A 143,076-nucleotide genomic window follows, 5' to 3' on the forward strand; every position below is an offset into this window, starting at 1 on the left:
CCTCATAAGGCATCGTTTCCAGGCCTTTGACCATTTTGGTTGCCCTCCTCTGGACACGTTCCAGTTTGTCAGTGTCCTTCTTGAACTGTGGTGCCCAGAACTGGACACAGTACTTCAGGTGAGGTCTGACCAGAGCAGAATACAGTGGCACTATTACTTCCCTTGATCTAGATGCTATACTCCTATTGATGAAGCCCAGAATTGCATTCGCTTTTTTAGCTGCCGCGTCACACTGTTGGCTCATGTCAACAGCAGATCATGCTTCTTCTTCTTTTTTTTTGAAAGCGGGAAGTGGGTGTTGAAACAAAGCCACTGATTGTTTGCCGATCGGGGAGAGAGATAAGGGACACTAGAGATAAAGGAGGGAGGGAGGGGGGAGGTAAAAGCCCATGGATCCTCAGGATTTTTTGCATTGGGTCACCCCAAATTCACAATCAGATCACACAGCATGTCCATGGCTACAGCCTGCCCCCAAAAAATCACGCACCCACTGTTGCCTGGGACCGCAATGGCGCAAAAACGTGGTTACAAAGCATGGATCCACATGGATCCTCAGGATTTTTGCATTGGGTCACCCTAAATTCACCATTAGATCACATGTCTGTGGCCACAGCATTAACTACAAAAATCATACATCCACTGTTTCATTGAGAATATTTTTTTTCTTGTTTTCCTTTCCTCCTCCTAAAAACTAGGTGTGTCTTATGGTCAGGTGCATCTTATGGAGCGAAAAATACGGTACTTATTTATAAGACTTCAGTTATTCCGAGGCTAAAAAGGGGGGGCACATTATCTACCCGGCCCGGGCCTCTGCCTGGCTCTGCAAGACCCTGGGGAGAAGGAGTCTTCTACCACTGCCGCTGTCTGCCAGCCCTAACAGCCAGAAATGTGATCTCCCATGTTCCAAGACAATACAATTTTGACTATCAGCTGCTGGTGATAAATGGCATAGAATCATAGAATTGTAGAGATGGGAAGGACCACAAGGGTCATCTAGTCCAACCCCCTGCAATCTTTCGCCCAGTGTGGGATTTGAACCCATGACTGTGAGATTAAGGGTCTCACGCTCTTCTGACTGAGCTATCTCCATCTGCTCTGTGGCATGTGGGCTTCAACTGCCAGAAAACTAACCTAGATGGACTGTTTCTGTCTGCCACAGCACAGCAGTTCGACGCTGAATTATGATGTTCGGTTGCACTCTACAGAACGTTTTAAAGAACATAATGAAATCAGCTGTCAGGATGAGCCAGGTTGATGGTGGTATTGGCTGGCAGGAAGGGGTGCTCCGAGCAGGTTGCATTTTGCAAGCGTGACACGAGTCTGGAAGCAGCTCCTGCTCCGAGCAGTTTGCAATGCAAATGTAAAACCTGCATTTGGGAGAATGCTCCTTGCCAAAAGAAGATAAATGCCTTTCTTGTGCTTTTCCTTTCTCATGCAGCTGCAGATCAAATGGCTGAATAAATGTACGAGAGGCGATCAGAGGTGATTTAAGCCTCATGTGGCCAGGCAGCTTTGGAATTCCAAATCCCTAACTATGCTGGCATCTGTCCATGGCCAGAAGACAAATGGTTTGCCACATTTCTCTGGTTGAAAGCAAGTATCAAATGTTCTCTCCCTGTCTGCAAAAGCTCGGACAGTGATAAGAACGCTGAGTTCCCTCCTTTTAACCTCACAGGTGGAACCTAGGTGAAGGGCTAATCTCACTGTAGATTGAGCTAATTTGGCTGCAAGAATATCAAACTATTCCTGATACGGTGGTTGGAGGATGGATGGCGGCTAACAGATTGAGGTAGAATCCTGACAAGACAGAAGCACTGTTTTTGGGGGACAGGGGGCAGGCGGGTATGGGGAATTCCCTGCTCCTGAATGGAGTAACTGTGCCCCTGAAGGAGCAGGTGTGCAGCCTGGAAGTCATTTTGGACTCAAAGTTGTCCATGGAGGCACAGGTTAATTCTCTGTCCAGGGCGGCTGTCTACCACCTACCTACCTGCCTACCTGCCTGCGGACTGTCTTGCCAGAGCGGTGCATGCTCTAGTTATCTCCTGCTTGGACTACTGCAATGCGCTCTACATGGGGCTACCTCTGAAGGTGACCCGGAAACTGCAATTAATCCAGAATGTGGCAGCTAGACTGGTGACTAGGAGTGGCCGCTGGGACCACATAGCACCGGTTCTGAGAGATCTGCATTGGCTGCCAGTACGTTTCCGAGCATAATTCAAAATGTTGGTGTTGACCTTTAAAGCCCTAAACAGCCTCGGTCCTGTATACCTGAAGGAGCATCTCCACCCCCATCATTCAGCCCAGACACTGAGATCCAGCACCGAGGGCCTTCTGGCAGTTCCCTCATTGCAAGAAGTGAGGTTATAGGGAACCAGACAGAGGGCCTTCTTGGTAGTGGTGCCCACCCTGTGGAACACCCTCCCTTTAAAAGACATCAGGGAAGTTTTTAATATTTAACGCTGTATTTTTTTTAACACTTGATTGGGAGCCGCCCAGAGTGACTGGGGAAACTCAGCCAGATGGGCGGGGTATAAATAAATTATTATTATTATTATTATTATTATTATTATTATTATTATTATTATACAACCACACTCAAATTTTGTGTTCAATTAAACTCCCTTAAGGATCCCAGACAATGCAAGAGGATGCTAACAGTACTTTGGGTAGTATGGACCTTAGCCAAAGACAGTTCAGCTTCTCATCAACCTGGGCTGGATCTATACTGCTCTAAAAACAACAACAAACGCTAACACAAAAAAAAAGTTATATAACTCTTAATGTAAGCTTCCATTGACTGCTGTACAGCGCCCCCTGGTGTCACAATTATATAAAGCATTTATAACATTATAACTCACAAGTATATAGATTAGTCCCTGGAGAAATGTGGTGTGGGATGCCATAGGGTACTGGGCCATCCCATTTCTCCACCTGAGCTGAAACGGGAAGGTGCTGTCCTGCGTGAGATCCAGGGGCGATGAAAGGAAGTGTGCATAATTAGTTGGTATAATTCATTGGCACGTGGTGTGCTGATGGCCACATTTGCCCTTAAAAGGCGATTAGGCAAATGACTGGTTCATAGTACAGTGGTGCCTCACAAGACGAAAAGAATCCGTTTCGCGATTCTCTTCGTCTAGCGGTTTTTTCGTCTTGCGAAGCAAGCCCATTGACAGCTTAGCGGATTAGCGCTACAGCGGTCTAGCGGCTTCTAGCGATCAGCTGTTAAGCAGCTTATCAGCGGATCAGCTCTTAAGCGGCTTAGCGGCTTAGGAAAAGGGGGGGAAGCGGGGGGAAACCGCGGGAACTCGCAAGATTTTTTCGTCTTGCGAAGCAACCCCATAGGGAAATTCGTTTTGCGAAGCACCTCCAAAACGGAAAACCCTTTCGTCTAGCGGGTTTTCCGTCTTGTGAGGCGTTCGTCTTGCGCGGCACCACTGTATTATTCATGGTGACTATAAGAAACTTCATATTCAGAAGCAGTTCCTGGGGATCATGAGCAGCAGAGGACTCATTTCTTGCTTGGGGGAGGGGGCTTCCCAGAGGCACCTGGCCGGCTGCTGTGGAAAGCAGGGCGTTTGACTAGTAAATCTTTGGCCTGATCCACCAAAGAAGCTCTTTGGAGGGCATCCGTACAGCTTCGGAGCGTGTTTTCTTCATTAGTTCCACAATAATTCATGGCTCGCTATTGGAAGACATATGCATTATATTCCGGCTTCAGCCATCTGCCCGGAAATCATTTTCCTTGCTGCAGGGCCTAAAGAATGAGGGGGATTTGCTATTTCAGACCTGCCCTGAGCCTTGTCAATGGGTCTTCTTAAAAAGTTTACTGAGCTGTTCTGTTATGTCCCTTGGGCTCCACCGATATAACTCAAGTGCTCTGCAGGCTTCTGGGCTGGGGGGAGGTATTCGTCTGCTTGTCAGTTAAGTGCCAGAACAAACTCCCCTACAGGAACAAAGTCTGTTTCTCTTAGCCAAATAAGGGCCCGTGTCAAATATTTTGTCAGAGAAGCGCACAGAGACAAGCATCTTCCATGATCTCTGGCTCTGTGCATCTGCTAGACAGCAGCCAATTCAAGTTTCGCTCCAGGGACAGTCAACACCGCTGACGTATGGGGCAGGAGGGACCCTAGACTGACACAAAACAGGGGGGTGTTGAACTGCAGGCTTTGAAAGGCACTGATGGGATTGATCCATCTGGCGTCTTCAGAAACTGAATAACACCGAATCCCATTCCAAAGGCATCTCGCAACTCCAATATGTTTGAATTAAATGTTTGCTTCTATCCGAAGAAATGCATGCGGCCTGAATTTCATAAGCTTAAAGTGTTAGCCTGGAAGGTGAGAATCGAGACATTTATGGAATCTTTTAGCAAGCAATATGCAAAACACATCCTGAATTTGCACAAATAACAGTGGTACCTCGGGTTACAGACGCTTCAGGTTACAGACTCCGCTAACCCATAAATAGTGCTTCAGGTTAAGAACTTTGCTTCAGGATGAGAACAGAAATCGTGCTCTGGCAGTGCGGCGGTAGCAGGAGGCCCCATTAGCTAAAGTGGTGCTTCAGGTTAAGAACAGTTTCAGGTTAAGAACAGACCTCTGGAACGAATTAAGTACTTAACCTGAGGTACCACTGTAATTGTAATTAATACATTCTTATCAAACATTAAAAGCTTCCTGAAGCAAGGCAACAGAGGTTTAAGATCAGAGTTTTCCTTCTTCTAGATGGGCTAGCTTCCCAGGCTCCTCCCCCCCCCAAAAAAGATGTACTGCGAGAGGTTGTATATATATGCAAATAAATCCATATATGAAAAAGACTCCCCAGTCTCGACCTGAATTCGAAGGAAACAGAACCTTAGGTGAGCTCCGGAACCCCTACAGATTTTCTGCTCAGAATTGAGGTGGCATGTAACAATATTGAGGATCCATGGATCTTTCACAAAAGTCAGATTTTTTTGTGGTAGAAAAGGAAGTGGGTTTTTGAGTACTTTATTCCAGAACACTGGCTGAATAATGACAACTTAGTAAAGGTAAAGGGACCCCTGACCATTACGTTCCGTCGTGACCGACTCTGGGGTTGCGGCGCTCATCTCGCTTTATTGGCTGAGGGAGCCGGCGTACAGCTTCCGGGTCATGTGGCCAGCATGACTAAGCCGCTTCTGGAGAACCAGAGCAGCGCACGGAAACGCCATTTACCTTCCCGCCAGAGCAGTACCTATTTATCTACTTGCACTTTGACGTGCTTTCGAACTGGTAGGTTGGCAGGAGCAGGGACCGAGCATCGGGAGCTCACCCCGTCACGGGGATTTGAACTACAGACCTTCTGATTGGCAAGCCCTAGGCTCTGTGGTTTAACCCACAAAAGTGCCGATACCTGCAAGGAAGATTCATAATCTCCCCACTTTCAACCCCAGTCATCTTCCTCCACCAAATTTACAGTGTGCAGGGAAAAACCCCATTTACAACATTTTCTAGTTCCGCTGCTGTAGGGGCAGTCAACCAGGAAGTTCTCCTTCCAAATCTCTCCTCTTGCCGTGGACTCGGCAGGTAACCTCAGGCAAGTCACTGACTTTCCGCCTTCACGCCCTCGCCTGCCCTGTTTCTGCAATATGGGGTTTTTAATCTTGACTTCCCTTACAAAGCTGCTGTAAGAATTCACTGCGACAACATGACTGAAGCTCTTTGAGCACTCTCAAACACTTTCTAAACGCACAGCGATTTTATTGCACTTTGAACAGGGTTGTCCCCTTGACTGCTGACAGGGTTGCAGCGCAGCAGGGAGAAATTTCCATCTGAGCATATCTTTCCAGCTTCACCGATTAAATTTTGCCCGGTCATGTAGACATGAAAGACACACAGACCGAGAGCCAGCACACAGGGCATTATGGGAAATGTAAAAGGCAGCTTCAAACCACCCACTTCTGACCACATCGCCATTGCCACCTGCCGCTGATAACACAGCCAGGTAAACCAACTGGGATGCGGTCCATTTTGTCAACGGCCCCCTCAAGACTCCTAAGGCAAGTATTGGAACCTGCTGGAAAAAGAATTGTTGACAGCACTGGCTTTCAACCATCGCTTTAGTGTAAATAGGATCCAGCAGTAGATACCGGTTTGTTTTCATGTGATAAATCAGGTTTATGTAGTTGCTATGTAGGCGCCTCTTTCATTCAGACGGAAGAAACTGTCGTTCTGAGGTAATAAAAGGGGGAGGGCATTGCTTAATATGGGAGGCAAAACAAATGTACAAAGAGAATATTTGTTTTACATTTTAATGGGGATTCTTCAAACACAGCTGAGAGCCGAGAGTCCCTGCGGCTTGCCAAATCTTTTCCCTCAGTTCCCTTCTTCCACAGATGGTCGCTGTACAGAGCGATAAGACTACTATAATTCATGTTTGCACACCTTTATTGTGTACCCTAAAATGCAAGCGCTGGCTTGCATTGGTATACAGAAAACACTAGGCAACTCGCTGTGAAGGCGCTTTTCCTTTCCAATCAACATGGGTGTAATGTTCAAAACGTGACTTGAGTGGACTGAGGAGGACCAGGGCTTCAGAGCCAGATATCTCAAGGACTGATATTGTCATCTAAAAGCACAGAGGAAGAAAGAAATGGGCATATTTCAATGTATTATTTATTTTATTGTGCTTGAATATTTTGTGGTAAACTGCCCAGGTAACATATTAGAAAGGCAAGGAATAATAACAATAATAATAATAATACACACACCCCAGTCTCTGAGCAGCAAAGAGCTTGTTCCAGAAGATCCATAGTTTACCCTGGGTTCTGTTTCCTTGAAATTGAAGTCAATAGAGATGTTGGTGATTTTACAATATGTGGCTTCATTTAAACACATATACAACCAGAGCATGGGACGCAGGTGGCGCTGTGGTCTAAACCACAGAGCCAAGGGCTTGCCAATCGAAAGGTCAGCAGTTCAAATCCCCATGACGGAATGAGCTCCCGTTGTTCAGTCCCAGCTCCTGCCCACCTAACAGTTCGAAAGCACGTCAAAATGCAAGTAGATAAATGGGTACCGCTCTGGCAGGAAGGTAAACGGCGGTAAATGCAAGTAGATAAATAGGTATCACTTTACCTTTTACAGAGCATGGGATGGCGGGGCTTACAGAATTAACACTCCAGCTCCCCATTAGGTTCCCAGGGGCATCCACAATCCATAGCTTTGGGATGCAGCACAGAACAAGACAAGCTTCTGTGTCTCCAGCTTCCAGTATCAGTCAAAACTTTCTCCAAATCCCCTGCCCTCTCTCACTCTCACACACAATACCCCCTGGGCCTATTGCTCTCCATCCTAGGTTGATGTGGCATTCAGTCAGATGAGCTGGGGCGGGGAAAGACCATCCATTTGTTCACTATGACAACAGAGTTCATTCTTTAATATGCTGGTGAGCATATTCAATTCTTTTATAGTTAGCTGGGAGGCTATGGCCTTAAGAACTCATTTGGCCAGTTCAGCAGGTTTCCACTTATAGATTCTAACCTCACAGATACAGGATCAAAAGGCTTTTCGATTTTGCCTGGGGCTGCGTGTTCACACTTAGGGTTTTTGGCTTAGATTTTTACTTAGCGAAAGACCCCTGAAACGCTGAGTTTTCTTGTTCTTTCTTCCTATAAGCAATAGACCACTTTTCATGACAGAATCAGAAAACCAGAGAATTGATCAATCATTCGACATAAACAACGGCATAAACGCCGTTTATCATACAACATAAACACGTGTCATACTGTGGTCTAAACCATTGAGCCTCTTGGCCTCACCAATCAGAAGGTCGGCGGTTTGAATCCCTGTGACGGAGTGAGCTCCCATTCCTCTGTCCCAGCTCCTGCCAACCTAGCAGTTTGAAAGCACACCAGTGTAGGTAAATAGGTACTGCTGCGGCGAGAAGGTAAACAGTCTTTCTGTGCGCTCTGGTTTCCGTCACGGTGTTCTGTTGCGCCAGAAGCAGTTTAGTCATGCTGGCCACATGACCCAGAAAGCTGTCTGCGGAGAAACGGCGGCTCCCTCAGCCTGAAAACGAGATGAGCGCCGCAACCCCATAGTCACCTTTGACCGGATTTAACCATCCAGGGGTCCTTTACCTTTACCTTTTAAACAAAAGAAGCCATGACACTTCCAGTACAAATTATTTAATACCTACTACAATCAAAACAAAGCAGAAACACATATGTTTTGCGCGTAACTCATCCGATCACAATTTTGGTATGAGCACTAAAAAGGTGAAAGTAATATTTAAAAAAAATTAAGCACTCTGAGAAAACCACTGGGGAAATTATCCTGCAAAGGGGGGGGGGAGGAAAGGAGGGGGGAGTGGACTGCCCGCAACACAGCTTCTAGGAAAGCATGCAAAATCTCCTTCAGAAGTTATTTTAGGACCAGAACCATTTTTTCATCCCAGAGAACAGCCCCGTAAAACGGGATGACCTGATTTAATTAGGACAGTTGACGAGTAAGGATGTGTAATGCTAATGCTCTTCTACATAAATTTGTTGTGGGGCTAGCTTGCATGTGGAGGAGACATACACATGCAGAATCCTTTCATGGGTGGCAGGGGCATGGCAGATCTGATAAATTCTCCCCATGTGTTCTTTCAATGGAGTGGGGGAGCTTCACACTCCTTCTTTGCCCTTTTCTTATTTTCGACAAGTCCTGGTCTTAGAGGTATTTAAGAGATTACTTCAAACAAAACCGCATGCCTAACAAAACCAAAAGGGGAAAAAAAGCTTCTCAGAGACAGAGTCCAACCCTGGACACACCTCTCCAGAAAACTTCCCTTCATGTTTTGAGAACCTGCCCTTCGACAGGTGTACGAGTGTAAAAGACACCGGAATATGAATTTTCTCACACAAGCAGTTTTGCTGCATATTTCTGATTGTTTGCAAGACGTGGAGCCAAAACGCACCGGATTTATTAGGCTCTTTGGTTTCATCTTAGAAAAAGGAAGCCCATACAAGGACGGCTCTCTGCTCACCTCCAGATACCGCCATCCTTTTGTCCCATTGGTTCCTTAGGAATTTATTGCACAAATGCATGTACATGCTGTCATTTGAAGAGTGAGGCTTTCCTTTCCGGGGTCATTAAAAGTTCAGTAATAATTCATACCTATTACGGCTGGAACTGGCTTCTCTCAGACCTTTTCCAGCATGCCAATAGACTGGCAAATGACTGACCCTCCAAGAGGACACTCCCAGATTTACAGAAGCTGCCCCAGTTTCTCATTTGATCCCAGAATGTCCCGCTTTTCCTTAGGACGTCCGTATTTTCATCTGAGAAATGTTGGTAGGTATGGAGTTATCCAACCCACGAGCCAATGAGATAAGCAACTATACAACCTTTAGAAGACATCTAAAGGCAGCTCTGTATAGGGAACTTTTTTAATGTTTAATGTTTTATTATGTTGGAAGCCTCCTAGAGTGGCTGGGGCAATCCATTAATCATCATTGAATAGTGCATCCCTATTTTCATCAGTGAACTGTTAAAAGGGTATGGAATTATAGCTTGCTGTAGGCTACCCAACAGAATTCTTCCAAATGCCTGGCATTTGGGGAATCTGGCAGGAAATGCTGCCAAACCCAAGATAATTAATCATGTTGGACTGTACAAAGGAGGCAGCCCAGATTAGATGGCTGCTGTGTTGAAATACAGGGTTGGGGAAGCTTTTTCAGCCAAATGGCACATGCCATTCATGGGCAGAACCAATAGAACCAATGGTGGGCAAAAAAACAGAGCAGAGGAATGAATATCCATTTTTGCCTTTGTACAGCAGACTGATTCCTACACACATTCACACACCACTCTGGACAAGCAAAAGGCTTTATCAGAGTTCAGGGATATATTCCAAACAGGAAGAAACACTTGAGGTGTGAAGCAGGGACAGTGAAGAGTGTGGGCTGACATTGTGTTGTTGGCAGTTTTATTTTTGATCTCTTTCTCAATTTATTTATTCATTAAAATAAAATGTTCATTACAATAAATCCCAGAGCAGGGAACAATATCAAAGTATACAGTACATCACCAGCACTGTACAATATTGTAAAACGTTGTCAGCCTGGATAGCTCAATTGGTTAGAGCAGTGTTTCCCAACCTTTTTTGGGCAAAGGCACACTTGTTTCATGAAAAAAATCTCGAGGCACACCACCATTACAGCCCCGTGACGTCAGCGCGCAGCGTCACGCCGGGAGGGACGCACGAAAGTGTAAGTTTCAATTTTTTCCCCTCCCCCTTGCCTTCCTTCTGTGCCAACCGCCAAAAAGCCAAGAAAAAAGCCAAGACTTTAGGGCAGCAGGTCGACACAGAAGAAGCTCCTACCTAAGGACAGGTGCGACGGCCGTGTCCTCTTCTGCCACACTTGGCAGCCCTGCCTCACGGTCGTGACTCCCACCCTGATTTCTCCCCGCAGGTCGAGCGGCACAGGCAGCCCAATGTGTCCAGCCCAGACACAAGCCCCGCTTCCCCACTCTAGATCCTGAATGCGACCAAGTGCTCTGGACTCCCGAGCAGGGTGGGAAAGAGGACTCGCATCTGGTAGCCTCCGGGCTCCTCGCCTGCTCGAGGGATGGCATTGCAGGCAAGCTGCCGGCCGTCGCCATCGCCGCCCCCTCATGCGAGTGGACCTGCCCAGAGTGGTGGGCCGGGGGAGGCTCGCTCTCTGTGGGGATGTGGCCCGCACATGCGGCCCCGCTTCCTCCTGCCCAGGGCTGAGCTCCTTACCCGCGATCTCGGTCTCGCGCACGCGGATCCCACTTATTCCGAAGCTCGCGCCACTAGCCGGGGCTCTCACACCGTGCCAGGGCGAGGCGGCGCGGCCCACTGACGTCATCGCGGCTCGACGCCGCCCTCGACTTCCCTGTTCCCTCCCCTCCCTCGGGTTGCCGTGGTTACCAAGGACTGCAAGCTGCTCGGGCGAGCGTGGGGCATTAAGTGAGAGAAGGAAAATTAAAATTAAAACTCGCCTGAAGGCCGCCTCTCCGGATATCTTTCGAATTTTTTAATTTTTCCCGCGGCACACCAGGTAACGTCTCGCGGCACACTAGTGTGCCGCGGAACACCGGTTGGGAAACACTGGGTTAGAGTGTGGTGCTGATAACGCCAAGGTTGCAGGTTCAATCCCTGTATGGTACAGCAGCATATATTCCTGTATTGCAAGGGGTTGGACTAGATGATCCTTAGGGTCCCTTTCAACTCTATGATTCTAGTAAGGGCGGTAGATCAAATCACAAAGCAACCCAACAATAGTGAAAAACATATCACTTGCCTGGGTAAAGATGTCAAAAAGATTCCTAAAAGCCACCATCCAGGATCAGTGCCAAGCGGATTCCATAATCGGGGTACTGCTCTTGAGAACATCATCTCATACATTAATGGTCCTTGGAGTAGAATTCATCTTTTTCACAGCCACCGCATACTGGGTCTCGCTGAGCTATGGTTTCACTGAGCTATGCGCCATGACCCCAAATCTCTTTCCTGGTTAGTCTCCAACCAATCAGACCCAACAGTCTATGGAGGTCTATAGAAGAGCATTGGATGGTTTCATGAAAGATAAGGCTACCAATGGCTGCTAATCACAACAACCATGTTCTGCCTCCACAGTCAGAGGCATTTTGCCTCTGAATTCCACTTGCTGAGAATCACACGTCCTGTTGCACTTTGGGGCTCCCCAGAGGCATCTAGCTGGCCACTCTGAGAACAGCATGCTGGACTTGATGCGCCTTTCTTATGTCATTTTACGTTCATCGGCATATATTTGAAGTCATGCTTTTCTGGCCCCAAGGCGCCTCACTTTCCTCTTTCTTACATCGAACCGGCTTTTGCCATTTTGTTGCCCATTCACCCAGTTTGGAGATGTCCTTTTGGAGCTCTTTGCAATCTGCTTTTGTTTATCCCAGGGCTCATCTGCATATCTGTAAGTCCCCGAGTTTTATAGTCAAAGATATGAGAGGTTCTTTTTTCATCCCTAGGAAAACCCGCTGTTTACTGCTGAATCGGAACAAACACCAATATGCAGAAAACCCGACTGATGTTTGTTGCAACTCAGCAGTAAACAGTGGGTTTTCCCAGGGAAAGGGACGGACGGACATCTTAGACCTATGACTCAAAATCTTAGGAGAAACGGAAGTGGATGAGCCCTCACATCAAATAATTCTGTGTCACCCATGAAGTTGGCCACCTCACACTGCTCATGCAGGAGGTGGGAAAACGTGTGTTTTTTAGAAAAAGAGAACAGCAGACAATTTACTTGAAGCTTTTTATTGTACAAACCTTACCTCCATTTACATAAAAGACATTTTTAATACAAATATATTTAAGAGATATTCCCAGTTTCCTCGGTTCCACAAGCTATCTGACCAAGACTTGGGGAGGGAGTGGGGTGGGAGTGAAGCTAAAAAGAGATGCAGAAGGATTTGTTTGTTTTTTTCGTCGGCATACAATAAAAGTACACTGTTGTGTATACAAATTTTCCAAAGAAAGACAATCCTTTAGATACACATAGAGAGTAACTGACCAAATACACCTGCAAAAATCAAATTTAAAAAGACATTCAGATATTTATTTATTTTTTAAGAGGACTTCCATCTCAGCAGCGAGAACACCATGTGGATCACATATGTCAATGTGACTGCATAGGCAAAAACCTAGAAGAGAAATGAAGAAGGTTCAGTGTGTTGATTTGCTAAAACTAGTTCATGAGCAATCCTGAGCATCTCTCCGTAATATCTTTTCCCACATTATTGTGTGTATTGCTGTGTTTGCTCTTGTCTCTTGCCCGGCCTACCTCAGGCATGCAGCCTCAATTCACCTGGGCCCTGCTAGGCCCTGCGTATGCATCACACCCGGCACTTATGGTACCCTATACAGGCATGATAGGGCAGCCATGATGGATCAAAATGGATGACATTGTGCCAGGATTGTGTCTCTCCTTTACAAGTGGCTTGGACCCTTCATGCCACTTTTCATAAGGTTCCTGGGGACTGTGGTGTTATGATTAGAACGGCAGAAAAGCAGCTATGCCACCTGCAATAAACCCAGATGCCAACTTTGCTGCCACATACACCCAGACAACACCATTAATGGCCCCAACAACATCACACATACCACCTCAGGACTATTTAATTGCTCATCGTCTAACATTGTATATGCCATCAAATGCCAACAGTGTCCTTCAGCTCTCTATATTGGACAAACAGGCCAGACCTTACGCCAAAGAATAAACGGACATAAATCAAACATCAGGAATCACAAAACAGAGAAACCAGTAGGAGAACACTTCAATCTCCCAGGACATTCTATACAAGATCTCAAAGTAGCTGTTTTACTACAAAGGAATTTCAGAAATAGACTGGAAAGAGAAGCTGCTGAATTGCAACTTATCACCAAACTTAAAACCATGGAGAAACCTGGCCTGAACAAAGACATTGGATTCTTATCTCATTATACATGACAAAGCCACTTTTCACCTTCTCACCCCTTGCTTTTTCTTGTAAGACCTATTGCAGTCGTTAAGAGTCGTCAACAGGCTCATCACACCTATCTGCCAATCACCCATTCCCACCACCCTTCTGAGTAATACCCCTCCCCACCTTCTCACTATATAGAAGGGTCTGGAAACTTCTGTTTCAGTGTATCTGAAGAAGTGTGCATGCACACGAAAGCTCATACCAAGAACTAACTTAGTTGGTCTTTAAGGTGCTACTGGAAGGATTTTTTTTTGTTTTGACCTAAACTAGAGCGAGGCAGTAAATTGTCTTGGCAAATCAAGAGTGGAACTGTGTCACGGATCCCACTAAAAGAGCTGGGCTCCCAGTTGCTCCTAGTTTCTCCTCCCAGGTGGATTATGGTGATTCATAGCCCCATGTTTTAGGTGGGTCTCCTCATAACAACTGTAAAATTGACGGGGCGGGTTAGAATTGGACATGTCCAACCCCTTGGATTGATATCAAAGGTGTGTTGTTTTTTAAAGGTGTTTTAAAGGTATTTCTTCCTTTTTGGTTGCTATCTGCCTCGCTTTGTGAGCTTTGCTAAAGAACTTGTTATGTACTGAAGTTCTCATCCTGGGCCAGCAGGGGGATACTGTAGATAGTTATGCAAATGAAGGATCGAAAGTGACGTTCAGTGATTGGATAGTTTGTATGCAAATGAAGGATCGAAAGTGACGTTCAGTGATTGGATAGTTTTAGAAAGTTGCTACAGTTACGTGTTCAGGAGCTCTATATAAACAGGCTGACTGAGCTCTTCAGTTCAGTTCTGTTCTGGCTTCTGAATAAACAACAGCTGTATGAAGAATCACTGTGTTGTCTGATATGTTCACCCACAACTTAACAGGACTAAGTGAGGACCCTGTTTACTGCCTTAAGATTGGCAACTATGAATTTTTATTGCTCTATGATGCTAGGGACTTGGATTTGTACAGGCTTGCCAACTCTAGGGGGCAGAGGTTTTCACCAGCCCTCTCAATATTCCTTCTCAGGGGGCTCAGCCCCCAAATATTGAGGGGGCAGAGGAGACCGAACCACCAAACAAGGTCTAACCGGCCTGCACAGCATCTCCCAACCCCATGCAGGCTGGTGCAGACTTCCACTAGGCCAGGCCGGTCTGGCTTGCATGGCATTGGAAGACGTGTGTGATGCCACGTGACCCATGGCGTGTGTGATGTCACACACACGCCGGCCCCCCAATCTTGGGGGGCAACCCAGCTCCTGTAGATTTGTAACACAACTAGATGGGCTGAGGGAGACTGGAGTTATATCATTTACTTTGATTGGTCACTTTGTCAATGCTGCTCTTTAATTCAATGTCACTTGTGAATCTATGTGGTCCAAGCCCACCCAGTGAGCTTCATGGCTGAGTGGGGATTCGAACCCTGTTCTCCCAGGTCCTAGTCCACTACACCACACACTTGCATGCAAATGGAAACAAACATATAGGCAGCATATATTGTTTTCAGGTGATTTCACGCATGTGTCACGGCAGAGGCAATTCATCCTTTGCCCCAGGGAAGGCAGTGATTCTTCTTTAAGAAGGCACTTGTCCTCTGCAGTTTTCACAAGTCATTTGGGCAAATCCATACCGTGATCAACTCCCGTCCGGAAACCAATGTCCCCACTGTGGAAGGATGTGTGGATCCAGAATTGGCCTCCACAGTCACTGACGGACTCATTGTTAAAACCATGTTTATGGAAGACAATCTTACTTGGCTACGAGTGATCGCCAAAGAAGAAGAAGAAGATGATTAGATGATAGATGATGATGATGATGATGATGATAGATAGATAGATAGATAGATGATAGATGATAGATAGATATAGATAGATGATAGATAGATAGATGATAGAGATGATAGATAGATAGATAGATAGATAGATAGATAGATAGATAGATAGATGATAGATAGACAGATGATAGATGATAGATAGATAGATGATAGATAGATAGATAGATAGATAGATAGATAGATAGATAGATAGATAGATAGATAGATAGATAGATGATAGATAGATAGATAGATAGATGCTAGATGATAGATAGATAGATAGATAGATAGATAGATAGATAGATAGATAGATAGATAGACAGTGTGTCTCTGTGTATTGTAAGCGAGGACATATACTCACCACTGCTGCAATATCTATTTGGTAGTATTTAAAATGATCCGGATAAAATTTCAGCTGATGGGTAGTATAAGCTTGCACAACTGACGCACTCAGGTAGAAGAGAGAAGCAATTACCTGGTAGAAAGCATCCTGGAAAAGAAAACAACACAAAGACCCTAAGACCAGCGCAAGAGAAGGTGTCCCCACCATATCCCTGTGCCAGAGAACACCTGACACTGGTGAGAAGTTTGTTTTGCTTAGTGGCAGTTTTATAGGATACGCTGCCATGACTAACAGCTTTAGAGGGAGAGTTTGTATCCAGGAGGAGATGAATGCTGTATTCTGAGCAGAGTCGGTGCCATGCTTTTCAAAAGCATGCAAGGATCACGCACTTCTGGACAAGAATCTGCCAGGGCCTCTGAACTGGGCATGCCTCAGAACTAAATGGATGCCAAATCCAGAGCAGCGTCTCATATTAAGATTTGGCAGGTAGCCTTCTCTGTGAGTGGGTACTTTGGGCTCTGTTTAAATGTATTTCTCATGGCATTCTAAGGCTGGTTCTAATATAATGAGAAGCACCCCACAGTGCTCACACTCTGGCCCACACACTGCACTTCACAGCCGCAGGGAGGAGTTTAGAAGCACTGGCTTCCATTTTTACACAAAGCACAGTTTCCTGTTTTGTGTTTGAACACTGAAACTGTAATTTGTTTAAACTCCAGTTTTATGGCACCCTTTTCCTCTGCTTATCCCACCAAAATTTAGATGATGTGACACCTGATGCATGGATAAATAGCACTGTATTTGGGGCTGGGGGAGGGGAGTATACTGGTATTTTAATCTCTCCAAAGAGACTTACCACAGCAACCCAAGCTGACTTCCCTCCATGAGCGCCACACATATATAGGAACAAAAGCAATGTTGAAATTACAAAGCAAAACACTGAGACGAACATCACCCAGCCTTGACTCATTGGAATATAAACTTTCGTGGAAGCCACCAGGATCCAGACTAGGCCGCCAAAAACCTACAATAAAATAAAAGTAGTTCAGTCAGCAGCCCTTACAACGGTTAATCAGATCTGTTCTGGAAGACCTCAGTTTTCGTACAAATTACTTGGCTGGACAACTCCATCGCAAAATGCAGAGAGGTGCACATTTTGAAGGATGGCTGTGATTCAATTCACATATTGTTTTGGAAAGTGTGCTTTTCCTGGTTCTGGGAGACCAGGGGGCAGGAGAACACGTTGCAGCAGAAGAGGGAGATGTCTGTGCCTCTTCTCCAGCCAGACTCATCTCTGCCTCCCTCATCCTACACTCCTGATTCAGCTTCTGCCCTTGATTCTGAACTGCTCTCTGCCACAGACTCTCCCAGCTCACTAAACCCTGTTACCTCTTCAGCTTCTGACACCTCCTCCTCCCAGTCTTCTCCCTCTTTTCCCTCTGTCCACTCATTGTTGTCCCACCACCAATCCCCTGGCTCTGAGCCTTCTTCCCCTGGGGGTTCCCTTGGGGGTTCCCCAGCTTGTGCCTCCCACAATTCCTCTGCATCCAACCAGTTTCGCAACCACAATTTTGCTTCCCAGCTTTGACAATATAAGTACTGCTGGGCCCCTATCAACAAATGGCTTACTACTATTAGAAATCGAGGTTTGCTTGCCACCAATAGATCCATGCTTCCCAGGAACACTCAATACAACCCTAAAGTCCCCCTCCAACATGTTTGCAGAGGAAATAGATATATTTCTTGTCAACGCCCCTCCTTTTAAAGCCATAGATCACTGTCCAAAGGTTCAGGTTTGCAGAATGCTGAAGATTCTGCATTGGCTGCCATAGTGAATTGCTTGTTTTTTATCCAGGCCTTTGAGAGGCAATGGTAGTCTGGTAAAGTTTTAGGTAATTGGTGAAATCTGCTGCTGTATCTATACATTGATATCATAGAATCATAGAATTGCAGAGTTGGAAGGTGGCCTAAGGGTCATCTAGTCCAAACCTATATATAATAAAAGGGTTTTTAACAGTTGTTTTAGTTATTGTTATTATATGGATATTGTAATTTTATAGTGTTTTTTTAATGTTGTCAACCATCCTGGTATCTAAATGGATGGTTTAAAAATGGAATAAATAAATTGTAAACATTTAAAATGAAATGTTTATTTTATTTAAGTGTTGTTAGAAAGATCTTATATCCAATCTGGAATAAATGCAACTCAAAACATTCAGCAATATAGGTGGAAATGGAATGAGATTAGTACACTAGTATTTGGTGTCCATTTGCATGTATACACACTCTCACTAAGATGAAGAGCGGGAGAGAGAATTTTAACTTCTAGATTAAAATATGTTCTCATTGCTTACAAAATGCCATATGCTTTTAGGTGCATAGATGTTCAAACCCAAGAGTTGCTCTTCCTCCCTCTCTTTCCCTCCCTCTCCATATGTGTGTGTTGAGCAGTTACTGTGCATAGCAACCAGCCATTGTGCACTTTCACCAAGTCTCATGGTGAATGTGCACTTAATCCTTCCATTAAGAGGGAACTGCGCACATTTCCTGGTAAATAAACATCTTTTCCTACAGACCTTGGGAAATAGGCATATATCAAATGAATTTTGTATATTCTCCGGTTATTCTGCATAATACCCAATAGGCTGGTAAATGTGCACACCTGTCAATTGTTATGCGCATTAACCATTCAGTGGGTTGGTGCTGTTTTGGCTTCTGAAGGAACAGCACTCGGAGAACTGAGATCGCCATTAGCATTGACAGTGGTGTTGGTGATAAGCAAGATGTACCAAGAGGGAAGTCTGAGAGCAGCGCCAGTAAGGCAAAAGGCAGCGCTTTGCTCCTGGCACCCCTCCAGTGGCTGGAGATTGCCATGCCTCTCCGTACAAATGTAACTATTCTTAGAACTAAAGGCACAATGCTGGGGTGGGGCCAAACGTCCCCAGCCAGTGTGCATTGGAGGAGAGGACCAGTAATATCATAACCAGGAACCGCCCCTCCTTCCACAAACATATTGGCATGAAAGGTCCTGGAATAGCTGCCCAGCCCAGCTTTCAAATGTTTCTCACCTTGCCATGCTCAGCTGGCAAACATACAGAAGCCCTGAACGAACATTGCCAGCCAGCAACGCAAAACATTGCGGCAAATCGGGTTGCCAAGCGACCAGAAGCCAACCTTTGCCTCTAACAATTTAATGCTACTTCACAAAATTTATATACATCTTGATTGTTTACAAAAGAAATGCAACTAAAAAATGCAGAATATGTGGGGAGGGGGAGATGAAACTTAGAGATCTACACTAGCCCCTGCTAATATTATATCTTGTTCCTGTTAAATTTACAGGAGCCGGTAATAAGGTGACTGTCCTGTCTGGCCCCAATTTTTGCCCATATTGCACATTAATATAGATGAAAGGAAATAAGATTCATTTTAGCCGCCAAAACCTTTGCTCTCTTGTTTCAGCATCACCTGACTCCTGATGTCTATATATATATCGCTGCCAATCTCTCGTAACAGCACATGTTAAAAAGGTGTGGTAGATTTATTTTCCTCTCAAGCTAGATTTGCTGTCATGATTTTTACCTCTGCCCTTTTTGCTTTGTTTTCAAACTAAGCCATCTTTCTGTCAGTCGCAGAACTTTCGCTCATATAAATTAGTCTTCTACCACATTTGTATACGCAGGAAAAAAGATAACAGAAGATAAAGGATTCATTCTAGCAGATTCTCTAGTAACAATAGTTCCGTTAATATTTTCAGTTTGAGATATAAATGAATGGAGATGGAACATTCTGGGGAGTGAGGAAAATTTAAAGCAGTTCATGGCCGGGCAATTCCAAAGACAATGGGGAGGGAGGTGTCAACCCCAAGACCTAAGAGTTAAGGATTTTGTTTTGGAAATTAAAGGAAATCTATTGTTTGGAAGACACTGGGGAAGCCAATATTCCCAGATCAGGCTTTTGATGACATTAATAGTTCCTTGTTAAAGAATGTGGAACTTAGTTCCTTTCTTTGTTATCTGTGACGCATAAGCCCATCGGAAATCTCTAGAAGTCTAGAGAAAATAATATACTGAATTAGCTTTCTCCACCAGAACTTCTCTGGCTTTGGGGGCAGGAAAGCTCTTTCTTCTCTTTCTCATCGGGAAAACTCAGAAATAGTCTATTGGGTAAGACTCTTTAGGGAACAGCAAAATGCATCGAACAGCCTTAAAGTAAGACTTTTGAAATTTGCTTTTTTGCAGTCCCTGTGTTGTGCCTTGGCTATGTTTCCTCCTTTCACACCATGTCTTGTAATTATGTAAATATTACTTGATTTTTCTGAAATAAACTAGCTACTTCTACAATCTTCTCTCAGATCTTTTTGATTTGAGAGTATATGCTGTCAGAGTACACAATGAGGCTCAGGCAGGTGTTTCATGGGAGTTCTTACTTTTCCTAGTTAGCTGATAAAAACATAAGAAGAAATAGTGGAAGGGGGTCCATTAGGGGAAATGGGGTACTGCCCCACCAAACACTGCCCTTAACCAGCCTCCACCTGCCTGCCTTCTTACGTACACCCAGTATATTCCTCCCTATCAGTTTCCTTCTCCTTACTCTCAGTGTTACCATGATAGAACTCAATAGGGTCAAAACTAGAATCAGCCAGCTCTGACTGTCATTGACTCCAACTACAACTGGGTTCTAAGTCTTCTGCTCTACTAGTCTCTATGGGCCTCAGCAACTACTGGAACCAATGGACCATCTAGCCAAGCATCCTGTTCTCACAGTGGCCAACTAGATGGCTGTGGGAAGCCCAGAAGCCCGACCTGAGCACAACAGTACTCTCCCCAGTTATGATCCCCAGCAGTTGGTATTCAGAGGCATAATGCCTCTGACAATGTATGTAGAGCATTGCCTTTGATGGCTTTATCCTCTGTGAATCTGCCCACTCCACATTAATCACCATCTTAGGGGACCGAATTCCAAAGCTGAACTATGTGTTATATGAAGAAGTACTTTCTATTGTCTGTCCTGAATCTTCCAACATTCAACTTTGTTGGATGTCCATGAAAGAGGGAGAAAAATAGATCTCTACCAACTTTCTCTACACCATAGGTAGGCAAACTAAGGCCCGGTGGACGGATCTGGCCCAATCGCCTTCTCAATCTGGCCCACGGACGGTCCGGGAATCAGTGTGTTTTTACATGAGTAGAACATGTCCTTTTATTTAAAATACACCTCTGGGTTATTTGTGGGGTCTGCCTGGTGTGTTTGCATGAGCAGCAGAATATGTGCTTTTATTTAAAATGCATCTCTGGGTTATTTGTGGGGCATAGGAATTCATTCATTCCTCTCCAAATATATATATATATATATATATATATAGAGAGAGAGAGAGAGAGAGAGAGAGAGAGAGAGAGAGAGAGAGAGAGAGAGAGTCCGGCCCCTCACAAGGTCTGAGGGACAGTAGACTGGTTCCCTGCTGAAAAAGTTTACTGACTCCTGCTCTACACCATGCATAATAACTTGGTGTTACCTAAATACTGGGGGTGGGGGATGATGCTCTCCTAAGCAGGGCAGAAACTATAAAAAGCAGGGCTTTAATTGACAATTCAAGCAGGTAGAGCTTTACAGCACAATGTCTGCTGAGAAGTAAGCTCCACTGAATTAAAGTGTACTTACTCTCAGATAAAACAAAAAAAATTCCTTCCAGTAGCACCTTAAAGACCAACTAAGTTAGTTCTTGGTATGAGCTTTCGTGTGCATGCACACTTCTTCAGATACACTGAAACAGAAGTTTCAGTGATGGACCTGATGGCTCCTGAAAAAGTATTACAGCCTAAAAGCAGACAGTATAGCGCTGCCATACGTCTGGAATTTCCCAGACATAGCCGGGATTCGGCTGTCAAAAGCAGCGTCCAGAAATTTTCATTTGCTGGTTAAAATGTCTGGGGAAACCCGGACGTATGGCAACCCATGACAAAGTATCTTTTTCTCCTTTTTTTTGCTTTTTTTTTTAAAGAAAAGCTCAGAAACGTCTTTTTTTTTTTTTTTAGTGTTTGCAAAAACAAGATCACCAACTGTGGCCCAAAGAAGATAAAGCACTACCCCTTTCCCCTCCCCAAACAAACAAATAGCTCATCAACTTTGGCAAAAGGGCGGGGGGAGCTGGACAACTTATGTGTCTGTATTTTCACCTTTTTAAAAAATATGGCAACCCTATTTGTGCCATGTCAACAACTCATCGTTGAGTTGGCCTAGTCTCGTTTTTGTTTTGCTTACTGTTTCATTGTCAGTAAAATGAAACACGTATTTTAAAAGCGAGTGAGCATGGACTGCAAATTTGTTTTCGTTTTTGCACCTCTCTTTATGCAGACGTGCGCACTGGAGAGAAGAGAAATGTTTTGGCTGTAAAGGCAAACTGGGAGCACAGGGAGGTGCCTGTTGGTTAATCCAACTCATGGCTGTCTGAGTGGATGACAGCAGCTCTTCAGAGTTCCAGACACGGGTCTCTCCCAGCCGTACCTGGAGATGCCAAGGATTTAACCTGAGACCTTCTGCATACACAGGGAGCTAAAGCCTTGCTCATTCATTCATTTAATGGTGTCACAGGCACAGCAGCTTCACAGCATTGGTCTGAAGGTGGCACCAGTTTCTTCTTTTTCCTAACTTCAGTTCTCAACATTTCCACATCAGTCTATCATTAAAAAACATACCTATTTCTGTAAGTACTTTTCCCTGATACATATTGTACATGTTGCACAATAGTCTCACCAGATATGCATCTTCATGCACATATCATGGTTGGCAAACTGCTTTGCAAAACCTGGAGGGGTACATATTCCAAAGGGAAGTTGGAACTTAGTTCACATGTTGTTTCAGGAAGTACCAATGAAACAGGCTTATATTAAAATAAAAATCACTCTGAATTTTTCCATGCAATAGGTGGGGGCGGGGAGAGAAATTCAATAGGCAAACCTATTTAATTCACATTTTCTGAGACAATACGCAAATTCACACTTCCTTCAAAATTCACACTTCACAATTTTGCAATTAGGTTCTCCAACCATGTAATGTGTACAAAAATGTATATTGGAGGGTAAAGTGCCCATTAAAAATACATATATTAGTGCAATATAATGCAAACAAATGCATTATATTTAACGGAAATTGCATACAAAATAGCATACAAAAATGTGTATATTAGGAGAAAATTGCACTAAAATTCAGATGGATTTTCGCAATGCCTGATTTATTTATTGAAAAACCAAACTCACATGGAAATGTGGAGAACTGAATTTATTTAACTGGAAAAATGGAAAACAGAGAGAAACCAAAACTGATAAAGACTTGCCCATCCCTCACAATCAGCCAACAGCACCAGGCCCCATCCCAAACCCCACTCCACAGATCCAACCCAGGTACCGTTTTCAAGAGCTGACAAACTAACTAAATAGGAAAAGTGCTTTCTTGTTTGTATGGAAACAGAAGCTGGCCCACCATTTCTCAGGTGAGGCACAGCTCAGCAGCCCCAGGCAATCCAGGTTTTAAGTTTCTTTCCTGGTGAAGAGGGTTGGATTTTTTAAAGCAACACAGTAGAATATTTCATCAATGCTACTAAAATGTACCTCGATGGCACTCTCTGTTCCCAAGTGGTCCTGAGTTTCTTGACCTGCGAGCACATGGCTTAATAGTTGCACAGTTGTGGGTGCACTAGCTGGGGGAGGAAGGCAGGCCCTACAGAGGCCAGACTTGTTGCCTCACCCAGCTGCCCGCAGGCTGCTGCTCTGAGGTAACTGCCTCATCTCACCTTATTAGGGGTTCAGCATTCTGTGGCCACTGTGAATGCTTAGTCCTCATTAGACTGACTGGAACGTTCTCTCTCTACTTTAGAAGTACAGAAAAAACTTTAGAGAGGGCTACTCCAAGCCTACTGCTACCTCTCAGGGGCAGATGGGGCTCATAAAACTGGGAAGGTAGTCCGTCTAGGAGAAGGAATACTCTGGACCTAAAATTCTGCTGCCTTGCAATTACCGTATTTTTTGCTCTATAAGACTCACTTTTTCCCTCCTAATAAGGAAGGGGAAATGTGTGCGCGTCTTATGGAGCGAATGCAGGCTGCGCAGCTATCCCAGAAGCCAGAACAGCAAGAGGGATTCCTGCTTTCACTGCGCAGCGATCCTTCTTGCTGTTCTTGCTTCTGAGATTCAGAATATTTTTTTGATTGTTTTCCTCCTCCAAAAACTAGGTGTGTCTTATGGTCTGGTGCGTCTTATAGACGGTATACTTATTGATGAGAAAGAAGAAGAAAAAGAAGAGTTTGGATTTGATATCCCGCTTTATCACTACCCTAAGGAGTCTCAAAGCGGCTAACATTCTCCTTTCCCTTCCTCCCCCACAACAAACACTCTGTGAGGTGAGTGGGGCTGAGAGACTTCAGAGACGTGTGACTGGCCCAAGGTCACCCAGCAGTTGCATGTGGAGGAGTGGGGACGCGAACCCGGTTCACCAGATTACAAATTTACCGCTCTTAACCACCACACCACACTGGCTCTTGGAAAGGCTTTGGGAGTAAACCCCAAGGAAAAATCTGAACATGGAGAAAAAAAGACTAAGGAGTAAACCCTACACAAATCCGAAGTAGTTGGATGGCGCCTTGTACACCTCCTTCCAACAACTTCTGCAGCCAAGCTGGTGCCGAATGTGTTGCTCTGCTTTCCTTTAGACCCCAACAGCAATCCTTGTCATCTGGGCAGTCTAAGACCTCCATGCACACTGTCCAGGCTTGCACCCCAATGCGGTCATTTCAGTGCTGCTAATGCAGCAAAAACAACACAGGAGGCAGCAGATACGAATCACTAGTGTCTGCCACTAGTGTCTGCAGCCACAGCAGGCGCTGTGATTCTCCAGCAGTTTGACTTTACCCCTGGAGGCGCACTCCATTGTCTTTTGAGGCAGACAGGTGCCAACGACTGCTAGCTCCCTCTCACGTGTGAATCATCAGCAATGGGAGCGACTACTGAACATCTGAAACATGCATATAGAAGGGGAGTGGCATGAAGACAGGAGCGCCTCTTCACTTTACATGTGTTCCTTATAACAGCATAGGAGCAAGCTGCCTTTTGCTGAATTAGACCACTGATCTACTTCAGTATTGTCTACATACCAGTGTTTCCCAAACTTGGGTCTTCAGCTGTTTTTGGACTAGAACTCCCATCATCTCTGGCCACTGGTCCTGCTAGCTAGGGATGATGGGAGTTGTAGTCCGAAAACTGAGTGGAAGCGGCTTTCAGTGTTTCAGGCAGGGGCCTTTGCAGACCTAGGTGGCGATACTGGGGGTTGAAGCAAGCACCTTCTGCATGCAAAATAGATGCTCTGCCACTGAACTACCCCTCGGGGTAGCCAACATGAACCCATCCCTCGATAATAAAGCTAAAGGGACCCCTGACCATTAGGTCCAGTCGCAGACGACTCTGGGGTTGCGGTGCTCATCTCGCTTTATTGGCCAAGGGAGCCGGCGTACAGCTTCTGGGTCATGTGGCCAGCATGACTAAACCACTTCTGGCGAACCAGAGCAGCGCACAGAAACACCGTTTACCTTCCCGCCAGAGTGGTACCTATTTATCTACTTGCACTTTGACGTGCTTTCGAACTGCTAGGTTGGCAGGAGCAAGGGCTGAGTAATGGGAGCTCACCCCGTCGCGGGGATTCAAACCACCGACCTTCTGATTGGCAAATCCTAGGCTCTGTGGTTTAACCCACAGCACCACCCACGTCCCCTCCGTCCCTCAATAATACTGGGCTACAATTTCCATCATCCCTGGCTATTGGCCATGCTGACTGAGGATCATGGGAGTTGAGCCCACCACCAATATATGGAAGCCACCACGTTGTCTACCTCTTGCATCCTAACATTTGTAGAGATGCCCCTGGAACACGTACAGTTGCACACATGGAGATGCCATCCACATGATTTAGAGGCGTGTTAAGGATGCAGTTCATAATTACTGAGGGTTCGATCCTCTTTAGAAGTTAATTCTGGGCAGCAGGGATGGGGAGAGAAGTTGGTTCCCTTCCCACCCCCTGGAGAGGAAACGTGGCTGAATACACTCAAGCAGCAGCTATTTTTAAACCACATGCAAATCCATTGCGGAGGAATCTGCAATGGTCAATTTATCAACCCATTACCCGAGAAGCCAGCGCAAGGCAGAGCAAATGCGGAGTTAATGAATACTGCAGGCAGAAAGGCACCCCCAGCCGTGCGCAGCAGCTGGGAGAGAGGGGGGCAACTCAGGGAAACCCTTGGTGTGGAAATAGGGAAATAACAAAGAACAACGTTCCTTTTCCTTTCTTCCTTTTGTGAGGTGCGGAAGGGTAAGGCAATGTCTCTTGGTTCCAAGACAATGTTGCTTTTGTTGTTGGAATTAGTCTGGCGGTCTCAAGAGACAATGGAGAGTACCTCCAGGGGTGACGTCAAAGCACAAAGGTGCCCTTCCCAGGACAGAAGCCTGGGCAGTGTGTGTGGAGGTCTTAGACTGCCCGGATGCCAAGACTCGCTGATGGGGTCTAAAGGAAAGCAGAGCAATACATTTGGCACCAGCTTGGCTGCAGGAGTTGCCGGAAGGTCCGAGACCAAGGTGAAGAGTTGGTGGAAGAAGATTGGAAAAAATTTTAAAGTTTATTTACAGAAACATTGTAAAATCCAGGAATGTTAGAAGGATGTTGGAATGAAGTAATGTGGTTCTAGCAGAAACGATATAGTACATTAAGATAAATCATTAGGATAAAAAGCAAGCTGGAAAGGATTTGCTGAAATATTTAATTGAACTAGAATACAAAAAAGGGAGGTGTGAGGAGGTCATGGAAACAAGTAAATGAAAGATAAGATATGGAAAGATGGAAATGTTTCTAATTGTTTTTATTTTTTATATTCTGTATTTTCTGTTTTCCTTCTTTTCTTTTCTTTTCTTTTCTTATTTTTGTAACTTTTTTGAAACTTGAATAAATTTTTTTTTTTTAAATAAAAAAAAGGAGTTGCCGGAAGGAGGCGTACAAGGCGCCATCCAACTGCCTGAGGGACTTCACTCAGGATTTGTGCTGGGATTACTCCTTAAAGCCTTTTCTTGTCTCGAAGATGTTCTGCAAGGCAGGTTTAGGATCACAGTTTTCCTTCTCCTAGATAGGCTACCTTCCCAGGCTGACAAGCCCCATCAGCCCCTTCCAAGACAGGACATAATTAAGATCAGCATTTGCCAACCAGGTGCCCTCCAGATGTTTTGGACCACAACTCCCATCAGCCCCAGTCTAAAACATCTGGAGGGCACCAGGTTGGTAGACACTAGGTAAGAGCATCCAGATCCCCCTGCACTGATTTATTGGGCTTCTGTGTGCAGGAAAACAGTCTTCAGAAGGACATCCTGATCACACCATACATCTTGTTTTAGAAGATGATAGAAGAGGAGAACCCAGGGCTGCTGTTCTTCTAGATCAGGGTTTCCCAAACTTAGATCTCCAGCTGTTTTTGGACTACAACTCCCATCATCCCTGGCTAGCAGGACCAGTGGTCAGGGATGATGAATTATGGGCACCATGTCCTTCTGCACCTTAAGAGTGACAGTCTTATTACAGCATAAGCCTTCGTGGCTGCAGATGCTCTACCTGAAGGTTGCCTGTAGTGCCTTCCCCAACCTAGTGCCCTCCAGAAGTTGCTAGACTACAGCTCCCATCATCCATTCCCATTGGCCATGCTCCTTGGGGCTGATGGGTCCTGCAGGCCAACCTTTCTGGAGGGTAGCAGGCTGGCGAAGCCTGGCCTAGGCAACAATAAATCCTTTTTAGTATTTTATGGTCCCGAGGGCTCTTTCATGTTACAGACGCTCCATGTTATGGTATGAATTTGTATCCAGTTCTAGAGCTTCACTGTGACCATAGCACCTCTTCTTGTGCAACACTGTGCTTTGACTCAACACACAAACTGGACTGGGCTGCTTTTCCCCAGCTATGTGCTGCATTTGGAAACTTCTGAGTGACGTGGTATGACAAGAATGACTGGTGTCAAATGCAGGGACAACTCTCTGGGTTATAGGGAAACAAGCGTAATATCTGCTGCAGGGCATGTTGCCAGATCATGGGCAGCAATTCATTTGCTAGCAATGAATACGTCAGACCAGTGGGGTAGGAAGGGGGGTGCAGGGGTACAGGCTGCCCTGGGTGTCATCACTGAGGGGGGGTGACAAAATGGCAAAAATATCTGTGTGGTTGTTTTTTTTAAAAAAGGGCTCACAACACTTTTGTGGGGGGGGGGAAATAACTCCCGCACCAACTGCACCCCCTTCCTACGTCACTGGTAGCTAGGTGAGGCGGGGGGCACTGTGGGTCACACTGTGGGGCCTACAGGGTGCCTGAGTCATGCGTCTTTCCTGAGGGGGAGGCTGCCTGCAAGCTCCATGCTGCTTTTTCTTTTCTTTTTTTTTTCTTTTTGGAATATTTATTGAATTTTAGAACAATTAATGATACAAATCTCATTCATCGTTTTATTTACAATTATTCTCCTTCCCCTCCTCTGGACTTCCCTCAACTCCCCCTCTGCTGAGTTATTTAGTTTTATTTATCGTATCCTGCTTTTCCGACACAAAAATAAAAACCCTTATCATTTCTCTAAAATATCTGTTACTCAAATGAAGTTGTGATAGTTTATTCAAATCCCACCAGTGAATCCAGTCCATTCTGTTGTTTCTGCAAATAAACTGTAAATGGTTCCCAGACTCTTTTGAAGTCCTTTTTGTCCTCTTGTAGTTTGTCTGTTAACTTAGCCAGTTCTGCATAGTTCATCAGCTTTTCTTGCCATTGTTCCTTTGATGGAATTTCTTCCATCTTCCAATATTGTGCAATCAAGATTCTTGCCGCTGTTGTAGCATACGTAAATAATGTCCATTTTTCTTTTGGTAGCTCTTGATTTGAGAGCTACCAAAAGGCTTCAGGGTGTTTGACAAAATTCATTTTAAACATTTTTTTTCAATTCATTGTATATCATTTCCCAATTTTTTAAAAGGCATTTGCATTCCCACCACATATGACAAAATGTTCCTTCCTTTTCCTTACATCTCCACCACGCTGCTTTTTCAAGCAGTGTGGGACTTGCGTCTGCTCACCGCCTCAGCCGCCCTACAGCTGAGGGGGAGGCTGCGGAGAGGCTCCATGTAGCGTGCCCTGCCTTGGCTCGCCCCGCCCCCATGGGCAGCTTGCCCCACCCCCAGCTGCAGGACGCACTCGCAGCACCAGGCACCCAAGCGGCTAGCTACATCGCTGCTTCAGACAGGCATACAAAGTTCTCTTAGAAATGGTCATAGGTTGCTTGACACTGACACATTCTTCCCCAGCTTAGGCATGCAGCCAAATCTCCTAATTCAATGGGTGTCTGGGATGTCACGAAGTATGACTGTTCAACAGTGGAATGGACTTCCTTGGAAGGTGGTAGACTCCACTGGAGGTTCTTAAGCAGAGTTTGATGGTCATCTCACATGGATGCTTTCGTTGAGATTCCTGCATTACAGTGGACTAGAATTTTACGATTCTATGACGAGTGCAGTGAGGAGGGTAGAATCAGGACAGAATGACATATGGCAAGGTGAACAGGGGCTTCCCAAGACATTTCTGGGCAGTGCTAAATACGTTTGGGGGATTTGCGAGAGAACATTCAGTGAGTGGAAGGTTCTTCTTAAACAAGGGTCGCTTCATTGATGGAGGTCTCTGGAACAGGAGGAGTAGGGAACCTTTGGTCCTCCAGATGTTTATCGAATCATAGAACTGTACAGTTGGAAGGGATCCCAAGAGTTATCCAACCCCCCGTAATGAAGGAATCTCAGCTAAAGCATCCCTGACAGATGGCCATTCAACCTCTGCATAAAAACATCCAATGATGGAGAGTTCATACCCTCTGAAGGGTGAATGTTCCACTGTCAAACAGCTGTTACTGTCAGAAAGTTCTTCCTGATGTTTAGTCTGAATCTTCTGTCTTGTAATTTGAAGCCATGGGCTTGAGTCCTGCCCTCAACAGCAGGAGAGAGAAAAACGCTTGCTCCATCGTCCACGTGACTGTCCTTGAGATATTTGAAGATGGCTATCATATCTCTTCTCAGTCTCCTCTTTTGGAGTCCAACTTGATCAAGCATGGACAATAGACAGGGATTATAAGAACTGAATTCCATCAAAATCTGGAGGGCCACCAAGTAGCTACTGCAGGCTTAAACTTTTTGTTTTACTCTGCGTCAATTCTCTGGTGCAACCACTCCATTCCGGAGGCCATTTTGTCCCCTGTTTTTATGCCAGGTAAGCTATGAGGCCAGAAAATGGTGCTTCCTCACTAGGCTTGAGCATCTCCCCTCTCCTATAACTTCACACGTGGCCACATTAAGATGTTCAACCAGAGCCTCATTTAGAGATTTAATAATTTAAGAAGAGCTGTGCTGGATCAGACCAAAAGCCTATATAAATGAGCATCCTGATTCCTACTGTTTCCAGTCAGATGACAGCCCTCTTCTGTATGGGTTTTCCAGCAAGCAGCATTCATAGCCATGGTGTCTCTGCCAGTGAAGGCAACAAAGCTTCCTCACAACTAGTAGCCACAGATAGTCTTACCCTCCACGAATTTGTCTAGTCCCCTTTTAAAACCTTCCCAGCTGGTAGCCGCCACCACACCTTGTGGTGGCAAATTGCATTATTTGCTTTTCTGCTGTGTGAAGAGCGACTTCCTTTTCTCTGTCGTGAATTTCCCACCATTCGGCTTTATTTGATGGCCCCAGGTTCTAGCAATATGGGAAAGGGAGAAAAAACTTCCTCCACCTGCTTTTCCATGGACTCAGCTACATTGGCAAAGAAAAAACACTTTACATGTGTTGTTTATGCATTGTAACACTGTGCTGTGGAGTTCTGTTTTTGCCAACCTGATTTCTCATACAAAGTTTAAAGGTAAAGATAAAGGGACCCCTGACCATTAGGTCCAGTTGTGGCCGACTCTGGGGTTGCGGCGCTCATCTCACTTTATTGGCTGAGGGAGCCGGCGTACAGCTTCCGGGTCATGTGGCCAGCATGACTAAGCCGCTTCTGGCGAACCAGAGCAGCGCACGGAAATGCCATTTACCTTCCCGCCAGAGTGGTACCTATTTATCTACTTGCACTTTGACATGCTTTTGAACTGCTAGGTTGGCAGGAGCTGGGACTGAGCAACGGGAGCTCACCCCATCGCGGGGATTCGAACCACCGACCTTCTGATTGGCAAGTCCTAGGCTCTGTGGTTTAACCCACAGCGCCACCTGCGTCCCTTCCCTAAACTTAAAAATTCCAAATGCAGTAGCTTTCCCTCATAAGGGAGTTGCTCCACCCCACCCCACCCCTGATCATTTTTAGTTGCCATTTCCCAGCTCTGCAATATCCTTTCTGAGGTGAGGAGATCACAACTCTACAACATACCATTCCAACTGTGGTCACACGCCATAGATTTGTATAAAGGCCTTGAGATATTGAGAGTTAGATTTTTGCCACCTTTCCTTCATGAACCCTCCCATGGAATTTGCCTTCTTCGCGGCTGCCTCACATTCATTCATTCAGCTGCACACCACAACCCCAATATCCCTTCCTGGGTTAGCTGGCCGGGGACAGGGACAGAGGTCCCTGAGGGAGGGAGGGAGCGCTTTGCAGTTACGCAAGGGATGGACAAACCCCCCAACCCTTTCAACTGCTTTCTAATATTTTTCTTCTTCTTTTTACATGCTGCAGGCGGGCGACTGGAATCTCTGTTCCCTGGCAGGCAGCCTGGTTTAACAGGTTTCTGGCAACCACTGCACAACGCAGAGCAACCGGGCCATTAATCCTCCTTTCCCCTCCCCTCCAGCTCTGGAGCCACTGGGCTCTCCTCTCTCCCTCGCCACCACCCTCTGCTTAATCTCCCCTCCCTATCAGATTCTCTGCTATTGTGTCAACTGGGTGGGAAGTTGATTTTAAGCTGCAAAATTTCTGCACCCATTCCCTAATCTTTCCTTGGGTGGGCAACACCTGCGCCAGCTTTAGTTCTTGCTATCTCCACAATAGGGCTCCGCTGTTTTTTATCAGTTTGCTTAAGAGAGGGAAACAGAACTGGGTGTGCTGGGACCTTTGGGCTGTTGCAACAGGTACACAGATTGGTCATCTTTTTGCTCTTACCCTCCAGAAAGTCTCTCTTGCCCTTTCTCTCTCTCTAGGATGGGTGTTGCTGTGCATTTCATACATTCCAGAGACACCTTTCTTCTCAGAACTTTTCCAAGTTCATTAGCTAGGGTCCTATAAACAATGTTGGACTACAACTCCCATCATCCCTGGCCATATGAGGCCATGCTGGCTAGGACTCATGGGAGTTGTAGTCCAGCAACACCTGGAAGGCCCCAGGTTATAGGAAGATGTAATAGAGACATGGGGGGACACCCCCGTGACCTAAGGCAGACATAAAACTCTTCACCCATTTGGCACAGATCTTTTCTCCCTCCAGCCAATCTCCCTTTCTCAGAAAAGGCAGACCCGTTTTGAGTTTGCTTTTAGCTCTGCATTCCTTTCTCTGTGTATTGTGTGGGGCTCTCAAGCCATAAAAACCATTTAAGAGGTCATTAAAACAGATTTACAGGATTGCCAGGATGATAACTAGATTTGTTTTGCCCTCCAGAAATGCATTGTAACCTCTTGGTCCCTTTCCCATCTTCCTACATGTAACAAAAGTAAAGTGGAGCAATCAAATGTACAGTCCTCAGAGGGTGCGATCCTGGTCCTTCGAAGTAAAAGACAGTGGGGCTGCATCAAATGCTGGTTTGGCCTTACCCACTCGGCTGATTGCTGGCAATGTGCATTAGAAAATAGGGGAGGTTGGAGGCATGGGAGTAGACATGGGGGGGGCAGGGATGGACAGCTGCACCCCATAATAAATAAAAATCAATAAAAAATACATAGCTCACTGAGGTTCTGCCCCCTCCCCCTATAAAAGGCCTGGCTACGCCCATGCTTGGAGGGTCCGTATGCATAGATGCAAATTTCAAAATAATTGCTCTCATTTAAATAGAAACACAATACATTGCATCCCAGTGGGGGAAACTGTGTCCAGATAACGTGTTTGCTTCCTTCCTTAGGTGTTTCTGTCCTTAAATCAGATTATGGCTGGGTAATCCTTCAGAATAGAGGACTGCCCTCCAGTCGTCCTACAAATGGAGGACTCTGCAAAGGAGTGCACACGTCCATTTGACAGCAAGATCACACCCCAGAGAGAGGTGCTCACCCAAGATGGCAGCTTCCAATCAGAAAACACACAAAAACCCAATTTCTGCACGCTTTCCAGATGTTAAAGGTCCAGGTGCTGTCCGCAGAGGTGACAACATGAAGCAGATATTCCACTAGCCCATCCCAGCCCCTAGCAACCCAAGAGAAAAGCACTGGCAAAGGTTCTGGAATTTCCCCAAAGTTTAACCTGTTGTAGCAGTAGCCAAGTGGACCCGGATCTGCTGGTGGGGGACTCCTCCAATGAAAGGAATGGCTAAACACTGTGCTGACTTGGTGGTTAGAGCCAAACTAGATGTGACATAGGACTTCTGCAGAGAGAGCTCCCAAAGTCTGATCTTCCAGCCCCTTGGCTTAGACCAAAGATCTCCATCTATTCAACTCAGTCTCACCAGCTGTTGACAGCAGGTTCAATGGAGGAATTCCTTTCTTTTCATTTTACTTTTTACGGCCATACAAACTTTAAATAATAATAGAAATATTATCAAGGATAGCAAATAATGCCACACATCCTGCTATATAAACCATTAAATATTCCTAAGATATATTAATGCAAAACCTTTGATACCATAGTTCACCTTCTCTCTTAAAAAAAATATGTATGTTTAACTAGAGTTTGCCACCCTTGCTGCCTCTGCTCACCAACCCCACATACTCATTTGGCAATCGCCGCTTCCCCCCCAACTCCCCCCCAACTATTACACACTTCACCCACCCTTTAACGGGTTGCCCCAAGCATTTCTGCAACAAGCCAAGCCTGCGTCAAGGTTTAACAGAGCTTGCTAAACTGCTGAGTGAAGCACCTACCTTCCTCCATTAAACCTCTCTGTGGTCACATTTAACAAAGCCCTCCGACAGGGGTAGCAACTTGAATAAAATATTTGGGGGAGGGGCAGGTAAGGCTCACCACCATAATCAATCACAAGACAAGCACACACACTATTTGAAAGGCAATGCTCATCCACTATGGGGTGTGTGGTCCCCTCAAATATTTTATTGGCAAGGAGGGCAGAAAGGACCTAGGCCTCTAGGAGTTGGCCCTTATGCCCTCTGTTTCTCAAAGAAATACAAATCTAGTTCCTTAAACCAATATACAAATTACCAGTACCTCTGAAATCATAGCATAAACAATATCAAACAATATACAGTATAGCTTGTAAAAGAAAACATAGATACATATGCAAATCCATTTCCTTTTAGTAGCAAGCAATCTGTTATGCCTAGTTTCTTTATACAGTATACATATGTAAGATGGTTGGATTCAATTCATTCATTTCCTCTCTTATCATTCATTTCCTCTCTTAGGTAGTGTGGTCAACTACAGTACCCTGAATTCTTGAAGGGAAAGAAAGTGCTCTGAATGTGTTTTAAAGGTATAGTGTATTAGCAGCCTTGATAAGAGGCACAAATGTTTAGGTAAAATAACAGGCAGATGTAATGAGCTCTTCAAGCAGTCCTGGGGCTCCCATTCAGCTGAGCTCCCGTACCTCAGACATGTAACACAACAGATCAAAAATCAATAGCTGCGACCTTTCCACTTTGGTGCCAAAATTTCCGCCTGTTTCACACTGCTCAAGGCCCAAGTAGAACCCAACTGTTCATCTGTAATAGATAATGTGTTGGAATCTCAGGTTTAAAGTCTCCCTCAGCCATGAAGCTCACTGGCTGACCAATCACACACTCTCCTCCTAAGCTACCTCACAGGGTTGTCGTGATGATGAATGAAAGAGAGAACGCTGCCACTCTGAGCATCTTGAAAGAAGGGCTAGATGACAGTGCAATGAACACTTTTCTGGCATGGAAAGTTCTGGAAAGGGAGCATTGTCCCCTAAGGCTGCAATAGCCATGTTCTTCATTGAACTCAATGAGGCTAATATTAGAGGATTTAACTGTAAATTAAGCTAGCTACTGTAAGAGCTGGATGAGTTGCCATTCCTGCTTAACCCCTCACTATCACTTAAGTCTCTTCCAAACTTGAGCATTCATTAATTCTTGTTTGCTTGCACAAAATTTGCAGGTAGGTGATACAACATCCATTGTTATTGAGCGTTTGTTCCAATTAGTTTGTGGGGAGGTTATATGACATCACCTCAGCAATCCCCACTTTCCAATGCATTTCCAAACCCTCCAACATTTCTCCGATGAACATAATACAACATTAAACATTTTAAAAAACTTCCCTATACAGGATTGCCTTCAGATGGCTCGGGGGTTGGATAACTCCATAACCTCCAACACTTCTCTAATGAAAATAGAGACATCCTAAGGAAAAGTGGGAGATTCAGGGATCAAATCTGAAACCGGGACACTTGGAACGTCTGCATTTACCATCACTTTCCTAACCACAAAACATGGTTGTTATTTTTGTGCAACAAATCTGTGTTTTTTTTAACAACAGCACAAATCCCCTTTTATTGTGCATGCTGAATTTGCCAGCGATTAACTGGATCCCGCCTGCAAAATAGCGATGGACAGAAGCAGTCTTAATTCTCTGCCATTTTTCCAACTCTACACTGCCCAAACCTTTGCATTTGCACTATGGATGTTTATAAACATGAGAAGTAGAGTAACTGAGTAACCTGCCAGTTCTCTTCATACCAGAGAGTAACACCCCATGCCTTCCCAGTAAGCTGCATGCTCAGCAGACCTTGAAGATTTGCTCTACTGCATAGGCCACCAGTTCACCTGACTAATTAGCTGCTTGAATGCTACACACACCTGCACGAGGTACACCTGTTTCCACGCACGGATTTGTGCGGCAGTGTATAACCTTGAAGGTCAAATAACTTAGCATGTTCTCAGAATTAAAATATATATGTGCACAGAAAAAAAGCAAAACATTTAGAAGCAGAATTTAAACACCTCAAATCCCATCAACATCTGGTTTGCGGGTAATTTCTTTCCCAGTTCTCCTTTTAAAATATTTGATAACCAGTCTAATTTGCTGTTTTTAAAGAAGGGGGTCATAGTGAAAAGTAAATGTTCCAGTAAATGAGAGAACAAGGGGGAGAGCTAACCAAACCTGGAAAAAAAATTTTGCTCAGAAAGTCACTAAGAAGCAGAAGCCACAATCCCAAGACACACAAGTGTGAAATGCCTTGTTTGATACAGCCGGACTTTCCTCCAAGTAAATGTTCCTAGGTTTGCACTGGAATGTCCTAGCTACCAGGTTCTGTTTTTAACAGCGGAAAATCATACTTACAAATTCAGGAATGGCCAGAATATCAGGGAAAGTAGCCAGGACCTTCATGCCGCTGGGTAAACTGGAACCGGTGGTTGTTGAAGACATATTTCTGGTTTGCTACCCTTCCAAAACTCACCACGCACACGTCCTCACCCTTCCAAGCCAAATGCTCTTTTCCTGTGCTCTTCTTGAGCAGCTGAGTTCTTAACCTTTTCCCTATGTTAATGCTGCCCGCCCTCCAGGTAAGAAGCTCAGCATAGGTGTGGCCAGCTTAGCAGAAGGACCTGCCTCTTCTTCTGTTTTTGTGCCTGGGGAGGAGTGGAAGGCTGCTCCAAAGAGTGTCATCCTTTGTCACACACTGTTGCAAGCACCTTACGATCGTATCCGAAGGGCAGGTGCAGCGAGTGTAATTCAAAACCCACAGTGCTTTCCACTTGGGTTGAACCCTTCTGAGACTACTTTCACACCATATTGTTACTAGTTTGTGGGGAGACACCTGCCCGTCAAACCCAATAAATTAATGAATGTCAGCATCTAGCTAACATTTGGGTATAGGAAGGGGAAAATTATGCAAACTACTGTGTCGGACAAGGAATGCCTGAAGCGGCTTATGCATGTGACCGGGGAAAGTGTTGTTTTACAGGAAGCTTGGGTTTGTGGGAAGAGGTGTGCTGGGGAGAAAAGCAAAGGTCAGTCTTCTAAGAGCTGCTGGGCAGGCCAGAAGTCCATGCGGAGCCTGGAGGTCATCTTGGCTGTGGCTGGAGGAGGCTGCACTACGAGACGGGGAGCCATTACTGACCGTTGCTTTGGATCCAAGCTTGCTGAAGCTATGAGCCAGTGTGGTGTAGTGGTTAAGAGGGATAGACTCGTAATCTGGTGAACTGGGTTCGCGTCTCCGCTCCTCCACATGCAGCTGCTGGGTGACCTTGGGCTAGTCACGCTTCTCTGAAGTCTCTCAGCCCCACTCACCTCACAGAATGTTTGTTGTGGGGGAGGAAGGGAAAGGAGAATGTTAGCCACTTTGAAACTCCTTTGGGGAGTGATAAAGCGGGGTATCAAATCCAAACTCCTCTTCTTCTTGGGGTATAATGTTCAGTACCCCGTCCACTGCAGATTTCCAGGTGTAAATATGTGTTAATAAACCATATTTCTTAAAGCCACTAGCTTCTGCTGTGGCTCAATCTTCCCAGTGGAAACACAACTCTGGGTAAGTGCTACAGCCCCCGGGATCTTGTGCAGTTGCTCGGTGGAGACCAGGGTAGCGTGTAACACTAGTGTCAGCAGTGAGATTTGTGTTTTTTAGTGCGTAGCACATGGAAGGCGGGTGGAGAGTCCTCAAGTCTTTAGCATATGTGCCACCAGGCTGCAAAGATCCGCCCAGTGCCCCCAAGCCTGACAAGCGCCACCATTGTGAATGACAAGTGACGCCGCTGGTCTTTGGTAAATGAGCGCAGAAAGTCGAAAGTCCTTTAGTGAAACAGTAGGTATACATTTCGGTAATACCTATATGTATTTTGTTTTTCCAGCTTGATCAAAATCATTTATTATTTCATAACAGGTAGATAGTTAAGAGCTTAGGCCATGGGTAGGCAAACTAAGGCCCGGGGGCCGGATCCAGCCCAACCACCTTCTAAATCTGGCCCGCAGACAGTCTGGGAATCAGCATTTTTTTACATGAGTTGAATGTGCCCATTTATATAAAATGCATCTCTGGGTTATTTGTGGAGCATAGGAATTCATTCATTTTTTCCTCTTCAAAATATAGTTTGGGCCCCCACAAGGTCTGAGGGCCTCGCCCCCTGCTGAAAAAGTTTGCTGGCCCCTGACTTAGGTGGCTTCAGCACCAGGCGCCGGGCCCCCCTTAGAATTTGGCACCTGGGTGTCCCGCACCCCTTGCGCCCCCAGGTAAAGACTCGTGGCTCATGTGTCAGAGAGGAAACAGCTGGAATCCTTCCTGAAATTGTGTTTTGAAGAGGCTGCAGAAGTGGCTGTTTTGGGACTAGGGTTCCTGACCCACAGCTAAGGTGGAATAGAGATGTTCCAGAGAGTCTGAACTGGTGCATTAACCAATGTGGATTGAGAACCATGTTTTATTTACTGAAGTGGAAGAATTCTGTGGCAACCCCAAGCAGGCTACTACAGCAGAGGCGTGGGTTTCTGCTCTTGGGACTATGAACTGATTTACAAAGGGACTCTGCTTGCAAGTTCAACAATGATTTTGAAATGCTGAAATGTCCCCTTGCATCCCATGGGTGACTGTTAGAAATTACGCTGTTTAAGGGCGTACTTTTTGAAAAATTATTTTCAATTGTCCACATGATCATTTTGAAAAAAATTCCTTCCAGTAGCACCTTAAAGACCAACTAAGTCAGATCTTGGTATGAGCTTTCGTGTGCATGCACACTTCTTCAGATACACACTTCTTCAGATACACAGATACACAGTGTGTATCTGAAGAAGTGTGCATGCACACAAAAGCTCATACCAAGAACTAACTTAGTTGGTCTTTAAGGTGCTACTGGAAGGAATTTTTTTTGTTTTGACTATGGCAGACCAACACGGCTACCTATCTGTAACATGATCATTTAGGTAACTTACGCTTTCATTTAAAGTCAGCTACATTATTCTTGTTTCCTTCCCATAGTTTTGAACTATTTGAACTCAAATAGAGCCAAGCCATTGCCATAGCTGCATTGCCAATATGCTTCTCCAGCTTAGCATCAATGGAGAGGTTGTTGGCTATGGTGGAGCCCAAGTAGAAAAATATATATCGGCACAATCCAGTCAAACCCATAGAAATTCCATTGATTGCTATGGAAAATATTAATTCTCCTATTTAAATAAATGAAATTTTTATTTCAATCGATTTTATTAAAGTTTGAAAGAAAATATATTAATATTAAATATCTGGTAATTTTTTTATCAAATATAAAAGAAACAAATCTAAATAAAAACAGTTTGGATTATGATGGGCCTTGCAGTTCAGGTCTTCTGTACTCGGCTACCCATGACTCAGTGCTGCCGCAAATTTGCCGTTCATTCCAGTTGGTTGACCAATAATCCACCTCTTCCAGTGTCTTTTTCATGTATTTCACGAATGTTCTTCAAACAACGAAAAGGTGAAGCGGTTGCTTGAGCAACCACCCCTCCATACCAAATAAAATCATTTGGGGGCCCACTTATTCCTATATAATAATGGGGAACGGTCAAGGAAGCATAAGCAATAAACCTCAGATACTGGCGAGTAAGACTGATGGTTATCTGCTTGCAAAGGTTTACTGGCCGGCCTCCCTTGTTGGCATGGCGACAGCCTGGGCAAAATGCAAACATGGACATTCTGATGTCACGCATGATGTCACAAACAGGTTATGCTGAAAAGTCTCAGCAGAGTTAGATGCAGTTAACAGTCAGTCCATGTCTGAACTCTGGCAAGGTGGATCATCAAGTCAGGTGATGAATTTATATTGGGGCTCTATTGAGGGGAAGATTTTCAATATTTAAAGTTTTCTTAAGCCCAGTACTGAATAGAATTATTTGGGCCTCCAGCAACCTCATCATAGGGTGTGAGAAAGAAGCCTGAATAACAATTCGGAGATACTGAACATTTCAAAGTGGGGCTTGTATTCTAAAATCGGACACATGGAAGAGGGAGATGAATTTACTCACAGTAAAAGTTGTGGAGTAACACTGGACCAGAATTTGTTTATAAAGATTCACTGGATCAACTAGTCTATAAACTTCTAGAAGCAAGCTTTCAGGTTACACACAACTCAAAATCAAGCTTAGGTCATGAGAGCAAAAATCTCAATTAATTTGCTGAATAGCGAGGCGTCAGTGATTCTCTAGCCACAACAGGGATTTATAACTGTCCAACTGCTGTTGGCATGGAGATAGCATGGCAGAATAGAAACATGAACGTTCTGTGTGATGTCACAAAAAGAAGAAGCTCAGAAGTCTTGACAGAGAGACAGTTAATGGTCAAACCATGTCTGAACTCTCAGGTGATGGATTTATTTGGGGGCTATATTGACTTTTACCACAGGGGAACAAGAGCTTGGGAATTAAGACATCTTTTAAGCTTCCCAACCCCAGTACTAAACAAAATCTTTGCGGAAGTATTCACCTCTGCATAGCAAGGGGCAAAGAAACCTGAAGAACAATTCTGAAGAATGATCTGGAGATATTGAACAGTTCAAAATGATTTCTAAATATTTAAAATGCTGTAAACAGGTGGAAGGAAGTGGGGGCAATTTGGAGCAGAAATTATCGAATAGAATTGGATCAGAATTCATCCATAAAGGATTCATTGGATCGACTAGTTTATAAGCTTTTGGAATCAGGCTTGCAGGGTTACGCGAAAGTCTGATTTAGACTTAGGTTATGGGAGCAAATATAAAATCAAACGTGTTGGGTCGTCAGGCATTGATGGCTCTCTAGCTGCAAGGAATTCCTACTGCCCACTTGCTGTTGGCATGGAGATAGCTGGAACCGAATGCAAACATGACATTCTTCTGTCATGAATGATGTCACAAATAGGATAAGCTTTGGCTTATCCTAACAGACAGACCAAATATGAACTTTGGCAAGATGGATCTTTGTAACAGGTGATAGGTTTATGGGGGGGTAGGCAATACTAGTAGGGACGCGGGTGGCGCTGTGGGTTAAACCACAGAGCCTAGGACTTGCCCATCAGAAGGTCGGTGGTTCGAATCCCTGTGACGGGGTGAGCTCCCGTTGCTCGGTCCCTGCTCCTGCCAACCTAGCAGTTTGAAAGCACGTCATGTGCAAGTAGATAAATAGGGACCGCTTCAGCGGGAAGGTAAATGGTGTTTCCGTGTGCTGCTCTGGTTCGCCAGAAGCGGCTTAGTCATGCTGGCCACATGACCCGGAAGCTGTCTGCGGACAAACGCCGGCTCCCTCGGCCTATAGAGCGAGATGAGCGTGCAACCCCAGAGTCGGTCACAACTGGACCTAATGGTCAGGGATCCCTTTACCTTTACGCAATACTAACTTTTACTGGAGTAGGGAAATTGGAACGTTTTGAAGACTGAGCCCACTCAACTCTTAATTCAGCTGTGATTCACGTTATAAACAATTCACCCACCAGACAGGCAACCTTACACATGACTCTTTAAGCCGATTCTCCATCTTCCTACAATATCGCTGATGTACATTCTAGAGCTCAGCCAAAATGTCTTTCTGATAAAAATTTCTAAGATTTTAATTTTTCTCACCCTACCCAGATCAAGAATGAGAAGGCTACTTTGCAGAATATTCTACCATTCCCCTCTCCCCACACAAGGCACCGGATAATCAGGACATTGTACGGGATGCAAAATGGGGGCCACTGCTTCTGCTGTTGCTATTTGTGAGGTGGCAGTTACAAATAAAAACAACTAAGGGGGAAAGGAAGAAACTGCCCCACTGCTTTTGGTGAACCCTGTCTGAAGGTTAGGGTTAGAGGGGTAGGATCAGGGTTTGAGGTAGGGTCAGGGTTGGAGTTGGAGTTAGGGTTAGGGTTGGGGTCAGGGCCAGGGTCAGAGTCTGGGTCTGAGGTAGAGTTAAAGTCGAGTAGGGGTAGGATTTAGGTTGTGGTTAGGGTCAGGGTCATTGTTAGGCTTGGAGGTACTGTTAGGGTTAGGGGCAGTGTTAGGGTTAGGGTTAGTTATTTTGTATTATTTTATTTTTATTCTAAATTTTATTCTAAGTCACCCTTTAACCTTGTAGATTCCAGGGCAGAACATTACCCTGATATTTTATGAGAAAGCAGTGCTTGCTTGCTTGCTTGCTTGAATAAATAAATAAATAAACAAATGAATAAATAAATGTAAAGGGTACCACCACATAAAGACCCTCTCACTTCACCAACTGTTCGTTACTTAGAGGAGGGTCCCATTAGATTATGCATCTTTCAGGTGCTGACAGATTCATTCCCAAGTGCAAAAAATAAACACCTCTCTTGCAACAGCTTCTAAAATACAGTCAAACCTTGGTTGTCAAATGTAATCCATTCTGGAAGCCTGTTCAGCTTACAAAACGTTCAGCAACCATGGCATGGCTTCCAACCGGCTTCAAGAGCTTCTTGCACTCAAGTGGAAGCCACGTCGGATGTTTGGCTTCCAAAAAATGTTTGAAAACTGGAACACTTACTTTCGGGTTTTCGGTGTTCGGGGAGCTGAAACGTACGATAACGGAGGCGTTTGGGAACCAAGGTTTGACTGTACATCATCAGGCACCAATTCATTTTTCCTCAGAGAGTAAGGATCTAATGCTGTTGCCAAGATTACAGCACAGCAGCAAAGCCAACATCATTGGGCGTTTCTCTTGGGATGTCATTTAATATAGGGTCATTTTCCTTTAATTTGCAGAGGTTGTCTTGGATGCTTGAGTTGAGATTCCTGAGTTACAATGGGTTGGGCCAGATGACCCTCAGGGTATAGAGCCCTGCCTGAGACTCTAGGGATGCTGTTGAGTTACCATCAACCCAACTGCTTTGATGCTGCCATTGGGCAGCCAACAGGGAATGGTATTTTTGCCACTGCAGCAGCAGAGGGAGAGGGGAAGCAAGTCTGTGTGTTTGTGGCCATGGGGCAGGAGGTATTGACAGCAACATACCCAGGGCCCCGGAATAAATCTGACACTTGTTTGTCCAACACTCCACTCCCTGGACTGCAACTGCTGCCCAGTTCCCTCTTGGCCCCTTTCTGTTTAGTGCCATGGTCTGATTCGACACAGCTGACTCCTGGTGTGGTCAGAAAGCTCAACCCACTTGTGTTTGGCTAATGCAACTCTTTGAGATAAGCATGTAGTATTAGGGTGGCTTCCCTCCTGGACTTTTGATCCCTTTCTCTTTGCACAGTGCTCCATGCTCTATTTCGCTGGGAGGAAACTGGCTTATATACATGGTCAGTCCGTTGATTCATCTAGGTCACCATTGTCTCCAGTTGGAAGAAGCAAAGGGGAGACCTCCGGACGACCTTGGACCACAACTTCTACCCTTCCTGACTTTGGGCCATGCAGCTGTGTTTGGACTTTCACTGTTGTTTCATATTTTCTCATGTTTCCTTCTTATAGGTTTGTCACGGCTACAAGAAGTATTCTGCAAGGGCTCTTTTCAAAATCAGCATGCAGCCGGTCCCCTTTACTTCCACACACTCTTTCTCGCACACAAATTTGCCAGTTTTCTTTCGTTAGGCCTTTTGGCTGTCCTTTTATTCACTATTTGCTCTGCAACAATTAGCAGCTGATCTCTCTCTTTTTCCCCCTGGCCGATAATCCTACCTACACACAGACACACACACTTGCATTTCCTTGCTCAGATTGAGAAATACTTCTACTACGAAGGTAAACAGGTGCTATTATAGCCAAAATGAAATTGGTGGCTATAACCTAGCACCTAGGTTATAGGTTAAAAACCTCGTCTTGGTTGTTGTTGTTTAATTTGTTTAATCATTTTTTTCGATACAAACATCAACCGCAAAAGACACATACAACAAAAACCATAATAACAATAATAACACAATTTGACGATTCAGGTTTGAATACACTGATATACCTACGACTACACCTTTTTAAACAATATTTTCCCATCTCTCTCTCCTCCCCCTACTTCCCACCACTATCCGCCTTATCGCTTAAATATTCGTTCCAGATTTCTTGGATTCAGTCTTGGTTTTTAATCATCCAACAGATGTTTTCTATTTAAAAAAATCTAGAGTTGGGAGATCAGATCACAGATCTGAAAGGCCTTTCCTTGCTGACCTCTGCCAAGGGTTTGCGCTGGTAATTTCTGTGTGTCAGACTATTTTACATTTTTAGTACACAAAACCTGTTCTGTCTGATAACTAGTTCCTGATAGAAAACGCAGTCGAGAGGGAATGGAGCATGAAGGGAAATTTGATGGACAATAACTCCAAGCACTGCCGGGAACCTAAGAAGAGCCTACTGGATTAGGCCAATGGCCCATATAGTCCAGCATCCTGTTTTTGCCAACCAAATGTCTATGGGAACCCACCCCAAGCCCAAGCAGGACCAGTGTGTGACAGCCACTCCACCCACGTGTGATTCTCAGCCACTGGTACACCAGAGACTCACAGCCTCAAGGAGGTAGAGCATGCACATCATGACTCCTAGCCACAGATAGCCTTATCCCTTCCATGAATTTCTCTAATCCCCTTTTAAAGCCATCCAAGTTGATGTCCAATCACTGCTTCTTGTGTGAGAGAATTCCATAGCTTAACTAGTTATGTGCAGAGTGAAGACAGGCTTTGTTTTTTCAATCCTGAATCTTCCAATGATCAGCATCACTGTTGTTGTTTAGTCGTTTAGTCGTGTCCGACTCTTCGTGACCCCATGGACCAGAGCACTCCAGGCACTCCTGTCTTCCACTGCCTCCCGCAGATTGGTCAGACTCATGCTGGTAGCTTCGAGAACACTGTCCAACCATCTCATCCTCTGCCGTCCCCTTCTCCTTGTGCCCTCCATCTTTCCCAACATCAGGGTCTTCTCCAGGGAGTCTTCTCTTCTCACGAGGTGGCCAAAGTACTGGAGCCTCAGCTTCACGATCTGCCTTCCAGTGAACACTCAGGGCTGATTTCCTTCAGAATGGAATCTTAAGAATGGAATCCAGTGATCAGCATCACTGGACGCCTATAAATTCTAGCTTTATGAGAGAGAGAGAAAACCTTCTCTATCCAACTTTCTCCAAGCTCCCCATAATTCTACACATTTCCACCCTGTCTCCTCTCACTCACCTTTTCTCTACGCTAAAAAGCCCCAAATGATACAACTTTTCCTCACAGGAAAAGAGTTGCCGCATCCCTTGTAACCGGAACCAGGTATGAAATCTTAAATAACGTAAGTGTATTCTCTCCTCTCTCTTCAAATGGAAAAATCTGTTGTTCACGCTGTGCTTTTCTTTCACCTGAAACCGGTTTTCCTCCTTCAAGCTGATTTCTTTAATCTTTCTTTTTTAATTGTTTTCATTAAAGATTTTTGGGTTACAAAAGTACATGCATCACCTCTGTTTTCAGATCATAAAGTCGTTTCTACAGATCACTAATATTTGACGTGATACAGTAATGTTGTAATCCAGTTGGGAGAGAATAGGGTTGCCGTATTTCAAAAAGCGAAAATCTGGACACAAAAGTTTTTTGTCCAAGTTGTTGAGTTGCTTCTGCTGCTTCTTTTGCAAAATATGTAATAATAATAATAATAATAATAATAATAATAATAATAATAATAATAAAGTTTTAAAGCTATTTTAAAGAAAAAATTCCAAACTTGACACTTCCGACATGGGTTGCCATATGTCCAGATTTTCCTGGACATTTTGGCGATTTCCGCCCCACCCAGACTCTGTTTCCAACTGCTGAATTCCACCTATGTCTGGGAAATTCCAGATGTATGGCAGCCTTGGGAGAGAAGAGAGGTGGGCAGGGAGAGCATGGAATAGAAAGAGAACCTACCCACGTGACGTTGACACAAAAACCTTGCACATACACTATGTAAGAAACTGAAAAAGATCTTTAATCTTTATTGAGACTCGGGTCCCGCCTTCCTCCGCTAAACTGCCCTTCCAGTAAATAGCTGTCCCTTCCAGGTGCTTTGGTCTCTATCGCTGCCATCTGCATAGTTTTAAGTCCTAGACTGGACCAACCACATTCCCCAGGACAGAAGGGGAGAGGCTCAGTCTCTGGCTGCATCAAGTGATAGAGTTCCCAAATGCCTGGAAAAGAAAATTCCAGCCTAGCCTGCTCCTGGCGTGGCTCACCTGCTATTAAAGGTAAAGGGACCCCTGACCATTAGGTCCAGTCGTAACCAACTCTGGGGTTGTGGCACTCATCTCACTTTATTGGCCGAGGGAGCTGGCGTACAGCTTCTGGGTCATGTGGCCAGCATGACTAAGCCGCTTCTGGCGAACCAGAGCAGCGCACAGAAACGCCGTTTACCTTTCCACCGGAGCAGTACCTATTTATCTACTTGCACTTTGACGTGCTTTCGAACTGCTAGGTTGGCAGGAGCAGGGACTGAGCAACGGGAGCTCACCCCATTGCGGGGATTCAAACTGCCGACCCTCTGATCGGCAAGACCTAGGCTCTGTGGTTTAACCCACAGCACCACCTGCATCAAAATCCTGAAAGTTCAGGGAATGATTCAAAGGTTGTCAGCCTAATTCCCAAGCAGATGGCACTCTGTCATTGCCCCTTTCCTTGATGCCTGACTCTTGGCCAGCCTGTTAGCTAAGCACCAGTATTGCAAATATTAGTGAATTATGTAAATCTTTTGATATTTTGAGATATCTTGAGCATGGCTTGTTATGGAAAGGTGGCATGCAAATGATGGCGGTGGTGATGGTGAAACGAGTTCAAGAGTGGGGGAGCCTTTGGCCCCTCAAGATGCTGCTAAACTACAACTCCCATCAGTTGCAGCAAGCATGGCCAATGGCCAGGGAAGATGGGAGTTGTAGTTCAACAGCACCTGGAGGGCCAAAGGTCCTCCCAGTCATGGGAAAGCATATTGGATCAGGTGTACAGTTGGTCAAGGAGGGACGAGGGTGGTGCTGTGGGTTAAACCACAGAGCCTAGGACTTGCCAATCAGAAGGTCAGCAGCTCGAATCCCCGCGACGGGGTGAGCTCCCATTGCTCGGTCCCAGCTCCTGCCAACCTAGCAGTTCGAAAGCACACCAAAGTGCAAGTAGATAAATAGGTACCGCTCCGGCAGGAAGGTAAACAGTGTTTCCATGCGCTGCTCTGGTTCGCCAGAAGTGGCTTAGTCATGCTGGCCACATGACCCAGAAGCTGTACGCCGGCTCCCTCGGCCAATAAAGCAAGATGAGTGCCACAACCCCAGAGTTGGCCACGACTGGACCTAATGGTCAGGGGCCCCTTTCCCTTTACCCTTTACATTTGGTCAAAGACAGACATATTCATCTTACATTTAGATAAACATCCAAACATTCCCATAGACCACCAAGAAAATGCACATTATCTTTAGACATCACAACAGTGTGCTTTCTAGTTCCCAAATAACTTCGCTTTCGGAATTCCAAAACCCTTAGGGACATCATCGCTCGAAATGCCGCCTAAAATTGGATAAGCCAATGTAAGATAGCTAATGGAGTATGGCAGATTGATTGGAGAGCCTTGGGTTCAAATCCCTATCCAGCCACGAAAGTCACCATCTCTCTCACAAGGGGTTGATATGTTGGTAACACTGGCAAGTACTGTGCAAAACAACTTGAGGGCTGCTGATTTTTTCAGGTATCTTGGCTGTAAGTACTGGAAGACCACCTGGAAGACACCTGCCCTGAAATACTCCATGCCATTCCTTATGTTGCAAGAATTTATGTATAGGTTGGGGGGGTTGCCCCTCCAGCAGATATCATGCACATGCAGCCCACTACCAAACCCATAAAACACTTCATCACAGTTTCTTCTTATCTATTCAAAGGGCCTTTGCTGCACAATACCAAATGTAACAATTCACTGATAAATGTATCTATGTACTGGCTCACTGGAAAAACTTCAGAAATTCATATAGACTTGTGAACTCAGCTACTCAGCAGCACCTCTGCCTGAGTGATAATCCCTGGCATCCTGATACCTGAGTGCCAGACAGGTAGCCATTCCAGAAATAACAAACCCAGATGAAGACAAAAGGGTGTGATTAACTTGTCTGAGAAAAAGGGAAATGTAAATATCTCTTTTGTTACCCTTGATGGGTGTTTGTTTGGTGGAGGGCAAGGGGAACCATGGGGCAGGGTCCAGGATGCTCAGATTACTGCCACCAGACCTCCCCTTTCATGATGTAACCGTGATGTATTAATGATGTAGTTTGGGGGAGTGTAACATGGGGATTAGCAGCTAATAAAAGTTTGGGTGCTCTTTTGTTCGGGGCTTCCATCTTGTTCCACCTTGTGGCAGGTGGGAGTCCTGTCGTGACAGTCTTCAATAAAGACCAAGCCTACTGGCGGCTGTTTTGCTCTGGTATTCCTGACTGGCGTCCTTGTTTTTTGTCCAAGGGAGCCTTCAGATTTCTCCATTAACAAAAGGAAAGCAGCATCCAGACAGTACTCCATCCATTAAATAACCAGGACCCCTCAATGCAGCATTTCTGGCTAAGGACCTGCTAGGTAACTGTGCTCGGCTTATCCTGCAAAGTGAGAACTGGCCCTAAAGGCAGAATTAAAGGAGCCGGCTTCCAGTTGGTTAGAGAGAGCGGCTCATATTTCTCACAGGAACTGCATCAAAGCGGAGTCCAGCCAGGGGGGGAAACATTGCCTTTCAATGTCTGAACAGAGCACTACAGACACCCAGTGGCCAGCTCAGTTAATTGCATGGTGGTAGATTGGTGCTTGTAGAAGAGACATCACAAGTTTGCTAGACACAGAAGAACAGCAGTAGCCAGTGTGATACCCACCAGCTTCCTAGTGTTAGTAGTATCGTCCCATTTATATCTTCCCTTTCCTTTAAAGAGCTCAGTGTTTCTGCCCTCTCACTGCTATCCTCACAACCACCTTGTGAGGTTGTCTGGACTGAGAGACAGTGACTGGCCTGAGATCACCTAAGGCAGCATCACCCATGCGCTAGTTCTACAATCAACAACTACATCACAATGGCATCTCTGACTATTGACCATGCTGTCTGGGGCACTGGAGTCCAACAACCTATGAAGGGCACGGCACTAGCTACCCCGTTTAGGGGATGCTGGTAATGTTCTTTCCAGTGCAGCACAGTTCTTTGTCTTTCAGAAATGTGGTAGCAGTGATTCTTCAACATCAACTTTGTTGGACTGGTCATGTTGTGCAGATGCCTAATGATCGTCTTCCAAAGCAACTACTCTATTCCGAACTTAAAAATGGAAAGCGTGATACTGGTGGTCAGCAAAAGAGGTTTAAAGACTCTCTCAAGGCAAATCTTTTAAAATGTAGTATAAACATTGACAACTGGGAAACACTGGCCTGCGAGCGCTCCAGTTGGAGAACAGCCTTTACCAAAGGTGTCATGGGCTTTGAAGAAGCATGAACTCAGGACGCAAGGGAGAAATATGCTAAGAGGAAGGCACGCTTGGCAAACCCACAACGTGATCATCTCCCACCTGTAAACCAATGTCCCCACTGTGGAAGGACGTGTGGATCCAGAATTGGCCTCCACAGTCACTTACAGACTCACTGTTAAGACCCTGTTTATGGATGACAATCTTAATCAGCTACGCCAAAGAAAGAAAGGCTAGCTATCCTAGCAGAAGAAGAAATGAGTTAGGCAGGCAGGCAGGCAGGCAGGCAGGCAGCAGCAGCAGCTGGGTCCCTTCTGAGACAGGCTTGCACCAACTAGCCAGAAAAAGGAAATACTGCTTGCCTCTCAGGGCTCATCAACACTTCCATTTGCCCTGCCACTTTCCCCCAGGGAAACCCATAGTTCAGCTCTGAATTGGAACAAACAGATATTGGGATTTCCACAGACTGCTGTAAATTCCAATTTACCACTAAGGCAGTGCCATAGCGGGGGGGGGGGGGTTAGTTGGTTTTTTTGCCTCAGGTGAAGCCTCTGGGGGGCACCCTTGAGGCTCCCAGCCTGTGTGCAAATACATGAGGGGGTGCCAAACTGGGTCTTTGACACGGGTGATACAGGGCGAGTCCTTTAAAAGAGGCCCCGTGGAACATGTGTGCTTTATATCCACGGGGCCTCTTTTAAAAGACTCACCCTGTATAAAGCCTAGCTTCACCACTGCACTCAAGCAGTAGGTTTTCCTGGGGAAAGAGGCAGGGCAAAGGCACTCTGACCCATGCCTCGAAAGCACAGGACAAGCAGAAACCCACTCAGATCCGTGATTTCTAGGAAGTGTGGACGAGGCCCAAGTACAGCAAATCAACAGGCAGCTCTCTTCATTGGCATGCAGCTTCCTCATGGACTGTGGTGCAAATGGGCCCGGAAGCAAAGGGCAATAGAAGAGTCAGTGGTTCAGCTGCAAAGAGGCAGGGATATATTTTTTTTTGAGGGGAGAACTTATCTGAGTGTGGACCCCTTCCTCACTAAGGTCCAATAGAGTGTCTGAGATAATACCAGGTGAGAATAATCCATTAGAACAAATGCAGGGGCACTGAATTTTAGCCTTGCACAGCATCCTGTATGAGGTGAAAATTCAGTGCCCCCTTACCTCTTGTCTTCTATTCTGTGCATGTACTACATCATAGTTGTGATGTCCTGCAGTCCCCCCCCCCAGCTTGGTGCCCTTTACAGGGGAACCAGTTGCACTGCCCAAAATCTGCCTCTGGCAAATGGGTTGGCCCTCATCTCGCCCTCCCTCTGCCTGCCTTCTTAAATACAGTCAGTCTGGTGGGTGGCTCTGCATCTCTGCATCTCAGAGACTTCATTTGTAGTCTCTGGGTTCATCCACACTTCTCTTTGGTCTAAGGCTTCCTCCATTTGTCCCATGACTACTGTGCATGGATCCGAGTGATGTGGGTTCTTTGTTTTTTGCCATGTTGCTTTTCTCAAAGAAACAGTGCTGTTTAGCACTGAATCAGAAAACAAATATCAATCCACAGAAAACCTGATTGACGTTCACTCCGATTCAGCACTAAACCACGATTTTTCCTGGTGGAAGCAGCAAGGCAGAAAAACAACAGCACACCACTTAGACCCATGCCTAGACATCATGGTAGAAATGGAGGAAATCCCAGCCCCAAAAGAGTCCTCAGTGTGGTCCTTGCAGAATGCAACAGGGAGGCATATGGGGATAAAACTAGTGGTTTTGTCTGTTATTTGAGTGGAGTTCCGAGCACTGCCCATTTTTCTTCTCTGGAATGGATATTTTCTGATGCTCACAACAGTGGTTTGGATCTCCAGAGGTGGCCCCAGGCCCAAAAAAGGTTGAGCACCCCTGCATGGATTGGAAGCACAGCTTAACCTCAGAGTTGGGTTGCTACAAAAAAATTCACTCGACTCGATGAAATAACTCCCCAACTTCTATGTGTTTTCATTGTCCTCCTTTATCGAGAAGCATGCTGATGATACCAGCAGAAATGAGAAATGGACAAATATGTCAATTTAGGTTTCTATCAGTTTTTCAGTTTTCCAAATCTTGAATTCAGTTATTCACATTTAAGCAGAAATTTCAAGTTGTTGTTTTTTTAAAAAAAAATCCTCATAAATTCACCAGCATTTTAGTGTGACTTTCTCCTTTAAAAAAACTGTTTTTGTATGCAGCTTTGACTATATTAGTCAATTAGTATATTACACATTTTTGCAAGCAGGTTTCCCTAACATAATGTATTTGTGTATGTTACTTTCACTAATTTATGAAGTTTTATACACACTTTCCCCTAATACATGCATTTCTGTACACATCTTCTGGTTGTGCGGCTGTATTGCAAAATTCAGAGAGGTGCCATTTCAGAGGGATAGCTGTGTTTTGGTTCTTGTATTTATTGAAGAGCTTGCAAATCAGGTAGTTTCTCATTAAAATGCAAACAAAACTGAATTTCTTCCCCTTTTCTGGCTTACAGTAGTTGTGTTTGGAAATATGTAATGGTCTAGATGGATCCTTAGAAAGCTCTGGCCCCCTAATGCACCCCACAAGCCTACAACCCTCACAGTTCTTCTGTGGCAGTTTAAACTGGCAAAAACATGTCCTTAATTACATCTTCTGCATCTACATCTACATACACAGGAACGCAGATATAGTGGGAGGCAGATCTCCAGAGAGATTTATTTTACAGCAACAGCAAAAGAGACACACATGAGCCAATCAGAGAGAACAGTCAGCCATATTATCCTAGCAAAAGATAGTTCACTAAAATAGCAATATAAAATGGAGAGCAAAACTATTTTTTTAAAAAACCCACACAGATTTACCAATAAGTTACTTCATGTTTCCCCATAAAAACAAACATTCTCTGTAATAACAAAGGACAGAAAAACCTTTAGCATATATCAGCAGTACTGAAAGGGCAATTCACACGTTGCTCTTTGACCCAGTAATATCATCGTGACAGGATGACAAGCCAGAATTTATATGTATTCATCCCCTGAAGTAAATACAATCTTGCAGGAACATTTACAAAATATACGTCCCACACACATTTGATGAGGTAAAAATACCACATGACAATACTACAGCATCAGAAAGTAACACATGAATCTTTCTTAATGGTCATCTGGACAACAATATTCATTTGTTTGTGACGGTCACTGTCAGGCCAAACATGGTTTTATCCAAATGGCCTGAGGGAATAGTTTTCAAACTGTTCTTCAGGGAAGCTCTGGAATTGTCTGGAAGCTTCTCAAAGGAACCTAGTCAGAAAAATATGGTCATAGACAAGCCTCCCTGAAAGATAGTTTGCCTGCTGCCACCCATGTTTCCTGTGACACACAGAGGTGGGAGATTGTGAGACACATTTGAGAGCACATTTCTGAGTTTAAGCTGAGCAATGGTGGGGATCCACAGACTTGGCCAGTGCCTCTTAGCCTCTGTGCTCACCGAGAAAATATCCCAGATTCCTCTGCAACGTGCTAGGGTTTCAGAGCAGATATACCTGGCTTCATCAGCAGAGGAATTGGTTTGGAAATGGTACAAGTACTTTGAAGAAGAACCCCCCACAAACACACACTGATTTAGAAAAATGGGTGTATTATTTACACAGGTTTTCCAAGGCACAATTCTGGGGAACAGACCATGACTCTGGATAACTGTGATTATCAAGGTGGTAGTATTCACAACACAGCTTGAGTGAAATGGCAGGTTGAAATAAAACCCAATATTTCTGTCGCCTAAAATGAGAAGGCGCCATTAGGTGATGAATGGCCACAATTTCAACTGGGCTCTGTCCTTACGCAAATGTGAATTTGTTTTGGGACACGGATTCCATGGAGGGAAAATTAGGCCTTATGTTATATACGTTCCCGGCAGTTTTCACTGGTAGTAGTTGCTGAAGGCATGAAGAATATACAGCAGCGTGGTGATGAATGCAAAGAACTGAAAAAGAGAAAAAGGGAGGGAGAAGAGAGATGATTAAAGTATAATGCACATGGTTTTGCTCTCCCAGCTTCCCTGGGTCATTTTCTTCTGAGGAGAGGATATTGGAAGCTTTTGTTGCTTTTCTAATAGTTTATCTCTCTTATATAAAGTAGATGGAAAGGGAGTAGTCAGACAGGCAGTGCTAATCCAAAAGCATCACCTTTGACTCCCTGCGCTGGGACAGGATGGTGCAGCCTGACATGTGGGCTAGATTCACCTTATCTATTTAATTAATGAAATTTGGAACACACCACCTGAATGCCAAAACCTCTAACCGGTTTACATAAAGCATAAGATACACACTAAGATTATCTGTGAAAGACAGGAGCCAAGGGCAAGGTGACCTAAAAACGATTCAAAATATGAATAAAATCAGTAGTTTAAAAACGCACATTATGAAAAAAGGAAGAAAATTACCTATTAAAAGGCACATCAGTATACGGGTCAGCTTACTTAAACAAAATGGATTTTAGCAAGTGCCTGAAATAATACAGCACCTGACTCATATCAGTGAGCAAGGAGTCCTAGAGTATAGGTGAAACCGCAATGAAAGATCGGTTCCTCACTGGGGAAGAACAGACATTGTGTGGCACTTGGGAAGAACAGACATTGTGTAGCACTTGTAAAAGATCGAAATGATTAAGGCCTCAAGTCAAGGACTGAAGAGTGCCCTGGGGCAGCATCATGGCTTGGCCATGATCAAACACACAAGTCCCCCAGCTCTAACTGGTCCTCCAAAAAACCCCACAGGGCATCTTGGACTCAGAAGGCAAGTCCTCATTGGCATGGCAACCAGGCCAGGTGAAATGTACTCAGAGTCGAGAGTGGATTTCATGCTCTTTATTCAGCTCATAGTGGTGAGGAGGAATGGAAGTTCCCCCAGAACTGCTTTATATGCATTATTTACACAATGGGCCCCACGTGATTGGCTAATTCTGGGATTCTCCTGTAGGCCAATCAGGTTGCGGATTCACTTCCACCTGGAGCTGCATTGGGTGGCTCCCGTGGACCAATCAGGCTGCTGCTTTCTGGAGCCTATTGTTCTAGGACCAATCAGGCTGCTGCATTTTGGATCCTATTCAACTCAGTACATAACACCAGGAATCCCTTCCCTTCTTATTTATAAACTGCATGCTCCCTGTTATGTACTGAAGTTCTCACCCTGAGCCAGCAGGGGGATACTGTAGATAGTTTTCACTCAGGTCCACATATGCAAATAAGGGATTGAAAGTGACATTCAGTGAGTGGATAGTTACAGAAAGTTGTTACAGTTACGTTGTACTGGAGCTCTATATAAGCAGGTTGGCTGAACCCTTCAGTTCAGTTCTGTCCTGGCCTGTGAATAAACAAGAGCTGTTTGAAGAATCGCTGTGTCGTCTGATATGTTCACCCACAACTTAACACTCCCCAAATTGCCTGCAGTTCTCCAGCACTTGTCTCATCGGTAGCAAATCGGACTCTGCTGCCACATAGTTTGAGTAAGATTCCCATGTATACTCTGAAGGGCAAAGCAACTTGCAGCACTTCACCAAAACAAAACTTCAAGTTGTTTCTCTTTCTCTCACCACATTCAAATCTGCCTTCAGCTCACCGCATAAGAACTTAGCTGCCTTATATTGAGTTAGACCATTGGTCCATTTAGGTTAGTATTGCCTCCACTGACTGGTAGCAGCTCCCCAGGGTTTCAAAATACCTGGAGTCTTTCCCAGCTCTCCCCGGAGACGCTGAGGAATGAGCCCAGGAGCTTTTGCATGCAAAACACACACTCATATCTTGGAGCTACGGCCCTTTCCTACCTCAAATCCAAATGGTTACAGATGTCACATGCCAGGAAAATGAAAGAGACACCCACAGTCAGCCCTGATTGCTCCAAGGCAAATGCTTAGATGCCAGTGGCAATGAAGGGTTGTGACTCTAGAGCCACTTGTCATCATAATTTCATGGGAACAACTAAGTAGGTGCAGCTAACAAATGTTTACCCACCAAAGTGTGTCACGCACTACCTGATTAGAATTAGATTAGGAAATTATGACAATGAACAAAAACAACCTATCAGATGAACACTGCATATTTATTAATTGAGCTAATCAATGGGAAATGGATGTAATCTATTCTAATGTGATGAGGCATAAACAGCAAGGCACCAACAATTTGCCCTTTAAATCTTGAGTGGTATAAACTTCCCCCTGAATTCCTGTGTGTATCATCAAGACTCACTGAAATTTATTGTACTAAAACAGCGAACCCTTCCTACAAAGAAAATCAAAGAGTCTTTGGAGTATACAAACAGGCTGCATTTCCTCAATTTGCTAAACCACTGTTTAACATTACAGATGAGCCTGTGAGAGGCTTGGGCTAGCACATTTCTCCCTTCCCTCCTCTAGTGCAGAAACACCAGGAGCTCCCGCCTCCATTTGTGACTAACAACAGTATAAACTGCGTTTAATCTCAACAATGGTTTAGTAAAACTACCACTTCGTAAACCGTGGTTTGAAGATGCCTTGCTTTAGCAAATCATAGTTAAGACTAACCATAGTTTCCCTGGCTTTGGATGTCATGATAACCTGGGGTTAGCCAAAATGGAAGCGGAAACTTCTGAACCCTTCCTCATGGGTGTGCAAGAGGGAGAAGTGCACAAGTTCAAGACTTGCATGGGCTAATTCTCCTAGCACTAAACCGTGGTTTAGCATTAAATACGAATGTCATCACATTCTTCTGCCAAGTTTCAACTTAAAATTTACAGTTCTCCCCCACAAAAAGTGAAAGAGGTCCTGCCCTACCAAACTCAGTTCTGTTCCCAGCCAGCCCTGACCTTCTTACAGCCAGTCCAAGGGTGGCAGTTTCTGTCAGCTTCCTGCTCCTTAGACTCAATGTTGCCCCTGGCAGAACTCAGCAGGGAGGAGGATGGAGACTAAACCAGAATTAGTTGGCTCTGCTTGTCTTTGACTGGATCTATCTACTGTTTGGCCTCCCTACATTCTGCCCTACCAGCTCCAATAGACATCAGCCACTGCTGGTTGGAAGAACTTGCAGGACAGGATGAGGGGTGTGACCTGGGAGGTTGTAGAGGACATACAGCAAAAATTGCACACACCGCTTCACTGAATCAGAAGTCCTTACGCACTTGGAAGCAGTCCTTTCCTTCATGGAAAGAACACTTAGGACACTTAGGTTCCAAGTTACTGCTAATAAAAGGCATGGATTAAGTCCACCTGCCACATGCCATATTCAGGATTATCCTGGCAGATAAATTGACTTTGTTCAGTGCAAAAGATCACAGGTTGCACACCAAAGCATATTTGGACAAAGAAGCAATTGGTGACATCTCTGGCTTTGAAAGTGCCAAAGTAAGCTAAAATACGGTGGTCATGATATTAACAAAATAGTAGATCAAAAACAAATGATTCACTGGGTATATAATCAACAGAAGCCCAATTGGACGGTGTTTATTGCTGGTTGAAAGAAACGCCCTTTCTGTTGGCAAAATATTTTTCAGCCTGTCAATAAGCATCATGGTGATCCCACGAACTATTGCACCCATTTTACAGATGGGTTTCATCAAGGTTAAGACAGGTGTGGGGAACCTTTGGCCCTCTGGATGTTACTGAGTTACAGGTTCCATCAGCCCCAACAATGCATGGCCACTGGCCAGGGATGGTGGAAGTTGTCGTTCAGCAACATCTGAAGGTTCCCCACACCTGGGCTAAGAGATATTAACGCACAGCAAGAAGGCTGATCGCCGAAGAATTGATGCTTTTGAATTATGGTGCTGGAGGAGACTCTTGAGAGTCGCATGGACTGCAAGAAGATCAAACCTATCCTGAGGGCTCACTGGAAGGACAGATCCTGAAGCTGAGGCTCCAATACTTTGACCACCTCATGAGAAGAGAAGACTCCCTGGAAAAGACCCTGATGCTGGGAAAGATGGAGGCCACAAGGAGAAGGGGATGACAGAGGACGAGATGGCTGGACAGTGTTCTCGAAGTTACCAACATGAGTCTGACCAAACTGAGGGAGGCAGTGGAAGACAGGAGGGCCTGGAGTGCTCTGGTCCATGGGGTCACGAGGAGTCGGACACAACTAAATGACTAAACAACAACAACATGGTGAGTCCGTAGCAGAAGCCGGGTGACTTGAACTTGGCCTCCCCCTCGACCCCACATTCACAAACATACCAAACCAAATTCAGCTGGTGGAGCACATAAGAGTTATCTCACCGTAGCAGCAGCATTGAGCTGGTAGTAGAGGGGCGAAGACTCTGGGGGCACTTCTGTCTCTGAGCGGATGGTTGCATTGGCCTGAAGGACTGCAGCACTCATGTAGAGGATGCCAGTAGCTCCATGGTAAAGGCTATCCTAAAAAACAGAAGAAGAGCAACAGGTTCGTGTCCAGATCAGGGCCTTTTAAAAAGTGAAAAGTTCAGTTCTGCAGTCTATGTTATGTACATTGTGCAGGTTTAGAAGATATATTATTTGTCATGAGGAGAGGGCGCAGGAACCATCAAGGCCAGACAGGGCTTTTTTTCCAGCCGGAACTCTCTGGAACTCAGTTCTGGCTCAGGTGGGGGCCATTGCCATTCTAAGAGAATGAGGGAGGTGTTCATGGTGAGTTCCAGCACCTCTTTTTCTAGAAAAATAGCAATTGGGGGTGGCCCACCCATGAGGCAAGGTGAGGTGACTGCCTCAGATCAAAGGCTCCACAGGGGCAGCAGATCCCGGTGTAGATCTTTATTCTGACCTTGTTCTTACTATAGATCTTCACCCACCCACCCTTTTCCCATGTCAAGGAGGGGGAGCCATTTTGTGGTTCGCCTCAGCTGCCAAATTGACTTGGGTCAGCCCTGAGAGCTATGCTGGATGCTGATGGTTTGCCTCTGGTTTGCCTCTGGTCCAAACTCTGGTCCTTGGATCACCAGTGGCCCATGAGTTTCCTTCTGGTGGTTTAAGGCAGAGGTCAGCAACCTAAGGCCCATGGGCTGGAAGTGGCTCCAGAAATCACTTCTGCGCATGCCCAGACGCCCAAAATCGCTTCTTCACAGCCGCGATTTCCGGAGTCTGGGCATGCACAGAAGTGATTTCCGGCGCTGCGGACATGCGAAGACGCGATTTCCGGCATCACGCTGCACCAGTCCAGCCCACGGAGGATCTCTGTGGGAGTGATCTGGCCCATACCCAGTAAGCCTTGCCGACCCCTGGTTTAGGGCATGCCTGTGGGTTTGTGGTTGGAGATGGGAGACAGCACACCCGTCTCATAAAGCATTCATATTGATTTCTAATTGTAGTTTTACTGTTGCTCTCATTTCTTTACCTTGTATTTCACTGCATTACTTATTTGCTAAATCGCAATGCCATGAAATACTATCTGTAAGAAATCAAAGAAGAAATTTTTAAAAATGCAATTAAAAATCACACAGCATCTGGAACAGTGCATTACAACAGCTAAAACAAGCTGCAAAGTAATAACAGTGGCACCTCAGGTTAAGAACTTAATTCGTTCTGGAGGTCCGTTCATAACCTGAAACTGTTCTTAACTTGAGGTACCACTTTAGCTAATGGGGCTCCCACTGTCGCCGCACCACTGCCTCGCATTTTTTGTTCTCATCCGGAAGCAAAGTTCTTAACCCAAGGTACTATTTCTGGGTTAGTGGAGTCTGTAACCTGAAGCGTCTGTAACCCGAGGTACCACTGTAAGTGGTCTGCCAAGACCTTCAACAATTGGGCTGTGGGGGGGGGGATTTGGGAACCAGTGGCCTGGGTCACAGCCACACCAAATCTTTAAGGTACTCTGATACCACTTTAACTCTCATAACTTCCCCCAAAATAGTTCTGAGAACTGTAGTTTCTTATGGTTGTTGGGAATGGTATCTCTGTAAAGGATTTCCTAATAACTTCCGTAGCCTTAACAAATTACATTTACTAGGATTCTTTGGAGGAAGCTGTGACTATTAACATGGTATCAGAGGACCTTAAATGTGTGATGTAACCTAGGAAAAGCTTCAGTGTCTGACATAAGTCTGGTGGTCTTCCCCATCATGACTACAGTGGTACCTCGGGTTAAGAACTTAATTCATTCTGGAGGTCCGTTCTTAACCTGAAACTGTTCTTAACCTGAGGTACCACTTTAGCTAATGGGGCCTCCCACTGTCGCCGCGCCACTGCCACGCAATTTCTGTTCTCATCCTGAAGCAAAGTTCTTAACCCGAGGTACTATTTCTGGGTTAGTGGAGTCTGTAACCTGAAGCGTCCGTAACCTGAAGCGTCTGTAACCCAAGGTACCACTGTAGCAAGTTCCAGAGGGTGGCAACACGAGAACAGGCTTCTCTGCAGTGGCTCCCCGTCTGTGGAATGCTCTCCCCAGGGAAGCTCGCCTTCATTATACACCTTTAGGCACCAGGCAAAAACATTCCTTTTTAACCAGGCCTTTGGTTGATCTGATTTACACCCTTTCCCCTTTTAAAATGTGGGGGTTGGGGGGGCTATTGGGTTGTTGTTTTTCTTTTTATTATGTATTTTGTGGTTTTATATCTTGATTTTATTCTGTGAACTGCCCTGAGACCCCTGGGTATAGGGCGGTGTATAAATTCAATAAATAAATAAATAGCAATGTGTTTTCTAAATTTGCACCCTGTACATAAACTCTGTGTGTGTCCCACCTCTTACCAGGATTCTCCAGGAGGCAAAGTTTTTGTGGAAGCCAAACAGGTAGGACATTAGAAGCATCAGCGAGATGAGAAAGGAAGTGAGGGAGACATACATGACCCATCCCTGCAGCAAAGGGAAGTACACATTGGTAGCCGCTACGAGGATCCAGACCCAGCAGCCAAAGATCTGCAAAGAAGGGAAAAGGAAGGCACAATTATAAGCCTTGCTGTACCCATTTAATGCCGCATCAGTCTGCTTCAGTTCTGTCTGTGCAGATTTGTTGGACTCCAACCCCCATCAGCCCAAGTGAACACGGCCCATCACTGGGGATTATGGGAGTTGTTGTTTAAAACTACGGTAAGTAATACTGGTGCATAAAATTATGCATGGTGCAGGGAAGGTGGGCATAGAGACATTTTCCTCATTCTCTCATAGGATTAGGACCCAAAGCCATCCAAGGAAGTTGAATGTTGAAAGATTCAGGGCAGACAAAAGTCAGTGCTTCTTCATACAGCCCTTAGTGGAATTGGTTCCTACAACATGAAGTGGTGGCCACCAACTTGGATGGCTTTGAAGGAGAATTAGACAAATTTGTGGTTGACAAAGCTATTGATGGCTTCTAGCCACAGTGAGTATTGTTACGAAAGTTGGGTTACCTTCCCTCTCTCTCTGCCAAGCAATGGGTTTCCAGCCACTCACTCAGGGTCTGTGTTCCTTTGGAGAATCGAAACATGGCGGAGACTGTCGTAGCTTTAAGAAATATGTCTTATTCACCTATGTACACCTTCAGTCTGCATGAGGGGAGTCCAGATCTTACAGCATGGTCCTCTGTGGCTTGTCCCCCACAGCAGCGCAGCCTGGAATCTCCCAGCCAGCCTTCAGCCAGCCTGTCCAAGATGGATCCCAATCTATCTTCCTCCCCTTCTTCTTCCCAGCAACCCTTGCTCAGGACTCTCTATCGCCTCACATCCAATTACCCAGGCAACCCACCCACCCACCCACCCCCAGTCTTTGTTCACACCTCAGGGCAAGGGGGAGAGCACTTCTCTGCATTGCCAATAACCCTCAATGGCCCTGTATTGCTTCTTAATGGCCCTGGCTTGGACAGGTCGTTTTTGCATAGGCTAGCGCAGGAATTCCTCTGCAGCTGGTATTTCTCCCAAATCAACACAATCCTACCATTTATTAATTTCTAGGGTTTAGGGGTTCCCCCTCCAGATCTATAACAGTATGTTTTTCTAGTTCTGCTGGTTGGTGCCTCTGGTGCCTCTGGAAACCAGTTGCTAGAAATGGCAAGCACAGCTCACTCTTCTGGGCTTTTCATGAGCATCTGCTTGGTCACTGTGAGACTAGGATACAAATGGTATTTAACACCCACCAGACTGACGTAAATGTCTAAATAAGAAAAAGGTTTATGTTGTAAGCGTAAGGAAAATGAGGGATCATTTTTCCACATGTGGTCGTATAAAGTAATTAAGGAATATTGGGAAACTAAATATAATGAATTTCTTTAAAATTAAATAATTAAATTTTCCCCATAATACCTGAGATTTTCCCTTTGGGGATGGTTATAACAGGGGTCCCAAAAAAACAAAAGAGTTTATTACTATATGCCATGGCCGCAGGTAGAACCCAATATTGGCACAAAGGTGGATAAGAAGTATGTTAAAATGTAAAATGTTCAAATATGTTGAACCTGCTGGTCTGACGAATAGGATAAGAGAAAACGAAGATAAGGAATTCAAGGAGGAATGGATAATGTTTATTGAATATTTTAAGAACCAGTACAAACAAATACGTAGCTTAGCAGGTCTCGAATAAATCCAGCGGAGCTGAAATAGATAAGAGTTTTTAATAGATAACAAATTGGATGATTAAAAAGATGTGGATTACGCAGAGTACTAGAAAAGCAAAGAAACCAGGAAAAAGGTGGAAGGGAAGTCATATGGTATATGTATACATGCTGTATTTGGTATGAAGTTGTAAGTGGGACGAGGGAGAGGGGAGAGGGATTAAGCAAGCTCTCTGTTCCTGTTTTTGAACATGCAAATGAAAAAAATAAATTAAAAAAAAGATACTGAACCAAGTAGACTTTTGCTCTGATCCAGCCAGGTTCTTCTAATGTCGTCCAGCAACATCTGTCAGACAGTGGGTTGGCCACCCATATTCTAAAGCATTTTGACATCCAAATATAGATTGAATAGAGTGCAGGAAGTGAGACTGGAGTGCACACCTAGCAGTTGCGAAACCCGCTCTCATTCTTCATAAGGTCAACGGCAGGTTAGTTTCTGCTTGATCACTTTGTAAGCAACCTTGAAATATTAGATTTTACCCATCTGCAAACAGTAGCAAACAGGGGGAAATGATTAAAAAATGAAATAAAGAAGAGCTTTGTGAGGAAAAAATCCTTGAAATCAGTGTATGCTTTGATTCAAAAGCTCATTACGTATGCTTTACACCAGGGATAGGCAACCTAAGGCCCCTGGGCCACAAGTGGCCCACGGGGGTCATTTAACCGGCCCACAAGAGGCTCCCGAACCGAGCCACCTGCTTGGCTAGTCCCTGTGCGCTGCGCTAAACTGGCACAGCATGGTGCAGGGACTCGCTTCCGCGGTGCCAGAAATCGCGTCTGCACAGACGCCAGAAATCATGGGCACACACACAATCCAGCCCACAGAAGGATCTCTGCTGGAGTGAACCACCCCAGGCGAGGTAAACCTTGCCATCCCCTAATTTACACATTACCTCTACAGTTATAAAGTAAAAAATCCATTCCACAGTGTACAGGACAGAGCTGCCCACTCTGAATTAGCATTTTGAATTTAGCAGTGCAGCCCACCAGCCGAGTACTGTGTGCAAAAATGCACGTGCTAGGGTCATAAAATGCACACATCCGTGAAAAGGCATTATACTAGGGATATATTGCTTTGCAAAAAATGTGTTTTGGGCAAAACTGCATGCAAAAATGTGCAGATTGGGAGAATTTTTGCACCAAAATGCCGATGAATCTTCACAAGGACTTTTTTAAAAAAATCACAAGCTGATATGGACAACTGAGGACTGAGAAGAAGAAGAAAGAAACTGAGAGGAAGCAAAATGGGCTGATTTGCCCAGTTTCGGTTGGAAGGGAAGAGAAAGATCTTCCAGTGGTTAAAAGTGATGTGCAAGCTCTCTGGGTTGCAACTGGGCTGAAGAGTCCTTCACGTCTGAGACAAGGAGTGGTGCACCCACCCAACTATTTAGATCAGAGCTGGCTAGATATATCCTTAGCTATTGTTTTTCGGGCAATTGCCTGGCAATTTTGCCAAGAGCAGAGCCTTGCACGGTTAAGCACTGCCAGGAGCGAGCCTGCAGTAAATCACACTGTGCAAGTTGGAGTTAACTCTTGATTAGCAAAAATATGATCTGTACAGACCTAATGAGCACAGCAACTTATATCTGGCAAGTCTTGCCTCCATGAAGCAGACTGAAAGTCCCCGCCTCCCCAGAGCTGCCTAAGTCCCTTCCTCTCCAGGTTTTCCCCCCAAGCAATTGGAGACCGCGCCTGTGTGAATCTAACCTCCCCTCTGTCCTTTTCATGCCTCCACTGGTTCTGGGAGACCAGGGGGACAGGAGCTTGTCACAGCAGGAGTGGGACACACATACTGTTAAGTTGTGGGCGAACATATCAGACGACACAGCGATTCTTCAAACAGCTCTTGTTTATTCCGAGGCCAGAACTAAACTGAACTGAAGAGCTCAGTCAGCCTGCTTATATAGAGCTCCAGAACAGCGTAACTGTTGCAACTTTCTAAAACTATCCAATCACTGAACGTCACTTTCGATCCTTCATTTGCATAACTATCTACAGTATCCCCCTGCTGTCCCAGGGTGGGAACTTCAGTACATAACACATACCTTCCAGACTCATCTTTGCCTCTTGGCCTCCCTCCTCTCCTGCTTCAGTTTCTGCCTCTGATTCTAGACTTCGCTCTGCCACAGCATCTTCCTGCTCACTAAACCCTGTTACCTCCTCAGCTTCTGACACCTCCTCCTCCCAGTTTCCCCCCTCTGCCCACTCATCATTGTCCCACCACCACTCCCCAGATTTGAGCCTTCTTCCCTTGGGGGTTCCCAAGCTGGTTCCTCACACCATTCCTCTGCATCCAGCCAGTCCATGAAAATTTCTTAGCAGATATCATTAATCTGAACCTACTGTCAACTCACAAAGGACAAGTGTGCCTTCTTCTTGAAAGACCTACATTGGCTCCCAGTACGTTTCCGAGCACAATTCAAAGTGTTGGTGTTGACCTTTAAAGCCCTAAAAGGCCTCGGCCCAGTATACCTGAAGGAGCGTCTCCTCCCCCATCGTTCTGCCCGGACACTGAGGTCCAGCGCCAAGGGCCTTCTGGTGGTTCCCTCACTGCGAGAAGCAAAGCTACAGGGAACCAGGCAGAGGGCCTTCTCGGTAGTGGCGCCCGCCCTGTGGAACGCCCTCCCACCAGATGTCAAAGCGATAAACAACTACCTGACATTCAGAATACATCTTAAGGCAGCCCTGTTCAGGGAAGTTTTTAATGTGTGACATTTTAGTGTATTTTTGGTCTCTGTGGAAGCTGCCCAGAGTGGCTTGGGAGACCCGGCCAGATGGGTGGGATACAAATAATAAATTATTATTATTATTATTATTATTATTATTATTCCCCACAAAACTGCCTTGGACTGACCAGTCGTCCATCTCTGTGCTGTGTGACTGCCTCACAACTACAAGCTCCCAGCAGTGGTGTTCTCTTCTCTCAGGCCTTGTTACTAAGGCAACACCTGCCCTCAAACTCTGTGAACCTGATTCTTTTCACCGTGTCTTCACCCTGGGCTCCACACCCAGCCTCCCTTTCTGCCTCTCTCAGCTCTTTTCAAGGTCTCCACCCAGGAGTCATTGAACCTGATTCTTGGGAGTACATTGCAGCTATTTCTGCTGATGGACAAACAGAGGCTTGCAAACAAGTCATCGTGAAAACAACAACCACACATCTTTATTCTAAAGCAACATAGGGTCCTGCAGCACCTTAAAGACTAGCCAGTGTGCTTGCTTGTAGTTTGTTAACTGGGAACTATAGCTCTGTGAAAGGTAAACTACAGTTCTTGAGATTATTTGGGGGAGGGGTGTATTTTAAATGAAAATAATGGAAATAGGTAATTTGGGTCTATTAATTTTAATGGATCCATTCTTAGCAAAAAAATAATAATAATTGACGACAACCCACATTGTACATGTGACCTTGGTTGTTTTTGCCACACACAAAAAGAGTGTGGCTTTTCCCCTGAAAACTTTTGTTCTTGGCTCTCTTAGCAACTTAATAAACACCCAGAAATAGTCATTGAAAGAAGTATTAGTACTTTAGGGCAGGCATAGGCAAAGTCGACTACAACTCCCAACATCCCTGACCACTGGTCCTGTTAGCTAGGGATGATGGGAGTTGTAGTCCCAAAACATCTGGAGGGCTGAGTTTGCCTATGCCTGCGTTAGGGGACTTCTCCGTGCAAATTGGCACAAACACGGCTTTGAGATAAGACGGTTTATTTATTTTGCTTTGTGAATAAAGCTACTGTTTACTTCTCTGTAGGAGAAGAAACATATAACATTTATAGAGCATTGGAGCTGCTCTGGAATGGGGCCTCCCTCTGGCCAGTTTAAAGCTGCAATCCTAGGCACCTTTGCTTGGGAGTAAAGTCCCACCGAACACAACGCAACCAACTTCTGAGTGGACATAGGATTGCACTGATGATGTACCTATTCCTCTTCAGAATTGACTTTGCGAGGGTGTTCTGTGTGATCTGTAGATCTGCCACAGAAGACCTGTACAGCACTGATGAACTATGTTCCTATAATGTCACCAGCAAACCATTCCACTTTCCACTATGGCTTTGCGCTTCAAAAAGTTTCATTAGACAAATAAAGAAATAATGCAATGGACAGATGGATAAATTCTTTAACGTTCAGCCTTCTTTTAATAAAAATTCATTTTAAAAAAAATTATAATGGAGGACAGCCTTCCTGAAGCATGTGGAAGGGGCAAGACTGACCACCAAGCCAGGACCAAGATCTGTCTCATGTCTGCTTGAAAGCCAGGAGGAAGGTGGCTTCACCTCATGGCTCAAGGATGTGCTGTAAGCGCTCTCTCTCTCTCTCTCTCTCTCTCTCTCTCTCTCTCTCTCTCTCTCTCTCGTCACATCTTTCTGCACCCATCCTAGATTCTCTTCAGAAGATTGATTGCTTTTCTCCTTTCCCACGTTCCTTACATTGGCACAAAGCTACCTGCAGCCAGCCAGCCGCTCTGCTATAAGATGAGAACTGCTGATAAAAGGAGCAGGATGCAAACCCGGTATTCTACTCATCTGTTTGAATGGCTTAATGGCATAGACCATGACCGTGTTGCGCCATGCTTAATGCCGAATAGCAAAGATTCCATTCACTATTTGGGTTTGGACATCTTACACTGTAAATGTAGTGAGTTATGACATCTGCAAGCATAGGAGCTAAGTGTGTACTTCACAACACGCACAGAAACTCTGGACTGAAGTAGGGTGTTTATACACAGGATAGATCAGGCATTTTATACCCTCAGTTCCATAGGGAATGGGCTATGATTCTGTGAGTTCAATCTCTGACATTTCTAGAGTGGGGCAATAAAGATCCCTGTCCAAAACTTTGGAGAGCTACTGTAAATCAACATAGTATACCGAGCAAAATGGACCAATGACCTTAGTAGATTCCAGTGTTCTGACTGGGTTGGCAACAACCACCAAAATAGATCATGGTGCTGCAAATCCATAGATATGATCCCCTGCAGTTTTAAAAAACTAATAGCAGCCATGTGGTGGTGTTGGGGTGTTGGATTGGGACCATGGCAGTTGAGGTGTTGGATTGGGACCACGGCAATGGAGAAGGATTATTTAATTCCCCATAAAAAAGAAAGAAAAAGATGCTATTTACTGTGTGGGGCAAAATGTACAGGTAAACTATGTACACCTGTGAAGCCTAATTCAGGGGACAGATATTAGCACCGAGAGAAAAGAAGGGGGGAAAAAACCTGTGTTTATATATAGGACATAACTTCATATGATTTGTGCAAACATTTCATTATGAACAGGCAATGAGTTTTCTGGATCATTAATTCTTCAAGAAGAACCTAGCCTCACAATTCTCTTAGGATGTCAGTTCCTGCATACCTACTTGAGCAGCCACTATAAATATGCACATATTTCACAAAGGTGTTCCCAGAGACCTACCCTGAGCCAGAGCTACCATTTCAGTGACAACAAGGGGCGGGGTTGGGGGGAATCTAGCATTGAGCTTTTCATATCCACTAACAGGTATCTCTCAGCTTCTACTTACTCAGATCTACACTCCCCACTGAGGGCTGATGAGGAAGGATCGCTTTCAAGAGAGGCACAGACCCACCCTTGTTGAGAAGCAACCAGACAGGTTCTGGTTCAAGGGTGGGTCACGCAGAGGTGAAATCAGGCCTTCCGTTTCAAAATACATCGGGACCCAGGTTACATACACTTCAGGTTACATACGCTTCAGGTTACAGACTCCGCTAACCCAGAAATATTACCTCAGGTTAAGAACTTTGCTTCAGGATAAGAACAGAAATTGGGCGGCGGCAATGCAGCGGCAGCAGGAGGCCCCATTAGCTAAAGCGGTGCTTCAGGTTAAGAACAGTTTCAGGTTAAGAACAGACCTCTGGAACGAATTAAGTACTTAACCCGAGGTACCACTGTAATGCTCAGGACGGTCCCCAAAACCTCTCAAGCACATTTTAGTGGGGGAGGATCAATAGGCTACAGAGGAAAGGGGGAATTGGTGGACTTTGCCTCTACTGGTGTCAGCATCCAGAAGGTAACATTTCGCTCAGAGGATGTTTCCACTGGCAGAATTCTAATTATTATCTAAGCCCATGGGATTAAAGTCAGAAGCTCTCTGCTTCGATCCTGTAGCAGGGTTGTGTACAATTTTTTTAAGCGTCTTTACCTAGAGCATTATTTTCTTTACAAAGTTTAGGATCCTTCTTTGAGAAAAGCCCACTGTGGTCTGCATGAAATGAAAAATGCACAGAGAGATACTCTTTTGTATCTACAGTGGTACCTCAGGTTAAGTACTTAATTCGTTCCGGAGGTCCGTTCTTAACCTGAAACTGTTCTTAACCTGAAGCACCACTTTAGCTAATAGGGCCTGCTGCTGCTGCTGCCGCGCCGCTGGGGCCCGATTTCTGTTCTTATCCTGAAGCAAAGTTCTTAACCTGAAGCACTATTTCTGGGTTAGCGGAGTGTGTAACCTGAAGCGTATGTAACCCGAGGTACCACTGTAAAGGCATAAGGTAGCGCAGATCCTCCTTGTACAAGCTCCACTTATGTTTACAATAAGCTGCACAAGAGGAATGCTTTTCAGTGGGACTCGGTTGGACTTAACTTTCTCAGTTGCGCCCACCACATTCTATTACGGTTCATAAGAACATAACAGAAAGGCCAAAGGCCCGTCTAATCCAACCTATTTCCTTAAAAAGGCAAAGAGATGCCTCTGAGAAGCTCTCAAGCAAGGCATGAAAGCTCCCAAAGCCTGCGGAACACTCTCCCTGCAACTCTGAACTCTCTCCCCAGGAGAATGCAATAGGGGGTGGGGTTGCCAACATTTGTTTCTCTGGACGCTTGTCCCCTGATTTTTTTTTTAGGCTGAATTTGTGCAAGTTAAATGTGTGTGCATTGCAAGTCAACTGCACCACAGGTGTTCCTGAGGTGGTTTGTTTTGTCCTGCTTTTATTGCACTATATTGCAAGAGAGCCCCTCCAGAAGCACTAGCACTGGGGAAGCACTGCAGAACATCTAATAAAGCAAAATGATGTGTGGACAAGTCCCGTAGAAATCCACCACTAATGCATGACCATTTCATTACCAGTTGCACTGGCTCCCAGTGGAGTATCGGGTCAGGTTTAAGGTGCTGATTTTGACCTTTAAAGCCCTTTGTGGCTTAGGGCCCTCGTATTTACGGGACCATCTCTCCTGGTATGCCCCACAGTGGACCTTAAGGTCCATGAATAATCATAGTTTAGAGGTCCCGGGGCCTAAGGAAGTCAGATTATCCTCTACCAGGGCCAGGGCCTTCTCAGTGATGGCTCCAACCTGGTGGAATACGCTGTCCCATGAGACTAGGGCCCTGCAAGATTTAACCTCCTTCCGTTGGGCCTGTAAGACAGAGCTATTCCACCTGGCCTTTAATTTGAATTCAGCCTGATCTTTTATTCCACTTCCTTCCCTCCCCCTCCCCTTTTTATGAAGATTACCTGCTCTGGGATCCCGCAGCTAATTCTCCCCCGGTCTCCTCGCTGGCCCAAATAGGACTAATTTAGCCAGCTAGCCCTGGTGATCATCTAATGGTTATTGGATGGATTTCCCCCCTAAATTGATTTTTGAATGCTGAATTTATTGTTATTCACGTTTTATACTGTATTTTATGCTGTTTTTTGTTGCATCAATTAAGTGTTTTAAATTTGTTGTTTAGCCGCCCTGAGCCCAGTTTTCTGAACCGGGAAGGGCGGAGTATAAATAAAAATTTATGTATATATTTATTATATCAATAGCATGTTTCAGTAGGTCAAGTAGACACCTGCAACAAAACCCCTGTCTGAAGGGCCCCACAGTAGGTCAGCTTTCTGTGTTCCTCATCTGATAGACCTTTGCCATTTGGATCCATTAGTCTGCACAATCTTCCGAATACAGAAGTCAAAACTTTTTGTGGAGTGCAGAATTTTCCTGACCGTTCTGATATGAACACTGCCCATTTCGCAGAGTATAAAAAGGTTTGTGGAAGAAAACAAAGCTCCAAGGCTTTGCCACTTCCCCCCATGCCTGTTAGAATATGGTTACCAGATTTTTTTCAATGAATCCGGGGACACTTTTTTTCTTTTTTCTTTTTTCGAAGCTGAGTAGCAACAGGGAGTCAATAGTGGGGATGGTGAGGCAAAAGACCCTGGGCCCAAACATACATTATTACAGTGGTGCCTCGCAAGACGAAAATAATTCGTTCCACGAGTCTCTTCGTCTAGCAGTTTTTTCGTCTTGTGAAGCACGGCCATTAGCGGCTTAGCGGCTATTAGCGGCTTAGACAAAAGGGGGGAAGGGAAAAAACTCGCAAGAACTCGCAAGACGTTTTCGTCTTGCGAAGCAAGCCCATAGGGAAATTCGTCTTGCGAAGCGCCTCCAAAACGGAAAACTCTTTCGTCTAGCGAGTTTTTTGTCTTGCGAAGCATTCATCTTGCGGGGCACCACTGTATTGTATAAAGGTGCAAAGCCCTTCTTTCACACCCTGTGAAACATAAATGCACAGTTTTTTAAAAAAACTGGGCAATGGCAGCCCGCCTGCGATTCCCGAGCCCCCCCGGTCAGTCAAAACAAAGAGGGAAGGGGGCAGGAGATTGCACAAGACACATCCTATGCACACAAGATACATCATATGGGGACTTCCGGCGAGGAAAAATGGCAGGTGCCACGGCAGCAAGCAGCTCCTGAAGCCAGCCAGAGCCAACTGCACTACCAGGCTGGCTCTGGGCTGCTGAGGCTGCCGTTGCCATGTTTCCCGGGGACAGATTTGCAAATCCGGGGACTGTCCCCAGAAACCGGGGATGTCTGGTAACCCTATGTTAGCAGCCGCTGTTCCTCTGATCTGCCCCCACCTCGATGCCATCCTTTTAATTAAAATGCATTGCCTGCCACACTCCTTAATGGGCATTCCAAAACCATTAGGTAAGTAAGGTGTGTCAGTCATATCACAGGAGAGCTGGCTTTCCATTTCACAGTGCAGAGATTTCTTCTTGCAAAGTCTTTGTCATCAGTACCATTGGGGCATTTATTGTAATTTGCTGGATTTGTGACTAAGGCAACCTTTGCTCAAGAGGTCCTTCACTTATCAGAGGCAAAGTCTGACAGCATTAAAGTCCACACGTCATAAAGCTCACGGGGAACGCAAATGGGCTGCAGCTCTTGAGTTGCTCTGCCACGTTTTTCATATCATGGGCTAATACCCAAAGTATGCAGACTTGAAAGGAAACTCTTGGAATCAATAGATTAACCTCCAGATAAATGTGCATAAGAATATGTTCAGGGATGGTTAGTGCAGCTGATTTTGGACCTCTCTGCTTTGTATGTCAGCAGCAGAACTCTGCCCCCAAAGTTCCAGTTACTTAAATCTGCCTGCTCCTCTCACCTATATAAATCAACAGCTTCATTACCGTGTGACCCCAAAATTCTGGATTCCCCTACAGCCTGATGCCAAAGTTTAGCACTAGTTTTGTGCCATTTTGTGCCACAAACCCCCGCATTTCGTGCTAGACTTCAAACCGAGTAATTGACACAGGGTCACAATTTTAATGCCAAAAAACCCAACCTTTTCCAATGGATTCCAGACAGGTGCCAATGTTTTGTGCTAGTTTTGTGACGTTTGGTGCTGCAAACCCCATGTTTTCTGCCACCCCCTCCCAAACTGAGTAATTGACACTCAAACCGAGGCCCCAGGTAAATGGCCAAAACCCCAACCTTGTCCAATTAACTGCAAACCACATTAGTTAAGCTTAAATAAACGCTGGTGTCTAACTTGTGAACACTCCTGGTTCAGTCCCTTGGTACCATATGCAGCTCAGCCAGGCCTAAAATGTATCTAATCGTTAGGTCAGAGAGAACCTTTCATGAGCAGAACATGTCCTCACACCAATCAGCCTCAAGGAGATGACTAGGGACTAGAGCAGATTGGTTCGCTCCTGAGTCCCTGAGAGTCAAACTGAGCATCAAACAGCATTGTGGATGGCTGCTCAGTTAGCTTTGCTTTCTGAGGTTGATTGCTTCTTTTAAGAGTCTAGCATGGTCAGTTGATGTTTCATCAACATGGTCAATCAACTGGGAATCTCTTTGCATTTTTTGAACTATGGAGAGTCGAAAGTGATGCCCTCCAACCCCTGGCTTTGCCACTTAAAGGGGCCATGTTGTAGGGGATAACAAGAGCTGCTGCCAGCCCACAAGAGCTGCTGCCAGGCAGAGAATGCAGTACAGAGCTCAAAGGACTGATGGTCTGAGTTAAAGCTGTCTCACACTTTCAAAACACCTTGTTCTCTTCTCCTGCTCAAAATGACCCAGTCCTGTTGCTCTCTGCCTCACACAAGCAAGTGAGCAATACTACCAAACTAATCCTGGTTCCATTTTCTGTACTGATGTCCCTCTTGAGCTCCTTTCTGACAAAGAGGACAAGAGACATACAGGCAAGGTGCTATGTTCGCAGTTGGTGGGAGATCACTGATCTAAACTGACTCTCTCCAGCCTCACTTCTTCCACTGCACCTGACCTGCATACTTCCCAGGGAGTTGTGAGTTTCCTGCATCCTCCCTTAGGGGTCCCCTCTTTTGAGTCCCCATCCTTTTCAAAAGCCCCAATTCTTGGGATCTTTGCCATCCAGGTTTTATCCCAACAGATCGAAACATCAATATCCTTGGAATAATCGGAATAGGTGCTCCAAAACTATTTTTAAGGCTTAAAATAATTTCAGAGCCCACTGAAAGCAACAGTGATACAGATGGATAGCAATCAGAATGGTATGCTGGTGCAAATTCAGATGCACAACAGCTTTAAGCTTGCATCCCTGATCCAGTAAGTGAGATGTATGTGGAGACTTTTTGATGTGAAATGGATTTCCTTTTGCGGATTATCTATGTGCACATGTGTGTGTGTGTGTCTCAACCTGCATATTTCATGCCCATGCCAGAAGCCAAGATTCCCGGCCATGCATAAATGCTACGAGGAGCATACATGAACTGTATTATACTATATGAAATCAAATAACTATAATTAAAGTAAGTCGTTTGACTTACCAGCTCTGGCAGAATCAAGGCATACGGTATTGTCCTGAAAACATCTACTCCTGAAGGAATATTTTCAGGCGCTGTGCCGACGGGAGCTGGTCCTGAAGATTTGGTATCCATTTCTGTACAGGCTGAATAGCTGTAGTTAGTACAGCTCCGCTACTCTCAGTTATCTCTGAGACGCTGTTTGCAAGCAAAGCTTAAAATAGTATCCACAGACACACCCAACTGGACGTCAAAGGTGAAGCCTGTTCCAGCTTGGCAGGTAGCTCCACTCATCACTGCAGAAGAATCATCAACTATTCTAAAGTTAATAAAGCTGATCAGCAAGGGCTTGGCAACCATATGCCCTGCTGGAAAAGAGAGAGAGGAAGCAGCAACACACAAACACACCTGTTTCTGTTGCAAGGCTCAATGGCTTTTGTATTCCAGGGCTTCCCAATAAGGCCATCATACCTGGCTAGGGCTCCCTTGCAAGCTCACTCAGCTTCTAGGCATTGAGAGAAATCTTTACAAGCTGTTTGCTGTTTATTCCGAAAGACTGGAAACTTTAGAAAACTCTTTTTAAAACAAAAAAGTTAAGCAATAAAACAAACTCATTAACAGTATTTTAAAGTTAGGAATAGGGATGCGGGTGGCGCTGTGGGTTAAACCACAGAGCCTGGGACTTGCTGATCAGAAGGTCGGCGGTTCGAATCCCTGCGATGGGGTGAGCTCCCGTTGCTCGGTCCCTGCTCCTGCCAACCTCGCAGTTCGAAAGCACCTCAAAGTGCAAGTAGATAAATAGGTACTGCTCCAGTGGGAAGGTAAACGGCATTTCCGTGCACTGCTCTGGTTCGCCAGAAGCGGCTTAGTCATGCTGGCCACATGACCTGGAAGCTGTACGCCGGATCCCTCGGCCAGTAAAGCAAGATGAGCGCCGCAACCCCAGAGTCGGCCACGACTGGACCTAATGGTCAGGGGTCCCTTTACCTTTACCTAAAGTTAAGAATGCTGGAATCTGAATTTTGCACCATTGTGAGGCTGGTTAAAAAAAAGAAAAAAAGGCTACTTTGCCAACAGAAAGGATCAGCTGACATGTCCCTTTGGCCTGCAAAGGTGCTAAACAAGAACTTATCTGCAGATCAGCACTCATGTAGCAGCCCCTCAAAGGCATAAGCGTCTAAGTCAATGCTCCCTAGAGGGTGTGGGAGGGAAGAAGACAAGCAGAGGTGAGCAGCAGTAGAAGACAGAAAGAGCTGTTTCCACATCAAGTTCAGTGTTGCTGTTCTGAGATTCGTTCAAGCGCATTCGGGCTGATATGACGGCTACGGCAACTGGCTTCGGTCTGCCTTTGGATCCGTTCATCCACTGCGTAAGGAAAGTACTCAGCCTGCCTACATAGCCCTTCCCTACACTTTGGAGCAAAAGTCAACAGGGGAAGTGATTTGTACTGCATTTCAGCACAGCATTTCCGACTGTTGTCAGAAAGAATGGGAACGGGAGGGGGACTGATTCAGATATAGATGGGGAAGCGTTCTGTCCAATAAGCATGGCACACACAAGTGTGCTTCTTCCATCCTTCCTGGAGGGTGGGGCACACCAGTCGAACGGAGGGTTTCCTGAAGAATGGAATAATTGATCTGGCCCTCTGTCTCCTTGCATCTGCTCCTAGAGCAAACCAACACAAGCAAATGAACAAACAAACACCAGCAAAACTGTAGAAGGCATCAGAATACTAGGAGCCCTGCTGGAGTACCCCCTGAATCTATCCAGCTGGGTATTCTGCCCCCCCCCCAATGCTAGCCACCCAAATGCCACAAATCAGACAGAAAGGTACCAGCCACCCTCCCGGCTAGACTGGTGACTGGGAGCAGCCGCCGAGACCACGTAACACCGGTCTTGAAAGACCTACATTGTCTCCCAGTACGTTTCCGAGCACAATTCAAAGTGTTGGTGCTGACCTTTAAAGCCCTAAACGGCCTTGGTCCAGTATACCTGAAAGAGCGTCTCCACCCCCATCGTTCAACCCAGACGCTGAGATCCAGCACTGAGGGCCTTCTGGCGGTTCCCTCGCTGCGAGAAGCCAAGTTACAGGGAACCAGGCAAAGGGCCTTCTTGGTGGTGGCACCTGCCCTGTGGAACGCCCTCCCATCAGATGTCAAAGAAATAAACAACCATCTGCTGTTTAGAAGACATGTGTAGGCAGCCCTGTTTAGGGAAGTTTCTAATATTTAATGCTGTATTGTTTTTAACATTTGATTGGGAGCCGCCCAGAGTGGCTGGGGAAACTCAGCCAGATTGGTGGGGTATAATTATTATTATTATTATTATTATTATTATTATTGACTTGGGCCGGTTCACGGTCCCACAGACGCCGCGGTGGGCCGGATTGTGTACGCACGCATGCGCAAACGCTATTTCCGGCGCAGAGGCGCGTGCATCTTCCTATTGACTGCAGGAGCTTCCTGCAGCCAATGGGAAGTTGGCTGGCATAGTGGTAGGCGGTTCCCGCTCTGCTCCGCGTCGGTTTAGCGCAGCGCACGGGAGCCGACCGAGCAGGTGGCAGGGGTCCCCGTGTGGGCTGTGGGGGTCCATGGGCCGGTTAAACTACCCCCACAGGCCACTTGTGGCCCATGGGCCTTAGGTTGCTGAATCCTGGTTTACACTGCTCAGGCTCTCCCCAACAACTGATGTGCGGAGAAATTCAGCAGCTTCTTTCGCATGCGTCCTCCAGCCTCCTGCCAACCACAGAACTTCAGTTCTAGTTGTGGATAGTTTTGGATCAGCCCTGAGTGCTCACTGGAAAGACAGAGCGTGAAGCTGAAGCTCCAATACTTTGGCCACCTCATGAGAAGAGAAGACTCCCTGGAAAAGACCCTGATGTTGGGAAAGATGGAGGGCACAAGGAGAAGGGGACAACAGAGGACGAGATGGTTGGACAGTGTTCTCGAAGCTACCAGCATGAGTTTGACCAAACTGCGGGAGGCAGTGGAAGACAGGAGGGCCTGTCCATGGGGTCACGAAGAGTCGGACACAACTAAACGACAACAATTTTTGGTGTGGGTTGAAGAGAGCGCGGCAGAGAAGGTGTTTAAAGGGTGCTTGGAGAGTTCTCCCCACTTTATGCAATTTCACTTATGCGCACAGGAGTGCAGAACGTAACCCCCACAAAAGTGGGGTCTGTGTGTGCCTGTACCTTACAATGTGAGCTGCCTTAGAAAGAGCTCCCCGGATATTGTTGGCATCAATCACATTGAAATGAGTGAGGCTTGAACCTTCCAAGGGGCATGGAGATTGGGCTGATAATTCACAATGCAATTATTTTTAGATGCTTCCTTAATGAGCCCAAAACAGGAATCTGACCATGGCACCTAAGCAGAGACGAAACTAGTTCAGCAAGGCCAACCAGCAATAAGTCTTTTTGTTGGATGTGTTCCCAGTCAATTAACAACAGGACAATGGAGTTCTTCAGAAAGGCACGTCAGTGTTGCCCTTAAATTGTTTAGAAAATGCGCTGCTGTTATGTTAATGAAAGGCTTGACTCATCCCCAAACGTTAAATATATGTCTTCCTCTTTCCACACCAGGGTGTGTAAAGCTTGTGCGGATAGGATTACAGTCCTCAAGGCTATAAATTTCCCTATTAGTTTGGGGGCGCTTCACACATATTTTCCCCACAGGGTGCTGTGGGAGGTGGAGAGTGGGGGGGAGCACATGCGCTCACTGAATATTCTGGGTGTGCATTTGGATCTACAACAGGCATAGGCAAACTCCGGCCCTCCAAATGTTTGGGACTACAATTCCCATCACCCCTGACCACTGGTCCTGTTAGCTAGGGATGATGGGAATTGTAGACCCAAACATCTGGAAGGCCGGAGTTTGCCTATGCCTGATCTACAACAAGAGCTTTTAGTCTCTGGTACACAAAGCAAAATGGATACTCGTTCAGTGCTCATGCCTGATGGGGGTAATAAAAGAAAACCATGCCTTAGAAAAAGGATACCCAAAGTGATGGGCCACAGCATGTTTAAAACAACAAAACTTCATGAGAAAAATATAATTGTTTAAAGGACAGGTGCAGCCAAATTTTAAATACCTGTGTTGTTATTGCTGTCTGGCCATGGGCTGTCACCACTCATTGCAGTAGTAAATAAGGAGCTGAACCTGTTGGCCTGGAAAGGAGACAATCAGAGGAGGTGCTAACACTCCATTCTCCTTATTTTTTTAAATCAAAAATATATACCATATATCCTAAGGGACGCGGGTGGCGCTGTGGTCTAAACCACTGAGCCTAGGGCCTGCCGATCAGAAGGTCAGCGGTTCGAATCCCCACAATGGGGTGAGCTCTTGTCGCTTGGTTCCAGCTCTTGCCAACCTAGCAGTTCGAAAGCACGTCAAAGTGCAAGTAGATAAATAGGTACTGGTCCAGGGGGAAGGTAAACGGCGTTTCCGTGCGCTGCTCTGGTTCGCCAGAAGCGGCTTAGTCATGCTGGGCACATGACCCGGAAGCTGTACGCCAGCTCCCTCGGCCAATAAAGCGAGATGAGCACCACAACCCCAGTCATCCATGACTGGACCTAATGGTCAGGGGTCCCTTTACCTTTACCTTTATATACCATATATATACCGTGTGTGTGTGTGTGTGTGTGTGTGTGTGTGTGTGTGTGTGTTTTGCAGCCAACCCCTCTCTCCGCCCTGCCTGTCCCCATGTAAAACTACCTTGGGCAAAAGATTCCTGTACTGCAGGGCAGCTTCGCAATTCCATGATTCTATGACCATACAAAAAAGTTTAAAACAGACATCAATTAACCATTGTGGGGAGATGCCTTGCTAACTGCCTCCTCATATACCACAGGTTGTATAAACCTGCATGCTTTGACTTTTTGGCCTAGACTTTGCTTCCGTTAAAACAGTGGAGGCAGTGACCAGGAAATAAACAAACCACACATTTGATTTTTTATTATTATTAAGGACTGTAGCCAATGTCAGTCCTACTCAGAGTAGACCTACTGCACACAAGTAACTTAGGTTCATTAATTTCAGTGGGTCTCCTCTGAATATAGCATAGTTGGATACAACTCTCAAGGACTATAAACCCCTTCACTGTAGTCTTTGCTGTTTTTGTCACTGCTTGGAATAATGCTTGCTGAGTGGTAATTGCCATGGGTGGTAGTAGTAATAATAGTAGCAGTAGTAGTAGTAGTAGTAGTAGTAGTAGTAGTAATTTATTATTCATACCCCACCCATCTGGCTGGGTTTCCTCAGCCACTCTGGGCGGCCTCCAACAAAAGATTAAAAATACATTAAAACATCAGTCAAGGACTCTCCAGCTCTCCCCCCCCCCCCCCACCATTTCTGGGTTTGAAATGAATTATTTCCTGGTGCCACATGTAAACACAAGTCAATTGCACATAAATAAGGGACACACACACACACACCTGTATAAATCTCTCTCTCCAGTCTGAAAAGCTGCCTCAGCATTTCTGTTCACATTGGTGAAGTTGTATGTTTGATGACACCAAAAACGGGATCACATGATCATAGAATTGGAAGGGATCCTGAGGGTCATCTCATCCAACCCCCTGCAAGGCAGGAATCTTTTGCCCAACATGGGGCTCAAACCCACGACCCTGAGATTAAAAGTCTCATGCTCTTACCGATGAAGCTATCCCAGAACTGATCAAGTTAGTACACCCAAGATAGAGAACTTGTGTGCAGCAACTGTATTTCTTAGCCATGTTTGTTCCTAGCAGGATAAACCAACAACAGCAGGAATATCGGTTGTGGGATACTGGAGCATGGCAGGATTCCACACTGTGCTCCCATTCACATACACTCCCTTGTAGCCTCAGTGTTAGAAATCAACTGGTCCATTATCTTCCGTCCGATACTCAGCTCAGAGCCACAGTAAGGATCCCATAAGGTGACTGCATATTGAAAACTTGGTAAATGCTGACATTTGCCAGTAACTCTTACCCAATTTTGAAGGGCAGTGGGAAATTTCAGTAGATTTCAAGAATAACCATGAGGCCTTGGCAGGTGGCCAAATATCATATTCAGTTCCACCAGTTACAGTGGTACCTCGGGTTACACATGCTTCAGGTTACAGACTCCGCTAACCCAGAAATAGTGCTTCAGGTTAAGAACTTTGCTTCAGGATGAGAACAGAAATCGTGCAGCAGCGGGAGGCCCCATTAGCTAAAGTGGTGCTTCAGGTTAAGAACAGTTTCAGGTTAAGAACGGACCTCCGGAACGAATTAACCCAAGGTACCACTGTACTAGTAAATGCTGACATGATGTTCAGCCAGCTGTGTTGGTATATGTTCAAAGCAAAACTCATGATAGTATCGATGCTTACATTTACATCAAGATGAAATGGGAGGGGTTTTTTAGATTTACAAGTTAGAATTTTATGACATTTTCTGCTTTTCTTGTAAAATATCAAAGATAAGTAATAACATTCCGCAAGTAAGTACAATACAGCAACATTTGCTGTTACACAAGCTACAGAACGAACAATAGGATTCATTGTCCTGAGGAAACCCAGTAAAAAACGATACAGAAAAGTTTTATCAAAGTTAAAAATATATATGTTTACAGACTTTATTTTTTCTTTTAAAAAAAACACCAAAGTAGCCAAAGCCAACATATCTGAATACAAAAGGGTAGAATACTAATACATTGTATTTATAAAAAAATATAAAAATATGACTTTTTTGGCCAGAACATCAATTATGTTTAATTGATTTGCGTTGGCATGGCGATTGGAAGAGGTCCATTCATACTAAAGGATTATTCTTCCTAGCCTCTCCAAGGAAATCATATGCTATTTCTGCAACATCAAAGGCTTTGTGAAGGCCTTCTGATGACAGCAGAGACGACAGAGCGCCATCCCTTTCTCGGTTTTTCTTCAAGAAGTCGGCAATCATCCGCCAGCGAGTGCCTTCAGATTCTTCTTCTGCCCACTTGTACTCTGGGAGGAGCACAGACTGAAGAAGGGGGAAGACAGAATCGTGGTACACCAGGACGAATACAGACTTCAAAAATTCCCGATCTCTCTAAAGAGGAGGAGGAAATAAATGAAACGTGTTACTATTTGACGGCTTCCTTAAATCAGATTCATTTTCTTGCGCTGGAATTGCCACGAGTCACCTCATGTTGATGCAGCCTTGTCTGTCCCCCTCCCCCACCAATCACGTTGTAACTGCTGCAAGACAGATAGATTTATAAAAGCCATCAGTAAAATGGAAAACCAATTCTTTAAAGCACCAGCAAAGCCAACTAAAAACAGCTAAACAGAGAAAGATAAATGAGTGCTCCTTAAACCTAGCCTTCAGATAAGCTGTTGTGATGTCAAAGTGGTTCACCTTGAACCCTCACTGCGCCGCAACAGTTGACAGCCGCTGCATGCAAATTTGCTCCTTCAATTTTAAACTGAGGCTCTATGATTGATAGATGCATCAGATTTGGACAGTCAGCTTGATCTCACCTTGTGCCCTAGCCACGAAGAAACAAACTCAGGCTTGGGCCACAGCTACTGCCCTATCCTGTGCACAGCAGACAGAGTTGGGCATCAACACTTTGCTTGGCAAAAAATCCAATGAGAAAGATCCTTTGTTTTGTTGTTGTTGTTGTTGTTGTTGTTGTTGTTAGTCGTTCAGTCATGTCCGACTCTTTGTGACCCCATGGACCAGAGCACGCCAGGCACTCCTGTCTTCCACTGCCTCCCGCAGTTTGGTCAAACTCATGCTGGTAACTTCGAGAACACTGTCCAACCATCTCATCCTCTGTCATCCCCTTCTCCTTGTGCCCTCCATCTTTCCCAACATCAGGGTCTTTTCCAGGGAGTCTTCTCTTCTCATGAGGTGGCCAAAGTATTGGAGCCTCAGCTTCAGGATCTGTCCTTCCAGTGAGCACTCAGGGCTGATTTCCTTCAGAATGGATAGGTTTGATCTTCTGGCAGTCCATGGGACTCTCAAGAGTCTCCTCCAGCACCATAATTCAAAAGCATCAATTCTTCGGCAATCAGCCTTCTTTATGGTCCAGCTCTCACTTCCATACATCACTACTGAGAAAACCATAGCTTTAACTATACAGACCTTTGCTGGCAAGGTGATTTCTCTGTTTTTTAGGATGCTGTCTAGGTTCAATATATAATTATGCATAAAACCTATTTTGTGTGCAGAAGAAAGTGATTTTATTTCCTTACCTTCTCAGATCTCTTCAGCGTGCTTTCCTTCTCTGCCCAGGCACTCTAAATGAATGAATGAATGAATGAATGAATAACTCTGAGGCTGAGGGTGTTGAGGGTGATTTTCAATGTATAACCCAAGTCAAAGTTGGGGGCAGGTTAAACCCAATTGGTTGGATTCAAATTCAATTATCCTTCAAGCAAACCCAGTGAAATGCATGGGATTTGCATTAGACATGACAAAGTTATGTCCCACTGATTCCAGCGGTTCTTCTGCTCTAAGGATAATAGAGTCTGAATCAAACCTTTGGCATCATATAGAAAGCCTCCTTCTATCAACAGTAGAGGGTTGATCCAGTAGCGGCTTCTCAGTAGCAGAAGAAGCCATTTTTGTTGACTTCCTCTCCCTCTGTAGCCCCACCATCTTTCTAGAAGATTTTCCAGCCCTCTAAAGCAGATTTTGAGAGAGTGCTGGAAGCTGTAGGGGGAAGAAGGGAATCAGCAGAAGTGACCTCCCTTTCGTCCAGCAGCAGCAAAGTCTGGATCTAAGCCATTTATCCTTTTCTTTTTGGTTAATTCTAATGCGGGGACCAGGCTGGAGACCCCTTTTCTAATACATTTTAAAAAATATATATCTGAATAGCACTAAATCTGTTCCCTTAATCTGTTTCCCGCCCCCACGAAGCTAAACAGGATCTGGCCTTCTAGCTTTTCCCCAGAGGATTCGTAATCATGTTAGATGACCAGAGATGTTGGCAGAAATCACTTCTTCCATTATGACTGTAGGAAAGTCAAACTTCTCGGAATTTTTCTTTCAACACACCACCACACCCTTTTGCTGCATTCCAGCCCTTCCTAAGCCACCTCTTTCCAAAGACTTTGGGCATTTCACTTCTATTTCTGTTTGCTTTGCTTTCAGCACATTATTGACCTAAGCTTAGCATCGTCAGAGCAGCTGTTTAAAACAACAGTGGGATCGAGGCGTGCAAAAGCGTTCAATCCTCCCATGCCGGAAAGAAAGAGGCTTTCAAAGCTGTCCTTTTGGATTAGTGATGCAATACATTTCACGCACCCTGAGCGCATCCATGAGATCAGGCTGCTCCATGAGTTTGGGGAAAGTTGCCAAAACTGGATTGCCAATCAAATCTGCAAGGGAGATTGAAGAGGTGTTTGTTATTTGGGAAAGCTTTAGCAGCATTTTATGCGAGGAAGAAACAATTCACGGGAGAATGTGAACGGCAGTTTTGGCCTTTCACGATTCTGAACATCCACTGAATACAGTTTTTAGAACACACACACACACACACACACAAATGCTGGCTAGAATGTGGAGAAAGAGGGAAAACGTGGTTGAATTGCCCACAAAAATAATATCCGGGGGGGGGGCGGGAATAGCCAAAGCAGTATTTTATATCACAAAGACTGGATTACCTGTAGCAGCAGAACACACTTCTACGATATTTAATTTAAGACTATAAGCTTCTGTAAAGAGCCATGTTTTATTTATGGCAGCCTGTAAGTTCTATGGTCATGAGTAGAGCTCATTGTACGTATGTATGAAAATTTATTTAGGTTGCTTGCTTCTAAAAATCCCATAAGTATGATATGAGGACAATAGCCATGTGCTCTTGTATCACTCCTGCGTCTGGTAGAAACAATTGGGATGGGTTACCATTTCTGAAGGTTTGAGGGTAGGTTAAGAGTGTCATGTATCAATTCTATGTGCATGTCCCCTTCCTGAGAAAGAAAAGAGTTTTTTATTCACAATCTTATACCCCTGTACAAAATGTAAAGCTGTGAACTGGCTGGCCCCCATATTGTGAACTGGCCTTCCAACACTTGCAGTTGAAAGGTTAAAGTGGGTCAGAATCACTGCAAATAACAGCCATGTAAAAGCATTCAGTTCATTTTGAAATGTTGAGTTCCACTTGTATGTGCATCATAAAAAAATTTAAGTTGAAGTAACTTTAATCTGTTTTAGTATTTTAACTTTTGTGTGTTTTAAAGCATGCTTGAGATTTTTTCTAGCTTTTATTGTTTTATTACTTTGTAAACCACTTGGAGGGGGTATTTTTACAATCAATCAGTATATCAATTATACGAAATAAATGAATACACTCAGTGGCGTAGCGTGGGGGGTGCAGGGGGGCCGGCCGCACCGGGCGCAACATCTGGGAGTTAGGGTTAGGGGGCGCAAATTACTTGCCTTGCCCCGGGTGCTGACAACCCACGCTACGCCACTGAATACACTTCCGAGTTCGACGTGATGCGTGTGTGCATGGTCACGCAAATATCAGATGCTCCTAAAACGGTTGTTGCCTACACCAGATGCTGTGAGCAACACAATATGTGCTATAAACTGGGAAAGAGTGCAAATATTGTCAAGAGCTTTTAAGCAGGCATTTTAAGTTGCTGGTTTTCTACACAAAGGTTCCAATAACAGGAAATTTACACTTAGGAACTGCAACCAATTAGGTATTTTACACTTCCAAGCATTGACAAGAACCAGATGGCATTGGACCAATCTCTGCTCATCCATAAATTCAGTGGATTTTGTAAAACCAGTTTTCAGAAGGCATTTTCTCAGAGCCTTGTTTCCCCACCAGACACTGATGCATCACTTCCTTTCATTCAGGCGAAACACCCTCTCCACCAAAACCTGGCTGTCGCTGTGTCAATGCGCATTCCAGAAGCCACCAAACCCTGTCATAAACTCAGACTGATTTCCACGCCAACACCTAGCACTCCTTTGCCACAACAGAGGTGACAATGGCACAGCAAGTAGTATGCATGTTACAATAGGAAGAATGCAAAAGTACAAAAAACAACTCTGGAGTAAGCCTGCTCTCCCTGAGCAGAAGCGAACGTGTTTCTTTGATGAACAGGAGGTAGGTTAAGGAGGGGAAATAAATGTTTTTGAGGTAGGCCATGCATTCCCTTGTCTCAGGACTTTTAACTACACCTTTCTTAACGGGTTGAATTATAAAAAGCAAAAAATATAAGTTCCACATTATTGTTTAAATGAGGATTCCTGTTAAGATTTAAAACATGAAGTTTACACAAACCTTTAAAAAAAACAGGGAAAGATCAAGGTACAATCAGAAATCCATACCATGATCACATGATTCCATGGAAAATGCACTGCTAATTTCCAGTGGGAACACTTCTTATAGCTGCATCCTTAATTCACTTTATTAGAAATGTATTTGTAAGACATAAACATAGGAAAATGTCTGGGGATTGTCAGGGACATGTTGACTTACTGTGCAGGGATGTGCTTTAACTGCTGCTGACAGAACAATGTCATTCCCATGCTGTTTAAATATACCCAGATTGGCTGAGAAACACTTGCCTGGTTCATGCATGATACTAAGCGAAGCCATGGCCAAGCATGAACACATTAAGAATTATGGCTCTTTGTTCTATGTCTGAACCTAGGCTTGTGGTTTGTCACACACCAGAAAACCACAGGATTTAGGCAAGGTTTGTTCTTGGCTTACCGCTCACAGATTGCCTGGATTGTGACAAACCACAAGCCAAACCATGGCCCAGCCCAGAGTAGCGTGTTAACCAGAAGAGCAAAGTGACTGCAATTTTTATGACAAGTACCTGCACACTTAGCCACAGTTTGGCTTAGCATCACATCCATAACTGAGCCACTGTTGTGCCCTGTACCTGAAGCATTTTTAGGAGAGTGACAGAGAGAACACAGATTCTAACTGAACGCGTAACCCCTGCTAATTTTTGGATTTCCTGCAAACAAACTGCAGTGCCGGGTAGGGCATTTTTGCAATAACTACCTCTGCTCTTGGGATGCGGGTGGCGCTGTGGGTTAAACCACAGAGCAAGGACTTGCTGATCAGAAGGTTGGCGGTTCGAACGACCCCCCGACGGGGTGAGCTCCCGTTGCTCGGTCCCAGCTCCTGCCAACCTAGCAGTTCGAAAGCATGCCGAAGTGCAAGTAGATAAATAGGTACCACTCCGGTGGGAAGGTAAACAGCGTTTCCGTGTGCTGCTCTGGTTCACCAGAAGTGGCTTAGTCATGCTGGCCACATGACCCGGAAGCTGTACGCCGGCTCCCTCGGCCAATAAAGCAAGATGAGCACCGCAACCCCAGAGTCGGCCACGATTGGACCTAATGGTCAGGGGTCCCTTTACCTTTTACCTCTGCTCTTAATGAAGAGTGCAGGGTTGAGGGCCACTTCCTTAACTGTTTCAGAGTTCCTGAGAATGCATTCATTTACATGAACTGCTGGACCAGGGTTTTTTTGGAGGGGGTGGCACTGGTGGAGCAGACTATGCCAAACTGAAGTTGGCCCTCTCCTGCTTTACAAAAGAAGAAATTACTTGACACCTCTCTCACACACATGGCAAGCACAGAAAGCAGCTGCTGCTTTTTCGACCCAAACATTACCAGACTTCCTTACCTGCATTTTGCATGTTTGGTCTGTCCCGGAGGAGCACATCACCAAGAATCTGACGATAAAATAATAAAAGGTGTATATAGCTCATGCTGCCAATTAATACTTCTGGTAGCAGACTGTTGTTGTTGTTTTTTAAAAAAAGCAAATAAAAACAAAGTTGTCAGTAAAAATTACTCCTGAAATATTTTAGCACATCTTAACATGCAAGATTTCTGAAGGCAGTAGTATTAAGATGGACTTTATTCTGACCAACTGTGAACTACCGCTTTAATCTTCTTGGATATTAAGCAATTCACACATTAAAGTGCAGTTTTGTGACTCAAGACCTAACCACCATATTCTCTGTTTCTAGGGTATATTACACAACATACTAAAAGGTCCAACACTTTAAGGGGCATTAATTTTACCTTCTATACTTTTTTCTTTTGTGTAAAATTAATTTGGGTCAACTCCTATGTTCCTAGGCAGGCACCATTAAGTAAAAAAAATCAGATTTCTATTTTCAAATTTTCTTTGAAGAGGCATTTCCTATTCTCTCCCATTGGGACAGGGTGAAGGGAAGAAATCCTTGCATTTTCTAAAGAAACATTAAAATCTGCAAACTGGGGGCACTTTTCATTTGATTGAAATGTTTCCATATTGCACTATGTTATTTCAAACTACAATTTACTATCTCCTCTTTTATTTCACCATTTGGGATACACTGTTCTTTCTCCTCCGGTGCCTTGCATTAGATAATTGACATGCAATAGTATTTAGAAAGGCTGGCAGCTGACATGCATTAGTCTTTAATATTTGATAGTTGATAGAAGCCTGTCACATTCATAACAGAGCTTTACTGCAAGTTTGGACCTAATTTTTTTAAATTATACAGCAAAAACACTTGTTTCATGTATGAGAGAAAGCTACACCTCAACGAAAGCTACACAACAATGTAAGCATCATAAGAAAACTGCAAACTTTGCTCACTTACTTCAATATTGCTCTGGAGTTGGTGCTTAATGACCTCAGTTTCACTAGAAGTTGAGGCTGCTTCCTCAGTGTTATCATGTTATGGAAAACACTGCCACTGGCTTTAGTAAAAAGATATAAAGCAGAGAATCAAACATTATCAGTACTTGGGTTACTTTTAAATGTTCTCAAATACGTAATTCATTCATTCTGCTTCCAGCACTTTTTCCATCTGTTTATCTCTACCTGTTCTCATTCTGATCTCTGTGGCTCACTTTAATGAGTAGGACCAAATCAGAAACATTAAGTCATACTTTTCACCCTCCCCTTTGCAGTTAAAATTCTAATTATTCCAACACCCATCACACTTCTTCCTTTAAAAAAAAAAAATGTCTTAAAACCCTCCTTTTCCTCTTTGGCTTAGACAGCCATGTTTCCATCTGGCAATCAGAGTTTCCACAGGCACACAATGGCACTTTTAACACTGCTTATTTATAATTCCTTTCCTTAGATTGGCATGGACGTGCCTGTTTCGTTTGTGTTTCAAACTTGTGCAGTGCTTATGCAACATTATGCGTTTCATAAATAAATAATAAAATAATGGAGGATTTCTGGCAACAGGGCATACAAAATAGTTTTCAGTTTCAGATAAGGGACAAGATAAGCTCTACCTCTTCTCAAAATTGACGGGTCTACTTCAACGCCCTTTTCATAGGGAGTCCCACCATTCAAAAGCAGCTCATACGTTCTGAAAAATACACAAAACACAGACACCTGTGTTCTTTTCTGACATGGGTGAAAAATGAAAGTAAAGAAATATGTGCCTTTTCCTGAAGCTGCAAAAGGTATTTTATGCAAATCACCCGTTTTCGTATTTCGCCTTTTCTGAACGAAGGCAACAACAACAAAATACCTAGTGCAAAAAAAAAAATTATTAACAGCTCGATTTGATATGCATTCATTGAAGGTTCCATAAAAATATGTCTTCCCTAAATAGCGCAAGGGTTCTATTTTTATAAGCCTTTAGAAATTCTTCACCTTGCGAATCTGTACTTTGTAAGGCAGTATGGCCACCTGTGGCATGACCCTCCTGTCAGTTGTAGAAATGGGTCAGATAGAGAGACAGATAGAGATATATGTCACCTTTTGTACCAAAAGTGTGCACAAACCCACTCAAAACAGGCACTGTGAACTTTCTGATAATATATGGAAACTAATTACAGTGGTGCCCCGCAAGACGAATGCCTCGCAAGACGAAAAACTCGCTAGACGAAAGAGTTTTCCGTTTTTGAGGTGCTTCGCAAGACGAACTTCCCTATGGGCTTGCTTCGCAATACGAAAACGTCTTGCGAGTTCTTGAGAGTTTTTTCCCTCCCCCCCTTTTTCTAAGCCGCTAAGCCGCTAATAGCCGCTAAGCCGCTAATGGCCGTGCTTCGCAAGACGAAAAAACCGCAAGACGAAGAGACTCGTGGAACGAATTATTTTCGTCTTGCGAGGCACCACTGTAGTGGATGCTGTCCTATGAAAGATGACCCAATAAAAGACCATCAAACCAGGTAATCCCAGAGGTTGATAGGTATATCAACCTATAAAAACAGCATCCAATAAATCATTTTCACGTGTTATTTGGCGGTTTATGAATCCCACCTGTGTGAGTAAAGGTAAAGGTAAAGGTACCTCTGCCCATACGGGCCAGTCGTGTCCAACTCTGGGGTTGCGCGCCCATCTCGCTTAAGAGGCCGGGGGCCAGCGCTGTCCGGAGACACTTCCGGGTCAGCGTGACGAAGCTGCATCTGGCAAGCCAGCGCAGCACACGGAAACGCCGTTTACCTTCCCACTAGTAAGCGGTCCCTATTTATCTACTTGCCCCCGGGGGTGCTTTCGAACTGCTAGGTTGGCAGGCAAATCCTAATAATTTGGGGTGAATTCCTTCCCCTTTTAAAACAAAGTATTTCTACTATCCATACCACTGCAAGGTTGCAATGATTGAGAATGCTGCTTAAGACCCACTCACCACAACTTGCTTTTGCTCAACAGAACGCTTTGCTTTTATACATTACAATTGCTTGCTCCGGGTGTATCACAAGCCACTCTGGAAATATTCATATATTTCAAAAGTAGTTCATGAAGGGTTATCATTTGGGAAACCAGAGTGGATAAAAATCAATGGTTTTAAAAAAAAATCAAAATCAAAAAAATCGGATTTTTTAACTTTAAATTGGATTTTTTTTAATTTAAATTGGATTTTTAAAATAAAATGCTTTTGGAGGAAACATCTTTCTAAAGATAGTTTTCTATTTAAGTTACATTATAGTCCAAAGACTATTCCATCAGGAAATAAGGATTTGTTTTAAGTTTTTCATGTGTGCTAAAATTCAGTCTAAGTTTTTTATTTTTAAAAAAAGCCGTTTAACCACATCAGTTAACAAGCATGGATACATGTGCTATAATGTTATTGTTTTAGTTAAATAAATTGTTTAAATTGTTATTAAGGAAAGGATTATTTTTCTCCTTCCAATAAAGTACAGCAGAAAAGTTGCTCAAATATAAACAGTTAACATATTAAACCTCACAATAATGTCATAATTATCTGTCCATGTATTTCTAATAGTATAACCAAATCAGTCATTTTTGATATAACTGTAAAAACTACTCTAAAAATTATTATTCCAAAAATGAAACCTTCATCTGGTTGTAAATATTAAGATTATACCAGCAAGAATGAGTATTAAAAAAAATGATTTAAATCAAGTCTTACTGACTAGTGATTTAAATCGGGATTTAAATCGATTTGATTTAAATCAAATCCACCCTGTGGGAAACTAAAAGTTTTGGGCATGCAGACACTTGTACAATTCTCTGGGTTGTGGCTTTCAAGTTATCATCGGGTAATTACCTGAAAAGCTTCTCTGGGGTCAAAGATACACACTGGGCGCATTCACAAATGTCATTTAAGGCAGGAACCACTGGTGCTAAATTTACTGTTTTGAATTCCGTCCTGACCTGTTCACCTCTGGTGCTGTTGTACAATTCACTTCTCCACGCGGAAGTGACTCATGTGCTCCCTCCTCTTGGTTTTTCATCCAAACTGCACAGAATGCCCAGAAAAGACCCTGTGCCAATTTTGTATCTTTCCAGGGATCACATAATTACAGATAAAAGGCAGTCAAATTATGACATAGGAATCCTTTAGCTTTGAGTTTCTAGATATGGATGAACAGAACATCCTAAAGACACACTGGGCTGGCTTCCAAGTTCAGAAGCATCATATGGACACTCAGCCAGGGCCCCTCCAATTTAGAATAGTTTGAGATGTTGCTCTTTTGCAGCCAAAATTATCTGAAAGACAGATAAGCCACATTTATTCCCGGCATTGCTGGATCCTTTTTCATGCACACATATATACATCCCTTTATTTCTCATCACTCAATGACTTGCAGTTGAATGTGTGAAAAGACTGCACTGAAGAGTGTCGGGTTTGAGGCAAGAGGAAAGTTCTGAATGTGACATTAGATCTGTGATGGCTCATTCACACATGCAAATCATTACTTGTCTCTGTATAACTCAGATGATGAACATGCATGCTTGAATTTGCAAATCAGAGATATTTCACCCGTTTGCACCACTTATTTTGCCTGTATTTACAAATGCAATAGTGATGTATGGAAGTAAGAGCTGGACCATAAGGAAGGCTGATCACTGAAGAATTGATGCTTTTGAATTATGGTGTTGGAGGAGACTCTTGAGAGTCCCATCGAATGCAAGAAGATCAAACCTATCCATTCTGAAGGAAATCAGCCCTGAGTGCTCACTGGAAGGACAGATCCTGAAGCTGAGGCTCCAATACTTTGGCCACCTCACAAGAAGAGAAGACTCCCTAGAAAAAACCCTGATGTTGGGAAAGATGGAGGGCACAAGGAGAAGGGGATGACAGAGGATGAGATGGTTGGACAGTGTTCTCGAAGCTACCAGCATGAGTTTGACCAAACTGCGGGAGGCAGTGGAAGACAGGAGTGCCTGGCGTGCTCTGGTCCATGGGGTCACGAAGAGTCGGACATGACTAAATGACTAAACAATAACAACAACATATGCAAAAATGAGCCTGATGCCTGCCAAAACATTGTTTAACTTGGTCCTTAAAACAGAGTATGTACCACTTTTCTGGGCTTTGTCGTGTATCCTACAGTAGATACTGGGCTATAAAGTGGAGGTCTCCTTCAAATTAAGCTGCCAGCACAAAATGGTCCTTGCTTAACTTTTAGCCTTTGCCCCCACAGGATGGTTGATTTGGGCTTGTTTTTCTCCCTGACTTCCTGATGTTTTTGTATTATCTGCTGCTTCCTGTTTCTATTTTAATATTTTACTTGCTGCTTTTATTGAATTGTTGACATAAGCTGCCTTGGATGCTTCTATGACTTAGAAGACATCTGAAGGCAGCCCTGTATATGGAAGCTTTTAATGTTCGATGTTTTACTGTGTTTTTATATTTTGCTGGAAGCCTCCCAGAGTGGCTGGGGCAACCCAGTGAGATGGGCTGCATATAATTAATACAAGGGGAAAGGGACAGGGAGGGAAGAAGAAATAAAAATCAAAGCTCAGGGACAAGTTCCTAAACAGTTGTTCTATAATGACCAGACGGTGCACAGCTCAAGGGCAGCAGGAATAGGCTGGTATAGTAGCTATAGAACTGAACTTTTGTTTGTTGTTTAGTCGTTTAGTCGTGTCCAACTCTTCGTGACCCCATGGACCAGAGCACGCCAGGCCCTCCTGTCTTCCACTGCCTCCCGCAGTTTGGTCAAACTCATGCTGGTAGCTTCGACAACACTGTCCAACCATCTCGTCCTCTGTCATCCCCTTCTCCTTGTGCCCTCCATCTTTCCCAACATCAGGGTCTTTTCCAGGGAGTCTTCTCTTCTTGTGAGGTGGCCAAAGTATCGGAGTCTCAGCTTCAGGATCTGTCCTTCCAGTGAGCACTCAGGGCTGATGTCCTTAAGAATGGAGAGGTTTGATCTTCTTGCAGTCCATGGGACTCTCAAGAGTCTCCTCCAGCACCATAATTCAAAAGCATCAATTCTTCGGCAATCAGCCTTCTTTATGGTCCAGCTCTCACTTCCAACCATCACTACTGGGAAAACCATAGCTTTAACTATATGGACCTTTGTTGTCAAGGTGATGTCTCTGCTCTTTAAGATGCTGTCTAGGTTTGTCATTGCTTTTCTCCCAAGAAGCAGGCGTCTTTTAATTTCGCAGCTGCTGTCACCATCTGCAGTGATCATGGAGCCCAAGAAAGTAAAATATCTCACTGCCTCCATTTCTTCCCCTTCTGTTTGCCAGGAGGTGATGGGACCAGTGGCCATGATCTTCGTTTTTTTGATGTTGAGCTTCAAACCATATTTTGTCCTCTCCTCTTTCACCCTCATTAAAAGGTTCTTTAATTCCTCCTCACTTTCTGCCATCAATGTTGTGTCATTTGCGTATCTGAGGTTGTTGATATTTCTTCCCGCAATCTTAATTCCGGCTAGGGATTCATCCAACTTAGGACAAAAATATAAGTGCTCAAATCTCTGTTCAGTCGCAAAGCATGGTGAGTGAACTTGAACCACTCACTATCAGGCTGACCTACTGCACGGGGTTGTTGTGAGGACATTGCCCTCATGTCCTTGGAGGAAGGGTGGAAATAAAAACATAAACGACAACAGCTCAATATTAATTAACCTCCCTCTGGATAGAATGAGATATTTTTAAAACCTTTCATCATTTGGCCAGGCAGCACCTTATAATTTGCGTTGTTTCAATTTGGCTACTGTTCTCGTCAAGTAAAATACTGAAGAATTGATTGATTCAACATGATTTCCTGTCTGGAAGTGACGGACATGAATTACATGCTTTGTGGAAATTCCTGTACTGGTATACTGGTTCCCTAAGCCTTAGTGATGAATGCAAATGAAACATCTTGCCCATCCTCTCTGTTCCTGCCAACTTTCAACAGGGGATTTGAGAGAAGCCACAATGTGAAAATGGGTGTTCACCTCACTGTGTGCCAGTCATCACACACAGTAGCTGCAACTTGGTAATCTGGCCACAAGTGTACAGTCCAAACTGTAAAATGCGTAAAGCTGCCCATGAAAAACTGTGTAGAAAGGTCTCTCGGAAACAGCCTTCCTTACAGGGAAGGGGAGGTTTTCCAGGGTGAGAGGCTGGGGGAAGAATGGGAAGCTCCCAGGTGAGAGCTGGGAGGGCTCACCTTTTTCTGTCTGGGTCAAAAATGAAGGTATACCTGTGAGGAAGGACTTTGCATTCTTCTATCTCTTTCTTTTTGTTGTTGCTGTTTTGGTTTTGTTTAAATTGGTTTGTTTTCTATTGTGTTATGAAAAGTCTTAATAAAATTTCATAGATTTCTCAATGACTTGGTATAAGGCAGCTTCCAAAAAAAAGGGGGGGGAACAGCCTTCCTTGTGAAGCTGGCAAACGGTAAATATTTTAAAGCAATTAAATAATTATAATAACTGTATTAAGCATAAAATACGGAATACGGGGGGGGGGGGTCCACGCCATCAGATTATTTTAGTCCCTTTGCCAAAGCTAAAGAAAGCTTTATTCAGGACTGTGGAAATGATACTAGAAAGGACGGCTAAAACAGTCATAAAGGAAGTCCTCAAGCAAGTTGTTGTTTTTTTAAAGAAAAGAAAATCTGGGCCCACTTCAAGTTTTGAAAATAAACCAAGCACATTTTTAAATCATTTAGGGGGGTGAGACTTGTTTAACAAGCTTAGCAGTCTTGGGGCAAGTTAACAGGCTGCATACACATCACATGACAAGTTTCAGTATTCACCCAGGCTATGAGACACCCATGTAGTACAAGCCTAGCAATGAGTCAGTCTTGGGGCATTATCCAAACCCAGCTCAAGGATCTGTGGTATGATCAGAAATGTTCCTCTCAAGGACAGCCTCTGTGAGCCGAGCCCCTGGAATGCAGAAATGGCAAGAATGCTTGGGTGGCAAAAGACGTTAATTAGCATTAGTCAGTTTTGGTCCTGCCTTGCCTTGCATAGAAAAGGGTTTTTTTATTAAAAAAAAAAAAGGTGGCATATGTAATGCTATATTAAGTAAACATCACTAAAGCTGGCCTTAATGAACTTTGGAGGAAGAAAGAAATGAATGTGTAAATTTGTAACTTTCAAGGCTGTGCTCCTATCACACTTACTTAGGAGTCCCATTGAACCCAGTGGGAGATTTGAGTACAGATTTCAGCAAGGGATGGGGAATCTGCAGCCAGTGTTCGAAACTCCCATTGTTCAAGGCGCATTTTGCAAACAGGGAATTTCATTAGCATGAGCAGTTTCTGAACTCTGGGCACAGAACTGCGCCTAAGATTTCAGATTAAAACTGCAGACTGGAAGGAAAGGAGAACCTTTTTCTGCCTCCCCACTTCCAGCTACTCTGAAGACTGGAGAAGAAACTCTTTTAAGAATATTAGGGGGGTGGGCAGGGGAAGGACTGGACCCTGCGAAAAATGAACATAATATTTTAGGTGCAGTTCACTCATTTTCAGCTTTGTATTCTTGTTATAAAAAGCGCACCGAGACATTCCGCTGTTGTGCCCACAACCTAGGTTTAAGGGGCCATTTAACTCCTAGCTTTATCTGTTTCTAACACTGTCTTGTAGTCTTCTAACTGTTAAGACTACAATTCCCATCATCTCCAACCATTGGCCACACTTTCTTGGACCGATGGGAGCTGAATGACAGGTTCCCCCTCCTTAGTTGAAAATGCAACAGATAGTCAGTTGAGAGCATTAGCCAAGGCGTTGAGTAAATCTCACTGATATTGTGATCCTGATGTAGAGTCAAGTTGCCTGTTGCAATTCAGATGTCCTCTTGCTAGAATTCCCCCCCCCCCCCCGGCAAAAGAATATGTTTCTGTTGGCAAAGAATGTGAAATCTGGAAAATGTTGCAGATGCATTTGCTATTATGTGCTTCGGATATAAAGCAATGTAGTATTATTGTGAAATGAATACTGTTAAACTGAATCGTTATCTGCTATACTCAGTTCCTTTAAGCTTTAGCTTTATGGGGAAGTATTGGCAGGCACTAGGGAAATAGCAGCAGGATAGGAGTGAGAGCCAGGAGATACGTCACTGTCAGGGAACTGACATCGGAGCCAGAAGTGGAGGCAGGGCTCCCTAGCGATGCCGGAGAAGGGCTGAGCAGGGACAGAGGGGACTCATCGGCTGGGGAAGGAAATCAGCGTAACACCAGGGATAAAGGGGGGCGGATGGGGGAATCAGAGAGGGGGCTCCAGGACTCTTCGCTGGAGACCAGCGGGGAGAGCACAGGTCCTCCGCTACCCACACCCACCCTACGCAGAAGACTTCCGCGCAGGGAAAGTAGGCGTAGACTTGGCGTCAAAGAACTTCTTTGCTGGAAGAAGTTCAAGAAACGCCCACTGACGGATTCTGCTAGCGACTGAACAACCACAATGTGAAGGGCTGTCCAGCCAGGAAAGGTTTAACCAGGCTACCTAGCCAGGAGTGGCGGCAACTTACGCACGAGCAACCCCATATAACCATCACAGTCACCATGGGCAGCATCCAGAGAGCCCCAATGTGAGAGCAGAAAACACTTCCAATTGTGTGTTTGGGAAGAGGGGCGGTTGACCCTCCTCCAGTTTCATCTGTTCCACCAATACATCATTTACAGCTCTCCCTGGAGTGGCTCAGGACGGGGGGAGGGGGAGAGAAAGGGGAATGGTGGCCTGCGGTGGGAAAAGGGGTGTTTTGGAAAAGCATTTCTCTCATCCTCAGTTCCCTGTATGTTAAACAGGAGCAACTGCAAACTAGCATTCAGGATTGGTGTGTGGACCACCATAATAAAGAATATGAATTCGAAATGCTTAAGAGGTGAAGCAGCTGCCATACAACTTTGAGGGGGGAAACCTGGCAATGCAACTTAACATTTTAAATGCTCCCCCAAAAGTCAAGGTAAGTAGCAAAGTTCTAAATGCCAACACAGGAAGCAAAGGCATCCTCAGGAAGAACTGGATATGTCTCTTGTCTGAAACCCTGGAGAGCTGCTTCCAATCTGTATAGGCAACACTGGTCTAGATAGAAAAATTGCCTAACTTGCTACAGGACAGCTTCCTAAACTGAAAAAGGCTGCCATATTTTAACAGCAATTATTTGGTGGCACAGCCATCTTCAGTATTTGGGGGCCCTTGAGTAACAGACAAGCAGCGACCCACCAAAGCATGAAAACTAAGAGCACACTTAAAAAGTCTTCTCTGCCAGGTGACCTATATGAAGCAAGCCACATGCCAATCTCTGTTTTTAAAAAACCTCCCCTACCAACTCTCAGCAGCTTAACTAATGGGCAGCTTCATTATTCCCCTGCTGCATCTTAGTTACACAGGGCTAGTTAAGATGAAATGACCACAAGCCTTTGTCTGAAGGTTACAGCCATCTTCCAAATAGCTCCTCAGCCTACCTTGTGGCAGCATCAAGACCCTGGCATCTGCACTGGCACCTTGCTGCCTTCTGGAACTGGCAGCATTCTGGGGAACGTGTGTGGTTATTGGTCCAAACATATGATTCCTACAATGTGATAGCCGCAATCTAACACCCATCAGGTCTACCCACACTTTGCATTGCAAACTGGTGTCTGTCACAATGCCAGCCGTACAGAGGAGACACATGGCAAGTGCCAGGAAGCTGCATCTGAACTTTCACACCTATTTCTGAATAATATTCATCAGGAGATTTGTACTGTAGGTGAAGTATGAAATGGCTCATGAATGCTATTGAGTAGTACCATATGAGGGACACTCAAAACCAAGTATCCCTGTGTTGTTACATCATCAGTTTTGACGGCTGAAATTTCTGGAGTTAACTGATGCAACACATTTTTTCACCTCTGGCAGATAATGGTTAGAGTGTCAGGCTAGGGCCTGGGTTCAAATCCCAACTCAGCCATGAAGCTCACTGGGTGACCTTGAGCCAGTCACTCTCTCTCAGCATAACTCAACTGACAGGGTTGTTGTGAGGATCAAATATGTGAGAAGGGGGAAGACCTATGTATGCCACATTGAGCTCTTTGGAGGAAGGTGGGATATAAATGCAATAAACACATAATAAACCAACCCTGTGGATTTGATGTATCTTTATATATTTCACCTCCCCAAATCACAAAGGAAACTTACTTGGAGGAAACTGGAAGTCCGCTGGAGTCAAAAAGTTTTAGAAATGCCCAGCCACAGCTTAGTTCTCCTCTCTCACCTGTTGACTAGAAAATAAGGTGGATGAAACTAATTATCCAGGTTGCTAAAATGTAAAACTGTTGGACATAATCAGCCCTTGGGTCCATCTACTCCACCCTTCCCACGTTATCTGTGTTAGGTTTACAGCTGAAGCAGCAATGGCAGGCTCTCTTTCCTTCCCCCTGCCATCACCCTAGGAATAATCAATGCCTGCCACTCAAAGCTAGGTGGGTTTGATTGTACTAATAAATGCAGCTAAAGGAATGGAATTGGTTTAGTAGTTGCAGCTATCGGCAAGGCAATCAAGCTTGCATACACAGATAGCCCTGTTTTGTATTTTCTTCATGCAATCCTCAGGGACTGGTCATCTCTATAATAATAGAGCACTGGGTTCAGTGCATAGCTGTCAACTTTTCCCTTTTCTTGTGAGGAATCCTATTCGGAATAAGCAAATTCCCCTAAAAAAAAAAGGGAAACGTTGACAGCTATGGTTCAGTGGCTAACCAGAGAGAAACAAGGCCATCCAATAAAAGCAAATGTTGGGGAAATTCAGGACAGACAAAACAAAGTGCTACTTCACACAGTGCAGAGTTAAAATATGTTGCAACGGCCATCAACGTGGATCGTTTTTAAAGAGGACTAGACAAATTCATGGAGGGAGAGGCTATCAATGGCTACCAGTTATGATTACAATAGGACAGTTGGAGGCAGTCTGCCTCAGGATACCAGTTTGTGGGAACAGCAAATGCAGAGAGCACTACTGCACTCCAGTCCTGCTTGTGGGCAGGGGCAAAGGAAGGGGTGCGGTGGGGGTGGTCCGCCCTGGGTGTCACCCCTGAAGGGTGTGACAAAATGCCGGGCGGTACTCACCACAGAGCCTGCAGCATGCCCGAGCCACACATCTGCTTGCTGCCTCCCCACCCCACCGCCCAGCTGTAGGGCAGCTGAATGGGAGAAGGCAGGCAGACTCCAGAGGCCCCACGGTGTGCCCCATCCTTATGGGTGGCTTGCATCACCCCAGGCGCCTGAGCGGCTTCCTCCGCCACTGCTTGTGGGCTTCCCACAGGTACCTAGTGAGCTACTTTAAGAACAAGATGCTGGACTCAATGTGCATTTGGCCCAGTGCAGCAGGGCTGCTCTTATGTTCTTTATGTGCATGCCCTTCAATATTTCATGAGCTACCCCAAAAAGGAAGGTAAAAAAATATAGGCTGGTAGTCTGCACATCACTTTCACTTTTGTCTTATCAAATAAATTTGATTTATTAACCTTAACCTCAAGTATACACAGCTTAACGATCAGCCAGCCCAATCACCAAGCAGGAGAATGGCAATTCATACTAATAAATTATGTGCCAGTCCTAAGGGGAGGTTGGAATTCTTGTGATACTGAAACCGACTTCTACTTCATTCATGTGGTTTATGATGCCAAGCTCTTTGTATCTAAAAGAAATACCAACAGACAGCCTGTCTTCTAATAGTTTCATGCACTGAATCACCTGTGAGAACTTACATTCCGAAGGTAAGTGATGCCAAGTTCAAATAATATGCCTATGTCCGGAGATGGGGAATTGGATCTAATAAAACAATCACCGTCAAGCAGGCACGGTAAGATGCCAGTCACCTAAAAATGTAAAAAAGAAGCAGCAGCAAATATAGCTAAGCATTTTATTTCAAGATTCTCTTGAAACACCAATAGAATTCTTCCATTTCCTTTCAGAAATATACTATTAAATCAAATCACAAGCATCACCAACAATCTCTATCTTTTCATGCCACCTAGTTTTGTATGAAATTGTTGCACACAACTAAGTGATACAACCAGGGAATACACACGAAATCCTATAGTGGGCAGCAAGCTACACAACAACCAGGAGGGCATTGTGCTTTATTTTCCACAAAGATATAAGCACCACCTTCCAGAGAAGATCCATTTTGCAGTGTCCTCCTTATCTGAAGGCAGCTCCTCTTGAAGCCTTCTTCCCGTGTTCATACTCTAAACTGGTGCTCCTAGCAAGCAAAGCTCAGCTTGATGACAGAGGTTTCAGCACCTCTTCAATGCCTTCCTTTCACTCAACAAATTCCCCCTATACATGCACTGTGACAAGCTAAGGACAAAATTAGATATGATGAAGAATGGATGGGTGCTGTCAAAAATGGCAAGCCTGTGAGTTCTCTTCACCCTTAATGCGTGGCAATGGAAATGCACCATGCACTTTTCCTCACTGGCTGCTGTTGGGGCAGGGAGGGTACTCACGATGTCATAACATCATGGCTTTCCACTGCTATATGTGGATCAAAAAGAAACAAGCAAATATACCCCGAGATAAACAATTAAACCATGCCACAGGGGTATCCAGTAGACTTGTTAATACTGAGATGCAATATAATTTCAAAACAGGGGCAAATTCATATTTGAAGCATTTGCCTGCAGACAGCTGATTCTGGAGAGCCATAAGCTCCCACTCGCTGTGTGATTTCAACACTGATTCTGAAGAAACACTGCCACCTGCTGAACAATCCATGGCACTTCCTTCAGCACATATAAGTGACTTGAGTTTATTTAGTGCCAAATGCAAAGCAAGTGAGTGGAATTCAATTTGAGCGACAGCGATGAGCATGGGTAGGCAAACTAAGGCCCGGGGGCCGGATCCGGCCCAATCGCCTTCTCAATCCGGCCCGTGGACAGTCTGGGAATCAGCGTGTTTTTACATGAGTAGAATGTGCCCTTTTATTTAAAAAGCATCTCTGGGTTATTTGTGGGGAATAGGAATTCGTTCATTATTTTTCTTCAAAATATAGTCCGGCCCCCAACAAGGTCTGAGGGACAGAGGACCGGCCCCCTGCTGAAAAAGTTTGCTGACCCCTGGTGATGAGGGTGGGGGATTAATGCCCTGAGCAGCTTTCCTGTTCCAAATTATTCCCAGGTGCTATTTGCTCATCTTATTCTTAGCACAGCAAATAGGAGATGGGAAGAGAATTTAGATGAGTAAAACCTTTTGCCGTTCCTTCTCCAACGCTCTGACCCTCTACCCAAGCTGCTTTTTTATTTTTGTAAAAGAAAGAAACAGCAAAAGAATTTCCCGTGTCCTATCTAGTTTGATCCTCAAGTCAGCAGGATTTTATCAATACAGTTCCAAGATGTGGTTGCCAGAGGTCAAACCTCATAGCACTTAAATTCATTCTGCTTGGCAACTGAGATCTTGGCATGTGTTTCTATGGCTCAGTTCCCCCTCCTCTAAATCACAAGTAATGCTTAACTAGCATTTATTATTAAAAAAATTTGGTGGGGAGGAAGATTATTATCAGATTGCACTAGAATTAATTGTACATACTACAGATCACAATCCTACAAAGTTATGCAAAATTTACCAGGTCAAATCTATCAATAATCTCCTCAGTATTCTTACCCGTGGAGAAAAGGTCCATGTTTTGGGATTTTTAGGTTGCCACGTAGCTCTAACTGTATGAATATTACTCAGTATCTAAAACAAGAAAATAATTAACATTTGAATATAGCAGTGTAGATTAACGCAATGAAGAATGGGGAACTATTTCATTACAAGATCAGCTTATGTTTGAATGACCAACCTTCACCTTTTTTAGCTCATGAAATTTAGAAATATGATCACTGAATCCAGCCTGATGCTGGAATCACAAACTGATGCTTTCACTCTGCAATGGAGAACAATGCAAATCCTGCTTTTGAGAATTACTAAGTACATGTTCAAGGGTGTTGTAAAAATCAGGTCCATTAACCATCAGCTCTCTGATAAGGAGGGATGGCAAACTAATCAACTTATTTGGCACTGAGGGTGGTGTGCAACATTTTACTCAGAACAGATCTGCTGAAATTAATGAACCTAGCTTAGCAACGTCCATTAATTTCAGTGAGTCAATTTTGAGTTAAATTTCATGGACCCTAAATATGTCAATGCTGCACATGGGTCGTGCACAGATAAATATCATGCAATGCGGCAGATATAAGATAGGATAGCCAGAAAGGAAAAGTCTGGAATACTTTCTCAGGTACAAATTAACTGAAACCTGATAAGCTTTTAAAATGCAGAACAAAGAACTGTATGCAAATAAGTTATAGGCAGCAACTGTTTAAATCCTCCACAAAATAGCAGTTGACAACGAGTAGACACATGCTTCCTGTTTCATAAATGTGATCAAGATATTGGAAGAAGTTCAAATTTTAACCGCTCAGGTTAAGTGATTTGTAGAACTCACTCTGTTACCGTCAAAAAGGCAGAGTCGGACGTGTCTACTCAGGACTTGTATGCTCATTCCAGGAAAAGGAATCCCTTTACAGTTCCATAGGGTCACAATCAGTGACAGCCGAGTTGGCCTTGACTGAATCTGAAAGAAAGGGAGCAGGGACCAGAGTTTTACATTTTACAGCTACATTTACTTCGTAATATGTTATTGCATAACACGTTTTCTCCAATTTCCCCATTTTCTGCTACCCTAAAGAGAGTTTATCTGGCCTTTATTGAGAGCAAATACTTACAGTGCCTTTTTCCGGGTTCCACACTAGATCTCGGAAAGAAAGATTGGAAGGTGTGAGCTCAGGTTGTAAGAAGTAAGAAGCCCGAAACTGAACTCCTGGAAGAACAATGCTTATTTTTAGTGTGTTTATTTTCCCATCTCCCTTTATCTTGGTTATCTTCAATGGAATTTGCAAGTAAGTAACTTTATGACTTCAGCAGTAGCACAATTACAGACTGACATCCTAATCTTGGTGATAAATCTTATCTTGCTCTTCTTGCTCTGTCTCGCTCTTCTTGCCAGAAGATTAGTGTACATATATCATTCTGATATATGTCGCTGAGCACACTGGAGAAGAGGGGAAATGCCTTTTCCAGGGCTGCGCATACTGGAGGATGCTCGGAGTTTCGGGAGCGTTTTTCCAATAGAAAAGAGGCATTTTTAAAACTCTGTTAAAAGATTTCTGTCACCACTGTATCATGGACTGACTGGATGCAGAGGAGTGGTGGGAGATGCCAGCTGGGGAACCCCCAAGGAAACCCCAAGGAAAGAAGGCTCAGAGCCAGGGGATTGGTGGTGGGACAACAATGAGTGTACAGAGGGAAACAAGGGAGAAGAAACTGAAGCAGTAACAGGGTTTAGTGAGCAGGAAGAGGCTGTGGCAGAGAGCAGTCCAGACTCACAGGCAGAAGCAGAGGCTGGGGGGGCAAGAAACAGAGATGAGTCAGGCTGCTGAAGACGCCGGGGGTCTCCCCCTCCTGCTCCAACCAGCTCCCTCCCCTCTGGTTTCCCAGAATCTGAAGTGGTATAGGAAAGGCGGAGAAAAGACAGGCAAGATGAAGGAACCTCAGATTGCATGGGAAGGAATTGGGGGAATAGGAGTAGGAGACAGACCTTCAGTCCTGGCAAAGCTTCATTGGGGCAAGATCTAGTTGCTGTGCTCACTAGGCCTGAGCTGTTTGTTTCTTTGACTAAATAGTTAATTTCACGGACACCTTGTGAGCTATTGCTGACCTGCTCCAATACCCACCCTGACACACTGCTATCCAGAACTTAAAGAAATGAAAAATGCAATAAAAATATTTATTTCATAAAAATACCCCACTTGGCTAAAAAAAAAACCCTCACAAATACAATCACAACATTCTGCCATCAGAACTTTGGTCACCTCCCAATAAATGTTCACACCTCCTAAGATAAACTTGCTTCATACCTTGGGAGCTCTGGATTTAATAGAGTAGTTTTACAAAACTCCTACCTTCTTCCAAGAGCTGTGCAAGTGTTGAAGGTCGGAATCCTGCAGGAACTGCTCCCATAGTTGTCAGTGCATCTAAGGTATTATTCTATTAAGAAGAGAGATAATTCAACCTTGATATTGCTTCCATTTATCAGTTTGCTTCTAGCTCCATATTAGTCTTTAAGTAGCAAGTCACTGAACATCAAGTATTTTGAAGAGCCACTGGATGAACAAGTAGAAACACTCTGCAGCCGCAATTCTTTACATTATAGTACCTAGAAGTAAGCCCCACTAAACACAGTGGAACTTCCTCGTGTGTAAACATGAATAGGACTGCACTGATACTCAGTTTGCTAACTTTGCTGTCCATAGTTGGACTGTTTGAAAGAGGGAGTACCAAATGAAATAAGAGTACCAGTTTGGCTGTCTGGTTTTGTAAGAAAAACCAAGCAAAATATCAATAATCATGAATGGTATGCAAATGATAAAACACAGGCTTACCTCTGTGATGGCCTTTTTAACAGCACTCCAGTGTGAATCTGTTCTGTAGGTAGCATAAAAATAAGAACATAACACAAAGCTGATCCACAAATCAATTAACTGCAAATATACAGATGGGCAAATTGACACTCAATATGTGATTATGGTGATGGGTTGTAAAATGACACAATGAGTGATGGTCCCACTGGGAAAAACCAATTAATCTATATTCTGACCATGTGGTAACTGAGACTAGAATCTTTTTTAATTCAGTTTTGTGGCTAAGGCAGCCTTAGTTTTCGCACTATTCGCCTGCCTTTCACTACCATGTGAAAGTGGTCTGATCACTGATTTACCTATTTTGTCAGCTTGTTTGTTTGATTTCTACACTGCCCTTCCACCCAAACAGGAACCATGGGTAGCGTACAGCACAATAAAAAGCCATTGCAAAATGTTCCACAAGAGCAGTAACAAATTGAAGGCACATGTGTTGTTAAAAGAAACAGCACCAGATTTACGGCTGCTCTACTGTAATAATGTTCTGAAGTCCAGGAGAAATGAAGTTCCTTAAATGACATTAAATAAATTATTCACTTTTCGCAGGATTCTTCAGGAGTCTTATAAATTCCTGTTCAGGAATGCCTTCCCAAACTATCACTACTGCAAACCTCGGCCCAGTAGACCTAAAGGAACATCTCCACCCCCATTGTCCAGCCCAGCCACTGAGGTCCAGCTCCAAGGGCCTTCGGGCGGTTCCCTCACTGCGAGAAGTGAGGTTACAGGGAACCAGGCAGAGGGACTTCTCAGTAGTAGTGCCCGCCCTGTGGAACACCCGTCAGGTGTCAAGGAAATAAACAACTATCTGACTTTTAGAAGACGTCTGAAAGCAGCCCTGTTTAGGGAAGTCTTGATTTTTATTGTGTTTTTAATATTCTATTGGGAGCCACCCAGAGTGGCTGGGGAAACCCAGCCAGATGGGCAGAGTATTATGTTGTTGTTGTTGTTGTTGTTGTTGTTGTTGTTGTTGTTGTTGTTGTTGTTGTATTTTTCCATTATGCAGAGCCCTGGTTTAAATGGCTTTACCATCTCCCACTGTGTTTGCTCTTGTAGTGGATACAAATCAGGACTGAAATCAGTCAAGTTCAAATCAGAGATACACAAATGACGCAAGGAAGCTTCTGCAGTGAAGAAGCCCCCATCACAACAGCAGCATGATGATGCATTTCCACTCACAGCTCTGGTCCCTTTACCTTTTCAGAATGTTGGCCCCTCCTTCCGTTTCATCTGCCACCTCTATATCTTCCTCGGTTTCCTCTTCACTTGGTTCTTGGCCCTCTTCCTCATCTTTCACCTACAAAGTTGATCCAATGCAACAGTCAATAACATTCTATATCTTTTTTTATTTTAAAAAGAAAGTTGCGTGATCTTACGTTGCAGTAGAAGTGGAAATTCTTGCTTCAAATTCTTGCTCCTTTGTGAATACACCCTCGGTTGGATCCTGAGTTGCTACTGAGTATTTATTCTGATTTGTTTGCAGGGAAGTTAGCTGACATTGTGTCAAAGAAAGTGTTGTTTCCAGTGTATTTTCCTGTCACCTTCTTTTATCCCAAAAAGTCTGTTTGATATTTTTTTTAAGGGTGTGTCGCACAAGACCTCCCTATCATCTATAATTGCACAATCTGAATTTGCCAGGATGCGACCGAATCTTACCTGAAAATAGCAACAGTCTGGAACTGCCCTAAGATGTTATGTTTGGCTGGGTGTCTCAAGAAAGCAATGTGAAATATTTGAGGAATGACAGAAAATATCTACCAGTTGGCATGCTGCTGGGTTTTATTTCTATAGCACTAAAAAATGCCATCCCCACATTCCACCACACCACAATCTTGGGAAAGATGAAAGCTTGGTAGTTATTTTCCATATCGCTGTCTAAACAGCTGCATCAGCCCATGAAAATTATTTCACCCCTGCTTTCACCTAGAGAAACACTGCAAGCCCACTAAAGTGGAAAGATGCCAACAATAATATTAAACATGGAACTGAATAGAAAGAGAAAAGTAGAAGCATACCAACCATAAGGTAGGTTTTAGGCACAAGGCCCCTCTCCCCTCTGGAGTTTGTAGCCAGCCACCAACCGTCAGGCTTTTTCTCAAGGATAAGCAGAACTTCACCTTTCTTCAGTATTGAAAACAAAGAGAAGGGAAGAAACTAAATTAATACACAAGGGTTTAAACAAAAAAATTCCTTCCAGTAGCACCTTAAAGACCAACTAAGTTAGTTCTTGGTATGAGCTTTCGTGTGCATGCACACTTCTTCAGATACTATCTGAAAGCTACAACTAGGAAGGAAGAGGTGAGAGATGGACAGCAGGAAAAAGTCTCCTCCCACCCTAGAATATGGACTCACCAGTCATATATTTAGTACCTATAGCAATCTTCACATGTGAGAATAGTACACTTGGAGAAAAACTGTAATAGGGATAAAGTCTTATCCTCATGTATAAGGAGGCTCCAGGGATGGAGGTGCACTGCTGCTCCCCTCTCCTATCCAGTGCACATCTCTCTCCAGCTATAACAATGATAATGGCCACCTGTTCCTATTAGGCTACCTGGCATCACGAGCCAACTTGGTACCTATCACATGCATGGCAGCATTGATTGACTTTGTTACCCTAGGGCAAAACCATCACTGCTAGACTCGTGTAGCATAATCAAATAGAGTTTTTGGACACTGCAAGAAGGCATCAGAGTGGGATTGGTGATGACTGACTTAAGCAATGTCTACACCAAATGAACAATCACAAACAAATCCTACACAGCTATAGTACTTAGTGAGATATGCCCACATAAACGAATAATATTACATTTTACTTACTTTAAAGGTCAGGTCGCCTTCTTGCTGTGCAGAAAAATCACCAAGAGTTATAAAATTTTTAATAGCTGAATCATCTCCGAGTTTGTCTTCATCTTCACCATCCTCTTCATCATCACCATCATCCTGTGTACTTTCTTCTTCGTCTTCTTCTTCTTCATCTTCCTCCTCCTCCTCCTCCTCATCTTCCTCTTCACTTTCTTCGTTTTCTTGTAGTGTTTTTGGGCTGTCCTTCCTTTTTGTATTGCTAACCCAAAAAGAAACAGAGTTCATCACAGTCTTTTGACAACTGTTTATTCTAATCAACCACTGAAGCAGACAATATTGTAAAAAACTTCCCCTTTCTTGTTCTAGGGGTATAAGAAGGACCAGGTGTTTCAAGAATTCCCCAATTTCATATTTTGAATACATTAATATTTCTAAGCAGTCTCATCCCTCAACTTCAGGGTAGGTAGCAATTAACTACCAAATAAGGGACGCGGGTGGTACTGTGATCTAAACCACTGAGCCTCTTGGGCTTGCCGATCAGAAGGTTGGCAGTTCGAATCCCCGCGACAGGGTGAGCTCCCATTGCTCTGTCCCAGCTCCTGCTAACCTAGCAGTTTGAAAGCATGCCAATGCAAGTAAATAAATAGGTAGTGCTGCAGCGGGAAGGTAAACGGTGTTTCATGCGCTCTGGCTTCCATCATGGTATTCCGTTGCACCAGAAGCGGTTTAGTCATGCTGGCCACATGACCCAGAAAGCTGTCTGTGGACAAACGCCGGCTCCCTCGGCCTGAAAGCGAGATGAGCACCGCAACCCCATAGTCGCCTTTGACTGGACTTAACCATCCATGGGTCCTTTACCTTATAAGAAAGTTTTATGTTGATAAAGATGCCCATGCTCAGACTTGAGCAGGCATGGAATAATCCAGCTTGATTAATAAAAACCTGTTTTAGAGTGCAACCCTGTACACACTTATCTGGGAGTAAATCCCACTGAACTTAATGGGACTGAAGCTGCAAACCTAACCATAAATACACAGAAGTAAGTCTCCTGAATTCAGTGGGGCTTACTGGCAGATAAGTAGGGTTAGGATTGCAGCCTTACCTCTGAGCAGACATCCACAGGTTTGTACTGTTAACCTACTTACACGCTGGAGTCCTTGGTCACATCTTCCCGGCTAAAGATTGCTGTAAGTTTATCCAGCTGCTCAGAAAGCATTAACAATTTTTCTCCTTCTTCTTCTTTTCTCTGATTATAATTTCCCACAGGGGCAGGCTCATCTGACTGCAAGATAACAATACACCAGATTTTTCACAACATTCTTGTGTACATTAGGATTTGAACTAAAATATCAATCTATTTGATATTTTATCAATCTATTTGATCAATCTATGGCATTGATCACATTTATGAAAAATATGCTAATTACAGGTAAACATTCACATGGTGCTTTATACTTAAAAAAAATAGTGACTCCTTTGACTTTGGGATACGTTTACCAATAGTATTATATATGCAGCTGTCTAAGGAAGTTGTACAACACAAATTTAGGTTAATCACTGAAGGATGGACAGGGTAAGTGCAGTAATCTCAGGTCCTACCCTGACAGAGTATTTTTCTGAACCTCCTCTCCAATTTATTATTGTGGAAACAAGAAGGGCTGTACCTTAAACACTTACTTTCTTCAAGTTCTGTAGAGCAGAGATATTTTCATCAACAGACTTCTTCAGCTCCAAACATCTACAACAAAAACAGTACTTGCATTGTAGGTGTTGAGCCCCCAAATCTGCAAATGCTCAGTTCTAATAGATCAGTCACATAATTTTCCAATCACCTCAAGGTTAGCATTAATGCCAACATGGCACTACAAATTACTTCTCTGAATAGGGAAAGACAGTGGACATATTCTCTTCTGGTGCAGAGGGAGAAAGTGTGTGCACACTGAGACTGGACGTCATCAAGTTGCTCTATCTCTCTTGCTGAGAAAACACAGCAGACTATCTCAACTGTTCATTCTCCTGGAGGATCTGAACCAAGTGCTTGGCCAGGGATGAGGGAAAGTAGATTGTAGTTCTCTGGTGGACCACTTAGTACCTCCTGGTACTTAGTATTTCCTGGTACTAAGTCTGCCCAAACAAGACAATTCCATTCCTAGGCAGGAGCACACACTTAGGGTCACACCTTAAAGGTATGATTCAACTGTCAAGAGATCCTAAGCATCTCTTAACAGCTAAAATAGACAGGAAACCTGTTTGTGAACTGGGCTTGCAGGCCAGCTCTATAACAGTGGAGAAGCCACTATTCATCCTCTAGCCCCAGCAGTCCCTGAGGGGACCCATAATTCCAACCAAGATGCACATGAACGCCTCACAGAATGATCATTATAATGATAATAATAATTTTATTATTTATACCCCACCCATCTGGCTGGGTTTCCCCAGCCACTCTGGGTGGCTTACAGCATATATTGAAACATAATAAAACATCAAACATTAAAAACTTCCTGAAACAGGGCTGCCTTCAGGTGTCTTCTAAAAAATTATGTAGTTCTTTATCTCCTTGACATCTGAAGGGAGGGCACCACTACTGAATGCAACTGGATGGAACAATAATGGAACTGAAATGGCCACAACAGTGTTAGAGGGCTGGCATGTATGAGTGTGAGGGTGGTAAAGGAAGAGGCAGCCAGCTGTCGGAGGCTTTCAGGAAACCCTTCACAAGTACTATATTCACTTTTCCCAGAGTTTTGAAAATAAATCTCAGCACATCAATCGCCACTGTCTAGATTCATGAACATCCTTGCATAAATACAAATTTATGACAAACCTCTAATGCAATACATCAGCAATTAAGTCCCACTGATCTCCATTAAAGTAATCGTTTTTAGGATTGGATCTGAAAATATTTTTAGACCTGCAATCAAATTTGTTTACATCCAAGGAACCAACTAACAAGCATCAATAAATGTTGCTGGTTGCACCTCTGACCTCAAAATACATTTGCATTATGCTTACCAGAAGGAGTTTTTTCATATATATATATACACACACACACACACACACACACACACACACTACCTCTGACTAAGGCTTTGCTTCTTTCCAGAGTCCAGAGGCCCCGCTTCCTTGCTTTCTTGGAGCAAAGCATTCACCTAAAATATTGAACAACCAAGATACACTTTGTCAAATGATAACGAAAGAATTAGCGCACTACTTTTCGGGGTGGGATTTGTGGCTTTCCAAAGACGGCTGGACTCCCAACGCCCGTCAACAGAGCCAACGGTCAGGGCCGGCCCAAGACATTTCGGCACCTGAGGCAGACCCCAAAAGGGTGTCGTCCCCCCCTCTCTACCAGGGAAGAAGCAGGTGAGGCCATATCTACATCAGGAACAAGGGAGGAGGGAAGAAAGATCGATATGATGTCCCGCTGGATCATGCCACCTGAGGCATCCACCTTCACTTTGCCTCATGTGTGGGCCGGCCCTGCCAACGGTCAGGGCGAATGAAATTTCGAGTCTGAGGAGGGCCGCAGGCTCCCCGACCTCTGGCTTACGCCTTTCCCTCCTACTAGCCCCATGCCTCTCGTTCCCTGCAATTAACGGTAGGGCCGGGCAGGATCCGCTTCCCGCCGCGCCTTTCCTCTCCCTGCCTCCCGTTTCCCCAGCTCACCTGCTCCCGCAGCTCTCTACCCCGGCGCAGCGCGCTCTGCAGCGGGCCCGTCCGGCCCCGGCGCCCGGTCATACCGCCAGCCGGGCGAAAGCTCTACGAGGCGCCTGCCTTGCGCGGAGGAAGAAGGCCGCAGCCGGTCGCCTAGGAGACGGAACGCTGCGGCGCGGGATTTATAGCGTCATCGTTAGGCGCTACGAGGAGGCGGACAGCGACGCTTCTCTGGCGTCCAACCGATCTACATGTCCCAGCATGCAGGGCAGCCGAGAGATGAAAAAGCGGCTGCACACCCCGAGCTGCCCATGCAAACGGTCCCATTGATGATTTTATCGGCATTTGTCCCCCAAACCTTTTAAAGTGTGGCTTCCTCTCCCAAGGATCTAGAATTCCATGGGTCAGACACTTTGCTTAGGTTGCTTAGGTGGAAACCAAAATGCTGAAGTGCTATAAAGCCGATATAATACGTTTGCAATGTCGTGCTAGGAGGTAAAGCAGCTGCAGTATTGGGGTAACACGCAATACATAAACTACTAGGTTTTTTTGTTTTTTTTACATGACATCTATATAAAGGTAAAGGTAAAGGTACCCCTGCCCGTACAGGCCAGTCTTGACAGACTCTGGGGTTGTGCGCCCATCTCACTTAAGAGGCCAGGGGCCAGCGCTGTCCGGAGACACTTCCGGGTCACGTGGCCAGCGTGACATCGCTGCTCTGGCGAGCCAGAGCTGCACACGGAAACGCCGTTTACCTTCCCGCTGGTAAGCGGTCCCTATTTATCTACTTGCACCCGGAGGTGCTTTCGAACTGCTAGGTTGGCAGGCGCTGGGACCGAGCAGCGGGAGCGCACCCCGCCGCAGGGATTCGAACCACCGACCTTTCGATCGGCAAGTCCTAGGCGCTGAGGCTTTAACCCATGACTAACTAAAATGGCCTCGGTGCTGTATACCTGAAGGAGCGTCTCCACCCGCACCGTTCAGCACCAAGGACCTTCTGGCGGTTCCCGCATTGCGAGAAGTGAGGTTACAGGGAACCAGACAGAGGGCCTTCTCGGTAGTGGTACCCACCCTTCAGATGTGAAGGAAATAAGCAGCTATCATCTTTTTAAAACTTAGGGAAGTTTTTAATATTTAATGCTGTATTGTTTTTAACACTTGATTGGAAGCCGCCCAGGGTGGCTGGGAAACTCAGCCAAATGGGCAGGGTATAAATAATAATTTTATTATTGTTGTTGTTGTTGTTGTTGTTATAAAAGGTGCGCAAAGATCTCCAAGTAAAACACTCACCATATTCCCAATGCAAAGTCTCTGAAGGTTACGTTATCTTACATAACAGCCTCTCATGTAACTTTGGAAACCTTATCTTCTTCACCACAACCATTTTTCTGTAGCGAAATAAGTGTTTCCCTCTTCTAAAATGCCATCAGGGGACTTCTCGTCACAGGTTTTCAGCACAATCCAAAGTATCTCTAGTCATAAGTAAGTCCTATTAAGTTCAAGGGAGGTTACACACAGATGATTGGGTAAAACAATGGTTTCTAATTGATGGTCCACAGACCCCAGGGGGTCCTCGTAACCCACCCAGGGGGTCTGTGGCACCATCCCCATAACAAAAAGTACCACAGATATCAAAAATTTCAAAAGTAGAGGGTCCATGGCTTCACTTTTGAAAAATAGGTTTTAAAGTACTTAGCTAATTGGGAACCACTGGGGTATAGGATTGCAGCACTATTACGGTATACCCAGCATCATCAGATGTGTAAATGAAATTATATATTGTGGATATAAAATGTGTATGTTGGTTGAGATATATACATACACACACACACACACACACACACACACACACACCAAGTGATGTAAGATATATATATACCATAGTTATCTCACCTAGCTGATCTGCAATCAATTTAGGATTTGCTTTATACCAAGTCAGACCACTAGACCATCTAGCTCAGTACTGTTGACACAGAACAGAAGCAGTACAGTAGTACCTCGGGTTACATACACTTCAGGTTACATACGCTTCAGGTTACAGACTCCCCTAACCCAGAAATAGTGCTTCAGGTTAAGAACTTTGCTTCAGGATGAGAACAGAAATCATGCTCTGGCAGCGCGGCAGCAGCAGGAGGCCCCATTAGCTAAAGTGGTGCTTCAGGTTAAGAACAGTTTCAGGTTAAGTACAGACCTCCAGAACGAATTAAGTACTTAACCCGAGTGTACTCCAGTTTCAGACAGGAGTCTTTGCCCAAGCCCTGTCTAGATATGCTGGCAACTGAACTTGGAACCACTGAGCTACAATCTTTCCTCATTAGCTGCTGCACTTCACACATAGCTCATTTACCTTTTCATAGGCTTTGCTTTAACTTTAGTCGGTTGGCTGTATCTTATTTGTACTGACTCTGGTACTTTAAAGTGTATTGTTTTGTTTATTTGTTTTAATGCTGTGAAGTGCTTCAAGACCTCGCCTCTTTTTGATAAATGGTATGTTACATGGGACGCGGGTGGCACTGTGGGTAAAACCTCAGTGCCTACGACTTGCCGATCGTATGGTCGGTGGTTCGAATCCCCGCGGCGGGGTGAGCTCCCGTCTTTCGGTCCCAGCTCCTGCCCACCTAGCAGTTCGAAAGCACCCCTAAGTGCAAGTAGATAAATAGGTACCGCTTTATAGCGGGAAGGTAAACGGCATTTCCGTGTGCGGCTCTGGCTCGCCAGAGCAGCTTCGTCACGCTGGCCACGTGACCCGGAAGTGTCTGCGGACAGCGCTGGCTCCCGGCCTCTTAAGTGAGATGAGCGCACAACCCTAGAGTCGGACACGACTGGCCCGTACGGGCAGGGGTACCGTTACCTTTATGTTACCTGTAAGAAATAAATTTATAATTTGGTCTATCACCCAGTCCTTTTATGTAGTTAATGAACAAACTATAACCTCAAGGAGATCATGCCACAGTAAAACAGTTCAGCTCTTTGGGTTGGTTAGGGAAATGCGACCAAACTTTACCACCAAGCAGGAGGGTTAGGTTTTCACAACCAAAGGGCCTTCTAAATAAAGCATGCCTTCATTCTCTGAGCCAACACAATTTAACTAGAATAACTTGTTAAAATAAAGTTTATTTAGTCACATGCAAACACTTATTATCAAGATTCAGTCATCATAGTTCAAGTGTCAGACAATGAAACAAATCTTCCAAACATGGCACAAGAAGTTGACCCCATCAATGCAGACCACAAAATTTCAGTGTTTATATTGATGATGTTCTTCCATACATGTTGAGCTTTTTTCAGCTATCAGTCTTATTGAGTGAAATAACAGAAGCATTATTCTTGTACGTGTGTGTTTTCTCAAAGTCTGTTAAATGTCAGATTTGATCCAAAGGCTTCCTCTTGCTTCCATTTGCTCCTGGCTGTTGATAGGAAGAGAAACAAAATAATAATAATATAAATGATGCTATCTATTCAGGTTTCTTCAAAATCAAAAGTGGATAGGTTAAGGTAAAGGGACCCCTGACTATTAGGTCCAGTTGTGACCGACTCTGGGGTTGCGGCGCTCATCTCGCTTTATTGGCCAACTTCCAGGTCATGTGGCCAGCATGACTAAGCCGCTTCTGGCGAACCAGAGCAGCACACGGAAACGTTGTTTACCTTCCCGCCGGAGCGGTACCTATTTATCTACTTGCACTTTGACGTGCTTTCGAACTGCTAGGTTGGCAGGAGCAAGGACCGAGCAACGGGAGCTCACCCCATCGCGGGGATTCGAACCGCCGACCTTCTGATCAGGAAGTCCTAGGCTCTGTGGTTTAGACCACAGCGCCACCCGCGTCTATCTATTCAGGTTTCTTTAAAATCAAAAGTGGATACATTTAAGCAATAAAAGTTGGGTAGCCAACAGCTAGTTTGGCGTTCAAAAGCCAGCAGTCCTCTTTAGAAAGCCATGGAAGGGGGCATGACCCTTTCCGGCCACCATCCCACTCCCTTTCCCTCAAAAAGCCACGGAAAGGGCATGACCCTTCCCGGCCACCACTCCCTCGAGAAGCCATACAGAGGGGCATGACCCTTCCCGGCCACCATCCCGCGACGTCCTCACCTGCCTTACGCCAGGTCCAGCTTCTTCTGCGTGGCCGCCAGCTGGTCCTGCAGCCGCTTCTTCCGCCAGTCGAGGTAGCGCCTGCGCGCCCTGTTCGCCTGCCAGCCCACCAGCACCCCCGAAGCGAAGGCCAGCAGCACCGCCAGCTTCACGGAGCGCTCCGAGAGCGGCTCCGAGCTCAGCGCCATGTTTCCCACCGTCCGCCTCCTACGGTGCCCGCGGAGGGCCAAACTGCTTCCCCTTGCGCCGGGACCAAAGGAAAAGGAAAAAAGGTTTTTTTCCGGCGCAGCGGCCACTAGCGGTCAAACGTAGGCAGGCACACTGGGGCTGTGATGCTGTGCAATGAGCGCTTTTTCTCGACAGCGGATCCGGCTGGAATTCCGTAGGCTTCCTTCGGAGTTAAGCCAAGGCTCGCGCCATCGAAAGAGCTTTTCGATTTTCTGCCCTAAGGTGCCATTACGCTGAAGAAGAAAGTACTAGATAGAAGTAGTCATGATTGTTTGTTTTTGTATATTTTTGTTTGTTTTCAAGAATAATACTTATGTACAGATTAATAAAAATGTGTTCAGCAGTACAGATATTTGCCGTTTTTCAGTCATTACTTGCTAGTGCAAAGGTTGATGAATGCAATACATCATGTAACCATAAAACATAACTATATACTGCCACAATTCCCCCAAAATAAAAGGCTTAGTAGTAGTAATGTTTTTAATTTTAAATACATTTGCTTTTTTACATGCCTTTAACCTTTTACGATTTTATTGCTTAGTTTTATTTTTTTTATATCATAAAGTGCTGTGATATATCTAGTTAAGGCCATGCCGATCTTCCCCTTGAATGCTGTTTTCTCATTCTTTTAAAAATACAGTTTTATTGATTTCCAGTATATAACAACAATTACAAAAAAGGGGTGGATGTAAAAGCAAAATCCCAATTTACACTCCTCCAGGACAGATCAGTCTACTCGAGTTTGCCAAAGTCCGATCTGTGATTTCAGTGGTTGCTGTTCTTCAGGGTTATCATCAAAGTATTTTATAGATGCCATATTTCATCAAATTTGTCTACATCATTTGTATTATTCAATGCATGTAATCTCTTTGTTAATTATTCAGTAATAACATGGCAAAGAAGCAATTTTCAGGATATACACACATACATACACACACACACACACACACACACACACACCCCCACACACACACTGCATAAACACAGAAATAACAGGGACATTTTCTCTTCCACAAAGGGCAAATAATAATAATAATAATAATAATAATAATAATAATAATAATAATAATAATTTATTTATACCCCATCCTCCCCAGCCAAGGCCGGGCTCAGAGCGGCTTACAAGCAATAATAAAAACAAGATGAATGATTACAACTTAAAAACAAAAATACAATACAACATTAAAATAATGGAACATTAAAATGTAGCCTCATCGCAGGAGGAGAAGGAAAAGAAAAAAGAAAGAGAGGGAGGGAGGGAATCAAATTAGCTCCAAGCCAAAGGCCAGGCGGAACAACTCTGTCTTACAGGCCCTGCGGAAAGAAATCAGATCCTGCAGGGCCCTGGTCTCATGAGGCAGAGCGTTCCACCAGGCCGGAGCCAGAGTTGAAAAGGCCCTGGCTCTGGTTGAAGCCAATCTAACTTCCTTAGGGCCTGGGACCACTAGGGTGTTGCTATTTATGGACCTTGAGGCTCTCCGTGGGGCATACCGGGAGAGGCGGTCCCGTAGGTACGAGGGATAAGACACCATCTTCTTAAAGCAACAGGTACCTGTTTGTTTTTCCAAATGGTGTTTTCCCTACTCTATGGTATTCACATGGAGACAAGTATTATACAGTTTCTCAATCATTGTCATCGTTCTCATCTTCCTCCTCGTCATCTTCTTCATCATCCTCCTCCTCTTCTACCTTTTTCCAAGCCGCAACAGCATCTTTACCTATGGGACTCATTGCACCATCAAACTTGTAGTCAGCTACATCCTTCTCATACTTCTCCTTCAGTTTTGCAGCCTTGTTGTTGTAAGGCTGTTTTCCCCCATCACTGAGGTTATTCCACATTTCACCCAATTTCTTTGCCAAGTCTCCAATGGAGATGCCAGATTAGTAGATTTGATCTTGGGATGGAATTCTAAACAGAACAGGAAGAATCCAGATGGTGGTACATGACCCCAGTCAAGCTTGCAAAAATCTACCACTTGCCTGATAACAAATGTTGGAAATGTAAAGAAAATGAAGGTACATTCTTTCACCTTTGGTGGACGTGCCCAAGGATTAAGGCTTTCTGGGAAATGATATATAATGAAATGAAAAAGGTATTTAAATATACCTTTCTGAAGAAACCAGAGGCCTTTCTCCTGGGCATGGTCGGCCAATTGGTGCCAAAGAAGGATAGAACATTCTTTATGTACGCTACAACAGCAGCAAGAATACTCATCGCAAAGTATTGGAAGACACAAGATCTACCCACCTTGGAAGAATGGCAGATGAAGGTAATCGACTATATGGGACTGGCAGAAATGACTAGCAGAATCCGAGACCAGGGAAGAGAGACGGCAGAAGAAGATTGAAAGAAATTTAAGGACTATCTTGGGAAATATTGCAAAATTAATGAATGTTAGAATGATGTTGGTTTAGAAAATTAAGGGGTTTTTCAGCTGTAATGATTAAGTAAAAAGAAAAGAAAGGTTGAAAATTAAATGAAAATTAAGGGAGAGGATTTGCTGAAGTAAGAATTAGAAATTGGAATACAAAAAGGGGAGGTATGAGGAGGTCAGGGAAGTAGGTTATAAGAAAATAAGGGAATGAAACTTTACTTGTTTTTAAATAGTTTTTAGTTTTGTATTTTGTTTTTTTAAAATATTTGTTATTTTTTGTGTTTGTGTTTTGTTTTTATTATTGTTTTTTTTATAATCTTTGAAATGTCAATAAATATCTTTTTTTTAAAAACCAGATGGTGGCCATTTGGGGACATTGGGGTCCTCCTTCTCCTTCTTATCCACCCTTTGCTGGTCCGTAATCCTTCATTTTTCTATCATACCACACTTTATCAGCTTTAGCCATCTCATTAAATTCCCCCTTCTCTTTGCTTGACACTGTCTTCCGCCTCTCTGAGCACTTCTTGGAGAACTCTGCAAAGCTGATGGGAACGTCTGGGTTCCTCTTCTTGTGTTCTTCACAACAGGTCTGAACAAAGAAGGCTTAAGCAGACATCTTCCCCTTCAGCTTTTTTGGGTCACCTTTAGCCATCTTTACTCCCTATATTGTTCACTTTAACCTAGATGATAAGCAGGGGAAGAGAGCGAGACACACACATGACATGCCAAGACTCAACACTAGGCTTCAAGTTGGCTGCCTACAAGATAAGCCTGTTGTCTGGGGCTTTATATGCCAATAGCAATACCTCAAAACCAACTTGGGGGCTGGTAGGCAACCAGTGTCGATCCCTTAGCACTGCCAGTCATTTCTGCCAGTCCCATGTAGTCTGGGCTGTATTTTCATTTGACTCTGCATAGTAGCAGGGCTTGTCTAAGCCTGCAATCCTATATACACTTTCTTCCAAATAGACATGCATAGGATTGCACCTTATGTCTTGTTGTGCCGGCCACCAAGCTTTGCTGTCATTTCCTCTCCTTCTATCCACGTGTGTATTTGTGTGTCTTTGTGTAGAAATCTGTCAACCGAGAATAACACCTCATGCATTTGACAGAATGGACTCTAGCCCACAAAAGCCTGGGCTGTGATTAATTTTTAACCTTGAAGTTGCCCCAGAACTCTTTGTTCGGCTGAAAGCTAATAAGAACAGGAGTGTGCCTGTAGTAATCTAATAGTTGAATGAACTTGATTGTGCTCTTTGTATGCAAACACCTCCTCTGTACTTCCCTGGATAGATAAATGCTTCCTCAGCATTTCTGGGGCACTGCTTAGAGAAACAATATTAAGCTGACTTTAATACCAAACTTCCTTTTCCTGCATGCCAGATTTCACCGCTGGCAGACGAACAAACCAGCGAGCTGCAGCCACAGCCCATGAAAGCAGCGAACTTTTCAACCCTCCGCTGTAGCCGCTCCTTTCAGAACGGCCAGATGGGCAGCCATTTAGTCAATGAAACCATCCAGCCCACAAGAAAAGAGCATTATGCACATTGCATATGTAAAGTAGGAATGAGACTCTAAATAAAATACTTCTGGGCAGCCACCTTGGCTGAAAACATCCCAGTCCTGGCATATCGCCTGCCTCCCGTAATTTTCCAGTCCTTTACCGTAAAGTTAACCAGCCCTCAGAACACACAGGAGACTGCCTATTCCAGATCGGACCATCTGTGCATCTGGCTCAGAACTGGGGAAAAGCCACAGCGTAGCCGTAGCGCATCTGCTTTGCATGCACAAGGTCCCAGATTCAGTCCCTGGCATCTTCTGGCCAAGCTGTGAGAGACTCCTGCCTGAAATTCTGGATAGTTGCTGCTCAGCGGCATAGAAAAATATAAGTGGAAGGCAGTTTCCTGTTTCCGGGTCCCAGTGCATTCAGCACACCACCCAAGAAGAGTCGCTCTCGCTTGATCAGTTAGTGGACCTAGTTTACAGTAACTTAGTTGAATCTAGTTAGAGGTAGCTAGCTGTGTTGGTCTGCCGTAGTCAAAACAAAATAAAATAATAATAATAATAATCCTTCCAGTAGCACCTTAGAGACCAACTAAGTTAGTTATTGGTATGAGCTTTTTGTGTGAATCTGAAGAAGTGTGCATGCACACAAAAGCTTATAGCAATAACTTGGTTGGTCTCTAAGGTGCTACTGGAAGGATTTTTTTTTATTTTTTTATTTTATTTATTTTATTTGGTTGAATCTAGTTCTCAATGAAATCAATGGGCATTAAGTAAAAGTCTTCTTCCACAGATTCCTTTGGCATTTTACTTCAATTAGTTGGTTGGCAGCTGTTGTAAACAAAAATCTGCCCTTTTCCCTTATGGGGTATCCAAGAGCCCATATAGAGTCCTTACTCTATATTGCTTCCCCATTGGTAGGAGAAAATAACAGAGGCCAGCCAGAGAATATTGAGAAGCAAAGCAGCTAGTAAGCCTGATCTTTATTGATCTGTTGCAACAGGGTCCTAACTCACCACACGCAGGAGGGAGGAGGAACCCAGAACAATGGTGCGCAGGGCCTTATATATACATTTTAAATTCCCTGCCATGGAGCCCAAAACCACCCCCCAGAAACATCATACATAGCAGCCGCCTGTCTCAGGAGACAATAGAGGACTGCTCCTTTGGGGGTGAAATCAAACCACTGGAGATTCACAGCTCCTGCTGTGGCTGTAGAGACAGATATGGGAGAGACATGTTTTGTTGCAGTTGGGGCACATGCATCATGGTGTTTCTTCTCTCTGTGTTCCCCCCAGAGGTCATTCCTCCTCTGATCACTGCTAAGGATACATGACTTAACTGTCTCAAGGCACTATGGTCATCTGCAAGGGATTCCCACATGGCTGGGTTCATGTTAAAGTTGCAGACATCTTTGTAACACAGAGTTGCTCTGCCAATGGACCTGGTGTCTTAATAATTGGCTCTCATGCATTTGAGAACTCCATCAGGGTTCCAGGGAACATGAAACATCTGTAGGCGCACACCTGTGCCTGCATAGGCTCTGTTCCAGGCATAGGCAAACTCAGCCCTCCAGATGTTTTGGAACTACAATTCCCACCATCCCTGACCACTGGTCCTGCTAGCTAGGGATCATGGGAGTTGTAGTCCCAAAACATCTGGAGGGCCGAGTTTGCCTATGCCTGCTCTGTTCTGAAGTCATTTGTACAAACATACACATGAAAGGCAAAAGGGGAACACATCTTTTAGGATGATGATTGTCATCTGCACGTTTTATGAGTATTAAAAGTTATATATATATATATATATATATATATATATATATATATATATATATATATGCTTTCGTAGATTTTCACGGGTACAGGAATGCAGGTTTTGGTGTCCTCGGGTGTCTTCCCGTGTAAAAGTTGGGGTGTCTAGGCGACGTTTCGACGAGGTCTCACTCGTCATCTTCAGGCTGGTGCTTTCGGCTTCTTGTTACTGGAACAGAGCAGGATCTCAGTGTTTGAGTTCCTATAAATACTGTTGAGGGGGTGTGGTGTATAGCCTCCAATGTTCTGGGCAGAGAGGAAGTTCCCAGGCTAGTGTGCCTTTTCTTCTTTTGTTCCTTATATATATATATGCAGGTTTTGGTGTCCTCGGGTGTCTTCCCGTGTAAAAGTTGGGGTGTCTAGGCGACGTTTCGACGAGGTCTCACTCGTCATCTTCAGGCTGGTGCTTTCGGCTTCTTGTTACTGGAACAGAGCAGGATCTCAGTGTTTGAGTTCCTATAAATACTGTTGAGGGGGTGTGGTGTATAGCCTCCAATGTTCTGGGCAGAGAGGAAGTTCCCAGGCTAGTGTGCCTTTTCTTCTTTTGTTCCTTATATATATATATGCAGGTTTTGGTGTCCTCGGGTGTCTTCCCGTGTAAAAGTTGGGGTGTCTAGGCGACGTTTCGACGAGGTCTCACTCGTCATCTTCAGGCTGGTGCTTTCGGCTTCTTGTTACTGGAACAGAGCAGGATCTCAGTGTTTGAGTTCCTATAAATACTGTTGAGGGGGTGTGGTGTATAGCCTCCAATGTTCTGGGCAGAGAGGAAGTTCCCAGGCTAGTGTGCCTTTTCTTCTTTTGTTCCTTAATTACTTGAGGGATATCTTGAGTGATTTCTTGAGTGATATCCTGAGTACCACTTAGGTGGGTCATTAGGTGTGGATTAGTTGCTAAAGTCTTTGTGTCTTGACCTCTTGAACTTTGTGAAGAGTTTTTCTGAGAAGATGGCTGTACTGCACTTAGTTGTGCTCTGGCTTGGCTTCGTGTATAGGGGCAAGCTGTGGTTTTGTGGCCTGTGTCAGCCAGATCTGTGTAGGGATTGCAGGGGGGTGCAGCATCCGGAGGTGCCACCATGGTTTGGCTACTGGATGGTGTCTGTAATTTATCTGTGGAGAGGGTCTGGGTTTGGGTCTGGTGTGGTTGATTGGTGATGGCGTTCTGTGTGCCTCTGGATCTGGTGTCAGTTTTTGTGGGGAGGGCTAATTTCCAGATGTCTGGCAAGCGGGATGTGTCGTCACGCTTGTTCATGTTGTGAGGGTGTTTCTCTATCTCGATGGCTTCCATGATTATTCTCTTGTGGTGATGTTCCATGTTAAAGAGCAATTTGGAATCTGCAAAATTAATTTCGTGTCCTGTTTCTTTCATGTGTTGGAAAATGAAAGAAACAGGACACGAAATTAATTTTGCAGATTCCAAATTGCTCTTTAACATGGAACATCACCACAAGAGAATAATCATGGAAGCCATCGAGATAGAGAAACACCCTCACAACATGAACAAGCGTGACGACACATCCCGCTTGCCAGACATCTGGAAATTAGCCCTCCCCACAAAAACTGACACCAGATCCAGAGGCACACAGAACGCCATCACCAATCAACCACACCAGACCCAAACCCAGACCCTCTCCACAGATAAATTACAGACACCATCCAGTAGCCAAACCATGGTGGCACCTCCGGATGCTGCACCCCCCTGCAATCCCTACACAGATCTGGCTGACACAGGCCACAAAACCACAGCTCGCCCCTATACACGAAGCCAAGCCAGAGCACAACTAAGTGCAGTACAGCCATCTTCTCAGAAAAACTCTTCACAAAGTTCAAGAGGTCAAGACACAAAGACTTTAGCAACTAATCCACACCTAATGACCCACCTAAGTGGTACTCAGGATATCACTCAAGAAATCACTCAAGATATCCCTCAAGTAATTAAGGAACAAAAGAAGAAAAGGCACACTAGCCTGGGAACTTCCTCTCTGCCCAGAACATTGGAGGCTATACACCACACCCCCTCAACAGTATTTATAGGAACTCAAACACTGAGATCCTGCTCTGTTCCAGTAACAAGAAGCCGAAAGCACCAGCCTGAAGATGACGAGTGAGACCTCGTCGAAACGTCGCCTAGACACCCCAACTTTTACACGGGAAGACACCCGAGGACACCAAAACCTGCATTCCTGTACCCGTGAAAATCTACGAAAGCATATATATATATATATATATATATATATATATATATATATATATAATACTGTATATATAGTATATATCTAATATATATCTAATATACTGGAACACCTTTTTACTTGACCAAAAATGTCTCTGCAGTGTAATCCTAACTGTATCTACTAATATTTAAGTCCCACTGAGTTTAATGTGACTTACTATCAGGTAAGTGGGGTAAAGATTATAATCAAATTAACTCAGGGATGGTCCTCCAGATGTTGCTGAAGTACAACTCTGAAATTGTTATGCGTTCCTCGGGTCCCATCAATGGGTTAGTTTCACTGCTCTATGACATTTTTGTCAAATGCTACTTTTACTGCAAATCAAAAACACAAGACCTGGTGGGAACACAACTGGGGAGTTCATACAGAAGATGAAGATTGGGGGGAAGGAATCTGGTCCAAGGTCCCATAGACATCTGTTTTGGCTCAAAGAAGGAACTCTTCCTGAAAATGGTGCATAGTTGGTACTTAACACAATGATTCATTCCTTTTGTACATTGGGGTGCTTCACACTTAGGCTGGAGGGGCTGCCAGGATGCTGGGACCTACCAGCATAAGTGATGGCACTGCCCAAGGTAAACTGGTTCAGGGCAAAAGTATTTTCTGACATCTCAATCCATCCCTCCCCTTGTCTGGATCTTGGATTTGTTTGCAGATTCGGATCAAGATGAGAAAAAAACAAGGAATTGATTTTGCATCTTTTGATAGCAGTCCAGGACACAATTGTAGGTTTTGGAAAAGCTTATCTTCTTTTTTAAATAAAAAATTGCAGTGGTTTTGATTTAGATCATGGAACCCTTTGTTCCACAGATCCTTTTCCTCCTGGTATGTTTTATTGTTGATTTAGTAAATCACTTAGCTGTATTCTATAGCTCTTTATTTGCAATTGTGACAATTTACCTTTAAAAAACTATTTTTTCATTATTTCTTTTTTTCAGAAAAAATGGGAGGGGAAACCTTAGAACTCCCATCAGTCACAGCCAGCATGGGGATGATGTGAGCCAGACCAGTCACTGGGGATGATGGGAATTGTAGTTCTGCAACATATTAGGGGCTAAAGTTTCTCCACCCCAAGATTAAGCCAACCCCATTAAATGCTGCAACCCTGGTTTTGTCATTTCTGTTTCCAGTTGTTTTGTTGTTTTTAAATCTATATGTTATTCGTAAATTGCTGTGAGACCCTTTGGGGTTAGTTGGTGGGAAATTCAGTGTTATAAAGGAATTGCCCGTTCCTTATTTGGATCCTTAACATTTCTTTTAGCTTTATAGCACTTGTAGCTGTGACGGGGGAGGGAAGGAACAGAGAAGTGTGGCTGCAAGCATACATGTCATAATAATGGATACATGCATATATTGTGGGATGCCAGAGTCTTGTGGCATCTTGAAAACAAATGGATTTATTGTGGCATTAAACTTCCATGGATTACAGCCTCTTCATCTAATGCATTTAGTGTTATGCCGATTTGTAAGTCCACATATCTTCTTTTTCTTCTTGGGTGAGGCTTGTCAAAAGTGTTGCCGGAGAGGAATGAAATGCAGAAAAGTGCACACCTTGATAATTGCATACTGAAAATGGTGATTTACAAAACTGCTCTCCGTCTAATCTGCAAACGATAGCATTGACACTCCTGATGCATTTAAAGCACATGGCTGCCAATCCGCTACTAAGCTCAATCCAAGGTACACAAATGGTGGGAGATGGAGTCCAGCAATGCCATACCTCCCTGACAGAGCATCTGCCCTGCAAACAGACGGTCGCTGATTCAGTCCCCGCTGGCATCTCCAGGTGGGGTTGGGAGAGGCTCCTACCTGAAACCCTGGGGAGCGGCTGCCAGTCAGTGTAGACAACACTCAGCTAGATAGACCAATGGGCTGACTTGGGTACTAAGGCAACTTCCTGTGTGTTCCTTGAAAACAGGGACTGGTTTCCCACAAGGATGTAGCTGGGTGGCGCTGCAAGGTGGCCACCCCGTGCATTTTCACCAACCTCGAGTTAAATGTGCAGCGGATGGAGGCGCTTTTGAAATCCTACGACGCCCCTTTGTTGTTGTTTAGTCGTTTAGCCGTGTCCGGCTCTTCGTGACCCCATGGACCAGAGCACGCCAGGCACTCCTGTCTTCCACTGCCTCCCGCAGCTTGGTCAAACTCATGCTGGTAGCTTTGAGAACACTGTCCAACCATCTCACCCTCTGTCGTCCCCTTCTCCTTGTGCCCTCCATCTTACCCAACATCAGGGTCTTTTCCAGGGAGTCTTCTCTTCTCATGAGGTGGCCAAAGTATTGGAGCCTCAGCTTCAGGATCTGTCCTTCCAGTGAGCACTCAGGGCTGATTTCCTTAAGAATGGAGAGATTTGATCTTCTTGCAGTCCATGGGACTCTCAAGAGTCTCCTCCAGCACCAGAATTCAAAAGCATCAATTCTTCGGCGATCAGCTTTCTTTATGGGGACGCCCCTTTACAAACCCCAATAAACTCAGCCGGGCTTCCTTTCCGAGGCAACCCACAGGGCGGATCCAGATTCTCGCCGGCCTCCTTTGCAGCGGGGGCGGGGAGCTGGAGGCACCCCAAAGTTTTGTTGCTCCAGGGCGAGCGCGGAATCAAGGCGCTTCGCGCAGCGCCTGCTCGCTCATCCATCCTTCTCCGGGGCTGGGAGTCGTTTCCGCTGCCCGGAGTCACGTGCAGCTGGGGATTAAAGCCTCCTCGGCGGCGCTGCAGCTTCGGGGATGGAGTCTGCGGGCCGGAGTCGAGTCGGGATCCCGCAACCGCCGGCAGGGCAGGAGCAACCAGACTCCGCAGCCGCGCAGCCGCCGCGCAGCTTAGCCGGAGCCGCGCCCGACGCCGCGATGGGAGACTCGGCGCAGGAGGAGGTGACCCGCCTAAGACTGGTTCTTGCGCGACCGTGGCGAGGGGAGGAGAGGGGAGGTCTCCGCTTGGAGGGGCTGCATCGTCCACGTTGCTCTGCTGGTCCCCCTGCAGGCCCAGCCCAAGCCTGCGCAACTCTCTCCCCCCCTTTCCCCCATGGCTGCTTTGCTACTGCAAATGTTCCCCACTTTTTGGAAACGAGAGATCCCTTTGCAGCGCGCCTGCTTGCACCGAGCACCAGCTGCTCTAGCAAGTCGTTATTTTTCTTGGGGTGTCCCGTGAGTTAAGGGGAAGAGTTTGCCCACTTCTGCAGCTGCGCCTCTGGACAGCTAGTTGTGTGGCATCTTCGGCAACTTTTCCTTCAGCTCCATGGCGCACAAAAGCTTCTCTTGCGTAAAGGGGCGTTTGGGTGGGCAGGAAAGCACGCGTGCAAACTTAAAAGGTTGGCAGAGACTGTTGCTCTGCTGGCCTGGCTGCTGCTTCTCGGCCAATGTGCCGAGAGCCTTAAAAAAAAAAGCTGAGCGAGGCGTTTTTGTCGCATTCCTTGGCAAAGGCGAGATCCGTTATACAGGCAGAGACACAGCTGCTGCTGCTGCCTGGGGTGGAGCAATTCAAGGGGTACCTGCGGCATCCTGCAAGCAAAGGTGTGTCTTGCAGGGATGACTGGCGCCTTGTCGACACCCATCGAGAGTCCAGCCCATCAGACTCCATGAGGCTATTGCAGGCAATCTGGCCTCTGCTTTTCCCATCACAGTCCAACTTAGGATGGCAGTTCTGTTTCAGAGGCTGTGTACAGTACATATTATGGGCTGGAAATGCAGTTTGTTGTTGTTTAGTCGTTTAGCCGTGTCCGACTTTTCGTGACCCCATGGACCAGAGCACGCCAGGCACTCCTGTCTTCTACTGCCTCCCGAAGTTTAGTCAAACTCATGCTGGTAGCTTTGAGAACACTGTCCAACCATCTCGTCCTCTGTCGTCCCCTTCTCCTTGTGCCCTCCATCTTCCCCAACATCAGGGTCTTTTCCAGGGAGTCTTCTCTTCTCATGAGGTGGCCAAAGTATTGGAGCCTGAGCTTCAGGATCTGTCCTTCCAGTGAGCACTCAGGGCTGATTTCCTTCAGAATGGAGAGGTTTGATCTTCTTGCAGTCCATGGGACTCTCCAGAGTCTCCTCCAGCACCATAATTCAAAAGCATCAATTCTTCGGCAATCAGCTTTCTTTATGGTCCGGCTCTCACTTCCAAACATCGCTACTGGAAACGCAGTTAGGTTGTTCTTTTTTCTCAATTTGGATTATAACTGGGTCTTTTAAGTGGGGCGGGAATGCAAAAGTTCATAAGAAACAACCGGATGGATTTGGATTGTGGCTAACGTCGTGCATACACTGCTTCCCGAATCAGTATGGATGCAGAGTAAATGGGCTTGTGCGCACAGCCATGGGTAGCTTCATTATAGAGAGTCAGACCATTGGCCCATCTGTTCATCCAGCTCAATATTGTCTGCACTGGATGGGGGGGCTGCTATCTGGGGTTTCATATGGAGGAACATTCTCAGCCCTAGCTGGAGATGTCTGGGGTTGAACATTGGGAACTTCTACCTGCAAAACTGCCACTGAGCCACAGCCATTCCCAACAGCTGATGGAAAGACTTGATTCATAAAGCCAATAGGTGTTCCTCTTCTCACATTATTTAATGGTGATCAGTGCATTAGATTCCCACCCACCTGTTTTGCTTGACATACTTGGGCTGTGCCCAAGTTCTGCTCGAAAGAGGAAACTCTATGAATTTAGATCAACTAGATTGGCTTCTTGGTCATATCCTTACTGTTATCAAAATGAACAGAAGAGCATCCCTGCTGGTTCAGGCCAGGATCCTGTCCTCTCTGTAGTCAGCCAGATGCCCATGGGAAACCTGAAAGCAGGAACTGAACACAGGTGCATCTCCCTTCCTGCAGTTTCCAGCAACAGGCACCCGTAGGATGAATACTCTCACACAGAAGAGGACTCTGGCAAAGCAGTTTCTCCTGTGACTTGAGCTCTCCCTCCTGATGGAGAAAGCAAGGTTGTTTTCCGCAAACCCTTGCAAGGAGAGCCTACTTGGGGCTTCCCTTACCAGGTTTCAAAGGTGCTTCTTAGATGCACCCAATCTTTAATAAAATCTTAGGTGGAAGCTGTAACTTCAGTCCAGGCAGGATCCTGCCAGCTTGATCAAGGGGCTGGAGCAGCTCCACCATGGAGAAAGGCTGTAGCCCGTGCAGCTTTTTAGTTTAAATAAATGTATTTAAAGTCTACCTGCCTTTTAGTTTAGAGCAGATGCACCCGGTTGTGCCCAATGTTGTGGGAGCCATCGTGCTTGTGTGACTTCAAGCACACAATGATGTCCCCGCGTGTTGGGAAGAAGCCGAGAGGATAGCTTTAAAGAAGGATTAGACAAATTCATGGAGCAGAAGCCTCTCAGGGGCTACTTCCATGGTATGTGGGGGGGGGGGGAGATTCCCACAGTGGTGTTGCATGTCTGAGGTACTCATAGATGGTGGGTGTGGTCTAAACCACTGAGCCTCTTGGGTGTGCTAATCGGAAGGTCGGCAGTTCGAAACGGGGTGAGCTCCCGTTGCTCTGTCCCAGTTTCTGCCAACCTAGCAGTCCGAAAACATGCCAGTGCAAGTAGATAAGTAGGTACCGCTGCAGCGGGAAGGTAAAAGGCATTTCTTTGCGCTCTGGTTTCTGTCACAGTGTCCCATTGCACCAGAAGGGGTTAAGTCATGCTGGCCACATGACCTGGAAAAGCTGTCTGTGGACAGATGCTGGCTCCCTCAGCCTTCTTTTAAGGTGTACAACGTACTAGATTTCTTTTAAGGTGTACAACATACTGGATTTCCCCTGCCCCCTTTGATCTTAGAAGAGCCGTAATCAAGTAATCTGTTATGCTTGGAACAAGCTGTTTCTTGTGAGACGACTACTACTTAAAATTTTTAAACAGTTAACCATTGCATTTTAATAGCCAAATAGTCCACTTGAACTAAACCTTTGACAGCGTTCTGAATTGCATAGCTCTTGCTGACAGATGGACGTACATTCTGCCACTCGATGTCTTACTCTGCAGTGGTCTGCAGGCCGTGATCCGAGTGACGTGGCAAACAATGCCAGGTAGCGCACACATTGTGGACTACTAAAAGGCTGGAGATCTTTTCTCTTGTCCTATAGCCCTGCAGCCAGACCCTGTGTATACTAGCTTGCAAATTAGTCTTTAAGTAGTGGGAATACTGAGCATGTTAGCAAAATCCTTTCTATGCACTGTTGTATAAGGACATACAATTTCTATGCGCTGTTGTATAAGGACTTACAATTGGCTACATTCCAGCCAGGGATGCGGGTGGCGCTGTGGGTTAAACCACAGAGCCTAGGACTTGCCGATCAGAAGGTCGGCGGTTTGAATCCCCGTGACAGGGTGAGTTCCCGTTGTTCGGTCCCAGCTCTTGCCAACATAGCAGTTCGAAAGCACGTCCAAGTGCAAGTAGATAAATAGGTACCGCTCCAGCGGGAAGGTAAATGGCGTTTCTGTGCGCTGCTCTGGTTCGCCAGAAACAGCTTAGTCATGCTGGCCACATGACCCGTAAGCTGTACGCCAGCTCCCTCGGCCAATAAAGCGAGATGAGTGCCGCAACCCCAGAGTTGGCCATGACTGGACCTAATGGTCAGGGGTCCCTTTACCTTTACCTTACATTCCAGCCACGTGAAAGCTATAGGTTTCTGTTCCACATGGAACATGTGCGTGCATCTCTTTGAAAATACTCCATGCAGGCAAGCAGGAGGCATTATTCCAGTTGAAGAAAACAGACAGACATAAGTGGCTGGTCAGAGACGGGCATGCGCAGGTGCCGTGCTAACTTCCCAGAAGGTGGGGTGCTGTTGCTTACTAGGGAATGGTGAGTTCAGCACAGCACTAACACCAGATCAGTTCTGCTGGTAAGAACATAAGGAGAGCCTGCAGAATCAGGCCAGTGGCTCATCTAGTCACAAGAGAGCTCTCCCTGTTTTTAGCAACTGACATTCAGGACATGGCTGCCCCTGACAGTGGGAGCCAAGCATAGCCACAATGACTAGTAGCCCCTTATAACCTTTGGTTATAGGTAGGAGAGAATATATTAATTGCAGTTTATTCCTCCAGATGCTCATGCATGTGGGATAAACAGAGGTTCAAAATCCCATCCTTGGCAGCGAAATTAGAAGCATAGGATTTAGGCTGTCAAACCTTGTTTTGAGCAAGTCCATCTATGAAGTCATCTGGCTTTCCCCTTCTTAACCATCTCAACAAAGAATTGGGCAGCAGCTTGTGAATTAAGTCTGAGTGTAGAGCAGTCAAAGTGCAGCCGTGTTGAAAATGTATTCCCTCTTTACAGCAGAGTCTTCTCCTGGCAGCAGCGTATGTGTATGATGCCCAGTACAATAGGAACATCCCCTTTGATACCTCTCCACGGGCAGTCAGGTAAGTGCATGCTTTGGGGTCATGCTGAACACTCTGATGCATGCTGCAAAAAGTGTGTAAGGTTGCTGAAATGTGAGAGTGCGTTGGCTTCATTAATTTTTCAGGCTGGGTGTGTGTTTGTGTTGTGTTTGATATTAAATAATAATAATAATAATAATAATTAATTTATTATTTATACCCCACCCATCTGGATGGGTTTCCCCAGCCACTCTGGGCGGCTTCTAACAAAATATTAAAATACAATAGTCTATTAAACATTAAAAGCTGCCTTCAGATGTCTTCTAAAAGTCTGGTAGTTATTTTTCTCTTTGACATCTGGTGGGAGGGCGTTGCACAGAGCAGGTGCCACTACCAAGAAGGCCCTCTGCCTGGTTCCCTGTAACTTGGCTTCTCGCAGTGAGGGAACTGCCAGAAGGCCCTCGGCGCTGGACCTCAGTGTCTGGGCAGAACGATGGGGGTGGAGACACTCCTTCAGGTATACTGGACCAAGGCCGTTTAGGGCTTTGAAGGTCAGCACCAACACTTTGAATTGTGCTTGGAAATGTAATATTAAACCTTGTGCAGTAGCGTAGGTAGCCACGGGCGGGGGGTGGTCTGCACTGGATTGGGGGGGCAGTCTGTAGGGCAGCATGGGAGTCTTAAGTGTGGAACGGTGTCTGCTATGCAGGGGTTGGGATTCTGGGCAGCAGGTGAGCTTGTGGGCGGCACGTCAGTTCCTTGGCTTTTCGGGGGCTTCAGGTGCGCGGAGCCACTTCCTGTCCCAAAATGGCCGTTGCCCTAAAAAAAGCCAGGTCACGGTGGTACAGTGGTACCTCGGGTTACATACGCTTCAGGTTACAGACACTTCAGGTTACTGACTCCGCTAACCCAGAAATATTATCTCGGGTTAAGAACTTTGCTTCAGGATGAGAACAGAAATCGTGCACCAGCGGTGTGGCGGCAGCAGGAGGCCCCTTTAGCTAAAGTGGTACCTCAGGTTAAGAACAGTTTCAGGTTAAGAACGAACCTCCAGAACGAATTAAGTTCTTAACCCGAGGTACCACTGTAGAAGCTATGTGGAATGAAGATGAGGCCTCTGGTGCTATGGTTGTCTCCAAAAGTGTATTTTGGGGGTTCTCCCACAAATGTGGCTAATATGGCTTGATGCTGTTTTTGAGCAAGGTTGATACTGAAGATTCGTCTTGTTGTTGGTTTTCTCCAGAATGAGGCTTTATGATTCCTCTAGCAACCTTGTTACCAGCACTGCTCAAGAATTTTCAGAAACAAACAAAAGTGCCGTGTTGACATTGGTTGGATAAAAATCAGTGTACTTTTGAAAGGTTAGGCCCGTCGTCCCGATTCAAAACAGCATTCGATTGTATCCAAGCATAGAAGAAAAGTGGCTCTTTGAGCTCAGAAACCATCATGCAAAATTTGGATACAGTATCTTATGTCTTGCCCAATGGCATAGCAAGCAGACAGATAACTTCCTTTATTTCTCCATAGATTTTTATTAAAGTTCGAAAAAAGATATCAAAGGTGGATGTCAGATACCCAAGAAATGAATCTAAATAAAAACACAAACTCAAAAGAGGAAAAGAAAAAAAGGGGAAAGAAATAAAAGGGGGGGGAGAGAAAATAATATAACTTCTGGTTCTTCTTCTGTCAGCTATATATAGAACATTATTCCCAACATCCACTCCAGGACAATACCCAATAATTCCACTTTCTGTAAACCAATATTTTCTTCAATCCTCAAATCCAGATATCACAAGTTCATTTTCTTTTCCACACGAAAAGTCTATAAGGAGTTTCCAGTCAACAATGATAATTACTTTCCAAAATATAGCAGAAAATACCCAGCATTGCTCAGGAATGCTGAGAAACAAAAAAACACACATAAAAATACTGAGATTTATAAATGGGTAGTATAATGTGTTGGTTTCTAGGGCTGCGCTTTAAAGTTCGCCAGCCTTATTTTGATCCTTGTATATTTTAAACCTCCACCTTGTTTTCAGTTACAGATAGGTAGCCGTGTTGGTCTGCCATAGTCAAAACAAAAAAAATTCCTTCCAGTAGCACCTTAAAGACCAACTAAGTTAGTTCTTGGTATGAGCTTTCGTGTTCATGCACACTTCTTCAGATACACATCTGAAGAAGTGTATCTGAAGAAGTGTGCATGCACACGAAAGCTCATACCAAGAACTAACTTAGTTGGTCTTTAAGGTGCTACTGGAAGGAATTTTTTTTGTTTTGACTTGTTTTCAGTGACTGCAAGTTTTATTCAATCGTTTCAAATATTGTGTTTTGATGCGGTAACCTGCCCTGGGACCCTCAGGAGAGGAGCTTAGAAATAAATGAATAATAAAATCTTCGAGGGAGGTCCTGGTGGTTTAGAGCAGGCTTTAAATATTCTCCGTGCTGCTGTTGCCGCCACAACAACTGCGCTTGCTGGAGCTAGAGATCATTTTCCTACCGAGGTTCTCAGTTGCTTTTCCGACTTCTCTTCCCAGACTTTACTATCTGTACAACCACTGGACTATGCAAGCAGCTACCTACTTCTTTATATTTGTAGACCTCGCCCTTGCGCTGTTTGAAGAGCCAGCTGTGTACCTGCTGCCTTTCTTGGTAAGCTTTCATAATAATAATAATAATTTATTATTTATACCCCGCCCATCTGGCTGGGCTTCCCCAGCCACTCTGGGCAGCTTCCAAAAAAATATTAAAATACTATAATACATCAAACATTAAAAGCTTCCCTAAACAGGGCTGCCTTCAGATGTCTTCTAAAAGTCTGGTAGTTGTTTGCCTCTTTGACATCTGGTGGGAGGGCGTTCCACAGGGTGGGTGCCACTGCCGAGAAGGCCCTCTGCCTGGTTCCCTGTAACTTGGCTTCTCGCAGTGAGGGAACTGCCAGAAGGCCCTTGGCGCTGGACCTCAGCGTCCGGGCAGAACGATGGGGGTGGAGACGCTCCTTTCAGGCAAATTGGGATGGCTAATAATTCCATCCTGATGTTGGAGGCTCAATAAAGAGTGAGTGTGTGTGTGTGTGTGTGTGTGTGTGTGTGTGTGTAAGTGTGTGTGTGCCTTAATCTAGAATGATTAATTTTGGCACAATTCTGCATATAAGAAACTTTACTCTCTCTCTCTTTTAATAATAATAATAAAAATTATTTATACCCCACCCTCCCCAGCCAGAGCTGGGCTCAGGGCAGCTAACACCAGTAAAGTTACAGTGAAAACATAATAGGGGCAAAGAACCAGGTTAAAATGCAATTTAAAATGCAGCCTCATTTTAAAAGTAGCCCATAGATCAAGACCATAAGGGGAGGGAAACATAAGGGTCAGACTGAGTCCAAACCAAAGGCCAGGCGGAACAGTTCTGTTTTGCAGGCCCTGAGGAAAGATGTCAAGTCCCGCAGGTCCCGCAGGACTCTTGTGACAGAGCGTTCCACCAAGTCGGGGCCAGTACTGAAAAGGCCCTGCATTAAGAAATACTTTTTAATGTGTCCCGAATCTTCTGACATTTCAGCTTTACTGATTGCCCATGAGTTTTAGTGTTATGAGAGAGGAAGAAGAACTTTTTCCACTTTCTCCATTCCATGCCCAATTTTATAAATGTCTTATCATGTCACCTCTCACTCCCTTTTTCTCCACTAGGGTTTCCCAAACTTGGGTCTCCAGTGGTTTCTTTGGACTACAACTCCCATAATCCCTAACTAGCAAGATTAGTGACAGGGATGATGGGAGTTGTAGTCCTAAAACAGCTGGAGACCCAAGTTTGGGAAACCCTGCTCTAAACTAAAAAGTCCCAAAGGCCACCACCTTTCTTCCTAAAGGAGTTGCTCCACCCCCTTGGTGGGTGGCTCTTTTCAAAACCTTTTTTCCACTGTCCTAGGCAAGCCTTCTACCATTTGAGTTAATCCCTCCTGTCTGGAAACAGTCTGCAAAATATGCAAGGCAAAATATCCAGACTTCTGCACTGGGTTAATTAATTCTCAAAATACTTCATCATGCATGTGAACTTTCATAGCTTCCAACCTAATTAAAATATCCTGCTTTTGCATTGAAGTCTGCATATATTGTGTTACCCACAGAAGTTTATAAAACACCAACAGTATGTAAAAATGCAGCACTCGATCTGCATAATTGCATATTAATTTGTATTAACATGATCTATTTTAGGAAAGAATCTTGCTCAAGATTTATTTAAGAAACAAGGTGACAATATCTTGCCAAATGGGAATTGTGTTAATTCTGTCCTCTGACCTGCTTCCATATGTACAGCCTCTGTTCTCCCTGGCAACGAAATGTTGCTGTTTTTACTCTCTGCCCTCAAAAAAGAAAAAGAAAAAAATCTCAAAACAAATTACCAAAATGTACATTTTAAAAAAGGATTTTTAAAACCCCCCTAACACACTCTATCTATGTATCCATCTATCTATCTATCTATCTATCTATCTATCATCTATCTATCTATCTATCTATCTATCATCTCTCAATAAACTACACACACACAACAGATCCCGCTCCACCCCACTAAAAGTTAAGAAGATGACTAGGATCCAAAGGCCTGGGTGAAAAAAAGAAAAAGAAAATATTATTATGATTATTCCAAACACGTATTCAGTTTATTAGCTCCTGTTTTCCTGCTGCAGCAACTCAACATGATTCATTGATTTGGGTAAAGGGGATATGTGTTGGCATTTACCAGCCAAAATGTTGGCTGTAATGCTTTTTTGCCTGTTGACATACAGTGGTGCCTCGCAAGACGAAATTAATTCGTTCCGCAAGTCTCTTCGTCTTGCGAGTTTTTCGTCTTGCGATGCACGGTTTTCCATAGGAATGCATTGAAAATCAATTAATGCGTTCCTATGGAAGCCGCCTTCCCCCGACCTCTTCTGGCAGGCGGCATTTTAAAATCGCCAGGGACAGCGGAGGACTTCTCCGCTGTCCGGGGCGATTTAAAAGCCCCTGGGAAGGCAGGCAGGGGGGACAAAGACTTTTGCCCCCCCCCGCCTGCCTTCAGAAAAGGTCCAGGACAGGCGCGGACCTCTCCGCAAGCAGCGCGCTCCTTGCGGAGAGTTGCAAGCGCGCCCAGGCTTTCCCGCCCCGCCGCCGGGCTTCGGGACATCGTTCCGATGCCGGGCGGTGGGGGGAGGCTTTCTCGCCCCGTCGCCCGGCATCGGGACGATGCCCCGAAGCCGGGCGGCGGGGGGAGGCTTTCCCGCCCGGCCGCCCGGCATCGGGACGATGCCCCGAAGCCGGGCGGCGGGGGGAGGCTTTCCCGCCCCGTCGCCCGGCATCGGGACGATGCCCCGAAGCCGGGGGGCGGGGGAGGCTTTCCCGCCCCGTCGCCCGGCATCGGGACGATGCCCCGAAGCCGGGCGGCGGGGGGAGGCTTTCCCGCCCCGTCGCCCGGCATCGGGACGATGCCCCAAAGCCGGGCGGCGGGGGGAGGCTTTCCTGCCCGGCCGCCCGGCATCGGGACGATGCCCCGAAGCCGGGCGGCGGGGGGAGGCTTTCCTGCCCGGCCGCCCGGCATCGGGACGATGCCCCGAAGCCGGGCGGCGGGGGGAGGCTTTCTCGTCCCGTCGCCCGGCATCGGGACATGGTTCCGATGCCAGGCGGCGGGGGGAGGCTTTCCCGCCCCGCCGCCAGGCTTCGGGACATGGTTCCGATGCCAGGCGGCGGGGGGAGGCTTTCTCGCCCCGTCGCCCGGCATCGGGACGATGCCCCGAAGCCGGGCGGCGGGGGGAGGCGTTCCTGCCCCGCCGCCCGGCATCGGGACGATGCCCCGATGCCGGGCGGCGGGGGGAGGTTTCAAAAGCCGTCTGGGGGCTTTTAAATCGCCCCGGACAGTCCCGGGGCTATTTAAAAGCCCCCGGTTAGGCAGGCAGGGGGGGGCAAAGACTTTTGCCCCCCGCCCGCCTTGGGAAGAGGTCCAGGACCTCTTCCCAAGGCGGGCGGGGGGGCAAAAGTCTTTGCCCCCCCTGCCTGCCTTCAAAAGCCGTCCGGGATAGCGGGAAGCGCTTCCCTGCTATCCCGGACCGCTTTTAAAATGCTGGCGGTGGGGAGCAAAGCCTTTCGCCCCCGCCGGCCTTCCTGGACCTCTTCTGAAGTCCGGAGGGGGGGGAAAGGCTTTGCTCCCCACCGCCAGCATTAAAAAAAAGGTCCCCGAGATTTCCCTATGGGCTTTCGTCTTGCGATGCAAGCCCATAGGGAAAATCGTCTAGCGAAGCGTCGCAAAACCCGAAAAACCCTTTCGTCTTGCGGGTTTTTCGTCTTGCGAGGCATTCGTCTTGCGGGGCACCACTGTATATGGTTTTTTATAAAGAATTAGCTAGACATGTCCTACTGCAACTGCCAGTGGCAGTGGCGTAGCGTGGGTTGTCAGCACCCGGGGCAAGGCAAGTAATTTGTGCCCCCTAACCCGTGGATTTGCGCCCCCTAACCTGTGGATTTGCGCCCCCTAACCCTAACCCCCAGATGTTGCGCCCGGTGCGGCCGGCCCCCCCTGCACCCTCCACGCTACGCCACTGGCCAGTGGTTAGCAATAACAGTAAAAGGAACCTGCATGCTTTTGACAGTGGGCTTGTGGAGACAACCACTGGGCCGGTCCCCATCTTTCCCTGTTTGCCACTTTCCCAAGGGGAAACTGTTGAGTCAAACCTCTCTCAGACCCAGCATGTCTGTTCCAGCCTAGTTGTTTTGTTTGTTAAAAGCCCATCTCCTTTTAAGCTGCTGCTTTTTCCATTCCAACAGGTTACCTCGCTGACCGAAGTCTTATGCCTTCTGGTTTTCTTCGGAAGGCTCTTTCATTTTGCGCAAGTCACTCCTCGCGACGTCTTCTGGAAGGATACAAAGAACATCTGCATCATGATAACCATCCTGGTGAGTTGTAGCTCATGGCTCCTTCTGCGAGTCATGGAAGGAGCAGTAGCTTAGCAGACTGTTCTTCTGAATGGCACTGCCTTCTGCTTCTCCCAATGTAGCAATGCGATGCTCAGTCTAGCCTGCAGTGTCGCTAGATGCCGTTCAACTTGCGCTATTCTGCTTGTACAATTTCATACTCCTCCAGATTATAGCATAGCCATGATGCCTGCACCGAAACCACATTTCAGTGCAGAAACTTGGGCCCAGGGTACCTTAAGAATCTCCTGAACCTTCATATTCCAGCTGAGAGCATCTGCAGGAGCGTCTGGGGTCGTTCCCTGAGTTAGTGAGGCTTGTTTGACAACAACAAGAAACTGAGCTTCTAGTGTCATTGGCCCAGTCCTGTGGAACTCCCTGCCAATAGAGATTCAGTAGGTGCCATCTGTGCCAACTTTTAAATGGCTGCTGAACACTTTCCTATTCCACCAGGTCTGTGCAGGCAATTAAAAATACATCACCCACAATGGTCAAATGATGTTCTGTTTTTAATTTCTTTTGCTTTTAACTTGATTTTATTGTCCATTGCTGTAAACATCTGCAATATGTTTTTATGATAAATATTTTTTATAAACACAGTCGTACCTTGGAAGTTGAACGGAATCCGTTCCAGAAGTCTGTTTGACTTCCAAAATGTTGGAAAACCAACGCGTGGCTTCTGATTGGCTGCAGGAAGTTCCTGCAGCCAATGGGAAGCCGCGGAAGCCCTGTTGGACGTTCAGCTTCCAAAAGAACGTTCGAAAACCGGAACAGTCACTTCCAGACTCCGATCATCCGGGAGCCAAAACGTTCGAGAACTAGGCTGTTCAAAAACCAAGGTACAACTGTAAATAAATAAGCCTATTCTGTATAAGTGGAGCCAATCCACATCTCCTCTGGCTGTTTATTTGTACCAAACAGAAGTATGAATTGGCTTCTAGAGTCCTTCATTCCTCCCATGGGCTCCTCTAATTACAACGTTGTTTGGTTGGCTTGGACCACTGCTCCTTGAATTTCAGAGGTTCCTTCTCTCCTCACTTCCCCCCTTACCCAGATGACTTTGGTTGACCTGATTGTCTTCGGAGCTCTTAGAATCTCAAGCATACATGGCGTCCGGTGGTCAAGGCCTTTGAGACCCATCTTCTTAATAAATTTTGCAGAAAGTCGCCAGGTAAGATTTTGGGGCCAGTGTTTCCATTGCCAGCAGTTCAAACCCAAAGAGATTCCCTAGTTAAATTAGCCAGCAACTCTAAACTGTATGGTGTGCATATATATCGAAGAGAAGGGGCTTCAATTTTGTCTCGTCCGCCTGCTCCAGAGATCCAGCTGTAGAGTGCTTTCTGTTCTGAAACCATCTTCTGCTTTTTCTTTTCTCTATGCAAACAGGCAGGCTTAAGCCTGGCCTAGCTTTGGGGAAGCGGAAACACGAGGTAAGGCTGCGTCTCTGAAAGTTGGGGAATGGGGGTGGGGGTGGGAATCCAATGCCACTTCAAACTATTGCAATTCCAGGAAGATGGTGGATTCTGAACCTCATCCTGAGTCGCTTCTGATGGCAATGCCAGGGGGTGGAAAGAACAGTTCTGCGTTAATTACATTTTTTGCATTTCCTCTGCTTGGGATATGAATTGAGAATTTGTATTTCTTCTAGTCAGGGAAGCTGAGATACCAGGGAACAGGAAGGCATGCTTTGGAAAAGCTCTGCTTTCAGAGCAAATTCCTACTGTTTCAGTTTAATGCAAAAGTGGGAGCTGGCAATGCTAATCGTTGGCTGTTATAAGCCAAGTCTAAGGTAAAGGTAAAGGGACCCCTGACCATTAGGTCCAGTCATGGCCGATTCTGGGGTTGCGGCGCTCAACACCGGGTCATGTGGCCAACATGACTAAGCCGCTTCTGGCGAACCAGAGCAGCACATGGAAACGCCGTTTACCTTCCCGCCGGAGTGGTACCTATTTATCTACTTGCACTTTGACGTGCTTTTGAACTGCTAGGTTGGCAGGAGCAGGGACCGAGCAACGGAAGCTCACCCCATCGTGGGGATTCAAACTGCCGACCTTCTGATTGGCAAGTCCTTGGCTCTGTGGTTTAACCCACAGCGCCACCCGCATCCCCAAGTCTAGTGCACTGAAATTGGTTGAAGCATGTACCGTTGTGGCTTCTTGCAAAAAAGGAAATGCAATTCTACTGAGGTTTTCAGTACTCCTGCAGTATGCAGATCTCCTGGGTGGAAGTGATTGGTTTGAGTTATGTGGCATAGATGCACAAAGGGCTCACATGTGTTCTCACTACCAGAATCCAGTGCTGGGCCCTCTCTGGTCAGGGATGGCAATGTTAACAGAGCCTAGGTACATTTGGATCCTTCAACCTGATTTGTACCTTAATCCTGTGATTGATTGGTATGTGATAAACAAGGCAGGTCCGTTGCCACATGAAGGCTGCATTGCCTCAACTTTGGGTTTTGTGCTGTTTAGATGGAGAGCTGTTTGGTTTGAAAGCTTGGTTCACGCTCAGCCCAAACCATCACAGAATCACAGCAGAGAACCGGCAAGAGGTGTCAGTAATCCAGCTGGGTGCTTAAAGGATAAGCGGTCTGGGAGCGGCACAAAAACTCTCAGGGGATGCATACAGCCATCTCTGCTTAAGACAATGGGAGCTGGGAGTCCCAGCAACCGTAAGCCGTGATGACTTGGGCTAACGAGAGTCAGGAGTCCAACACCTGAGGCAGCCCAGGCTAGAGAAAGAGGATGTGATGTGCCGTTTACATATCACACCTGTTGTGCTATACTTGGAGCAAATGGCAGGTGGCCTCTGTGCATCCCACAATGATCCTGGGTCCATGTTTAGGGAAGCTTTTAATGTTTAACAGACCACTGTATTTTAATACTTTGTTGGAAGCCGCCCAGGGTGGCTGGGGAGACCCAGCCAGATGGGCGGGGTATAAATATTATTATTATTATTATTATTATTATTATTATTATTATTATTTGGACAAGTTGGGGGGCGGGGATATGTCCCTTGTAGCCTGCAGTGCCTTATCTGCATGTACCACAGAGATTCAGTTTGTGCTGGAGGAGGGGTATGTTCATGTTGTCTAAACAAGCATGCCTAAAACTGGGTCTTGACTAGCTGTATGGTGCTCTGATGTTTGCTGTCTTTGTGATTAATGGCTCTTTTGAGCATTCATCTGATAAACTTTGGAGCTTTGGAACCAAGGGAGGGGTGCCTGGCTCTCGCACCCAGACCAATAATGGGGCATTCAGGTCTGCTTACTGTTGGGTCCATCTCTATAGGTTGGTGTTGGGTGAGGAAAGAATATAAACATTGCTGCTTCTCCTCCTAATGAAGGCCTCCCACTTCTTGACAGATCCGAAGAGCATTCCGTAGCATCCGGAACACTCTCCCGGAGATCACCTACGTCTTCCTGCTGTTTATGTTCAGTGTCCTGATGTTTTCTCTCATGGCTTTGAAGCTGTTTGGGGACAGGTAAGGGGATCGTCCTCCTCCCTCTCTTACTCTGAACCCAGAGGCTGCCTCACCTGCAAGGGAATATCAGGAAATATCTCCTCCACCAACCCCAAGAATATTCAGCAAAATGGTACGCTCAGTTTTGCTGCCTGGAAGTAAGGTGGTTTGGTTTTTTTTAGGAAAGTGTATTTTGTCTAGCTTCCTTTGCTCCGCGGTCAAAGCAACTACTCTATTCCGAACTTAAAAATGGAAAGCGTAATGCTGGTGGTCAACAAAAGAGGTCTAAAGACTGTCTCAAGGCAAATCTAAAAAAATGTAGTATAAACACCGACAACTGGGAAACACTGGCCTGCGAGCTCTCCAGTTGGAGAACAGCCTTTACCAAAGGTGCCATGGGCTTTGAAGAAGCACACACTCAGAACACAAGGGAGAAACGTGCTAAGAGGAAGGCATGCTTGGCAAACCCTCACCATGATCAACTCCTGCCCAGAAACCTATGTCCCCACTGTGGAAGGATGTGCGGATCCAGAATTGGCCTCCACAGTCACTTACGGACTCACTGTTAAGACCGTGTTTATGGAAGACAATCTTACTCAGCTATGAGTGATTGCCAAAGAAGAAGATATCTCTGTATGGCACACCAGTGGAAAAAGAGTCAAAAATGGATCTGAAAAACCATCCTTGAGCCATGTTATTTAGCTTACAGCCTCTTAAGCACATTGCTTGAAGTTCATGTTGGCATCTACTGTGACTCTGTTTCCCTCTCCTCTTTTCTTTAAGGAATCTGAAGACTGTGGAAGGCTTGCCGTATTTTTCAAATTACCTTGAAATCGTCTTTGACATGTATGTGCTGGTCACCACAGCAAATAGCCCCGATGTCATGTAAGTATCTGCCTTGCCCCTCTGCATGCTTTTAATTTTTCTTGTTGAGCTGTAGTAATGGGATGTTTTCCTGGTGTAAAAGGGACGTCAGCACCACCTTGGTGACGTGACAATCTACCGTACTTTTCTGTCTATAAGATGCCCCCATGCATAAGAGCTTTTTGGGGGAGGGGAGGGCCCACGATTGTTGAGAATTTTTTTTGGGGGGTGGTGGGATGCCAAACCGAATATCACTCACCCAACTGGCAAACACTAACAATCGCAAGCAACAAAGCCAAATTGCCGAAGCAGCAGCCAATCCAAAGCAGTCCTTTAAGCATCCACAAATAACCCGCCCACCTGACAAAGCAGCAGCCAATCCAAAGCAGCCCTTGCAGCCGACACCATTCACCCACCCAATCGCTAGATCCTGCTCAGGGACTCAACCAATCACCTATCCCCCCTCTGCACTACCAGTGGCGTAGCGTGGGTTGTCAGCACCCGGGGCAAGGCAAGTAATTTGTGCCCCCTAACCCGTGGATTTGCGCCCCCTAACGCTAACCCCCAGATGTTGCGCCCGGCCCCCCCTGCACCCCCCACGCCACACCACTGTGCACTACGCATGTATAAGACGACGACCCCCACATTTTTTACTTTATTTTGGAGTAAAAAACCCTCGTCTAATACATGGGAAAGTACGGTATTTTTCTGAAATGCACAATCCACTGTTCAATGGCCAATCAGCAATCCCAGGAAAGCTTACAAAGTTTGGTGGTTTATATGAATCCAAATATCGCAAAACTGCTAAATATTATATACCCAGCAGACAAGTATAGGATCAGTTAGTTCCTAGGCTTTTCTTACTTTCTCGGCGGTGATGCTACTCCTCTCTTGTAGGATGCCGGCTTATGACTTCAGCTGGTGGTACTGCCTGTTTTTCATAGTCTATGTTATTATCAACACCTACATCTTCATGTCAGTCTTCCTGGCTGTTGTGTACAACAATTACAGAAAACACTTAAAGGTAAGCCCCGCTGAGGAAGGGATAAGAGATAAGTTGCAATTTTAGCTGAATTTGGGGGGAACAGCTTGAAGCATATCTGTTGTGTTGAGCTATTTCAACAGCTTCTCTTCAGTTTTCTCATTGCAAACAGTTGAAAGTCTGTAAATCTTGATAATAAACCCAATTTGCAATGGGGGTTGAGTAGGACTGGGGGAAGGACCCCTATGCCTGACACCCTGGAGAGCTGCTGCCGGTCAGGGCAGACAGTACTAAGCCAGGTGTTCCTCTTAAGTGTGTATATATATATATATATTCTCACAGGGATGAGGGTGGCGCTGTGGGTTAAACCACAGAGCCTAGGACTTGCCGATCAGAAGGTTGGCGGTTTGAATCCCCGCGATGGGGTGAGCTCCCGTTGCTCGGTCCCTGCTCCTTCCCACCTAGCAGTTCGAAAGCACGTCAAAGCGCAAATAGATAAATAGGTACCGCTCCGGTGGGAAGGTAAACGGCATTTCTGTGCGCTGATCTGGTTCGCCAGAAACAGCTTAGTCATGCTGTCCAAGCTGTACACCGGCTCCCTCGGCCAATAAAGCGAGATGAGTACCGCAACCCCAGAGTTGGTCACGACGGGACCTAATGGTCAGGGGTCCCTTTACCCTTTACCTTTATATTTTCCCACAGAATGAGATCCGCAAACTTGCTTACATGAAACGCCGCAAGATGATAGAAGCCTTCAACCTCCTGAAGGTGAAGGAGGAAGCAGAGTTTGTCGTCAAAGAAGACCGCTGGAAGCGGCTTGTGAAACTGGTGGCTCCCGACATCAGCACATCCCACCGAGAGCTCTTGCTGCGAATATGTGATGAAGAGCAGAAGGGCTTTGTGGGTGGGTGACAGCAGACTGAAGCAGTGTGGCTGGGAGATGAGGTTGCCGGGGCAGATGAGAGGGAGGGAAGGACAGGCGAAGGGGGTGGACTTTGGCAATATGGCACCCTGAGCAAGGACAAAATTTGGCGTCTCCTCCAACAGTATTCCTTATTTTCATGCCCTCCTCCCTCTTAACTTCCATTCTGCGCATGCTTTCAAGTGCACTATTCCCTAGTTGCAGCAGCTCAATCGCCCATCTGACCAGGGCCTAACTTTGAGTAGGTGTCAGGAGCTCGGCCTACACTCGAGTAGGACCCTGGCAGAGACACATGCCCGACTGGCATGTTCTCTCCCTTCTGGTCTTTTGTTCGGGAGCTTTTGGAATAATTAATTTTCAGGGTAGTTTTTACAGTTTTATCAAAAATTACTGATTTGGTTATACTATTAGAAATACACTGACATATAATTATGGAATTATTGTGAGGTTTAATAAGTTAACAGTTTCTATTTGGACAACTTATCTGCTGTACTTCGTTGGAAGGAGAAAAACAATCATTTCCTTAATAACAATTTAAACAATTTATTTAACTGAAACAATAACATTATAGCATATGTATCCATGTTTGTTATCTGATGTGGTTAAACGGTTTTTTTAAATTAAAAAACAACAACCTTAGACTGAGTTTTAGCACACATGAATAACTTAAAACAAATCCTTATTTCCTGATGAATAACCTTTGGACAATAATGTAACTTAAATAGAAAACTACCTTTAGAAAGATTTTTTTCCTCCAAAAGTGTTTTATTTTAAAATTTAAAAATCCAATTTAAATAAAACAATCATTTTTTAAAATTTATTTTTTAAATAATTGATTTTTATCCACCCTGATATTCAGTTAATCTGCAGCTGCCTTTACTTTTCTCTTATGCACATCTGGTTAGAAGACCTGGCCAGATCCAGATTGCTGCTCTTCTCCTGTAGGTTTATGTGTGGGGCTTTTCTGAATTGCTGAGTATGGGCCTAAGCAGCTTCTAAATGAGTCCCTCCCAGCCTTACTGGCATTATTTTCTCTTTATGGCAGACAAAAAATCTTTTGTGCGTCTGGCTGATCTTTTGAATATACAAGTGATCACCATGAAGCTCCACAGCCACCCCCTGGAAGTCTGGATTCCCCATGTGTACAACTCTGCTCCTAGCCTCCTCCTGCGCAAGATGGTTCAGCACAAGTGAGTCTGAATCGCTTTCCTTTCTAACAAAGTGCTTCAGGTGACCCTGAGAGAATGCT

General features: G+C 45.1%; 5 protein-coding genes and 1 long non-coding RNA gene across 9 annotated transcripts in view; 1 reads left to right on the plus strand and 5 right to left on the minus strand.

Annotated features, from left to right (window-relative positions):
• Positions 1–12,251: 12,251 nt before the first annotated feature.
• On the minus strand, positions 12,252–36,384 carry MAL (mal, T cell differentiation protein (MAL blood group)). The gene is made up of 4 exons (XM_081904526.1): positions 36,085–36,384; positions 16,468–16,635; positions 15,630–15,758; positions 12,252–12,653 (listed from the first exon to the last, which is right to left on the minus strand). The coding sequence occupies exons 1-4, from the start codon at positions 36,169–36,171 to the stop codon at positions 12,579–12,581; spliced, it is 459 nt and encodes a 152-aa protein (XP_081760652.1). The 5' UTR covers positions 36,172–36,384; the 3' UTR covers positions 12,252–12,578.
• Positions 36,385–52,789: 16,405 nt separating this feature from the next.
• LOC309365912 (MAL-like protein) lies at positions 52,790–72,889 on the minus strand. Its single transcript, XM_081904523.1, has 4 exons — positions 72,618–72,889; positions 59,746–59,913; positions 57,304–57,441; positions 52,790–53,044 (listed from the first exon to the last, which is right to left on the minus strand). The coding sequence occupies exons 1-4, from the start codon at positions 72,726–72,728 to the stop codon at positions 52,982–52,984; spliced, it is 480 nt and encodes a 159-aa protein (XP_081760649.1). The 5' UTR covers positions 72,729–72,889; the 3' UTR covers positions 52,790–52,981.
• Positions 72,890–79,201: 6,312 nt separating this feature from the next.
• On the minus strand, positions 79,202–109,295 carry NPHP1 (nephrocystin 1). Of its 3 annotated transcripts, none has more exons than XM_081903997.1 (20): positions 109,142–109,295; positions 108,551–108,624; positions 107,153–107,213; positions 106,621–106,757; positions 105,491–105,734; positions 104,686–104,791; positions 103,867–103,960; positions 102,638–102,680; positions 102,158–102,242; positions 100,922–101,016; positions 100,642–100,770; positions 99,816–99,890; positions 97,919–98,029; positions 96,351–96,433; positions 86,827–86,903; positions 86,178–86,277; positions 85,208–85,320; positions 81,853–81,926; positions 80,799–80,843; positions 79,202–79,647 (listed from the first exon to the last, which is right to left on the minus strand). In XM_081903997.1, the coding sequence occupies exons 1-20, from the start codon at positions 109,211–109,213 to the stop codon at positions 79,369–79,371; spliced, it is 2,097 nt and encodes a 698-aa protein (XP_081760123.1). In that variant the 5' UTR covers positions 109,214–109,295; the 3' UTR covers positions 79,202–79,368. The 3 variants fall into 3 exon arrangements, with proteins under 3 accessions (XP_081760123.1, XP_081760122.1, XP_081760124.1); XM_081903996.1 differs by having other exon boundaries at positions 79,203–79,647; positions 103,867–103,967; positions 104,690–104,791; XM_081903998.1 differs by lacking the exons at positions 108,551–108,624; positions 109,142–109,295 and having other exon boundaries at positions 79,204–79,647; positions 103,867–103,967; positions 104,690–104,791; positions 107,140–107,213.
• Positions 109,296–112,223: 2,928 nt separating this feature from the next.
• MTLN (mitoregulin) lies at positions 112,224–113,467 on the minus strand. The gene is made up of 2 exons (XM_081904580.1): positions 113,217–113,467; positions 112,224–112,536 (listed from the first exon to the last, which is right to left on the minus strand). Exon 1 carries the CDS (start codon positions 113,402–113,404, stop codon positions 113,222–113,224), a length of 183 nt encoding a protein of 60 aa, XP_081760706.1. The 5' UTR covers positions 113,405–113,467; the 3' UTR covers positions 112,224–112,536; positions 113,217–113,221.
• Positions 113,468–123,436: 9,969 nt separating this feature from the next.
• Positions 123,437–143,076, plus strand: part of LOC309365647 (two pore channel protein 2-like) — a 29,618-nt gene continuing 9,978 nt past the window's right edge. The window contains exons 1-10 of one of the 2 annotated variants that reach the window (XM_081903911.1): positions 123,437–124,231; positions 128,624–128,709; positions 131,202–131,316; positions 135,454–135,582; positions 136,655–136,771; positions 138,962–139,080; positions 139,843–139,944; positions 140,821–140,947; positions 141,608–141,809; positions 142,873–143,017. In XM_081903911.1, the coding sequence (XP_081760037.1) occupies positions 124,088–124,231; positions 128,624–128,709; positions 131,202–131,316; positions 135,454–135,582; positions 136,655–136,771; positions 138,962–139,080; positions 139,843–139,944; positions 140,821–140,947; positions 141,608–141,809; positions 142,873–143,017 (1,286 nt within the window). In that variant the 5' untranslated portion in view covers positions 123,437–124,087. The remainder of the gene's footprint in view (positions 124,232–128,623; positions 128,710–131,201; positions 131,317–135,453; positions 135,583–136,654; positions 136,772–138,961; positions 139,081–139,842; positions 139,945–140,820; positions 140,948–141,607; positions 141,810–142,872; positions 143,018–143,076) is intronic. The other variant, XM_081903912.1, reaches the window with a different exon arrangement.
• On the minus strand, positions 135,453–140,240 carry LOC309366136. Its single transcript, XR_014166540.1, has 2 exons — positions 140,183–140,240; positions 135,453–135,539 (listed from the first exon to the last, which is right to left on the minus strand). It is a non-coding gene; the product is annotated as an uncharacterized lncRNA (long non-coding RNA).

The sequence above is a fragment of the Podarcis melisellensis genome (assembly GCF_964234715.1).
Source record: "Podarcis melisellensis genome assembly, chromosome: 3".
NCBI lineage: Eukaryota > Metazoa > Chordata > Lepidosauria > Squamata > Lacertidae > Podarcis > Podarcis melisellensis.

Coding starts and splice junctions, on each gene's coding strand:
- MAL (XM_081904526.1), bottom strand. CDS start 36,171: ATGTCTTCAACAACCACCGGTTCCAGTTTACCCAGCGGCATGAAGGTC. Junction 16,636..36,084: donor TTCTGGCCATTCCTGAATTT/GTAAGTATGATT, acceptor ATTTTATTGTAG/GTTTTTGGCGGCCTAGTCTG. Junction 12,654..15,629: donor AAATAGATATTGCAGCAGTG/GTGAGTATATGT, acceptor TTTCTCTTCTAG/GTTTTTGCCTATGCAGTCAC.
- LOC309365912 (XM_081904523.1), bottom strand. CDS start 72,728: ATGGATACCAAATCTTCAGGACCAGCTCCCGTCGGCACAGCGCCTGAA. Junction 59,914..72,617: donor CCTTGATTCTGCCAGAGCTG/GTAAGTCAAACG, acceptor CCTTCTTTGCAG/ATCTTTGGCTGCTGGGTCTG. Junction 57,442..59,745: donor TTGCCTCCTGGAGAATCCTG/GTAAGAGGTGGG, acceptor TCTGTTTTTTAG/GATAGCCTTTACCATGGAGC.
- NPHP1 (XM_081903996.1), bottom strand. CDS start 109,213: ATGACCGGGCGCCGGGGCCGGACGGGCCCGCTGCAGAGCGCGCTGCGC. Junction 99,891..100,641: donor GCCTTTTTGACGGTAACAGA/GTGAGTTCTACA, acceptor TTCTTGTTTTAG/ATACTGAGTAATATTCATAC. Junction 96,434..97,918: donor GCATCACTTACCTTCGGAAT/GTAAGTTCTCAC, acceptor CTTATTTTCTAG/TCAACAGGTGAGAGAGGAGA.
- MTLN (XM_081904580.1), bottom strand. CDS start 113,404: ATGGCGCTGAGCTCGGAGCCGCTCTCGGAGCGCTCCGTGAAGCTGGCG.